Source organism: Symsagittifera roscoffensis, chromosome 9 (genome assembly GCF_963678635.1).
Source record: "Symsagittifera roscoffensis chromosome 9, txSymRosc1.1, whole genome shotgun sequence".
Lineage (NCBI taxonomy): Eukaryota > Metazoa > Xenacoelomorpha > Acoela > Convolutidae > Symsagittifera > Symsagittifera roscoffensis.
This window is the reverse complement of record NC_087070.1, coordinates 9,558,307-9,702,485: the sequence shown is the minus strand read 5'-3', so window position 1 is coordinate 9,702,485 and position 144,179 is coordinate 9,558,307. Positions and strand designations below refer to the sequence as shown.

The 144,179-nt window shown below is 37.3% G+C and overlaps 5 protein-coding genes and 1 long non-coding RNA gene across 8 annotated transcripts; 4 read left to right on the top strand and 2 right to left on the bottom strand.

The window, feature by feature from the left end:
• The first annotated feature begins 15,596 nt into the window (after positions 1-15,596).
• Positions 15,597-16,814, top strand: LOC134854715 (52 kDa repressor of the inhibitor of the protein kinase-like). The gene has a single exon (XM_063871070.1). It carries the CDS (start codon positions 15,597-15,599, stop codon positions 16,812-16,814), a length of 1,218 nt encoding a protein of 405 aa, XP_063727140.1.
• Positions 16,815-21,855: 5,041 nt separating this feature from the next.
• On the top strand, positions 21,856-23,677 carry LOC134854481 (uncharacterized). Its single transcript, XR_010164407.1, has 3 exons — positions 21,856-22,461; positions 22,737-22,882; positions 23,622-23,677. It is a non-coding gene; the product is annotated as an uncharacterized LOC134854481 (long non-coding RNA).
• A 10-nt stretch (positions 23,678-23,687) lies between these two features.
• On the top strand, positions 23,688-33,663 carry LOC134854480 (uncharacterized). The gene is made up of 7 exons (XM_063870743.1): positions 23,688-23,797; positions 24,656-24,789; positions 25,404-25,650; positions 27,914-28,191; positions 28,809-29,193; positions 29,911-30,325; positions 33,267-33,663. The coding sequence occupies exons 1-7, from the start codon at positions 23,715-23,717 to the stop codon at positions 33,534-33,536; spliced, it is 1,812 nt and encodes a 603-aa protein (XP_063726813.1). The 5' UTR covers positions 23,688-23,714; the 3' UTR covers positions 33,537-33,663.
• Positions 33,664-39,463: 5,800 nt separating this feature from the next.
• Positions 39,464-58,244, top strand: LOC134854714 (sodium- and chloride-dependent glycine transporter 1-like). The gene is made up of 12 exons (XM_063871069.1): positions 39,464-39,702; positions 44,860-45,098; positions 48,612-48,851; positions 50,152-50,372; positions 50,866-51,091; positions 51,275-51,423; positions 51,774-51,905; positions 52,456-52,609; positions 54,924-55,121; positions 55,743-55,867; positions 57,510-57,684; positions 58,030-58,244. Exons 2-12 carry the CDS (start codon positions 44,897-44,899, stop codon positions 58,242-58,244), a joined length of 2,037 nt encoding a protein of 678 aa, XP_063727139.1. The 5' UTR covers positions 39,464-39,702; positions 44,860-44,896.
• A 6,743-nt stretch (positions 58,245-64,987) lies between these two features.
• Positions 64,988-138,288, bottom strand: LOC134854494 (torsin-like protein). Of its 3 annotated transcripts, none has more exons than XM_063870764.1 (5): positions 138,279-138,288; positions 75,120-75,173; positions 74,532-74,800; positions 66,326-66,693; positions 64,990-65,666 (listed from the first exon to the last, which is right to left on the bottom strand). In XM_063870764.1, exons 3-5 carry the CDS (start codon positions 74,785-74,787, stop codon positions 65,319-65,321), a joined length of 972 nt encoding a protein of 323 aa, XP_063726834.1. In that variant the 5' UTR covers positions 74,788-74,800; positions 75,120-75,173; positions 138,279-138,288; the 3' UTR covers positions 64,990-65,318. The 3 variants fall into 3 exon arrangements, with proteins under 3 accessions (XP_063726835.1, XP_063726834.1, XP_063726836.1); XM_063870766.1 differs by lacking the exons at positions 64,990-65,666; positions 66,326-66,693; positions 74,532-74,800; positions 75,120-75,173 and adding exons at positions 114,808-115,651; positions 119,499-119,573; positions 119,687-119,794; positions 119,882-120,002; XM_063870765.1 differs by lacking the exon at positions 138,279-138,288 and having other exon boundaries at positions 64,988-65,666; positions 74,532-74,803.
• Positions 95,104-111,853, bottom strand: LOC134854150 (uncharacterized). The gene is made up of 7 exons (XM_063870276.1): positions 111,770-111,853; positions 108,459-108,614; positions 108,050-108,154; positions 100,459-100,633; positions 99,928-100,041; positions 96,572-97,266; positions 95,104-96,339 (listed from the first exon to the last, which is right to left on the bottom strand). Exons 1-7 carry the CDS (start codon positions 111,827-111,829, stop codon positions 95,359-95,361), a joined length of 2,286 nt encoding a protein of 761 aa, XP_063726346.1. The 5' UTR covers positions 111,830-111,853; the 3' UTR covers positions 95,104-95,358.
• Positions 138,289-144,179: the final 5,891 nt, after the last annotated feature.

Sequence of the window (144,179 nt, the reverse complement as noted above, 5' to 3'; positions counted from 1 at the left end):
GATGGTATCAATGGGAAATTCTAACCTTTACCTTACCAAAATACAAATTGACTCAACCAGCCCGGTTTCATTTATTAAGGAAGACCTATTTTATGAAATGAAAAAAAGACAGTTTTCTAAGGATAGAAGCAGTCGACGAGTTTACGAAAAAAGCGTACCAAGACTTCGGGAATACCATGAAAATCATTGGAAAAATCATAGTGAGGATTCAATCAAAAGAATGGAACGCTAAAAATCAACAATTGTTTATTATTGAAGGGGCAGAAAGAAATTTCCTGGGAAAATATATTTTACCGAAATTAAATTACGAATTAAGTGCCTACAGAAGCAGGCCCCTCCAACAATCATGGACACACGGAAGACTCCGAGTAAAACATCCGTCGGCATGGAAGTCAACCAGATAAAATTTGAAACAGATAGCCAACTTTGCCAGCATCTCGACACACCACTTCAACGTGAGCTCAAATTTTTTATATCAAACCCATTTCGTGATCTCTTAAAAAGAACGGGATCTACATCCTGATGCAAACATTTCCCGAGCCAAAACTTTTATCGTGAACACTTACTCTAACCAACCAATAAAACCGAGACAGGTAAAAGGAAAGCGCATACCAATCCCTCTACTCGCTAAAGTGAAATTATGCATTGAACAGTTACTTAGTGATGAACACTTCGAAAAATTGTCCAGATTATCAGAAGACTGCTTTATTTCCCCTTTTGTCATTTTTAAACAGATTTTCCGTAACAGATACTAAATGCCGAACCTGTTGGAATTATTCGACACTGTCATTGTAACAAATAGTGGTCACGACGAAAACAAAATCTGGTTTTCATCTATCGACAAAAAACATGCATACCGCCACATACCATTATCTAACAGTGCAAGAAAACAATGCAATTTAACATCATGGGAGGAGACGTCACGGGTTCATACCGTTTTGAAACAGGACTTTACGGACTAAGCGATATGCCGAATGAATTGTAGCGTATATTGGACTGCCTGACGGAAAATTTACCCAAACACACTGTTAACTAGATTACATTTTAATCGCTACTGTAGGTAGCGCTAAAAGACCATTGTAAATTTATCAGTTGTGTTTTAAAAACCTTGAACGACGAAGGATTAGCCATAAAAAAGTAAAAACGTAAGCTTTTGACGCATAACACAGAGTTGCTGGGATTAAAAATCGACGCGAAGGGGACAGCTCCCTTAGTATATAAATCAGATGCAATTAGAAATTGGAAAGAACCACGATGTATCCAGGACATAAGATCGCTAGTGGGCTCAATAAACCAATTCAATAAAATCGATTACCGAAATTAGCCTCATTATCTGCACCGTTTAGGGAACTAATGCAAAAAATTTACAGTTTAATGGGTCCGAGGTACACGTTGAGGCGTACGAAAAATAACAAGAAGGAAAGTTGCAACACGGTAACAAATCATGATTTCGACGTTATGCTCAATAAAAGAATAAAATGTGACGCTTCATAATTAGGTTTGGGCATATCCCTCCAGCAAGACCATGGGGAACTTGGGGAGCGTTCGCGAGTAGGTACCTTAATATAGCTGAACTAAAATACAGCACGAACGAACTCGAACTGTTTGGCTTAGTTTGGGCGTTAGACTATTTTAAAGACTACTTGTTGGGTAAACAGTTTTCTATCCTCAACGATCATAAAGCCTTATTAGAGGCACTCAAAGATGACATATGTAAAAGACAGCTCAATCCCGCCTCACCCATATGATTTTATGGTTGAATATCTCCCGGATAAAAAAATGGGATTTGTGGACTACCTTTCTAGACACCCATGGGGCTGCCCCGTACCAGTGTCATACGATGACGAAAAATTTGTGCTTTGTAATTGTGATGCCTAGATATTCTCATTTGCAATTTAGGAGCAAATTTTCTCAACAAATCGCATCTCATGACTTCAAATAGTGCAACGTGATTGGCCAATCGGTTAAAAATATGACTAGTCAAGTAATAGAACGTGAAAAACGATATGAAAAGGATGCCGAAACTTTGCAAGCCCTATTTACACATTCCAAATTTTCAGTGTGTCATTGTTTACATTCGCGAACAAAAGAATCTATTCCATCTTGCAAAGCAATCGTTTTTTAAATCAATTACAAAAATCTATATGATATGTCCGATCAACTAGATTTAACTGAACAACCTTATAACTCAACTGTAAATAAATCCCCAACTTCAACGCCCCGTACTAGCTACCCGTCGGGTAAATCCTCAGATCAATTTCTAAAAAATGAAAAAAGTCCTAAATCGATAAAACATAAGCTACTTCCGTTCTCGTGGCCAAAAATCTTTGATTCCAAATTTATCGCATAACTTACAAAACAAGACCTTGGACTGAGGACATTTTTGAAAGCGATTGAAAAAGACAGGTAAAAAGATAAAGCCCATTTAGCAAACGATTATAAACCTTATATTAATAACTTACACGTGAACGAGGGATGTCTTCATTTCGATGAAAGACTTGTTATCCTGCGTGCTTAAGAACGGCAATGTTGCACAGACAACACGAAGCACATCCAGGCCAGTTTCCAATGAAAAATCTGGCAACTCTATACATATGATGATATAACTCTATACATTTTAGAGAAATTCCAATCCATGAAGAGAATTGTTTCGAGTGTGTGAAAGCAGGTAAAAAGTGAAATCACTGACAAAATACGGTAACTTCGGGAAACTCCCATCCGTCGCTGAACCAAACCAAGAAACGGAGTTAGACTTTGCCGGCCCATTCCCTTTAACTTGAGGAACAAAACAATTATACTCGTATAAGTGGACCAATTTTCAAAATTCTTTAAGACGCAAATAAACTCTAGCACATCCACCAAATCGGTTATAAACTTTCTTAGGAAATACTTAACCTTGCACGGAACACCTAGGACTATTAGAACGGATCAAGGGTCAGGATATATTTTTAGGGAAGTTCGAGAATTTTGTCAAGAACAAAACATTAACAGTATATTTAGTTCTGTCGGTGACCATAAAACTACGAGCCTGGTTAAGCGACTAATTAGAACAATTAAAGAACTACTCATGGTTATGGCACAAGAAAAGCCAAAACCTTCCTTAGAAATTGTATTACTAAGGATCATAAAACGCTTAAGGACTGTAACTAAACAATCAGTAAACTGCTCCCCTTTTGAAGCACACTTCGGTGGATCACCAAACGCTATTTGGCTCAATTTGGTAAAACTTCCATCTGCAAGAAACCTAGGTTGGAACAAATCACTGTTATGTATAGATAAAGGACAATAACTAATGTGCCAGGACAGACGACATGACTGGGATGCCTCAGATGACATTGAAGAATCTAGAATCCTCCTCATCAGATGACATATGAAACGCCACTAGATATGTAACTACAAGCTCAGGTTCTCCTGTGAAAGTCTTCTCGCGCAGAAAACAAAAAACCCTAAGTGTGGCCAATCCCGTCCTGAGTAACCCATCGGGTAAGAACTTTATCTATAGAAAAATGCAAGACAGAAAAAAGGACGAACCATACTATAAAGAACTTACAGAAGAAATAGTAACGGAATCGGTTCACACAATTACGCTTAAAAATGGGGAAAAAATTGTAAAAATGGTTTACCGTGAAAAGACCCACTGTACCGAAAAAAGTAAGCCCTCTAAAGAATAACCAACTAACCAAATTTCACGCCACAAAAAGACCCGGGAAAGTAACGAAACCGTCTAGAAATGTTGAATTCAAGAGCTCGAAGGAAACCCAAAAGAAAAAGAACCTCCAGGCTAAATTTGAAGAACTAGACATCGCTATGCGAAATGCGGCAAGGAATAGCTGGAATGGAACGTTGCTACGAGAAGAAGAAGAAGAAGAAGAAGAGAAAAAACGACTCAGATACCGTATTGGCTTAGAGAGCAGCCAGGAACCAATCCCGTCGGGCCAACCCATTCCACCATTATCAACTCACACACCAGACGTATCAAAGACAAATATGCCGATAGAAACGATATCTGACGACGATGCCAGCGATCTTATTCTACTTAAAGACCTGAAACCACTTGTTAGAAGCAACTTAGAAAACCGACAAGATCATGCAGTTCATGAGCCAACAAACATCAAACAAGAAGTTTTTCGAAAAGAAGAATTGAACATCGAAAAAGAGCAGGATTTAACTTAAGCCTTAATTGACCCTTAACTAAACGTTATGAACCCCGACCAGCACACGACTCCACCACCTATCCAGCTAGATAGCGATGGGAAATATGACAACAACTGGCCAGAGTCAGTGATTAAAGGTCAAAAGCCAGAGTCCGTAATTCCAACAACATCTCAGATCACAGATCCGAATATGATCCTAGCAGAGACGAACACGGAGATCCAGAACCAAAATCCTATCTCTACCCAGAGCTAATCCAAACCAAAATTAACGGGTATGACCAAACGGAGAGCCTCGTGATCCATGAAATCGCGGCCTCCAAGAAAAACGTCAGAATTTCACATTAGACACAATACCAGACCCATCCGTGCCAGACAACCGCCATCGTTACTAGGAGAGAGGGTATTTACGAGCCTCGTTGAAACCTCAGACGATAGACCAGGAGAACATACTTCAACCAACTTAACAACTCCGTTGTCCAATCCTGCTTTAGAAGCCATCAGTATCGAAACAGAAAGTCACCAAATAGACGTCGTTGATTTAACCTCTCCACTTACTTCCCCTCTACAACTTTCGTTTTTAGATAATTTTACAAGACGTGGACCCAGACTAGTGGGCAAAACGAAGTCCTCATTAACGATCTCACCTACCGTATCTCCTAATACCTACCCTATACCTACCCTAACCCTGATTAGCTCAACACATCTTCAATCATCGAAGCATTGGAGCTACTAGGTCGCCCGATGGCTCTTGAAGAACTCAGAAAATTTACTGAAACTAGAGCTTCGAATCCTGCCCCTCATAAACTTTGGATAGCATTGAACTTTTTTTGTTGGCAATATAAACTCATTTTTGTATCTTTACGTTCGTTTTTGGATTACTATCATAAGTACATTCCTAACACTAGTTCCTCTAGCAAAAATGCGGTGCTATGCTTGGATTATTCTATAACCCGGTACTTGCAAAAATTGTACTTCTTTAGTTATTGTTAAAGTCCTTTTTGGATTCCATTAACCGATCTATATTAACCTAAATTACTTACTCGTGCTCTGAGTTTTTCTCATCGGGCGTTATCTTCGGGAGTTGACTGTCTCGTTGTTCGCCACGCTGCTCTTACGTATTAATTGTGGGTGAAAAGTATATGCAAATTTCAATATATTTTTCGCTGGGAATGTCAAAAGGGATAATATCTGTTAGAAACCTTCCAACCTTTAGGTTGTCTATCGTTTAAGGTTAATTTAGTCTAATACCTGCCAAAAGCGCATCAGCTTTTGGCACAACTGAGTTTGAGTCATTGAACGTCTTTATTGCAGTTAATTCTGTTAACAACTAATCTTAATTCAACTTGTTAAACAATCTTACCCTTTACTTAGCATACTTATCTTAACTCTACGTCTTTTATTCTAGCTTTAGATAAAAGTCTACTAGCTAGGTTAGTAGAAATCCTTTAACATATCAGCCCGAGTCGAGATTTTTCACCTAATTTGAAGCAAGATTTGAGCGGTTTGAGCGGTTTTTTTATACAAGTACGCTCAACATCTTGCTTCAAAATGAGCGGTTTGAGGGGTTTTTGAACCGTTTATCTAAAAAAACCGCTCAAAAACCGCGCAAGATTTGAACGGTTTTGAGCGGTTTATCTAAAAAAACCGCTCAAAAACCGCGCAAGATTTAATAATAAAAAGTCGACCACAGAGGGATTCGAACCCCCAATATTCTGATTCGAAGTCAGACGCCTTATCCGTTAGGCCATGCTGTCCTGAAACTAGTGTAGACTAACATCTGAAATACCTTTGCGATATGTCGAGAGTTTCGATACCGAATGCGTGAACTCTGCGGGTAAGACTGGAGAAATAGCCAACCTCTACGAAGAAGTCTACTTCTGAAGCGCAAAACATTTGACGTCATTATTGGCATCTCTAAAAGACTTCGATGATGCTGGTATGGGGAGGGGGGCGTGGGAGGTAGAATTTGGTTTTTTGTCAACTCATTGATCCAAACATTAAAAGTTTGTTAAGTTTTGAACTAATTTTGGTCTGGAAAGTCTGGACATGCCAAAGTTTTGTCGCGAAAGTATGGACATGAGTCTGGGACATCGACCCGGGAAGACCGCTCAAAAGCCGCTCAAAAACCGCTCAAATCTTGCTTGAAAAACCTTTCAAAAATCACCGCAAGAAATGAGCGGTTTTTGAGCGGTTTTCTAAGCAAGATTTGAGCGGTTTGAGCGATTTTTCCAAAAAAAAACCGCCCAAACCGCCCAAACCGCTCAAACCGCTCAAATCTTGCTGGAAAACCGCTCAAACCGCTCAAATCTTGAGCGGTTTTTGAGCGGGATCTCGACCCAGGTCGCATACATATTGTCTCTTCGATCTAGAATTAAAAGTAATGATGGGTTCAATGAATAACTAAGGTAACATTTAGTGAATTTTGAAGTCTCTCTTTGAAGTTCCATTCCTTTTTTGCAATTTTGAATCAAACTGTCTGCTAGTGGACGGGCCATAGTCTTGTTTCTTAATGGTTGTTCTCTTTTTCATGTCTACTCATGTCACCCAACAATTTGTCCTAATCCCACGAACTAGTGTTTTTTCAATTTTTTACCAACCGCACAGGTGAAACTGTATTTTTTTCTGATGCCCAAATTGCACACAAAAGTATCATATTTTGTTTCGTCCAAACATTTCAAGGTTAACTGACTTTTTTTTTGATTTTTGATTGCATTCTACTGTTGTCCCGTGCATTACACGTTTCTTTCTCTAAATAAACATTGTCTTATTTATGCCGGTAGTTCTCCTCAAGTTCTTAAAATAACTGAACTGACCCACCGAGTTTTATGGCTGAAATTTTGTTGCCTTTTTTACAACGCTCTTTACCAAAACGAAAGGAAAAAAATACGCAAAACCAATCCCAGATTTTTAAATAGAAGGTAAACTGTTAGAATAATGATTGCAATTTCCCTAACTGGCCAACTCACAAAAGCGAAACACCTGTAACTTCATATTTGTAAGCCAAGGAAAACAATTGCAGCAGTATGGTGAAAGTTTCAGTTCAATATGATCTTATTGTTCATGAGAGGACTCCCCGTTTTGTCCCAGGAAGACGTCCGTTGCAGTTATTGTTTTCCTACTATAGTTCATAAGTAGTGACAATTGAATATCTCTACTTGTGTAACAGTGAAAAGACTTTCACCAGTAAAGTCAAAAGAGCTGAAATTTGCGTGTTGTCTTTCTCTGTTGTTCTAATTTTTTTAGGTATGAGGATCAAACTCAATTGGTTCGCAGATTATACCCAGGATCCACTACCTAAGTCAGAAGCTCTAGAATATACTTTTTTGCACACAGTGTGAGTATAGTTTTGATATACATTACTCTACTGATTTATGTGCATTTTTTGTTGATTTTTAAGACATCCACAGGTGCTTTGTCTGTGCAAAAGGGTATGATTGCAATTTTGATCTGCGTTTTGCCCATTGATTGATGTACATCAAGTCTCCGGCTTTTTTGCGATATCATCCCGAGGCAATTGTTTTTCAATTTTAATATTTCCGCCAACTTTGGTTCTTTTAGCTCAATGCCAAAAAAATCATCTATGTCACATTCGTTTTTCCAGATTATGTAGGTTGTTTTCCACTGCTATGTAAAAAACGTATAAGAGTTGTTTTGAATTTTATATTTAGCGGTTAATTTGTCAAAATTGGCTAAAAAAGTAAACGAACTTTCATAAGATGTGAAAATTTCAGAGCAATGATTCCTTTTCCTAAGATAAGACTTTTTTTTGAAGTGGTTCTTGTTCGCCAACCATCTTATCGCGCACCAGCTCTTGGCTTTATTGATGTTCCTTCTTAAGGTTCCTTAAAAAACGCCTGGCGTTGCGAAGACTTAGATTTATGATGTTTCATACATGCAAAAGTTTGCAAAACAGCAAAGACGAGCCAAAATCAAGTAATAAGGAGTGTATTGTGTCATTGCATGAATTGAAGATCTATGAGCATTCATAATTATTTGAAGATAATTGGCCCAGTTGGTTTGGTTTTCTTCCACATATTTAGACCAGGCTTCGATGATTGTTCTGTTGGTTTTTTCATTGCCTTCCCTGAAGATGATATGATGTTGTGCAAGTTTTAAGGATTTCAACTTCGGATCAAAAATTTTAGAAAATTTTAGTTTGATCATTTTTCGCTGTGCAGATTAGCTAGGCAGCCAAAATGGGATTCCCAGATATTCAACAGATTGGGTTACCCAGATACTGCTTTCGGGAAATGATCTGCAATAGAAAGATTATACTTGAATCCTCCTGATTCCGGTAACAATCCTATGATATCCAAAGCTACCAGCCAAAAAGAATGGCCGGGCTTCCAAGTCTGCAGTAAATGCACATATTATGGCTAGGGTTCTTTCCTGCTGTAATTGTTTTTTTTTACTTCTAATAACCCAATTTTAAAATCTCTGTTCATCCAAGTAGAATCGGAGTCAGCACAAATTAAACATTAAGCTACGAGGTATTTTTTTGTCACTTTAACTTTTGTTATAAATCGTTTTCGATTTCAAGCTTTCGAAATTGATCCGAAGTTCTTTAACATCTTTGAGGAGCCATTCAGTTGTTTTTTTTTCCGGCCTCCACTAATTTTGTACCCAACTCTTTACTTTTTAAATTTCTTTCGCTTTAATTTTTGTAAATCCAAATCAAAAGCTTTCATTGCTTGTTCCCATATTTTGTTCGAAATGTCTATGGCTTTTTCTAATTGATAAACCACCTCATCAGTGGTAGTTGGAACACTTGATAAGCACTCTGCATTGGGATTTTTTTCTGCCTCGTTCTTGATTTCGAATTGGAACTGTCCTAGCTTATCCAATATTCAAGCTAGGATATTATCCTCAGTCAACTGAGCCCACAGTTGTTTGATATTGTGATGATATTTCAATTGCCTAACTGCGTTTTTTCGGGTAATTCTCAAACTCGTTGTTCGACAAAATGCGTCCAAGAAACTGAATTTTGTTTTTTTTTCTGAAAATTTTTCATTTCGATTCTTATATTTTTAGTCTCGCTTCCTTCAGTTGACACAGAATAAATTCCAAACTCTCTGAAATGATTTACCAAAGATGATAATTTTGTCTAGGGACTACTTGAGAATCTAGCAGACGATAGTCCCGTTGTCCGGACCAAGGATAATGACGAACCAGAATTCTCAATACTGAGACGAGAGGAGGCAGCGTATGGCGAGGACTCGTTGGAAGAGAAGCAACTAGATGGCAAGAATATCGCGCAGTCACTAGTAGAGAAGATCCCGGAAGAGATACTGAGGCGGACCATAGTTCGAAAGAAGAAAGTGAAATTTAACGAAGAGGCCGAACACCTTGGATTTGGTCAAGAGTCCGGGGAGTGGGCCACATCATAAGAAGATGCTGAAGAAGAGAAATTGTCCGGGGAGTCCGATGAATGGGATGAAGACTCAGAGAAGAGCAGCAATGATCAGGATAGTCTATGCATGATATTGGACGAAGAGAAAATGAGGCACCGCGACAGGAAACTACAAACTGACCCTTCCTCAGGGACGTACAATTTGGGTCAGCAAGAGGTGTGCGGAGTTGAAGAACTTGAGAAAATTGCAGTATAAAGGAAACCGTTCAGGGAGCAATTCAAATGTCAGAACAAACCTGGTGCCTGATGATGACAGGAAGGTCTTGAGAAGGATAGTTTGCGTCAAACTGAAGGACGACATCTACAGTCCCGGAGAAATGAATGGTCAGATAATGGCATTGAAGAAACACGTCAAGGCGCGATATAAGCTGTCAGATCTGATACGAGCCCAGAAGAATGACAAGATGACGAGCAAACTCTCCAAATGGATTCAGACAGGAGTCAAAGAGAAAGGGGATCTGGAGGAAGACAGTTACAAGATCTTGAGCCAGTTCTTAAGTTTGTTAAGTTTTGAACTAATTTTGGTCTGGAAAGTCTGGACATGCCAAAGTTTTGTCGCGAAAGTATGGACATGAGTCTGGGACCTCGACCCGGGAAGACCGCTCAAAAGCCGCTCAAAAACCGCTCAAATCTTGCTTGAAAAACCGTTCAAAAATCACCGCAAGAAATGAGCGGTTTTTGAGCGGTTTTCTAAGCAAGATTTGAGCGGTTTGAGCGGTTTTTCCAAAAAAACCGCCCAAACCGCCCAAACCGCTCAAATCTTGCTGGAAAACCGCTCAAACCGCTCAAATCTTGAGCGGTTTTTGAGCGGGATCTCGACCCGGGAGGTCCTAAACTAGTCTTAGTTTAAGTAAACCGCGTCTTACTGGTATTCACACAGTTACCTATTTAATCTCAACGGCATCAGCCATGATAACCATATAGGCTATTGTTTTTTATGAATTAATGAGTTCTAGTCTTATTCGTTTAAAAATTGAACGATGTGTCATTAAAGTATAGTGGTATATATGTTATTTATCATAATAGATAATGGTACTGGTACTCATAATGGTGAATGAATAAACTTTCAAGCTGAATTTAGTGAGTCAAAAATTAACCAAAACGAGCAAGAACTGTAACAAAAAACTTATTAGTTGGTGTCTAAGTTAGATTTTAGTCGAAAAATTTGTGACATCATTGCAAAATCAAAACTCGTGAAACGATTGCCTTACGTAACCTACTAGTCAGTTTTCTTACAAAGTTTAGTTCAAGACCTCTAAAGTATGGATAGTACAACTCACGAACACCGCGAATTAAGAGTTTTATTTTTTCGATTCTATTTTATTGTTGCAACTATTAGCATAAAAAATTTGGCAAAAACGATGTCTGCATGATTGAAAACAAGAAAGAACTGCTAAAAAGACATTTGATAACACGACGTCTGAGCTTGCAAAATTTTTTAATAAGTACTGAAGTCAATTAAGAGTGCTTTCATTGATGAAAATTGATCATGCATGGAGGTAGTTGCAGTTTTATATACTTTCATTGTACATTTAGAAAACGTTTAGGTGATGTGGATACACAGTGATATGGATGATACATTGATGGGATCTACTCAACAATCTCTACCCCCCTTTCAAGAAAGGGGTGATTCTTTAATAGATACAATAGGGGGGGGGGACATTGTTATGTAGATCCCATTGATGAAACAGAGATTAAATATGGATGCTGTGATAAAACCTTAATACCTTTCCTCGTTTTGCAATAAAAAGCGGCAGTCAAATTTTAGTTTCTGTTTTTCACAAGACAAGCCGTGGTGATGCTTGACCAAAACATAACTATCAGATTAGCAGCCAGGTAATTTTCTTAAATTTTTTTGGGTTTTTGTGCGGAATTATTTTGAGGACGAAGATCCAAATTTATTAGTCTATGTGTAATAAAAATTTATGTTAAGTTCTCTCTATCACGCCATGGGACCCTTAGGTTTTAAAAACTTAAAGGTATCCCATTGATACTTGGTTTGCTGCAAACAATTATTTCGAAGTTTTTCTGGTACAATGCAACATTCTGACTGACAATTTTCTTGAATAAATTTTTTTGCTAAAGTCAAATCTGCACCAGAAATATACATTCTGTAGTTTTGAGACCATATACACAGGTTAAAGAGTTGTAGTAATGCCGGCTTCACTCGTGATTCATTAAAGAAATATCCTTTTGCATTCGCTTTTTCTGGGTGAATCGTTTTACTGACATCAAAACTTCAGGCATGATTCATCGATGAAACATCAATTAAATTTGAATCCATCATCTAAGAAGTAATATGAATGAAGATCAACAAAATGGCACTGCAATTTGAATGATTCATGAATGCCAAAGCTGAACAAGACTGCTCGTATCAGGGCGAAGCCCAGAATTTTCCGACTGCCTTTATGGGATTATGGAGCAGAAATAACATTACAAAATTAAATGTATTAAAATAAAATTTCACTAAAATTTTAAATTGTTCATGAAAATCGTCACCTCACACACCATATAACGTTCAAAAGGATAGATTTCGCTCCTTGTAACAAATAAAATATTGTAAAAAAGCTTCTTTCAACCAATTTTGAACGTTTTCTAAGACGGATTAATTCTCCGCTTACACGTTAATAGCGCAAAATATATCGCGCGTTAATTGTCCCAAATTGGCCAAAATGGCAGTCTTTAAACACCCGGTAACTTTACGAAAAAAGATCACAGGTAAAATATCTTTTCGAATTGAAGCTCAAGACAGCAATACCTTTCAAATGATATATAAAAAAGTCGAAACAATAATCTAATGCATTTCTGGGAATATATTGCAAAAATCAATGCGCGTTGTTCAAGTGGCTGAATCTACCAATTTTAAACTAAGCGAAATTAAAAGTTTGCTGTAATTTTGCATTTAGGAATTTGTCATAATTTGGTTGCTCTTGCTTTCCGCTTCTCCCACTGTCAGATATTCAGTTGATTTTTTTTTGGTAATTGAAGAAGTGTAAACGGTTTCAGTTTTTCAATAAGCAAAAAGGGTAATGACTCAAAATCGACAAATCATTATTGTGGACACCAAAACGGTTGTCATCTTCAGTTTAAACTTCATAGTTTGATTGGGGTGGGGGCAATCCAATTTGTCCGGCATACACCCAACCCCTTATTCTAAGTAGCTCTGAAGAAGATTCGCGGGACTTGCCTGAAGTTCCAGTTGTAACTTAAATAAAAGTCATTCTGAAATTAGGTTATTGGCTTGTGCAGCCTAGTAATCAAGTATCATCTATGCTTTCCAACTGGCTTTGATTTTTTTCCGGGACCAAGTAACCATTATTGACTCCCCCCTCACTCTAAGCTAATGCAGAGCAATTTATTAGCCCTAGACTACGTTTTATTTTGCTGAAATATGTTCAGAAACAATTCTGAAAAGCTGATATAAACGATTTCCCACCGACAAGGAATTTTTTTGGAAATAGAATGTATAATAAAATGGAATTGATTTTCAATTTGCCAAACTGTCAGTTGCGAAATACTCTCTTGGCAAAACACACGCTAACGACATGCCTTTGATTTTGAGTAGCCATCGGACTGTGGGGTCTAAGATAGGAACCGATAGTTTTTCTTGATAAATCCGACATCTTAAAATGGGAAGGATGTTTGTCTTCGGGTGTGCTATCGTTATTTTTTTGTGTAAAACAAATCGATTGTAATAGTTGTAAAGAATCTAGTGATATTTCAAAGTGAAGCCCTTTCTGTCCTGATATGAACGCAACTGAAAAATTGTTTAGTCCCAGTGTCGAGAAAACCGGCTGGAAATTTTTCAGTCCGAGTCTAATTTTGAGCAAGTTAAGCGATCAAAAAACGATCGTTATAAAAAAACTATCCTTCAGGTTACGAAAAATTGATCATCATTTTTTCTTAATCTGAAAGATCATTTTTGTAATGATGAACGGTTTTCGATCGCTTAACCCGCTCAAAATTAGACTTAGACTGAAAAATTTCCAGCTGATTTTCTCGACACTAGACTAAACAGGTTTTCATTTTTTTAAAGTCGCGTTCATATCACGACTGAAAGGGGGGGCTTTACCTTGATATATCACTAGCTTTTCTACAATTATTACTAGCTGGTTTTGATTGAAAAAAAAACTAAAGCACACCCGAATAATTGTTTTTGGGAGCGATGGTTAGCGCTTCCTGACAATTTTTTATTTTCGAATTTTTCTAATAATTTTTATTTCTCTTTTGTTGTCGATTGTTTTTGTCTAATTCACTAGCTTTCTACGCCGCGCTTATCTGGTTCTCTCGTTTTACCTCGCACGAAACACGACATTTTTTGTATGAGCATTCTTACCCAGCAGCCAAGCCATATTATGAACTTACTTCTGGAAAAAGTGGAATAGCGTTTTTGTCATTTAGTATTGAGCTGCCAAGAGTGTGGATGGACCCAACATAGTCTTTGTGGCTTATAAAAAGTTGTTTTTCATCAACCGCAATGTGGGATCTTTCATTGATCAATATGCAAGTTGGGATAGCTCTAACGAGGTTTTCGATTGTCAAAAATTGAACTGTGAGCTTGAAAGAGAAAGATGTCGGAGACTGAATCTTTTAACTTTCTTTTCGTGTCTCAGTTTCATTGCATCATTTAACCCGCAATTTTTGATAACCGCTATAGCTCGTTTTTGTCGTATTTGTTTGAGCGTAGTAACTGTCTTTATGGACAATAATGCGAAAAAAATATTCACTATTTTGTTATGTTTTATTCAGGAAATTTGGGTCAGAATCAGGAGCGGATCTAGGATTTTCTCGAGAGGTGGATTTTGAAAAAAATTTCAAAATTTTGTCGATTTTTCTTAGGTCGACCAAATTGATTTTCCGAGCTCTCCCACCAAAGCATTAAAAAACTCTGTTTTGCCAAACTTTCTGCACCGCAGGCAAAATTTCGAAAAAATAGGCCTAAAAGGGAATTTTTAGGCACTTTTTTGGAAAATGTTGACCAAAAAATCGCTTTTTTTCGGCGCTCGCTCCCCCCTCAAATTTAGTATATATTGGCGCCAAAGGCGCTTTTAGAAATTTCTTGGGGTCCATCACCAAATATGGATTTCTCCAAATAGTACAAGGGGGAACCCTTTGGGTCGGGAGGGGGTCGAATCCCTGAGGAGAGGGTGTCCGCCCCCCTAAATCCGCCCCTGGTCAGAATATAAACCGGTGACAGATTGACATCAATGAGCTCAATGAGTCATCTCTAATGCCTGATTTCATCCGAGAATTAAGAAGATTCGACAGAACAAAACAAACATTGCTCGCAGCGTCGCCCAATTACTATTCGCCAATCTCCTCACGCGAGAACGAGTCGCACGAGTCTAACTCAATAGTGTCGTCAAACCGAGGAGGAGAAGCTGTCGGATCCTATGCGAAGCAGAATTTCAGAGCATCACTTGAAGACCCATCGACTAACAGGGATTATAGTAGTGGCACAGATGATATGAAACGAATGATAATAACGAAACGACTTCGTAAAGCAATAGCGGCAATTGGCAAACAGCTTTGCTTAGAATGAGTGACAGTAGTGCAAGAACTAGTGAAGCTGATTTGGAGTGCACAAGTTAAAAGAAAATAAGTGGGCTCACTTCTTTAATGTGATAGGTATGACCAGGGGCGGATTTAGGGGGGGGGGGGGCGGGGGGGGGGGCGGAATCCCCCCCCCCCTCAGGAATTTGACCGTAACAATTACCAAAGGTTCCCCCCTTTGAAAAATTTACTTAATTTTTTTTCAAAGGGCGCCTTTGGTGCCGGTGTCTTTGGCCTTTATATCAAAGAAAATTTTGAGGTGTGAAAATTCAAGGTGTGAAAGTGCGTCTTTTTTGAGGCCTCAAATTAGACTCATTTTTTGACTCGAGGCAGGTACCTGCTAACAGGTACCTGTCAACCTGCCTCATTCGCAGTATATATACCCCGTTCAAAACTACCTAGCTCATTCTAAAATCTTCTTCGCTGGACTTCACACTGCACTCTGGATTGGACCCTGGACTTCAACTTCAACCTTCCAGATGTCAAAGCAGACTGCTCCCAAGGACTCCAAGGCTGGAGTTCAAGCCATCATCAAGGAGCATCACCCTGCTGCCGTGTATGTGCACTGTGCTGCGCATTGCCTTAACCTGACTCTGGTCAATTCATCGAAAATTCTTCCGATAGGCCCTGCTTTTACCCTAGTTTCTCGAATCATCACCTTACTTCGCGGTTCTGCAAAGCGTTCTGATGCTTTCTGTGAGAACATACGGAAGTTGCAGCCCGAAGCTAGCAAAACTGCAATCCCAAAGATGTCTGACACTCGATGGGTTGAACGACACGATGCTGTTCTGACTTTTATCCAGCTGAAGCCTTCCATTGAAGCTACACTAGAAGACATCAGCAATTGGCCTGGGGAAAGCTGTGCTTCTGACTGCTGTGCTTATCTGGCTAGCATGATGCGGTCAGAGTTCTTGATTGCCCTGATGTCTATGAAGCACCTGCTGGGGGCGACTAAAGCTACCAGCATTGCTCTTCAGGGACCTCCGCTAGAATTGCCTCAGTCAATGGATCACATCCGGAACTTGCGTCACCTCTTTCAACAATGGCGCGATGGTGAAGGCAATGGCCGCTACGAAAAAGTCCATTCTGACGCTGCAAAGCTGGGCGATATTCGAATAGAGGGTAGAAGAGGCAGACCTCCTGTAGCATCATCGGCTTATGATCACTTCAGACAGACCGTTTACTTGCCCTTTCTTGATTTTGTCCTGATGGATCTCAAGGAACGCTTCGTTGGAGCAGCTTCTTCTTGTGCCCAAGTGTGCAAGCTGCTACCCCGTTGGATAAGTGAGAAGGATGCACAGGAGGAAGATTTTGATGATCTGGTCCAGTTATACGAAGGAATACTTCCAGATGGTGACTTCCCCAGCGAGTTCGAAGTTTGGAAAAATATGTGGCGCTTCCCCCTGTACACCGATACCCCAGAAACCTTTACAGCTGCACTCAGAGTGTGTCACAAAGCCACAATGCCAGTAATTTTTACTTTGCTCCAGATTGGTGCTTCCCTCCCAGTGACGGTATGCACTGCTGAGCGCTCTTTTTCGAGCATGAAACTACTAAAAAGTTACCTCCGCTCCAACATGAAGGAGGACCGACTCTCAAATTTGGCGCTAATTTACATTCACAAAGATGTAGAAATCAATGTCGAAGAGGTCATCGACAGATTTGCCGCAAAAAATCGAAGACTCAATTTTGTTTAATTTTGTTCATTTTCTTATTGTAAATAAATCATTGTTTTCGTCAAAACTTTTCTCAATCCGCCCCCCCCCCCCTCAAGAAAATCCTAGATCCGCGCCAGGGTATGACATTATTTCGGCGTTGGTGCTGTATTGACAATCATGCTATACCCGTGCCGAATAATTTTATATGATATTTGCTTTTTTAAAAGTAGTTTTGTCCCATGCAATTGCGTCCTCGAAATAATTCAAAGAAAAACTTGAAAAAGCTTTCATATAGGCCACGTTTCTTAATCAATAAAAAAGTTAGATTCTATTTACAGTGAGTTATTATTTGCTAGACTCTAAAAAAATGAAACTAAAACGGAATGTCCAAAATCAAACGAGACAACCAAAAAACAAAAACAAAAAACAAATGTAACCAACGAATCAGTTATGTTTGAAAATGTTTATTTTTTATTGTTATTGTTTTTTGTCATTGTTATTCATTTTTTTTATTATCGATTAATTCTATCATTTTTGTTTACTTTGTAACAAAACATTGACTTTTGTCTAAACTTTTGAATAATTACCACTTCTAACTTTCAGTATTATTTTTACAGAATTTTAAAGTATTAAAATACAGATATATCGATTATACGTCTAATTAATTTTAGTCTAATTGAAAGTTTGTCAAGATTAAAAAAAAATTCTGACGTTTTGCGCCCAAAAACTTTTTAAAGTCAGTTGATTTAATTGATAACTAAATCAAAACCCGACGGTCTCATGACTTATATCAAATGAAAAATTTTACCTGATTTACCGCGATATTTAAGTCGATGCCTTAAAAGTGTCTTTTTTGCAGTAATATCATTTATCTTGATTTATCTTGTGTATTCGCTAAAATAAAGGTATCTTGATATATTCAAGTGTTTTATGTTGTGTTTGTAAACTTCAAGCCTAGAAGAAAAATTTTTTGCATGTCGGTCCAAAATTTTGGTTTGTTTTACGTTGCTCGTTGAAGTTAACTATTCGATTTTTTTTAATTTTCGCAAAAAAAATTGACATGACTCCACAAAAAACGTCAAAAAGCTTGAAAAAAAGATCTACAGTCTGCTTAAAAATTATAGAAGAAGTGCCAGTTTCGAAGAAACTATCAACAAAAAGTTCAAAATAAAAATTTTGGCCTACTTTTTTCCTGTTTATTTTATGTTTTATTTCAGGTTTTTGAAGAAAATTTGATTATAAAAAGGAGCAGAGCTAAAATTCAAAAACTAGCTGCTAGTAGATGTTATAAACTTTTGAAAATAGAAAACAGCAAAATTTTCATGAGCTTTCAACTTTGATTTCAAATTAGCAGGATAAAGAGAAATTTATCTCTTTTTCCTGCTAATTTCATTTACAGTCTTAAGATAGATCAAGAGAGATTTTTTTGCTCGATACTTAGAAAAGTTTTGAAACTGTTCATCGTTTGAAAAAAACAATGAGTCGGATGTTTATTCATGCAGCTTGAATTGCAGAAAAACTTTACTGGCTCTGGAGTTTTCCCGGAATTGGTTTCCCGCAAGAAAAGGTTCGTTAGTCAGTGACACGCTTCAATAGAAGGAATTTTATGGCGTTTTAATGGCTTCTTATTATCAAAACATGCATAACTGCCATAGTTAGAAAAGGCTGTTAATGGTAAATTGTTTTTGCAAGTGTCCGCTCAAAACATCAATACAATCAGATGGTATAAGTTTTCCTTTTAAAAGTGCAAGTAGGGTGAAATTCTTTGCCTCAATTCAAGAAAGTCAGGATTATTTTTATTTGGTAGTTTTTTTTAATTTACCAGTTTTCGACGGAAAATTTTTGTACCAACCTGAAATATTGTTGTCCGGAGATCAAATATGGGAAAAAACTTTTCTTGTACACATTTTTTATTATTTGCATGAGGTTCCAGAATTTATTCCAGATTAAGCAACTTTTGTTGCGGATTCTGCAAATTTCGATGCAGTTTTCTCAAATTTGCCAGTTTTTGGAGCAATTTTGAGCAATAAAGTGTGGAAGCTATTTGTTCGTAGAATCCGATACACCAAAGATGATCAAACAAAAATTTGAAGAATAGAGAATCCGTGACAATTAGGTTTTCAGCCTTTTGTGGTATTCGCTTCCATTTGACAACATACACAGTTGGGCCTCGTATTGAACTCGGAAATTGTGGACATTTACAACGATGTTTCGCTTCGAATTCGGGTGATACGTCACAACTGTATAAAAAAAGTCAGCAACTATATTTTCGATAACCAAATTTGATCTGAACAAAAAAAATTCCAACAAAAAAAAACCTAAAAAAAATAATTTCGTTGTTCTGAACAGATTTACCACAATATAAACAATCTACTGTTGACTCACAGCGACAAAAATTATTTTCGTTTGGTAGGTTTTTTTATTTTAACAGTTTTCGACGGAAATTTTTTTGACCAACTGGAAGCGCAGTTTTTTTTGAGACAAACAAAAAGTCGAAACTCATCTTTTCTTGGGTTTTTTAAGCATTCTGCTCACAAAAAATCGCCACAATTATTGCCTGATTAACAGTCAAACAAAAGATTCCAATTATTTTGTAATAACCTCAAAAAAGACGACAATATTTAAGACTCTTGGTTTTCGAATCCTTAATTGTCAATTTTTTTGTGGTTATAACTAATAAATCAAATGGTTGCCATGATAAATATTTAAGACTCTTGGTTCTCAAAGTCTTAAATATATACCATGACAATTCATTTGATTTCAATCAATCAGGTGCGAGAGAATTTTAGATCAATGATTTCATATTTCGAGAAAAACAAATAGGGGCCCAATAAGACCCCCTTTTTGCTAAAGTTACCTTGTTTTGTCATGAAAATCTTAGATCCCTCCATGCAATTACAAATGTGTAATTTGCTGCCAATAGTGCACAGAATTTCTTAGTAAGGAGAAAGAAAAGAAGAAAGATTTATGAGGAAAATTGGCGACGAGTTGTCAAAACAACGAAAGTAGGAACAGACTTTTGGTGCTCATTAAGCACAGAGACACACATACACCTGTGCAAAACCTATAAAATCTAGAAAATCTAAAACTCGGCCGATGAAATGCTCCGGTTAATTTTATGTCATGTTTTTGGTCCTTGTTTTTTTATTTCAAGTTGACGTTAAAGATCTGGGAAAATTAAACCAATTTTGCAAAAACTTCTGGTTATTTTCTTGAGCTAAAGCCAAGAATTTATTCGGAAATTTATTTTCGGTTTTGTTGGCTGAAAAGGAACATGTTATTCAATTAAACCCAGTTGAGCTACTGGAATGTGACTTCTGCCAGGGTCTGGAATATTTCACAAACAAAAATCGAGCCAGGTATTGGAAACAAAAACAAGAATTATCTTCTTCTGATTAAAGATTGGAACGGGCCAGAAGTTATTTCTGGGTAACTGGAAACAATTATGAGTCCCTACTGTTGTGCACGTTGATTTCTAAATGAGAACAGATATTGTTTTGCAAAGCTTATTGAACATAAAATAAAATCAGAAAATTTGGCGAGCAATCAGAAACTGCTTTGGTGTCCAGAAAATGTATGTTTAACAATCAGGATTATAACTACCTTGATTATTACTTTTCCTTGCTGTTTATTCTTTCTGAAACTTTGAAATTGGAACCTGGAAATCTTTCTTTTTTGGAAAAAAAGAAGCCCTTTATTGTAACATAATCACTTCACTTTATTTTTCAAATTTCTTTTGAAATTTGCGGGTCAACTGCTCTATTATCACGCTCAGGTTCAGAAGTATTTCTAATTTTGACATTTTGCAAAAACTGGAAAACAAAAATTTTTATAAGGAGCCACTGAACTTTTTCGGGAAAAAAGGATGTAACTGTAAAATTTAGGTTAAAACAGATTTTATATAGCCGCAGTTTCGACAAAACTTTAAATTCACATTCTTTTATATGCCTAAAATTGTCTGTTTAACTTTTTTGTTTCTTAATATTACCGATTTTTGTTTGCCTGTGTATTTTGGAGACTGAAAAATGAGCAGTCAATTACGGCCTCTGTCTGCAATTGAAGAGGACGACCCCCACTTGTTCGACAACTTCTTCAAAGTGGCACTACATGGAACCCCATCGCCAACAGAAGAAACAGGGATGTTGTTCACACTTGAATTAATCAAAAATCAGCGCTTTTTCAAGGAAACAAAAACAAGAAATATTTTTCTGTTAGAGGTCCCAAATTGACCAAATTTCCATAGGATCCTAACCTGACCAAAAAACGGTATCTTAGATTTGGAGACCAGTTGTCAAAACAACGAAAGTAGGAACAGACTTTTGGTGCTCATTAAGCACAGAGACACACATACACCTGTGCAAAACCAAGTTAATATCCCCCCCCCCCAAAAAAACGTTTAGATAGGATGTTAAATTGGTTCGAATTCGAGTTTTCAGCCAGGTCCCGTAGAATTTCGCTGCTCTGAAGCCAAAACTCAACTGCTTTAAAAAAAAATCTTCCGGTTTTTCTGTCACATGAACTATGATGCAAAATCGAAGAATTTTGGAAACTTTTTTCTTAAAAATTGAGCAATCTACGCGCAATTTTTTGAAGTTTTGCTTCTTTGTCGCAGTAAATCAACCAAATAGAATGAGTCAAAATCATTTACTCTACGGAAGTTTCCGAGATAAAAAATTGCTTTTTATCAAACAAATAACCTTTACAAAAAATCACTACACTATATGATATATCTTGCCTACAAGCCACATTCTGCTAATTTTAATTGATGTGGCTAATAGCAGAGTTCCATCCCGCACCGAGCGCCCATGGAATCTAATCGATTATAATGGATTCCCGAGACAAAAATAATTGATTATAATCCATTACGGATGTAAAATTCAGACCGCGAAATCGATTATATAGCCATTTTAACCGATTATATTTGAACAAATATAATCCATTATAATCGATTATAATCCATTATTTTTGTCACTGACTTCGATTTTTTTGCCAAGATAATCCATTATAATCGATTTTTTTGAAATGAAAATCCATTATAATCCATTATAATTGATTATAATCCATTTCAGTTTTAAAACTAAATTCGATTATTTTTGCAAAATTTTGCAAATTTTGCGAGAAGTTTGCAGAATTTATGCCCTGTCTTTTACTAAATGCCAAGTCTCAACTTCGTCCCCTCGGCCCCTCAAGCTTTTTACCCCCACCCAGCACATTTGTTGAATTTTTGTTTATACTTCCAAGTATTGTGTAAAAGTTCGTATCAGATTTTATTTTCAGTTTTGCATACCGAAATTGTCAAGTAAAAAGCTCGCTGCTTTTTCAATATTTTTACAGGATCATGTAATGATTCAATGGCTGTTTTGTAGTTCAGACGCATTCTAGTTGAAACCCATAGTAGGTTTTCTAATTTCAATTTCATCTTTCATTTTTTGCATTCTGTCATTTGATAAGTTACATATATTTTTTGGTGATGTCAAAAAATAAGTCTCCCTATTGTTACCAGAAGAAGACACTCTTGCAGAACACCCGTACTCTGTTCCGAACTCATCAGCTGCGAAACAAGAACGCCTGAAATTGGATACAAGCGGACTGGATGATCCGCTCTCGGCAAACAATAATGACTCAGTGGGATCCCAAGACAACAGTCACTTTTCACCTGTTGCCAACACTTTGCCCCACCACCAAGGCATGTCTTAAATTGTTAAACAATTTTAATATTATTTGATTTAAATATTTCTAGTGTTTATTGTATAATCACAACTTCTAGGGATATTATTTTTCTTTTTTTTCTATAAATCTGTAATTTTTTAAGATTTTTTGAAGGAAATAATAAATCTGAAAAATTTTTGATGTCCCTTTTTTGTAGAATCACAAATTGGTGTCAATAAAATTTTTCTTTCTTCCTTTCATATGTAAATTGTATTTTTTTATTGCGACGGTATGAATTTATGAAGATTTCAGGCGTTCTGGATTCCAATTGTGCCCACAGACCCAGATTCAACAGCGACCACAGTGACTTCAACAGTGACGTCATCCTCGCTCATCCAGAAGGGGTGGGGGAGGGAAACCAACGATATGCAAGCCCGTATGAGTCACGTGGATTTGTGGTATATCGATCATAACTTTTAACTTTGCATGCGCTCCAGTAACTACTGGAAAAGATACTTCGAGACCAAGTTAATATCCCCCCCAAAAAAAAACGTTTAAATAGGATGTTAAGTTGGTTCGAATTCGAGTTTTCAGCCAAGCAGAATAGAGCATTTCAAAAGTAGCGTTTAGCAAATTTAATGTATATTGAAAGTTGGGGTGCAGGATCTTATTTCAGTCTATTGCGACGAGAGGATTTAAGCTGATCTAAAGTTTTTAGCGCCAAAAGTAAACCAATTTTTGGTCAGCCGTTTTTTGCCTTTATAATTGCTGCAAATGTTCTGGGAATAGAAGATATTGTACAGATATACGATCGTTGGGTTGGGGGCAGATTTTTAAAAACATTTCAAAACTTTGGCGACCTTTTTTAGATTGACCAAACTGACTTTCCGAGCATTCCCATAACACTATAAAGACCCTATTTTGCAAAATTTTAAGCGCCGAAGGCACAATTTTGAAAAAACAGTCCAAAAATGCCGTTTTTGGGCACATTTTTGAAATTTTGACCAAAAAATTAAGTTTTTTTTTGGCGCGCGCTCCTCTTTACAGTTAGTATATAATGGCGCCCAAGGCGCCTTTAGAAAATTTTCACTATAAGTTGAAAATGGATGGAAAAAAAACAAAACCATAAATTGGAGATGTTTATGCGAGGTGTATGACCATCATTTTTTGTCAACTCGGGCAAATCTCATTTTTCAGGGAGGATCGCACTACGGGACTATGGTGTTGCACCCAACAGTTGGTGGGGGTGGGGGTGGGGGAGGGGGTGGGGGGCATTATGCTGAGATTGGCATGTATGAGTCACTGCCCAGGAGTACAAGAAGTAGGACTCACTACAGACGAGCAGACAGGTCATCACGTGTTCCCCTCACAAAGTTAGAAACACAATTCATTAGTTGTTTAATGTGGCTAAGAACAAATAAACATTTTCGGGTTTGGCACAGTACGCTCCCCTCTTTTAAATGATAGCGTATATTGATGGCAACGACGGCATCAGAAAACTAAAAATTTTTATCGTGGAAAAACTGGATGTGGTCAAGCAATACCAGAGGGAATCTTTTTGGAAGTGAATATATGCGGTTCATGACGGGAGATTTCTCTCAGCTCTAAGAAACCGTATCTTGGTTTTCATGCAAAACCTGTCTATCTTACAGATAGTAAAACTCAAAGTGTTTGAGAGCGTTGTAAAAACGTAAGCGCTTTTTTCGAAAAAAGCAGTGCCGATGATTAATTATTACAGACATTTGGGGCCCTTCAAACATGCGCTTGTTTTGATCATCGTGGTATCTTATAAACCACTTGACAAATTCACGTGTGCTATTTACTTCAATCAAAACGAAAAAAGCCTCTTGTAATAATGAACACATAACCGATCAAAATTAGCCAAAAAATGACACAGAAAACGCACCGTGAATGCTTATGAAAACCACGCAGTTGCCGAACCGACAACTTAGTTGATTGGTTCACCTACTTTGCTGTAAAAGTATTTAAAACCGGCTCAAATTGAGTCAAGCCGCGAAATTGCAATAACAGTGCGGCTTTATTAATCATTGGCGCAAATTAAATTTGGTGCTCTAAATCTCTGGACAGTTTCTTATCACGCTGTTGAAAAATTGAAAAGCTTGATTTATTATTTATTTTTATCTGAGTTTAATTAAGTAATTAGAATTTCTCATTTTGTTTCTATACACTTGGTGTGTTAGAAAAAAATTGGGCTAAATTTTGTGACGCAGATATAGACACAGATCCAGGGACCAATCCAGGGACAAGTCCAGGGATTCGTCGAGGGGGGATTATTCGCATTGTGGAACGGGGGAGGGGGATTATCTGAAGTACTCTCATCCTTACTCCGTCATAGAAACACCAGGTATGGACGCTGAACAGCAACTATCACTGGCAAGTATTTTAGAACCCAAAATTATACCCGGGTTGACAGCCATACACTTAAAATGCAAGTCATAGGGTTCCATACAATTTATCTATGAAAAAATTCTAGTCACACAATTCTCAAAATTATGGGAATGGTACGGCTAGCATTTTTATCAAACTAAAAAGTTTTCGCCATTGATAATAAAAGTCATTAGTTTAAAAACGGCCCTCATAAAAATAGTATATAGTTGAAAAAATTGGATTTTTTTTTAATTTTTATGCCGAAAAAAAGTATTGAAAAATTGCTAGTCATACAATTTTCATACCTATAGTCTTTTTACACTTTTTTAAATCTATGAACTGCATGGGAAACTGTATGAATTTTTCAACCCGGGTATGGGTATGGCTATTGCAATTTTTTGAAAAAACTATGGACTCCTAAAGGTTCTTATACATTTTAAGTTCATAATAATTGGAGGATTTAGAGAAAAAAGGAACAAGTTGAGTTCATAGTAAGTTTCTCTTTTTTCTTTATCATCAGTTTGGTCTTGTTTGCAAAGTTCATGAAAATCGAGTTCAATGTCAAAGTCATCGCTTGTCACGTGACTTTAGGAGCTCCAAGGAGGAACAACAACCGACGTTACCGTGGAAGTAAAGATAAAAACAAATCGAGTGGGAGAGGGAACAGTCGTAGTAGTCATCGGTGGGGGGATCAAAAAGGGGCAACATCAGTTGGGACGCTGAGGAGCAGCAGTAGGCGAGTGGGGGACAGTCGTCCTCATAGTAACTATTACTCCATTGGGGGTGATAGGAGAGACGGTAGTAGAAGTAGGAAGACGTCAGAAGCGACCTATAGAAGGTGATTTTCCTCAATTTACAGAAACTAAGAGTAGTTTTTTGTTCGATTATTTGTTTGATAAAGCAGATTTTGCTTCATTAAACAGTTAGTGTTTGCCTATTTTTGGATTTCTGATTACGCCGCATAATAAATTATCATAACAATGCGATGAATAATTATCGGTAACTTTTCATTTCTTGCAAGAACTTACATTTCTTATTTTTTTGTAGTTTGTAGCCGCCATTGAGGTAATCGAAAAACAGAATTTTTCATTGAAAATAAAAATTCGACCTTTTTGGAGACCTTATGGGTTTTTCGATATTACAGCAGAGGCATGCAAGTGCATTTGAGAACAGTGGATATTCTTCAATTTGTTCAAATTTGCTTTACAGGATACAACAAAACGAGGCTGCTCGTTTTATGGCGTCGCCCCTTGTGTTCCGATTGTCTTTTTTTGTTCATTAAGTCGTGTTTGATGTCTATAAAAAAACTTTTAAAAAATGAGTTTTTAAACATTTCTCGAGTTATTTTAAAAGCTTATCCTAACAAAATTCCTCGCATATTAGAGCAAAGCCTTGAATGTTCGGACTACACTTTTACTGGTTCGAGTAATTTTTATTAATCAAACTAAGATAAATAAAAATTTTAACTGAACCAATGTTATCAAAAGTTCTAAACTTTAAGAAGAACTTATATGACTGATTATGAGTGCGGGATAAACCGCCACGCGTGATCAATTTACACTTTAAAACTATTGAGTAGTGTTCGTAGAAAGTTTGCCTCATGAAGGCTAGTAGTGTCTAGCAAACTCGCTTCGCAATTGACAATTCCCGGGTCAAACACCACAATCCCTAAAGTTGCTTTCTAAACTTGGCCTGATAAGAAAAAATTCTTCAAGCATAACTGCAAGCTCAGTTTTTTGAAACTATTATTTGAGATTAACGCCGACTCTATTCTTCGCTACAACTCCAATTGTTCCGACATTGAATATATAGCGGAATAATTATGCTTGGGGTGGTTTTTTATTCAGTCACCCTTCGAAAATAAGCTTTTTCGAGCAATTTTTTTTCAGCTTTTGAAAGACATTTTTGCCTGGAGTTTAAAAGAGAAAAATAAGTTAGGTCATTTTTTGTCAAGTTGTAAGGTTTCAAAACTGCTAGTTTTGCCAATTAGAGATAACCAATGCTAGATACATTGCGTTACTATAACACACGTAAGCGGCGGATTTGAATCGTTCCAAAATGAATAGAGACAAATCTTTTGGTCGAGTTATTGCAACACAAAATTTTTGTTCCGACTTTCGTAACGAAAGTAACGGAATATTTGTGCTCGGGGTGGGTTTCTTCAGAAAAACTTCAGCTTTTTAGTCAGCCATTTATGACGGTTTTTTCATATCATTCCAAAGCTATTGTTGTCCTGAGCTTAAAATTGAAAAAGTATTTCACCTGTGATCATTTTGGTCAATTTGGGACAATTAACGCGCGATATATTTTGCGCTATTAACGCGTAAGCGTAGATTTATTCCGTTATAGAAATTGTTCCAAATTGGTTGAATCAAGCTTATTTGCCATAATTGATTTGTTACTAGGAGCGAAATTTATCACTTTGTACTTTATATGGCGTGCAATGGAATGATTTTCTCATAAAATCTCATATTTTTTTTAATGTTATTACTGCACCATAGACCTTAAGAGACACTCATAACATTCAGGGCTTCGCCGTGATACGAGCAGTTTTGTTTATCCCTTTGTGTTTTCTATAGCATGTGGGGTATATAGCACCTATTTTTTCAATTTAGTTTACTGTCGAATCTTTTTTTCAACCAAAAAATTTTTACTTGGCCTTTAAGTGCAATCAAAACATTTAGGGCTTTGCCCTGATAAACGGGCAATCTTGTTTTGGAACTAAAATGCAATTTTGAGACCCAATGAAATAAATTACGCCTACAGCATGAGTCACTGCTTTGCAAATGAAAATGACAAAACAACGGCTATTATTGTTTTTCAGTTTTCAACTTTTTGCTCAAATTATAGTGGTTTTCCTTCTCATAAACTAACGTGGGGTTTTTTCGAAAATGGCAAAAGTGCAATCCAGATTTTTCTTGAGGGGGTGGAAGTTCAAAATATTTTGCCCCTCTCCCACTAAAAACTAGCATTTTTGTCTATACGTGGTCGGCTAGAAATAGATATCGTCAAATGGTACCAAAGGGGGATCCTTAGTCTGGTGAGCTTGTTCTCAAAATCACGTAGACATCTACCCTTAAACCGCTTGTTTTTTCTTTCAGTGTGAGTCACTACCGTGCAATTGGGGTTGACCGGAGTGCCGATTCCAGTCATAGTGGACACATCTTGGGGGGCAGAGAACACAGAGACAGAAGACACTCTAAGAGTAGGGGGGATCATTACGGGGTGGGGAGTAGAGAGAGGGAGATTGTGGTGTTGGAGGAGGACTACTCCCTGATGTTGTTGTGGGTGCGGCGGGTGATGGCAGGGGTCTCCTTCTGTCTCTACCTCCTCGTCATCCTTCTCTTCATTCTATTCGCAACTGCAACGCCCCAAATGGGTAAATTGTTATTTCCTCCCCCCCCACCCCCTAAATGGGTAAATCGTTATTGTAACGCCCCAAGTGGATGAATTTACTTTTGTAAAAACTGTTTTTGGTTTTCTTTGTCTATGCTCTCATGAACCCAAATGAATGAAATTTTCCTCTCACTTTTGTCTACTTGTTGTCAAATAGAGGGATTGATATGCTCAAATGTTTGAAAAGTGACTTTGAAGTCGTCTAATTTATTTTAACTTTAGTGAGGTTGAAAAATTGAATCCGAAACTCAACCGATCCGAGCCTTCTAGAATACAAAGGCCACCTTAGATAATTATTACTCTCTGTAAGATCGGTGCTTTAACAAGTTAAATTTATTTAAAAAAAAAAAACAATTTTTGTACTGCTGCGCAGCCGGATATTATTATAAATTAAAAAGGGGTTAGACCGCACGAAACGAACTAGGGTTTTGTATGTCGTATCATATGCCCCAGCTAAAAGCAGATTGCATCTTTTTTTCTTGATACAGAAATAATTATACAATACAGAGCTCTAATTTTCAAACTGAATAAAAAATTTGTTGTCCGGAATTTTAAAAAAACGCGGAATGATTTTAATTGACATTGTGGTATCTTTTCCAGGCATGTTCCACAGCTCGTTATCCGACGCACTGAGCAGCCAAGAAACCCCCCTCCAACCCCCATCTACATACTACCTCCTAATAGCACTTGTATACATCTGGAACCTAGTCTGGATTCTCTGGTCCCAAAGTGTGCTCTTTAGTCAATCTTCAGATGCTACTGAGGGGGCTGTAGATGGCGAAGATGGGGAGGGGGGATGTCTATTCCGACTGTCTCCCCCCGTTTTATCCCTTTCGTTTTACTCTCATTTAATTCTCCTGTTGTGTGGACTGTGTCTATGGCCATTTTTGGCGGACATTAACTACCCTTATGCCTGCCTGTGGCTTGTGATTCTTGTCTTGTTGTGCGCAGTATCTGCATCAGTGTCGCTTTGCTACAACTTCAGGTACAAATATTCCTTCTAATGTTGGAAAAAAAATTTGTCTGGGGAATAAAATGCAAATTTTTGTCAAAAACTGATCGTTGAAAATCTAATATTAAGATTATAATTAGAATAATTTATAAATTTCAGCAATTTGAAGGTTTCAGCTCTGTTTGTAGAAAAAATGTAATAAAGTGAAGTTGTTTGTTTCAACGCGCTATTTCGCCACATTTATATGATTAATTTAGCGCGTTTTAGATAAAAATTATAGTATTAAGTAGAATAAAAATGTAGACCCAGGGGCGGATTTAGGGAGGGGGGACGGGGGCGTACTCTTCCCTTTCCCTCCCCCTCCTCCCCCCCCCCTCAGGGATTCGGTAATTTTTATGAAATCCATTTGGTAATTTTTAAGAAATCCATTTTTGGTGACAGACCCTAAAGTTTTTCTAAAGGCGCCTTCGACGCGCCAATGTATACTAACTTTGATGGGGAGCGCGCGCCAAAAATAAACTCGATTTTTTTTGTTCAAATTTTCCAAAAATGGCCTTTTTAGTGCTTTAGGAGAGCTCCGAAAATCAATTTGGTCGGCCTAAAAATATATTTTTTTTGAAAATCCGGCCCCCCTCGAGAAAATCCTAGATCAGCCCCTGTGTAGACCCATAAAAAGGAAACTTTTGACGCTTCTAAACTTTGTTTCAAGAATCCAACTATCGCAGTTGAAGATTAAGTTTTTCATTTTAGTGGCAAAAGAGACCAATTGCTTTCCGATTTCACTCGGGAGTTCTGGATCCTCAAGATATTCGCCCAGAACGGAGTCCTATCTATTCCCTGTCTCTTACTCTTCGAACTGTGCAATGTCATCACCCATTTAGTCAACCTTGAGGGGGGATCGGAAAATACTGCAATTAACATATTAATGCCTCTAACGTGCGTGATCTTAATCGTCTATTCAGCTGCAGATTTTCTCATATTCGAACATGTTCTGCGTTTTGTGGTTTCGCCCTACTTGGTGTCAATTTGGTTCGCAATCAATCTTCTGGCCAAGAATATTGACAGTAGCAATAGCCAGGATAGTGAGGGGGAATCACAACAAGATGAAGATAGTGGTGGTGATAGTTCTTCGCAGTTATTTGTATTCTGTATTGCTCTATGCATGGTTAGTTTTCGCAACAACTTTGAAATCTAAACTTCGGAAATTTGATCTAATTTCTGTTCAACTTTCATAGATAATCGTCGATTTATCCTTAAAAACCCAGTTTTATTAATATTTACATCATTGATTTGGTGATGATTTTTTTTCAGCGATAAATTGGCAACGTCTCATTGATTAATCAGAACTGGGAAGTTGAATTTTTGTCAGGGATGATTCAGAAAAAAAATTAGCAATGAAACTTTTTTGTCAAACTTTATTTTGAAAAGAGAATATCACAACAAGCATATTGATTCTTTCATATGATGAGCGTTCAGTAATATCATCAACTATTTGAAATCAAATAAGCTACGGTGACAAAAAAAGATGCACAAGTGACTGAAAACCTATAGATTGTGAGGTCGATCCCCGTTAAGACTTGCTACTTTTGCGCTTTTTTGAAAAATCCAAAAGTCAAAGCTAAGTTATTGATAAATAAATGATGGCTAAATGGCCAATTTTCCTTTAACAAAATCATTGATGTACTTCGATGACATTGTGATTTATTGATGATTTTTTTCTACAACCTGACAAATTGTAAGAACGAATACTTGTTTTGATAAAAATCAATTTTCACGATAAGAGACTACGCTCAAAATTTAAAAAAGTTCTGGTTTGATTTCCATATTGAAATCAGCGCTGTAAATTCTTGAAAAGAGTGACCAACATTGATGAGTAAGCGATTTCTGTTAAAGCAATTTTTTAGCCCTAAATTAGCAATTATATAGAGCTAACTTAAAATAGGTTTTAAAGCGACGAACTGGACTAAATCATTGCAGGTTTTAAGTTTGTGGAAAATAACAATCACAAAAAAAAATCGTTCGTGTTTTTTTCCAGAAACCTATAGCAGACTAGGCACATATGTTAACTTTTCTTCACTACCCGTCAAAACTAATTATCTAACAACTTTCAGTTTAGCACTGATTTTCCTTTGAATAACCAATAAGGAAATGCTGAGATATTGCAGATCTAGCAATGCAGCTTTGGGCGAGATAACCTGAACAAGACTGCTCGTGTATCAAGTCAAAACCCTGAAAGTTTTCTTTCGAAAAATGTCGATAAACAATCATTTTTGTGCTGCCAATATCAATTGCAACCGCTAAAATTTGAGCGGCTTTAACTTGGCTTTTGTGAATGCGGATATTTTTTAGACATAAGAAAGTATTGAAACTATCCAAGTACTATTCGAGCAGCGATGCCATCCACATTTTAATCAACTGAAAGCATTTTCGCTTGGCATTTCAACGATATCCGGATTGAAACCCACCCATATTCTGTCAATTTTCTACAATCGTTCTGAAGTAATAAAAAACCTCCCCAGACATATATATTCCTCAATTACTTCGAAAGCCGAAAAAAAGCGTTGAACACTAATTTTCACATGGGTACAGCTGGCAATGATTTAGAGTGGGGCAACGACCCGTGTTGCGGAAACGGTAAAATAGCACTTTTAAAAATGGTGCTCTAATAGCCACAAAACAATCATTCTAGATCTTTATGATCTTGGAAAAACAATCAGAAACGAAAACGAAAAGCTGAGAAACCTGAATAAGTATTAGTCGAGATGTTTTTATTCAGACCAATTTTTCAAAAGTTGACAGCGTATGTTTATCGATCCAGAAAAAATTAGATTGCCAATCAAATATACTTGCAATAGACTAAAATTTGGATGGCCTTGCTGCAAAATTAATACTTAAAAATTTTTTTGCGTGGCAAATTATATGCACTCTTAATCATTACAAATTGAATTGAAGGCAACTATAATTGGCTATATTAATTCTACTCAAATATTAGCATTTGCAGTAGATATTGGAGGTACATAATTTTTTTTTCATCAAAAAAACTTTGAACAAAAACTATTCGAGAACAGTAAAGGGGCAGTCGGAATATTCAGCGCTTTGCCCTGATATAAGAGCAGTCTTGTTCATTTTCTCTTCAAATGACCATATGTATTTGACTTATCTCATAACTTTCAATATTTCTGGTTGTTTTTCATCATCTACTTGCAGACATATTTTGATTTTGATCAAACTAAATAGTCTACATAGTTAATCAAACCATGTACAGTGCTGATTTAAATTAACCGGACCAAAACGCGTTAAACTCGAAATTTAAAACGCGTTTTTCTCAAATTGGGTTGAGTTTAGGTAAAAACTTATTATGACAAAACTTGCTTAAAATTTTAGCAGAATTAATATGGTGTAATTTGTTTTGCAAAATTCGGGCCCAAATTTTTACCCCAAAAATGGGTCATTTTGGCTTTTCTTAGTTAATCAAAAATTACCCCAAAAATAACGAATCGATCACAGACATAATTATATCAAAGTGAGCCCCTTACGTAGCCCAACAAACTTTAAGAAGGGTATATTCTCCAAAACATTTTGTAAACTAATTTATTTTTGTTTGATAGACAAAAAAGGTCTTTTTCACTAAATAAAATAACCACTTTTGATTTAAAAACAATTTTTTTTGGAGAATATACCCTTCTTAAAGTTTGTTGGGCTACGTAAGGGGCTCACTTTGATATAATTATATCTGCGATCGACCTGTTTTTTTTTGGCGTAATTTTTGATTAACTAAGAAAAGCCAAAATGACCCATTTTTGGGGTAAAATTTTGGGCCCGAATTTTGCAAAACAATTTCCACCATATTAATTGTGCTAAAATTTTAAGCAAGTTTTGTCTTCATAAGTTTTCACCTAAACTCAACCCAATTTGAGAAAAACCCGTTTTAAATTTCAAGTTTAACGCGTTTTGTCCGGTTAATTTAAATCAGCACTGTAGTCTAGCTAAAAAAAACTACACATGATTTTGAATAAAATTGCGAACATTTCCTAGTTTTTGTCATGACATCGTTTCCAAGTCGAGCTTTGAAGACGCTTACTTTAGATGTTCTTTAATTCTAACAGATATCTCTGGTATTGGTGCTATTGCGTCTTTTCCACGCTTGCTACCAGTCACTGGCGTCTTCAGAACAGTTCTCAGACGCCAACCATCCCCACCCGGACGACATAGAAATGGCCCTGCAGGGAATAGAAAGGGGGGACCTTAGTCCCCGGAGTCCCCCCAGAATGGAACCCCCCTCGGACGAACATCAAATCACTCCTAGAGATACTCGATACGTGAACGATAGTGTTGACGATGAAAAAGACGACGATGGAAGCAAAGACATAGATTGAAAGTGAAAACCAAGTCGATTATGAGAGCAGAGCTCAGAAAATTAATTATTGAAACAACCACTTTGTAATTTTTGATATGATAATACTCATTAAATTAATTTTAGTTGTAGTTCAATAATCAATCAAATTAGTTTGCTTTTTTGTATGTCACTGTTTTGGAAGAATTTTGGGTTCTCAGTTTTTTCCCCACAAAAAAGTGTCCCCTCGCAAAAAACATTAGGTATTATATTATATTTACACTGACTTGAGAAATCAAAACAAATGTTCCCACAGCAAAGCGAGGAGAAATTTGGCAACCATTTGTTTCTTTTTTTTCAATTTTTTTAGCCAAATCAGTTACTTAAGATATACTTCAGATGAGGTTGAGAGCTATTCAATTTCGAAACCCTTACTTTTTTATTTGATTGATATTTCCAAAATTTCTGAAATTTTTTTAAAGGAAAACAATTGAAAATCTGCTTTTTAGTCAACGTATGAGTGAGAAAAGCCAGCGATTAGGAGGAAAAGCTGTCAATTCAGATTACTAAAACTAAAAATATAGATCTGAAACGCTAAATTTTGAATTTTGTTTTGCTCTTCCCGGGAAAAAAAATTCGTTGCCTACAGGTTTTTTTTGTCAAGGGTGGGAGTAAAGTGATAGGCATGTGTGCCTATTGCGTGCGATAGTTATTTATTCATTTAAGTGTCTAATCAGTAGCGGATTTAAGAGGGTGGCGGACGCAACTCCCCCCCCCCCCCCCCCCCCCGCAGAGATTTGACCCCCTGCCGACCCAAAGGGTCCCCTCTATGTACTGTTTTGAGATATCCATTTTTCGCTGACTGACCCTAAAATTTTTCTAAGGGCGCCTGCGTCTTTATAGTGATTTGGGAGAGCTCAGAAAATTAAATTGGTCGATCTAAAAAAAATCTGCCCCCCATCGAAAAATTCTTAGATCCGCGCCTGTGTCTAATCAAACAAAACTACATAGACTAAAGTTTTTCAAGCATGAAACATTCATTTTCGTATTTCTGCAGTCAATTCAAATTTGCAAATCTAGATGTTCAAAACCTGAAATTGGCAGCCAAGTAATATTTTTGACCACATGGTTACACAACGTAAGCAGACAGGCCAATATGCAGACTAAAACAGTATCAGCCAATCAGAATCGAAGAAAGCAGGGATTAGTGTGATTAGCTACCACGCAAAATTACGTACCGCATCAGATAGTTTGAAAAAACTAGAGCCCGATCATTCTTTTTTCATCGAAATTTCCTTTTAAAACTATGCGGTTTTTTAAATCACTACACTGACAATAACAAGAAAAACAGCAGCAAAACAAGACAAAAATTGAAGCAAGAACCGAAAAACAAACTCAAGTTTTTTTTCGCGTTTGTTTTTGGAAAACTGTGGTTACAGAGTTTCGCAGCTTGCTCAGCAACCCACTATGTTTGGTGCTCTAGCAGGGGCGGATCTAGGATTTTCTCGAGGGGGGGGGGGGGGGGTGACTTTTTTTTGTCGACCATTCTTTTGCGGATTCCGCAACAGGCAAAAATCAGATTTGTCCCGGAATCCGCAAAATTGCTATTTTTTTTTATCTTCTCTGCTATTTTGGATTCCACGAACAAATAGTTAAAACGCCGTTTTGCTCAAAATTGCTCCAAACACAGACAATTTGCGGAATCCGCTACAAAATGTGAGGAATCCAGAACAAGTTTGTGGAATCCATTAACAACTAATACTATTTGTGTTTAGTAAAATTAAGATGTCGCGGAATCCGCAACTGCAAGTGAAATCCGCATATTGTAAGCGGAACCCGCATAAATTTTCGGAATCCTCTTAAATTTCTGGAATCCGCTTACATTTGCGGAATCCGGAACAGCTACCTATACCGGAATCTGCAGGAAAATCAATGTGCCGACAAAATTTACTTTACAGTTGTTTGTAAGCGGAATCCACTGAAATTTTGTAATTGGAACCCACTTACATTTTGGAATATGTTCTAAGACTTGTCTCTGGAATCCGAGAACATACAGGCATAAAATTGTGGAACCATCCAGTGCACAGTTTGGCCTCGTAAAGCCGAGCTCTCCCAGGGCACTACAAAGACCCTGTTTTGGCCAAATTTTCTGCGCCGCAGGCAAATTTTAAAAAAAGCAGGCCAAAAAAGTTGTTTTTAAGACATTTTTTGGAAAACGTTGACCAAAAAATTGCGTTTTTTTTGGCGAGCACTTCCCCCTTATAATTAATTAGTAGATATTGGCACCAAATGCGCCTTTAAAAAAACTTTAGGGTCCGTCACCGAAAAGATATCTCTAAATAGTACAAAATATATTTTGTAAGAAAAAAATGAAAATTTGATTAAAATACTCCATAATTATCTGTTATAACTGTATCAAAAAGCTGTTGTTTCAAATGCTCTATAATTAATAATAATTTGTTGATTCAAATGTTCAAATGTAACACTGATTCAAATGTTTTAAAATCGATTGCAAATATTTATAAAAACGAGAAAACAGTAAAATAATAAATGATCTTGGTGTATTCTTTTCTCAGTTTTAGAAGGAGTGATATCCACATGATAATATAATCGATTATAGTTCCGACCATTGAAAATCGGGAGGAAATTTGTATTCGGGTGTGTCTCAGATTATTTCTTTTTGTTTTCCAAGCAAAATTAGCTACCACGAATAATTATCGGACCGAATTGAATGATATATCATATTAAAGCCCTTTCAGTCGTGATTCGAAAGACATTTAAAGTTTCAAAAGAAAATTCACAATTTCGAGAAAAACTGGCTTGAAAATTTTGATTTTTGGTCTAATTTTGATAAGTAAGGAAGTTAGTATTTGCAATAGCCCCCTTAAGCTTTTTAGCGCAATTTTGGAAATCAAAATTTTTTTCAAATTTTTTTCCAAATGATCTATTTTTACTACGACTCTTGAATATGCCAAAGTTCTAATTATGCGTTCAGATTATTTTATCATGCAGAAAAAACGACATCAACTTTAGAAAACATTTTGTATTTTTTTAAGACTGTGGTCGGAACATTCTGTGCTGCTTGCACAGTAACCGGCTATCCTTGTTATTGTTTGAAGTTGAATGCAGGTGCCTTCGGTCCTTGTAGCCCTCGCAATATGTTCTATAAGTAAACTTATCTGGTCCAAGGCTCTTGATTTCTTTGAAGCGACTGCCTGCCCTTTTTTCGAAGCCGCGCATTTTTATGTCTTTTTTTTGGTGCCAGGAAAAATCCTGGTACCAAAAAAATTACATAAAACTGCGAGTCAGTAGGTTTTGTTTCCGTGATATTCGAAATACGTCAAGAATACCATGTTTTCGAGATACTACGTTTCGCTGTTGCTTTAATGATAATTTTGAAAATGTTGGGGATACACCGTTGATAATAGGGATTAAGCTACTGAGATAAACAAAATTTTCTCGAGGTTTTTGAAGGAGTTTAGTCCAATTGACACAAAAACTCCGGTGGCTGAGATTTTACTGTTCTTAGCACAGCAAAGCTAACTACACTTGCAAGTTTCAGCAAATTTTTTCCTCCGGCGTTTTGTCTGGATTAAGCAAACATAGATGTCAACAGCAAATCGAGGTCTACAATTATCTAAGCGCGCAAAAACAAACTCCATTTTTTTAAACTCAGTAAGTTATTAGTCAATCAATATAACGACATTTGAAAGACAACGATTGCAGACCAAAATCTACCCGAGCTATTACACTTTGGTTGAGCGTTGGGTTTAGATTTTAATCAGGTTTCTGTCGCAACTGTTAGGTTCAACTATAAGCCCCAATTTGAAATGGTAGATCAATTTAACTTTTGGATCGTAGTGTTGTGCTCAGCGGTGCAAAGAGAATTCGGCCAAAGACAATTCAGTCAATTTGAAATTCAGACAATTCAGCCAAAAGTATACAGACAATTCAGCCAGTTTTACAAAACGCTAGATTCGAAAGAAAAAACTCGGAGTTATTTCTCGGCTTAAGGTCGCGCTCGTCGCCGCTTCGCGGCGATAACCGGCTCTAAATTTCGTATAGAGTCCTACCCTCTGTTGGCAAGTTCGCAACACGTTGGCGCGACTGCGGCGGTCACTATTATTTGCTGAATTGTCTCTGGCTGAATTGTCTGCATATTCTTGGCTGTATTTTCTGAATTTCAAATCGGCTGAATTGTCTTTGTCCGAATTGTCTAGAAGCGCTGCTCAGCAGCTCTGAAGTGGAATCGAATTGTTTGGAGGACATAAATTTTTTCTGCTCTAAGATGGGTTCAAATTCTGAAAACTTTTTTTTATCAATATCCAAACAAAACTTAAAAACTACGATAAAGCAAATTAGTAGTAAGAGCAGACTTCGGATAGAACAATTTTCATACAAAACCATCAGTTTGGTCATAACCGCATATCAATCTTAATTTAGCATTTTTTTCGGAATTGAGACACTTAAAATTAAAGGGTGGAGTTTGTAAGCCGGGGTTTGAGGTGATCACGGCTTGTTTTGACAGTTTTTCAAAAATGTAGGATGTTTCGGCCATGCTCGAGGTATCTTTTGCTTTTTTTGCTCGACTGTTGCCTCGATTAAGGAGGATCATATTCGACTACTGAGATGAAATTGATTTTTAGAGTCAAAGTTTAAAACAAGTATCTCGACCCTAGTTGCTAAAATAATTTTTGATATCTAACTGAAATAATTTTTTGACATCTAACTGAAATTTTGTTCATTCATGCTCGCTTATCAGTTATCAGCGATAATTGCTTGATTTTAAAATCCTTTCTTGACTTTAGTTTTTTTGGTATTCCCCAAAAATAATCAGAACTCAAAATATGGTGGTAGGAAAAAACGAGAACATGATTGGCTGAAATTAAATAAAGTATGGTCTAAAACGCGATCAACTCGTAGATGAGGCAATCAATTGCTGTGCTTTGATTTTCTCATGTGTTGGGGTGGTTTTAAAAAATCAATATTTAGAATAGTTTTTTCCTTTGTTCTCCCGAAACTCTATAAAATAAATCTTGACTAACTTTTCTGTTCGGCCAGAGAATTTTGAAAAAAAACAGGCCAAAACTGAAGTTTTTGGGAGTTTTTCAAACAAAAAAGTCGTTATTCGGCGCGCTCACACCGCAAACTACAGCAAATCGTTCCCAAGAATGATACAGCTCGACTTTTATCTGCTCAATTCGTTAACACTTTGAAAAATCCCATCTTGGAGGAAAATAGGCCAGTTAGCTGCATATCGAGTGCTGCCTTCATAGGGTATATTTCGGGGTGTTTTGGCGCCAAAAGCACCTTTTGAAAAATTTATGGTTATATTGGCTAAAAATTGATGTAGTGAAATAGCACTAATCGTGAGACCCTTTGACCTTTGAGTGGTCAAGGGATCGAATCCCTGAGCGGGCATCCAATTCCGACCACCTAATTCCGCTAATGGAAGCAATGTTTCGTTACTTTGCTCGATGATTTTTGGTCAAAGGGTCGGCGCCGTGCAAAAAAAATAAAAACTTGAAGACTAGACTATAAAATTTTTGAATGAACTCATTTGCGTGGTATTAGCAAGGTATTTGATCGGGTAGCAATCGAAATAATGAATTTCAAATTCAATGCTTTCTTTTTGGATGCATATTGATTGATCAGCAATTTAAGGAAAACCTATAAAAAAACACGCAAATTGGAGCCAAAATGTGATCGAAATCACCAAAACGCAATATTGGATTCCCACAAAAAAACGTCGCTTCCAAGTGCTTGCTAAAATTTACCGTTACAGACCGTTTTTATACATCAGAATTTTTTTCGTCTTCAAAATGAGCATACACAAATTGCTTCAACGTTGGAAAAACGCGTTCAGAGTAAATGTATGCGTACGAAACGTTTCTTAAATTATTTGAACTTAATGTGACAAGCACTGGCTTGATTTTTATTTTTTTTTAAATTCCAGAGTGCGAAAATGGTACAAACGAGTGAATTATTAAAATAATTGTCTAATTTAATGCATTTTGTTTATATGTGAATCATGTCTTCGATCGTTGAAAACCATCAAAGTGATTTTGTCTGACAGAACTATATTCTTCAGAACTACACTCTTGACACGGTTGAGAGTACATTAAAACTTTATTGACAAGCTCAATTAGTCGGTTTATTTAATAATATTCTCGAAGCGAACAACTTTACTCGAAATTTTTTCAAAAAAGGTAAGAAACAAGCATTGACTTTTGTCCAGGAAAAATAATAATTTTGTTTTAATACTGTTTCTGAAAAAATTCAGACGCTTATTTATTTTAGGGATACAACTATCATACTTGTAAACTGTTTCTTCCCCTTTGCCTATTGAAATAAACAAGTTAGTGGGCTGAACGAAAAGTTTTTAAAGATTACAAAAGTTTGAATATAATTGAATAGTCAGACCACAAACTTTTGACAGCTTTTCTGGAAACTATAAAGATAAATAACAGTTTTCAAAACCCTCAGTTTTTTTGAATGCTAAAAATTTGTTTTTTTTTGTTGGGAATTTGTTTGCGTTTCGTTGCCTTTACAAGCTTTTTTGAGAAATGACATTAGCAGCCCAGGCTTTGTCTTTATTTTAATGCTCTTTCATTGAAAATTTAACTATTTTTCTAACAGTTATTAGTTTCTCCGCTTTGACTCAAACATATCGCAAGAATTTTCAGTACCACTATCAGGCATGAAGCCGACTGCTCGTGGCTGTTTGAGGTATGAGCTTTTTTTATATCTTTGTATATAATTTTTTATAGGAGAATAAGAGAAAACTCGTCAATTTCATTTTTTATCTCACAGTCGATAAGCCTTGTCTTCTTCGGGAGCTTGATGGTTTTTGAATAGAGCATGTCTCTTGATAGTTCGCAGGCCCCAAAAATTTCTGCTGTTGTATAGAGCAAATGCTGCAGCTTCAAAGAAAAAATTTTTTTTTCTGCTCGATGAAAAATCTCATTAATGATGTGTTTATTACAAAAACATTACCGTTTTCATTGCTTTTTGAAGAAAAAAATCAATTTGAAAACAATTAGAGGACTAAATAGAGCAATCTCAGAAGACAAAATAGTACGTCAGTACAGTCGCGGATAGGTGCTGTTTCTAATAGATTGCAGCTTTTGTTAGAAATTCAGTCGGGTAGAACATAGATGCGTAGTTTTTAATACCACGACTAGCGATACAAAACAAGAAAAATAATTTTAAAAAAATCGAAAATGTCAAAAAAACTAGATCTATCGAAAAAACTAAGGCTAGTTTTGAAGAAACAAACATACTAAGACATTAGAATGTTAAAAAAGCATCGTAAAACAATAAACCAGCGGTCACAAAGCCAAAAATATCTTGTCAGAACCTTTTAAGCCGAAAAAAAGTCAATAAAACTTCAGACTTCAGACTTCAGTCCCCTTCATCCTCAAAACACACAAAAAAATACTTCAAAAAAATTAGCTAAAAAAAGCTCGTCAAAGGAAACAACATGAGGCCATTAACCCGATATAAAGTAGGACGAAAACTAATGAACCCAAAAAAGAAAAAAATCTGAAAAAAATCACAAAAAATTAAAACTTATAAGAAATTATTAGGTCCCCTTTACCCTCAAAACACAGATACGCACACAAAAAAGCCGGAAAAAATAGGCCGAAATTGTTTGCACAGAAAAAGGTTTTAAACGAAAACAAAAACAAAAAAAAAGAAATTCGGCTCTAAAAAACATTTTGCTCTATAAGCCGAATTCCGCCAATTCCGCTAGTCTCTGCCGTTAGCAGAATCCTTTGTGGCTTGGATAGTTCGCTTTTTCTTTGTAGTTCCTTATTCGGTCAAGGAGTTTCGTGCAAGATCTCTAAAGAGATGGATTTTCTTTTATAGAATCATGCAAGACTCTTGTAAAATCTTGCGAGATAAACCTCCTTGAACGACTAAGGATTCGTTGGAGAAAGTAATTTGAACACAATCAGGCCAAAATGCTTTGTGTCAAAAAATTTCAAGTGCACTCCGACCATTTTCCTCCAATTTTGGTGGCCCTCAAAAAAACTCAAACAACGAAAGGGGATTTGCATTGTTTTTGCAGGGATAGTTAAAGGTGTCTTTTGTGTTTTGCACGCATCATTTGTTAACTTCATTACCTTGTCTTTTTGCCTTGTCAAAAAAGATGAAGGTTTTTTGGCGTTGAAACTCAGTAAGTTTGGTATAAAATACATTTAAAATGAAAATTTCAAAATGGCGTTCAAAATCTGTTAATTTGAAATATAAAACTAAAAGGCATCTTTTTTTCCGACGTGCATACTATTAACAAAAACTTTCACGCACCGTTTTGAAATGAAGCATTTCAGGTGAAGGAACTGTCACAGAAGTTTTTTTCTAAAGTACGACAACTTTTTTAAAAATGGTATTGCGAAGCTTCTTTTTTATACCACATAGCTAGCAGCATTGAAATTGGAGCAGAAAGTTCAGAGCACTAGCAAGCAATAAGCTCGTTCAAATCCGATAAAAATTAATCAAACGAAAGGAATCATTTACTTCTAGTTTGAAAAGTATTGATTTAAAAGCGAGCTTCAGTCTCAAAACACACTTATTATTATAAAGTATTGTAGCCATGCAATAGAAGACAATTAGGCACAAAGAACTCTTTAAAAAAATAGATTCTGATCCTCACACAAATCATATTCAAAACTAGCAAACAAAGAAACAGAGAAAGACCGGCTCCCTTTTTATGTATCGAACCTAGGAAAGCTTTTTACTGCTAACTTAAAGGGGCAGTAAAACATTCTTCGTCGCTTCAAAAATTTGCCGACTTTTTTTGGGTCAAACAAAATGATGAACGAGAAATCTCCAAACACCATAAGACCTCCAGCATAGATGTACATATAGATATAAAGACATTTAAGACATCCATTTTCGACTGAAAAAACTCTAGTTTTTTAATGACGACTTTGTCGCCTATATATACTAATTTTGAGGGGAGCCGTCAACATTTTTCAAAATGAGCCGAAAACGCATTTTTGGCCTGTTTTTTTTCGAAAATTTTCTTGCGGCGCAAACTTTCTCTTCAAAATAGGGTGTTTATAGTCTTCTGAGTGGTCAGAAAATCAATTGGTCGATCTACAAAAAGCAACATTCTCAAAAAAAATTTGAAAATCCGTGTCCCCCCGGCTCAAAAAATCCTAGATCCGCCCCTGATTAAGACCATATTGACCCGTACACGGTCCGCGGGCAATTTTGTGAAGAATTAGAGCAAAAGAACCCATGGACATTTCTGGAAGATTTTGATATTCCCTCAAAGTAGTATAAATAAGCGACAAAAACGCCCTTGAACTCTGCCAGCAAGTTTTAGTGTTATAAGATCTACGAACTTTTTCAACGCATATTGCATCCAATTTTGAGCATCGCTCAGGTTAGCGCTCAGTGATAAGCATGTGTGTCTAATAGCATAGAATAATTGTTCTAAGCAGATGTTTCCGCTGAAATGGTCACTCTTGTACTCACTGAAGACGTTGACCAACCATAAAGTTTTTCTATGCTATTAGACACACATGCTTATCACTGAGCGCCAACCTGAGCGATGCTCAAAAATGGATGCAATTTGCGTTGAAAAATTTCGTAGATCTTATGACACTAAAACTTGCTGGTTGTGTTCATTAGCAGTAGTAGTATGAAACCAGGGGCGGATCTAGAGTTTTTTCGAGAGGAAGGGGGCGGATTTTCAAAACAAAATTGAAGTTTTTCTCGACCTTTTTTAGGTTGACCAAATTGATTTATCGAGCTCTCCCAAAGCCAAAACAAAAACAGGCCAAAAAAGGCGTTTTTAGGCACTTTTCGGGAAAACATGACCAAAAATCTGCGTTTTTTAGCGCGCGCTTCCCCCTCAAATTTAGTATATCTTGGCGCCTAAGGCGCTTTTACAAAATTTTTAGGGTCCGTCACCAAATTTAGATATTTCAAAATAGAACAAAGGGGGACCTTTCGGTCGGCAGGGGCTCGAATCCCTGAAAGGAGGGGCGTCCGACCCCCCTCCTCCTCCTAAATCCGCCCCTGTATGAAACCCTATGTTGATTCAACTTTCCATGCAAGTTAAAAATTAAAGCAAAAATGAACTACAAATTTCGTCTGGAAAAAAATTTCTGTACTTTTTTGCTAAGGCACTTTTTCTAACTACCACTTAATATTTCTCCAACAGTGAGTTGCAAAAAGCTTGGAGGCACACTTAACAAAAAATATATCACTTATTCTACAGATTTTTTTTCTATTGTATAAGTTCACGTCGTCTTTCAAATTTGCGTGCTACATTTCTTCAGCTTCAGATTAACAGCTCTTCTTAATCAGCTGTTCAGCTTTTTTCAATCAATTCAGTCTGTCCAATTTGTTTCTAATTATGAAATTATACGTGAAAAATTAGAAAAGAAAATTATTAGTAGTTAAAGTTTAATTGTTGGCAATACCTTTTCGGTCAACGAATCTAAACAAAGATTATTAACCAATAGCTCCTCAATATAACCTCAGATTTTTGTTTTTCACTAATTTCTACTCGTAAAAATTGCGTCCAAAAAAAACAACCTACTTTAAAATGCTATAGTTTTTGACCGATTAAGTTGCTGAAGGTCACCGATATTGCCAAAAATTGACATTAACTATAAATCTGACTTTCAAACTAGAACTAAAAGCTCTTTGAAATTTTGGGTTTGCCTTGATGCCGGCATTTTATGTTTGTTTTTGTTCAGGAAAAATGCATAGCAGATCATTGTTAAATGAAAAAAAAAACAATTGTTGCATTGATCTTTTGGCAATTCAATGAGGTTTTGAAAATTCGATGGCTATTTCAACGCCTGTTCACTGTTTCATGGTCAAATTTTTTCCAGAAATTTGACGCGCTGTCCAATAGATTTGCTAAAAGCTATAGTAAGATTGCTTTTTATAGTTAATGCCAAACTTTTAGCAATAACGGTGACCTTGAGCAGTTAAATCGATCAAAAACGATAGCATTTTAGGTTAATTAGTTTTTTGGAAACCGTTTTTAAGAGTGAATATCAGTAGTAAGATCAAATTGGACGTCAAAATGAGCAGCTTTAGGTGAATTGGCTTGGCTTAACTTCGTTGACCAAAAAAGATTTTGCCAACACTTTGGCATAAGCTATAAAATTAATTCATTCTGACCGAATGATTTGTAACTCCGTATTAGAAAAAAGCAATCCGATGAGTCAGAAAAAAAAGCTTGCAAAATTCAATTTTTGACGAACATTCTACATGAATGCTGCATCTGAAAAACAAATTTTTGGTTATACAACTTTTCTGAAGGAGATTAAAAGGTCTAAAAATTTTTTTTTCGTCTGTCTCGAATTTCATGTAAAAACTTCTTTATTTTAAAGCATTCAAAATGACGTCACCAGCTGGACGCTCTGTCAAATGAGACACCTGGAGTTCGAACATCGAATTCACTTGTCATCAGTGGGCTTCTGCGTGGGCTATGGAAATGTATGGCGCTTCCCCTACAAACTGTTCTCAAATGGGGGAGGGGCATTCCTTATTCCCTACTCAATCATGTTGGTGTTTGTCGGGATTCCTTGTGTTTATATGGAGCAAGCTATGGGACAGTTCAGCAGTCTAGGTTGAAGAATTTTATTTTTTCTTACTTAAACTTGAAGGGGAATACAAATCAAATGCTGCAGCTTCATAGAAAAACTTCTCTTTTTTCTGCTCGATGAAAAATTTCATTAATGATGCGTTTATACAAAACATTGCCGTTTTCATTGCTTTTCGAAGAAAAAAAATCAAATTTAAACTAATTAGAGCAGTGAATAGAGCAATCTCAGAAAACAAAACCGTACGTTAGTACAGTCGCGGATAGGTGCTGTTTCTAATAGATTGCAGCTTTTATTAGAAATTCAGTCGGGTATAACATAGATGCGTATTTTTTAATACCACGACTAGCGATACAAAACAAGAAAAAAAAATTAAAAAAATCGAAAATGTCAAAAAAACTAGATCTATCCAAAAAAACTAAGGCTAATTTTGAGACAAAAACATACTAAGACTTTAGAATGCTGAAAAAGCATCGTAAAATAATCAACCAGTGGTCACAAAGCCAAAAATTTCTTTTCAGAAACTTTTTGAGCCGAAAAAATTCAATAAGGCTTCAGACTTCAGACGTCAGTCCACCTCACCCTCAAAACACACAAACACTTTTAAAAAATTAGCTAAAAAATCTCGTCAAAGGAAACAAGATGAGGCCATTAACCCGATATAAAGAAGGCAAAATCTAATGAACCCAAAAAAGGAAAATAAAAAATCTGAAAAAAAGTCACAAAAAATTAAGACTTATAAGAAACTATTAGGTCCCCCTCACCCTCAAAACACAGATACGCACACAAAAAACGTTTTTGTGCTCGTCGAAACACGCAAGATGAGACCAATAAGCCGATATAAAAAAGGCCGAAGACTCTTGAGTTGAATATAAAGGAAAGATATCAAAAAAGCCGGAAAAAATAGGCCGAAATCGTTTGCACAGAAAAAGGTTTTAAACAAAAACAAAAACAAAAAAAGAAATTCGGCTCTAAAAAACATTTTGCTCTATAAGCCGAATTCTGCCAATTCCGCTAACCTCTGCCGTTAGCAGAATCCTTTGTGGCTTGGATAGTTGGCTTTTTCTTTGTAGTTCACTATTCGGTCTAGGACTCTTGTAAAATCTTGCGAGATAAACCTCCTTGAACGACTAAGGATTCGTTGGAGAAAGTTATTTGAACACAATCACGCCCAAATGCTTTGTGTCAAAAAATTTCAAGTGCACTCCGACCATTTTCCTCCAATTTTGGTGGCCCTCAAAAAAACTCAAACAACGAAAAGGGCTTTGCATTGTTTTTGCAGGGATAGTTACAGGTGTCTTTTGTGTATTGTATGCATCATTTGTTAAATTCATTACCTTGTCATTTCTCCTTGTCAAAAAAGATGAAGGTTTTTTGGCGTTGAAATTCAGTAAATTTGCTTTGAAATTCAATTAAAAATGAAATTTTCTTCTGTTAAATTGAAGTATAAAACTAACAGGCATCTTTCTTGCCGACGTGCATACTATTAACAAAAACTTTCACGCACCGTTTTAATTGAAGGATTTCAGGTGAAAGAACTGGAACTGTCACAGAAGCTTTTTTTAAAGTGCAACTTTTTGAAAAAAGGTATTGCAAAGCTTCTTTTTTATACCACATAGCTAGCAGCATTGAAATTGGAGCAGAACGTTCAGAGCACTAGCAAGCAATAAGCTCGTTCAAATCCGAGAAAAAATAATCAAACGAAAGGAATCATTTACTTCTAGTTTGAAAAGTATTGATTTAAAAGCGAGCTTCAGTCTCAAAACACACTTATTATTATTAAGTATTGTAGCCGTGCAATAGAAGACATTTAAGCACAAAATCTCTTTGTCAAAACTCTATTCTTATCCTCACACAAATCATAATCAAAACTAGCAAATTGATTTATCGAGCTCACCCAAAGCCAAAATTTTGAAACAAAAACAGGCCAAAAAAGGCGTTTTTAGGCACTTTTCGGGAAAACTTGACCAAAAATCTGCGTTTTTTGGCGCGCGCTTCCCCCTCAAATTTAGTATATCTTGGCGCCTAAGGCGCTTTTACAAAATTTTTAGGGTCCGTCACCAAATTTAGATTTTTTAAAATAGAACAAAGGGGGACCCTTTCGGTCGGCAGGGGCTCGAATCTCTGAAAGGAGGGGCGTCCGGACCCCTCCCCCTCCTAAATCCGCCCCTGTATGAAATCCTATGTTGATTCAACTTTCCATGCAAGTTAAAATTTAAAGCAAAATGAACTACAAAATTCGTCTGGAAAAAAATTTCTGTACTTTTTTGTTAAGGCAGTTTTTCTAACTACCACTTAATATTTCTCCAACAGTGAGTTGCAAAAAGCTTGGAGGCACACTTAACAAAAAATATATCACTTGTTCTACAGATTTTTTTTATTGTTTAAGTTCACGTCGTCTTTCAAATTTGCGTGCTACATTTCTTCAGCTTCAGATTAACAGCTCTTCTTAATCAGCTGTTCAGCTTTTTTCAATCAATTCAGTCTGTCCAATTTGTTTCTAATTATGAAATTATACGTGAAAAATTAGGAAAGAAAATTATTAGTAGTTAAAGCTTAAATGTTGGCAATACCTTTTCGGTCAACGAATCTAAACAAAGATTATTCACCAATAGCTCCTCAATATAATCTCAAATTTTTGTTTTTCACTAATTTCTACTCGTAAAAACTGCGTCCAAAAAACAATCTACTTTAAAATACTTTAGTTTTTGACCGATTAAGTTGCTGAAGGTCACCGATATTGCCAAAAATTTGACATTAACTATAAATCTGACTTTCAAACTAGAACTAAAAGCTCTTTGAAATTTGGGGTTGCCTTGATGCCGGCGTTTTATGTTTGTTTTTGTTCTGGAAAAATGCATAGCAGATCATTGTTAAATGCAAAAAAAACAATTGTTGAACTTAGGCAAAATGGACCTGTTCGATAAAGCAGAATGCTGCTGCATTGATCTTTTGGCAATTCAATGAGGTTTTGAAAATTCGATGGCTATTTCAACGCCTATTCACTGTTTCATGGTCAAATTTTTTTCCGGAAATTTGACGCGCTGTCCAATAGATTTGCTAAAAGCTATAGTAAGATTGCTTTTTATAGTTAATGTCAAACTTTTTGCAATAACGGTGACCTTGAGCAGTTAAATCGATCAAAAACAATAGCATTTTAGGTTAATTAGTTTTTTGGAAACCGTTTTTAAGAGTGAATATCAGTAGTAAGATCAAATTGGACGTCAAAATGAGCAGTTTTAGGTGAATTGGCTTGGCTTGACTTCGTTGACCAAAAAAGATATTGCCAACAATTTGGCATAAGCTATAAAATTAATTCATTCTGACCGAATGATTTGTAACTCCGTATTAGAAAAAAGCAATCCGATGAGTCAGAAAAAAAAATTTGCAAAATTCATTTTTTGACGAACATGCTGCATGAATGCTGCATCTGAAAAACAAACTTTTGGGTGTACAACTTTTCTGAAGGAGATTAAAAGGTCTAAATTGTTTTTTTTCGTCTGTCTCCAATTTCATGTAAAAACTTCTTCATTTTAAAGCATTCAAAATGACGTCACCAGCTGGACGCTCTGTCAAACGAGACACGTGGAGTTCGAACATCGAGTTCATCCTGTCAGCAGTAGGCTTCTGCGTGGGCTATGGAAATGTATGGCGCTTCCCCTACAAACTTTTCTCAAATGGGGGCGGGGCTTTTCTTATTCCCTACTCAATCATGTTGGTGTTTGTCGGGATTCCTTGTGTTTATATGGAGCAAGCTATGGGACAGTTCAGCAGTCTAGGTTGGAGAACTTTTATTTTTTCTTACTTTAACTTGAAACTTGAGCACAATTCAACTATGTAATTTTCAAGCTTTTCGAGCATATATTAAAGCTTTTTTAAAATACAAAATTTGAAATTTCGTTTAATAACGATGAGACCCAGAACTTTCTAAAAGGTAGAAATTCTAGGACTAAGTTAACACTATCTCCCTTATTTAATTGGGGGGATCTTAACGGGTATTTAAAATTGGAATTTTCAACCGAACAGAATTGATTATTTTGTATTCAGCGCGAAACAATTTTAACCCGAAGCAAATAGATAGTGGAGGATCTGGTAGAAGTATGATAGTTGGGTCTTGTGTAAATGTAAATATGAAAGGTGGTGGGGGGGGGGGGGGGGTCTCATCATTTTCATAAAAATCTCAAAACCGCAAAAAAAAATAAATAACTGCAGAAATTGTTCCCAAAATTTAAGGCGCTAATGAGAATTCAAGACAAGGGTAAATCTAGAATTTTCCGAAGTAAAAGCGGTTTTTCAAAACTGTTCGAAATTTTATATTTTTTCTTAGGTCGACCAAATAGATATACTTTTCACTTCAATGTTAGTGTATATTGGCACTTTCAGCAAAAAGTTTGAATGTCGGTCAGCCAAAAATGGAGGCTTAAAATAAAACCAAAGGGGAACCAAAGGTCAGTGGTCGAAATCATGAGGGGGGTCCTCACGTGTTGGCCTATCCACAGTGGATACATGGTCTCGTTACGTTGCAAAAAGTAGACACGGCGTAAACCAATCAGAAGCGAGAAAAGAAAATAAATCGTATTTTGTTTTCTTATCTAGATTTTGATTGGCTTACTATGGCTTTCTTGCTATCCTTTCATGGGATTATTTAAAAGTTTGACCAGGGGCGGATCTCGGATTTTCTCGACTTTTTTCTGACTTTCTGAGCTCTCTCAAACCACTACAAAGGCTACAAAGGCTATATTTTAATACAAATAGTCAAACTTTTGAGAAAAACAGGCCAAAAAAGCGTTTATAGGCATTTTTTTTAAAAAACTTTGACCAAAAAGTCGCGTTGTTTCCCCCCTCAAAATCAGTATACATTAGCGCCAAAGGCGCCTTTAGAAAAAATTTAAACCAGTCAGCCAAAAATGGATGTCTCAAAACACTACAAAGGGGGACTATTCTTCGAGAGAGAAGAAAAGCATCCGCCCACCCCTAAATCCGCCCCTGAATTCGACTAACGTTTTTTGATTATTTGATGTACTCAGGATAAATGAATAAACAAATAAATAAATGAACAAATTACATAAATAATTTCAGGTTGTCTCTCCCTGTGGAAGCTGTGTCCCCTTTTTAAGGGAGTCGGCTACTCGGCCTTCGTGGTCAACATCTTCGGCTACATCTACTACAACATCATACTCGGGTGGGTTGTCTACTTTCTACTCGTATCAGTCACAACTGCATCGCTGCCGTGGACTACCTGTGACAATCCTTGGAACTCTCAGTTCTGCAGTGAGCCGGTTAATGAGTGCAGATTGCGGGTTCGTGAGCAGTTTTTTTTATACCTTTCATAATTAATGCTAAATTAATGACAAATATCTTTTTCGGTTAACAAGACTGAACAAAATAAATTAACCTCAAGTTTTTCATTTTGACATTGGGAAATAACTGCTCACTCATTTCAGCATTTAAAACTGTGTTAAAGTTTGAATTAATCTAAAATTTTGACGCTGAATGGTTTTTTTGTAATTTTAGCAGTAGCTGTTTGAAGGTTAAAACAGTAGCGCCAATGCTGTTTTAGTTGCCTATTTTTAAAGTCATGTTTAACCTGTTAGCCGCTCCCTTCTAGAACCAATCCCCTCGCTTCAATACTCACCTCAAATTAATTAGTTTTAAGATTATCTTACATATGATACTGGAGCTAAATGCGTGATTTTACGTTGAAAAGGATAGATAAAAATCAAACTGTTATTTTGTTGTCACAATGTGGAAAAGAGCTTCTTTTTGTATTTTTTGTTTTTTGTCTTTCCTTAGAACGGACAAATGCACGGATTTGTATGCTTGACCGGCAACGACACCTATTCACACCAGAACAAAATTCAGTCGCCAGATGAAGTGTGGAACTCGCCGGCCGAGGAGTTCTGGAACAACCAAGTCCTCCAGAAGAGTGAGAGCATCGAAGACCAAGGGGGTGTGATGATTCCCCAGTTTGCGGCATTTGTGCTCTCTCAAGCTATAGTTTACCTTATGGTCATGAAAGGTAAAAAACGCAAAAAAAAACAGAAAATGCAAATTTATGGCCATTTTTTGCTGTTTTTGGGCGCAAAATTGAATATTCAGGCGCTTGAAAGGAAAGATATTTGTAGGATATTTTACCGACAAATATACCAAAAAAACTTTACGCCTTTATCAGAAATTATAGCCAGAAATCTTCTCCGTTTAGGAACGAAATCAATTGGCAAAGTGATTTACGTTACTGTACTAGCACCTTACATTATTCTGATGATTCTCTTGATCCGAGGACTCACATTACCCGGAATGAGTGACGGAATCGCTTTTTATCTTCGACCAGACTTCAAGAAACTCAAAGAGGTTAAGTCAAATTCTGTTTGGCAATATCATAAAATGATATCTTATATTTTCACTCCACTCAAAATTAACTCAAAGGTCATTTTCAAAGAAAGCAAACACAAAACCGCGTGTTTTTATATCCAAAAAAATGGTTTCATAATAACAATAATAGTAGTTTCGTGCTTTTTATTGCACTGGACCCACTTAGGAGCCAATATTTTGTCAAATCATATTTGTTCCAAATTTTTGGTCAAGTTGTAGACAGCGCGATTTTCAATCGCAAGCTTGGCATTACCTTGAGTTTGAAAACCGAAGTATAACGAGGGCTTCAAATTCTAAGTTTATATCGGGGTCGTTTTTTAAAATTTCAGATCTCCGTTTGGACTGGAGCGGCAAATCAGGTGATCAGTTCTCTGGCACTGAGCAATGGTCTCAACCAGACACTGGCCAGTTTGAAGAAGTTTGGGGAGAACTGTGAAAAGGATTCTCTCATCGTAGCTCTTGTGAGTTTTTTTGTAAATTTACCACATATTTTCTTCAACATGCTTTTGGAAAGTTACTTTGATTCGGCTCCAATATTTGTGTAAACAACCATTAAATGACTCAATTCTGCTCAAGCATAGATGGATTTGATTTTCAGATTCCTACATGCGTGACTTTAGGTTGGGGAGGGTTGCTTAAAACTAGGATTGTGATAAACACTGAATCGTCTCTTAAGCCCGAAAAAATCGAAACAAGCCCATGTAGTTTATGAATTCTGCGTTTTCAAACTCTTAATTAACTTCGCGAGCAACTTTAATCTTTTTTAAAAGTTGTAAGCTTTTCCACATTTACAATGTGTCAATGTACCAGCTCCTCCCCCCCCCCCTTCATTTCTGTTTGCTGAAAATTTCCAGATTTTTCTACACATGGTCTTTCTGCCCACGCCGCTGTGAGGTATTCCAAATGCAGAAGTTAAAGGTCAAGGTCAAGGTCAGGGTCAAGGTCAAGATACAGTTCAAGTTCAAGGTAAATTTCACGGTGAGATTATTAAGTTCAAATTATGATTTGAAGGTGAACTCTTTGACGAGTGTGTTCGCTGGATTTGCAGTCTTCTCCATTCTGGGTTTCCTGGCGCACCAGATGGACACTACAGTCCCGAAAGCAGTGGAGAGTGGACTGGGACTGGCCTTCATCGCATACCCGAATGCAGTGGCTGAAATGCCAGGTTAGCACACACAACACACTGAAAACCTACTGCTAACTTAATAATAGCTTAGTCTGTTGTAATTATACATTAGCACTTACCCTGTTCGAATCATCATTGGAAAGACACGGTCGAAGGATGTCCGGTTTTCGTCACAAACAAAGACGACCGAACGAAGGCTATATTCGAACAAAGTCGAATCATGGGTCGAATCATGAATCGAAAATAGAAGCACTTAGCATAGTGGTAAGGCGTTGTATTCGAGATCGTCAGATCGCGTATTCGATCCCGTGCCATGACAATGATAGTGTGTGGCGACGAGCTCTCACTTGACTTGCAGCTTCAGATTTATCACATCCTGACCAATTTTGGCCTCATTAATGGTACCACGTGAAAGTTCTAAGCGAAAAAAAAACGAACGACCTTGAGTCGCCAATAAAGGTATTCCCTCAACAAAATAACTGTTTGGAATGTGGGGGAAAAAGAGAAACGGACTATATGCTTAGACAGGCTGCAAAACGTTTCCTAGATCTTCTACGAAACCCAGGAGCGACATTTACAATTCTTTAATTATTTCAAGTTACTGCTGCGATTTCAGTGTAAAATGTGTGTACAGTTTCTGCTCCGATTTCTGTGTATTAGTTTTCGAGACCAGTAATAAAAACTCTTTAAAAAAACGGTAAAAACTTCAAAAAATGGGGTTTTCCGATGTTCATATCGGCTTTTCTACAAAACAAATAAGGCGAAACAGATTACGCAGAAAAATCTAATCACGATGTTAAAGACAACAAAAAGCTAGTAATTTGAAAAACATTTTTTTCTCAATTAAGGGCAAGGCAAGTTAAACGCAATGAAGATTCAATTATACGAGTCAGATAAAAACAGTTGAATAAAATTCAATTCAGCAAAACCAAAACAGATTTAACAAGAGAACCCTTTTTCTAAAATAAGATAACATCGCTAAATAATTACAAGGGTTCAGCCGTAAAATTTACCTCAATGAGAAATGGAATGAAGATAGCATGTAAAACAAAAAATCGGTTATAGAAGGCGGAGCAAATAAAATCAAATAAAAAAATTATGAATAAATTATTTTAAAAGTTCAGTGAATACTTCAAATTTGAATGATTTTGTCGTAAGAAAAAGTATAAGCTTGAATGATTTTATTGTAAAAAAGGGTATAAATTTGAATGATTTTGCAAAAAAGGTCCGCGGGTTGGGTTCACATTGCAAATAAGCGATAAAAAAGTGAACAAACAGCGATCTTCATCGACGAGTTAGTGATATTTCATTGCCAAAAGCAATTTTTATTCATGGATTATCGTTGATTTTCCTAATTCGACCCTTGTTAAGCCAAAATCACAACTAGACTTCATTAAAACATTATAGCTATATAAATTCTAACTGAAAGTTGCTCTGTAGTTTATAAACTTACCAACTGATTTTTAATAATTTTATAATTCTTTTGACCTTTTTCGCTTAAACGGGTCCTGTATATGTTTTATCGGCTTTGTCAAATTAATTGCTCGATTTCAAGGGCGAATTGTTTTAAATGCTTTCATGAGGGATGGGTTGTAAAAATTTAACTTAAATTTATGAAATAGCTTTTTTAGCAACCCAAGGTCATTTTTTGCCTCTAGAACTTTAACTTGCCCCACTTTTCAGCCAAAACTGGTCAGGCCGTGGTAAATTTGAAGCTAGAGGTGAATTGAAAGCTCGTTCTTGCACACTATCATTGCTATAGCAGGGGATCGAAAACTAAATCGGACGCTTCTAAAGTGAAGTTGAGACGAATCGCTTCTCGGATAATGACCGATGCTTATCTTACTGTAACACCTGGTATCTCTTACACAAAGTCCCTAAATAAATTTTGGGTTAAATATTACAGGGACGAAAATTTTTTGATTGAGTTTTAAACCAGCTTAAGATAATTTTCGGAAAAAAACTTAAGAAAAAAAACTTAATATTCGGAAAAAAAACTTTCGGAAAAAAACTTTCTCCATATGTGAAATTGTATAATAAGCATTTTTGTTGGATGGACGACAACCCGGGTTATTTCAGGAAAAAAAAATATGTACTATCTGATTGGGCTCTTTTCCAGTCCCCCCTCTTTCAAAATACCGAGTTTTATGTTGGTTTTACGTGTTATTATGGCTAAATGCGTGATGTTACGCTGTAAAGTATGACGAACAAATCTGTTCACAGTTGTCGATTTGTTCACCACGCCAAATTTCAATGCATTACGACAACGTTAAATAAGCTTTTCAAAATTGAATTTGAAAGAGGGGGGAACTGGAAAAGAGCCTCTAATTGGTTATCTTAATGTATCTTTCAGCCTCTCCTGTTTGGGCGGTGTTGTTTTTCCTGATGATGGCCAATGTGGGAGTGGACAGTGTCTTTTCTGGGGTGGAAGTGAAGAGTGTCAACATCATAGACGAGTTCGGAGTCTCTCTCGCTCCCTACAAGAAGTTCATCTCATTTGCAATTGTAGTCGCATCCTGTTTGATATCAATGCCACTTGTCACACCTCAAGGTTAGACAAAGACAGATGGCCAAGTTGGTAAGGCGAACGGCTCGCAGAGGGAGGATCGTGGGTTCTAATCTCACTGCCGCGCCGAAACCATTATGAAGAATAAAGAATGAAACGTAACTCATTCTATATCCGAGTTTGGGTAAATCCGCCAATTACAGCACGAATATCAATTATACTGAACGGATGTTTTAAGAAGCAGAAAGTTTCATGCTTTGGAAATTAAGCCGACAAAATTGATTGCCCGACAAATAAACTATAAGCATAATAGACCGACAATTCATGCTTCATGCTTTGAAAATTAAGCCGACAAAATCAATTGTCCGACAAATATGGCATAAGCATAATAGAACGTCAATTCAAAGTTTCCCAGCGTTTTTGTTCAATTTCATGCATATTGAAAACATTCAGAATTCAAACTCTAGGCCCAAGAAACCAAGAGCACTGAATAGCTAATGTGCCTGAAAATTGTTAAGATTCCACAAAAAAGCATGTTCAATGTTTTAAAAATTTGTGAGAAAAGTATCTTACGGGAAAAGTTCTTGTTCCCAATTAAAACACATGCCATTCTCTCGCAAGTGAAATCAAATTCGGGCATTTTTAAGTATTCTTGTTGCTCCATAGGCACCTACTGGTTCTTCCTGCTGGACTGGTACGTCACTCTCTACCCATTCTTCCTCATCCAGGCACTGCAGATGATAGTAGTCGTCTATGTCTACGGACTCAGACGGTTCTCCATTGACATCGAGGTTTAACTTACACATTTTTGTTTCAATTTGAGCGATACCAAAATTGGGGAGAGGTGGTGAACTGGTTACGTCTTCATAGCCTCTAAATCGAAAGGTCAGAGGTTCGAGGCCCACCATGATCCGTGTTCGTTGCTTGAAAGTGAGGCAACATTACCCAGCCCAGAAACATAACTAGAAGGCATCTAATTTTTAAACCAAGGGCACCAGATGTACTCCGTAGTCAGTTGAGCAGCTCCAACTTTTTTAAATCCTTCGTGGGAAAAGTGTCTGGAATGTTCAAACTATCGTAAGCAGACGTTTGGCTCTAGTTAACCGATTTTGAATTTTTAAGGTCATCCATTTCTCATTTTTAAACTAGTTAGTCTTGCTGAGTTGAAAATTTAACACAGAGGCGAAGCTGCGCTTCGCAAACACTTGCGAGAACACGACCAAAAATCAGCTCTATCAAGTGAAATAAGAAAAAGTAGAAATAGGCCTCGAACTAGTAAAACTCGGCTACGTGTCGGATTCCAATCTGCGACCTACTGCAATAAGAGATTTTGAGTCTCACGCATTGTTCACTCAGCCACGCAAGCTTAACAAAGACATCAATGGTCACGAATAAAGCAGCTACCTATGCTAATAAATAGCCAATGCAATTCAGCAAAAGTGGTACCAAATACAAAAAGACTCAATTTTGCAAATAAAATTTGTAATATAACAAACTGAAGGCATCCACACTACTTTTACAAGTAAAAAATTGCAAAGCATAAAGCCACATTATGTATAAACAATTGCGAGGTACATCGAATTGGAAAATTTCTGAAATCGAGTTTTCATTATTGTTATGTTGCTTGAAACAAATCACCTTTTCGGTTCAATTGATGAAATAAAAATATATCAACTGTGCCAACTTATTGCTATTCCAATGTCAAAGCATATGCTATGATAAAACTGTGAAGGTGCCCCAAAAGTGGCAGCAAAATTTTCAACTTAGATTTGGAAAAATAAAAGGTTCGTTCTAATACACTCGCTTCGCAAAAGTAAATAGTAATTGCTCTCAAAGATTAAATATGATCGTGAAAAAAATCACTTGGGGTGAGAAAAAACTCAGTTTGGCCTCTTAATGAATGATATTCTTTCAGTTCAATAAAATCTGGTTTATATTCTAAAAAATGATACTCAATTTTTTTATTTTCTTTGATCGCTTCGACAAAGTTTTAACACTTAGAGACTTGTCTCTGGAATCCAGAAACACACAGACACAAAATTGTGCGCCTATACAATGCACAGTTTGGCCTCGTAATGAATGATCTTTCAGTTCAAAAAAGTCTGGTTTACATTCTAAAAACTGATATTCAATTCAGAGAAAAAAACTGATTTATGTTCTAAAAATTATATTCTTTCAGTTCAGAAAAAAAGCAGATTTATGTTCCAAAACTGATATTCGTTCAGTTCAGAAAAACAGATATATGTTCCAAAAATGATAATCTTTCAGCTCAGAAAAAAAAACAGATTTGTTCCAAAAACTACATTCTTTCAATTCAGAAAAAAAAAAGCAGATTTATGTTCCAAAAATGATATTCTTTCAGATCAGAAAAAAACTGATTTGCTCTAAAAATATGATATTCTTTCACTTCAAAAAAAAACATTTATGTTGCAGACGATGACTGGTCGTGCAGTGAGTGTGTACTGGAAGTTCTGCTGGTGCTTCTCAGCCCCTCTCGTCCTCCTCACTCTCCTAGTCTCTGACGTCATCAACTACAGTGACGTCACTCTTGGGACATACAAGTTCCCCTCTTGGTGCAAAGTATTCGGGGCAGCTATCATGGCCACAGGTCAGTCATGCATTTATGATTAAACTTTTTTTAAAAGTGCATTTTCATGAAGTGAAAAATTTGTCTATCTAAGTTGCCCAATTAAAATTAGACGGGCTTAAAACAAAATTAATTCTAAAAGTCCTATCACCAGAAAAGTCAAAAAGATTACATTTGGCTTCTTCGTTGCAAAAAGTCAGAGCCTCTTTAACCCATTTCAATGAAAAATAATATCTAATGACAATAACTTCTGTTGAAAAAAAGTAAACTGAACTTGAGCAACCAAAAAAAAACAAGATGGCTGAAAGCAAAAAAAAGATATTTTGAATTCGTTAAACATTTTTACAGCCATAGATTTATTTTTAGAGCTATTGCCAATTCCACTCTATGCGGTGTTTAAAATCTGCGCCACGAAAGCGCCAACTTTGAAAGAGAGAATCACGCGGAACCTCAGACCAGCTGCCGACTGGGGTCCAGCTGATGACTCAGACAGGAGACGCAACAACGAGCTGATCAGAGAAAAACTAGGAGAACAATTCATTACAGACGGCCAAAAATCGAGTTTAAAACTGTCTTTGTAAAACATTTTAAAACGCAATATATGATTTTATTATGTTTGTTGTTCATATAAAGAAAAGCAATAAAATATCCCTATATTAAAAAATATTAAAATTTAAAGAATAGCCGGTTTTTAAGCAAGTAGCACAGAATGTTCATACATCCATAAAAAAAACTACAAAAATGTGTTCTGATTTTATTCAAATAAGTGTATATTTTGTGTGTGTAGCGATAATAGAATTATATGAAATCGTAAAAAATAAACAAAATAGGCAAAATCGACAAAAGTGGTCTTAATAATGAATGGCAACCAAAATTACAAAAAAAAATAATTTTTTGAAGTTAATGCGCAATAATTTTTAATTTTCTCTAGAAAACCTTTATTTCCAAGAAAGAGCTAAGTGAAACTTCAAAAACGACTTTTCTATTATTTAAAATCAAACTTTTAAGCCAAAAAAGCCGAAACTAAGGTTAACTTTTTATATAACAAACTTTACATGAACGCTTAGCTTAACTCGCTCAAAATTAAACTAAAACTTGAAAATTGTAAATAAGTTTTTCTCGACAACGGGACAAAATTATTTACTGCCGGTCAAATCACGACTGAAAGGGCTTTAAATTGAATTGATATATTCCATTCCGAAATCGATTCATTCTGTTAACTATTTGCGTTTAAAAAAAAGAACAAAAAAAATTGCAAGAAAAAAAAACAAAAAATCCGAATACCAAATTCGTCCTTATTTTCAATAGTCGGAAAAATAATGTGGTCAAATAACATATCACATTTTTGCTTTAAACTTTGTTTGAGCCGCAAAATTATCCTGAAAAAATCAACACAAAAACGCGATGAAAAGATTGGCCGTTGACTGACAAGTGCATTTCGATGAATGGTTTGCAGCAAAGAAACAAAAACATTATTATTTCAGGTAATAGATTGTGGCATTGTGGCACTCCGGTAGTGATGGTGCCCAACAATCAAATGGTTGTCGGTTCAAACTGCACGTGCTCCGCAGTTTGCAAGGTGATATCTTGTAAGCATATCATAGCTTACTATTGGCGCTGGTTATATTCGCTCTCTGTCAAACCAATTAATTACACCTTGAATTAGGCCTATCAAGCTGGTTGACAAAAAAAATACCATTCAAAAATGAAAATTCTTACTGAAAACCCTGAACTTGTTGTTTCAGCCGTCTGCAGAAATGATTGTGTTTTGTAGACCGAAAAGGATGTTAAGATTATACCATTCAGCTAGCTCAGGTCAAAGTTAAAACCATACAAAACGTCCACTTTATGGAAATATTTTTCTAAACTAGAAAACAATTATGAGAGTTCAGAACCCTGGTTTTTTCTATGAATCATCTACTGGCGAAATCAATTCTTACCAAACGCAGTTTTCAAAGGAATATGATATTTCTCAATAGTTTTCGAACCTATTCAAAAGTTATTAAAAAAATTGCAAATTGATTCAACGGGAGCATTACCAGCGTTCCAAAAATGCATTAGGGAGACTTGGTGTTCGTGTCTATAAAAGTGAAAACTAACAAATTATAATCAATTTAAAATTGATTATAATGCAAACTTTCAACACAGACACAAAGCGGAGCTTCGCTCTACTTGCGATAAAACAAAAAATGGCACGGCAGCTATCCCATAAAGGGACGCAATCTGAATCGAAAAAAAACATATATTTGAAAAAAAAGTTTGAAAAATTAATTTTTTAATGTTTGTCTGGAATGCGTGAAATTTGAAGGAAAAAAAAACAACTGCCGTGTTAGATAAGCATTAAGAACCAAATTCAATAAGCGGATACTGAGCAGACAAAACTTGGGTTGACGACTGTTGAGCCGAAACAAAATCAAAACAAATGAAATTAGGCGCTCCATGCAACAAATCAACAGGCAACTAAACAGATATGCATCAGCTGAAACTATTTAAGCCAAAAAAACTACTTAAAATTAAAACAAAAACCTAACACAAAAAGCAGAAAAGAGAACTAAAACCAAGAGTTGACTTGAAACCAAGAATAACGTTTTGAAGGGAACGGCCATTTAAAAGGTCGACATGCTCAGAAAAAATCTGTTGACAGGCAGGCTTTCTCGTTACTACTCAGCAACTTTTTGATGTGGTTGTGGCTAACAGACGAGCTAACATATTCAACTGATTTTGTTAAACTAGTTGTTAACTAGAAAAAACTCTATATTCCAGTTTTACAACGCTTGCAAATCGTAAGCGTAACAAAGCAATAATTTCTATTGCAAATCAATTATAATTGAATAATTTTCGCTTCGATTATAATTGACTTGCAGTAGATATTGTACGAAGATTTTTTCGATCTAAAGTTGCATAACTGCTGTTCAATTAGGGGTTCAAAACTGGAGGTCCTTAACATCTGTATGTATGTTATACATGTATGTCTGTATGAATGTATGTATATATGTACATATATATGTATGTATGTATTTATGTATGTTTGTATGTATGTATGTATGTGCATACTACTTTGAGAGGAAGCTCAAAAATGTTACTTTTTAAATGATTTTGACAAAAAAAAATGCAAATTTTAGGCACTTATTGAATGATTTTGACAACAAAAAACATTTTTTGGCTCTTCTCCAGTTTCCCCTACCCTTTGTAAAATTCAGTACATGAACGGCTTCTTAAAACGGTTTTTCATGTTATAAACTGCAAAAAACTGTGTCAGCGCGAACCAATTTTTAAGTTTCTTTCATGCAAACTGCCGTAAGAACATTTTATGAACAGTTTTTTTTTATTTTAAGAGGGGTGTGGGAAACTAGAATAGAGCCCAAATTTTCATTGCGAGCGCGTCAAGATCAGTATATACTTAGATAAACAAAAACAAAAATGAAACAACTCCAAACTTCAGATCCCTCTAGAAGTTTCGAACGCAAAAGCGAAGCTGCGCTTCACAAACACTAGAAAAAAAACGACAAAAAAGTAACTCAATCAAGTGAAGTAATGAAAAGTAGAAAAAAAACCTCGACTAAGTAAAAATTTTGATTTGAGTCGGATTCCAACTTTCTACCTCGAGAATTAAGATCTCACATTCTTCTCTCTCAGTCACGGACGCTTAACAATCGACAAAAACTATTCGTAATTAAAGCAGCGAACAGATGCTAAGAATTTGTTATTACAGCACTTTTATTTGCGAGTTTGGTACAGATCGTGATTCTAACACTTTTAATTGCGAGTTTGGTTAGAAACAAAAGTAGAGACATCGGAAGACTCTATTTTTTTCAGTTTTTTACAATAGCGAGCGTAGAGTCATAATAAAACTATAAGCTCGGTATTGTAAGAAAAAGTAAGAAAAAAGTTAAAAGTAAAAGCTGATTAACAAAAAATGAGTAACAGAAATTAAATTTTTGCAGCAAAAAAATGAAATTGAACAGCGGGTGAACATCTTTAGCTTTGAACGTGCGAACGACTTTGTGTGCATTGAAAAATGCACGCTGACCCGCATCTCAACAAAAATTAAAGAACAATCGATTATAATGGAGGTAACGCGCGCTGAAGATATTAAACAATTAAAAACTTCCAAAAAGTATCTACTGATTACAATTTTCTAAAAAAAAGTACATAGGATGATTTTGACTTGAAAAAATTTTCCGCGCTTGCTCCGTTCATTATAACCGATCGGTCGACACATTTTCCTTTGTCAAGGGTGACGGTGAGTAACGGGCACAGAAGAAGCAAACGTTGAGTTGATTGTGCAATTTGTGTAAGTGTAGGTTTCGAGCAAGGGTTGACAAATTGAGTAGGCCGTACATTCAGATTGTTATGCAGAATCTCTGCATTACTCATTGCTGGAAAGTACGCAAAAATTTGTACGACAGGAAACAAAAATATAGTGAAAAAAATCATTGTATTGATTTTAAATGAGTTATAACTACTTCAAAATTTCACACAGAGGTGAAGCTGCGCTTCCCAAACACTAGCAAAAACACCTCTATAAAAGACAAAAATAATAATAAGCTTCAAAAAAATTTAAAAAATTCGGCTAGGTTTCGGAAACAAACTGCGACATAGAGATTTTGAGTCTCCATCACTAACCAATTAGCAACCGTCCCATAAAAATCACAGACCCTAGCCTCAATTAAAGCAGAGAACAGATGCTATGAAATTTCCAATGATACTGATCGTGATTATAGCAATAGTGCCACCAATTGATGAACACGTTGCCACTAAACAATGAACATTTTGCCACCAAATAATGAAATTATTTTGTGATTTAGGTCGGAAAAAGGAAGATTTGTACTAAAAAACTAACGCTCGCAAGCTCAAAAAATACGCAGCGGAAACAAAGCTCGATCATTTCCTTGAAAGACATTTTGGATGCTTCCGCGTGGGGTCTTTTCCAATGAAGTCTTTTGCGAAAACCTCTACTTTCCCTAAGTCCCTAGAGAAAGGAATAGTCTAGATACGAGCTTTTTTGCACTTCATTGCAACAAATATTGTGACCAACTCTCGGTTCTCATGTTCTTCTCTTTTTGTTCTCGAGTACCACTCTGTCCCGGCTTGTTTGTCCCTAAGATCTCTATCTGCTATTACAGTTGCTTCTTTACTATTCCTCGGGGTTTCAAGTCTAAGGAGCGGTTCTCCCAGTATGTCTTTTGGGTCTTCAAGCATAATCCATGGGTTATCATTTTCCTTGAAGGTGACCACCAGCCGGAATTGTTCCGACCAAATTTTAAATTACCATGGTGGGTCTAGGTTTACTGATGCCCAAAATACTGGGATTACCATATCAGTACCAATGTCCTGAGCTGAAAATCCTGCTAGCTGCGCCATTTGATATCCTTTAAGACTATCTGGAGAGAAAACTGAGTTAAAATTCCAAAGAATTAAATTGTTCTCTCTTAGAATATTTTTTCTATGTTGGAGTTGCTGAGATCCTCATGGCTTTCACTTAGTCTGTTTGATTGAGCGGTATAAGGTACTCAAAGTTACGTTACGTTACTGTTACTGCTAGTGCAGTAGCAGTACCACACCTAAAAGAAACTTCAAGTTTTAAGTCGCACCTTAAACTACAAAGAACAACACTTCCACTTTTATTTAAAAGGAAAGTTGCTTACAGTGAGCAGAGACCAGTCGAGCCGCAAAAATGGTTTTGATGAAAAAGACTTTCAAGTTCCACTGATACTAGAATGAACATCATTTACACTTGCAATGAAAGTTGCTTAGAGCGCAAGCCAAATCCGTGATGTGGCAACTTAGCCGACAAAAGTTGAACAGACAAACGAAAGTCCGACAATTCAATTTTAACCGAAAGTCTTTCAACTGCATACAAACTGAAAAACACAAGGTCCGGCCGAGACGCAAACCTCGCACCTTGGAATGCAAAGGCGACGGCCTTACTCCTGTGCCAATTGGGAAGAAACCTGAAAGAATAAAAGAATTTGAGCCGAAAAAAAATGTTGTCAAAAATTTTTTTGATCTAACAAGACTTAAAAATTTTACGAAATAATTTATAAACGCATCAAAAAATAATTCACCCTCAAAACTACGCACACAGTAGTTTGACTAAGCCAAAATAACATGAGCCGTAAACATTTCATCGGAAAAAACTAAAAAAAAACAACAAAAAACAAATTACAGAAATTTCAATTATAGTAACAACTGTTTAAATCAATTTAAAAACCAATGCTCAAAAACATAACAGATAATACAATCTTTTGTCAAGAAATCTATTTGAAAAAAGCTATTACCTAAAACTGAAACGACCTTCCCCTAAGTACCATCTACTTCTCACGAAAATGAGTATGTCAGCAGTATGCATGTCAGCAGTCGTGAAATTTACCATTCCTGCTAAAATTGACCATTCTGTGAACAAAGTAATTTATTAGAAAAAACTATACTACCCGATTGCAATACCCTTACTTTTCGCAAGAGTAAAGATACGTATGAATGAAAGATACATAGTATGAAACATAGTTATATAGTATGAAATTAATTTCTCTTCAAACTTATGAAAACAAACTATTTCTTCATTTCTTATATATTTGTGGACAGTAGATTAATTTCACTCATTAGATCGACAATTTTTTGCCTGGATTAGTTAAAGAAGTCGGACCAAATTTGTCACTGTGAAATATTTTCAACTAACCAATCATGATCTATTAATAATACTTGTAAAGCTTAATTTATCCTTTTTTTCAGCCAGAGAGAATATAGTACAGGTTAAAATCAGTTACATTCTTCTATTCTCTAACCTCACAAGAATACCAGTAAATTCAAGATCTATTGAGACTAGGAAATGTAAGAAAAAAGATTAGGATTGTTATTAACCTAAACGATATTACTCTATGAGAAGGCCAACACAGACCTAAAATCACGTTGATGTTTTAATGAACAAAAAATTGCCCAACCTCAAAGTTAACTATCGAAAAAAAATATGGTTTTATGTAAAATGTGAAATAATTCAGCACATTAGAAAGCATTATATTTCTTGGGAAAAAATGCCAGTTTTCCTGCTTTCTCGACGCTAGGTTGGGCTCTGAGATTCCCATACGTGAAAACATCACGTTGAAGAATTCCGAAAACAAACCAAAAATTGAGAACTGAAAAAATTCAGCATTAATAAAATTTCATATCAGCCCTCCCCCCCCCCCCCCCCAAAAAAGTTGTTCAATCTGAACAACATTTATATGCGGAGAGTTTTTTCCAAAAAATACCCACATTTCTAAAAAATAGCTAACATCACTGTAAGAAAACATAAATAACAATGTGAGCTAAATTGAATGTTAAGTAACAATGTTAAATAGTTTCCCAGCCTGCCCAAAATATGAAACTGAAACAATTGTATATCAAAATGAAACGAAAACCCAGATGCGTATGTAAAAAAAACTACGATTATCAGCCAATTGTTGCACACGCTTTCTTTGTTATAAATTAGCGTAACAACAACCGAAAACTATTCTTAAGATCAAGAATGGCCGTCGAAGTTTAAATATCGATATAATATCACGAATTTTGACAAAAAGTTGCATAAAAATAGAAATCGACGCCGAGCTAGTTTTGCTAAGGAAAAAGAAAAGCTTAGCACCTCGTTGACCTATTGATTGAAGTTAAAAGATCGCATTTCACAAGTCGTCGCTGTGCGAAAAGTACATTGCTATGGCTCTGTGAACACTTTTGCATCCTACATCTGCAAACTTTGGGTCGTAATCAGGAACGAACTTTATGGTGTCCAATATGCTTTCTACGATAGATGCCTTTAGGTAAAAACCAAATAGTCTTTTAACTTCATTCCGGATACAGCACTTCACGTGATTTTTGTCGAGCGGGAAGAAGGGCACGAAAAAGTCTATCAGGTGATGGGCAAAAATACGGCTCTTGTAAAATAAGCCCTGTTTGTCCGCGAATGCGATCGCCTTCAGAACCTCCATCTCAACTTCCAGAGTGGGTAGTATGTCATGGGCACTCAGACCCTGAAAAAAGGACGATGAACTTGTGAGCGAGTTTTAACAGAAGTAACTTCTAGTATAAGTTTTAGAAAAAATTTATACTTCCCGTACCTTACAAAAACTTGGAAACCAAAATACGCTCAAATGCCGAAAAAGGTGACATTTTCAAAAAGTCTGCTCCAATTCCCAACCCTGTTCGAATCAAGACTGAAAAAGCTTTTTTTTGGATTTATCACTCTTCATATTCCGATTATTATTTGTCGCATCTGATTTTGCGATAGAATGAAATTCAATACATCGATAGAATGACTATATAATTATTTTCAACGATAAAAACAAGACACGTGATAAAAGTTGAGAATTCATTCGAAAATTTCAAAAAAAAAATTTCAGATCTGATCATGTCTGATGCAATGCAGTTCAGGACAGATGTGCAATCTCACAAAAAATGGATTAACCCTGGGCATATCTGTATTTTTATTTTGTTTCTGTAAGGGTGATTTTTTGGTCCTTCTGGGTTTCAGATGAATTAAATTTTGTTTCTCAATGCTCGAATTTTTCGGGGCTACTTTGTTCGACAGTTAGCAGAAACTCAAAACGAGTTTGCAAATGTTATAATTTTGGTACACACGTAAAAACACTGGTGGTAAAAAACCTGCCGATGTTAATGTAATAAGTATTACCTTTTGGTCATATTGATAAGCCATATCAACCAGACCGTCGAATCCGGTGTTAGTAACAAGAATAAAAGTGGCCTTTCGACAATCAACTCCATATACTTGTTCGTTACTATCAAAAAACGGTCTCACACTTTCCAGGAGCTTCACGTTCATCAGGTGCGCCTGTTCCAAAATAATCAGCGCACGATCACATTTTTCCACAGCCCTCTTGATTCTGCCCAAAAGTTTTTCTCTATAATCCCGGAGGTCTTTCTCGTCATCCTGGTAAGGGAATTCATCAGGTACGTTTATGTAGTCAAAAAACCAAGTCTTCTCTCCTTCTTTGAACATTGTGTCTCTAATAATTTTCAGTGCGTGCGTCTTCCCAATACCTAAATTAGCACTAAACTATCAATTAATTAGCCTGTTCCGCTGCAAAATAAACGTGATCATTAATAAAATTTTGGCCGTCATTGAAAAATCTGCTAACTTGGACAACATTTAAATTTAATTATTAAATTTAAAACTCCAGCCGACATTATCAATGACATACGCATCAATTATTTGTACAATCGAAAACAAATTATCCGCCCAGGTTCAACGCTAGGCGCAATACCTTAAAGATGTTGGCTTAAAAGAAACAAGCAATTAATCGAGTTTTGACTTCGTAAAACTTTTTCTTCAAAAAACGTTTTTCAAATATTTTATCATTTAAGTGCTAACACTCTTAAACTATCACAGGATGTTCAAAGGATGGATTACAAAACAGTGCACAATAAACATCCATCTCTAATATTTCAAGTTTTTTTTTAATTTTCCACAAAATTTAAAGAATAAAATTGAGTTAAAAAACTCGGAAATTGATGCTGCCGATAATCTAAATGCAAAATCATTCCTTACATTTAGTCAACAGCTCCTTTAACACGTTATGCTTCTACTTACTGCAGTATACACCAAATAAGCTGCAAGGGTGCTTATATAGGGGCAGGGGCCAAACCGACAGAGACCGAAACTAATCGTCTCGCAGCATGAACGGAACTGAGACTAATTGTTTAGTTTATAAAAAAGTAGACTTTGGGAAATGATGCAAAAGGTTCAGGTCCACATCAACATAGAAATAAAATGAGCGGCTCAAAAAAGATATCAAGCATCTTTTGATTATCCAGTATTTAACTATAGAAAAATTTGTGAGCAAAAATGTTAAATTGGTACTTAATTGGATACCATCAACATTCTCAATAAAAGTCATCTTATTTTTATGCATTTTGTCAATCTGAATTGAAACTTTTAATTAATAGCTGCACGTCTAAAGTATTGAAGCTTAGCGTCTCCAAATGATGATCGAAGATTTACATGATTCTTTTTGACGTGGATAAATTTGAGTTTATTCACTCCAGTTAACGGTATAGTGATCTTTTCTAAGTGCTCCTATAAAAATTGCTCAATCACAATAGCAAACTGATTATCAAACATCAATTCATAAACGCGTTAACAGTGTAGCTCAATCACAATAGCAAACTGATTATCAAATATGAGTTCATAAACCCGTTAACAGCGACGTTTAAAGAAAACTACTCTAATAATTCTTTTTTGCATTTCGACATTTGAACTTTTTTTTCGTTATTACACACATAAATTGAAACCATAATGAATGACGGTATTACAAGGCTTATATTTATCTATGTCGATCACAGTAGCAAACTGACTACCAAACATCAGTTGATTAACTCTTTAAGAGTAACCTTTAAAAGATGACTAATTTACAATTTCTAATTCCAGATTATTCAGATAAACTTTCTATTCACTAAGCATGACACTTTGGAAGGGCTGGTCATTTTTCTATTTTCACTATTCAAAGTTCAATGACTGGAGGACATCCATTTTATTACGGCGAGAAAATTTTTAGGATTACACAATGCTCAATGTTTCTGATAGATAAGTTAACTTTTTCTAAGCTAGCATATTGCATTCGGTCACGTAAGTATTTTTTCCAAGAGCAAGAGGCAACACCCTTATCCTATATCGCTCAAGATTACAAAGCAAAAACTGATGATTTAAATCAAGCTTACAGAGCAAAAACTGGTGCAGAAATTCGCTTTCTTCAGATCAATAAAACACCGCTCAGCTTTTCTTTTTTCAGGAAACTTACTTGAATATCAATTAACACTTGAGCGATTGAATCAAAATATGACACTCCATTGCGGAAATCGAACTGTTCTCGACAAAACACTGAATTAGAGTTCCAAAAAATGCACTAATCTGTCGTAATGAATCAGTTCAAAAACTTTGCTCAAGGTTTCGAGCAGCGATTTTGTCCACACTTATTACTGCTAGCTAAGTTGCCATTTTTATAACGCACCACTACTGAAGCAACTTTTAAAAACATGAAGACAAATTCCTTTCTCAATGAAAAATTTTTCAAATTCGGGTAAGATAGGATGATAGAATGGGTGCAATTATTTTAACAGCATAGCAAGAGATACTATTTGGGTCACAAGAAGTCTTATTCTTTTTGTTAAGGAACAAAGTAGATATTTCTGATAAATTTGTTGACTCTTACCAGAACCAATGAACGTTAGCATTTTGTAAGGTTGGTTGAAATTTTTGATCAAACCAAACTACAAGCGAAGCACCTACCGTACAGAACAAAACCGTTGAATTCCAAAGCAAATTTCTCGCTTTTTTCTATCTTACTAAGATTATTCTGATTACCGTATAGAAACTGTTTAAAGATACAAAGAAGCTCTTAATTTTTATTTCCATCAAATTTTACTACTAATGACATTCTTATGAACACCTTATAGAGCCTGATTCAATTTCAAACTTCGCTTTCGAGACTTTTATAATCCAAGGGTGTTTTAATTTGTTTCCTGTTGCAAAGTCTTAGGAGCGCATCTTCTTTCTTGGACTATCTATTTTCTCAATATCTAACATCTCTTTGTTTTGATCACCTAAGATACTTGACCAGCTCAAATTAATGATTAGTTCTAACAGAAGGGCACATTGGTTTTCAGGAAGCAAGAGATGTGCAAATCATCTTTTCATTTGGACACAAGTTTTGTCAGCTACCAGACTTTTCATATCTACTCGATTGACATCTATGCTAGAATCTCCTACCAATATTGCTTATATAGATGGCGACTCCGCCTTCGCTGCTTTCTCCATTTTCACACCTGCAGGGTAGTACGTCTCAATATTATAAGAAATTACGTAATCAGTACCACAAAGCCAAGTCTCAGTTAAAAAAACAGAAGACAAATGAGTTTAATTATTTTCAACCTTTTTAGCAATTTTAAGGGTTGAATTGATTATCTATTTTTCTGTTCGTTGGAGGTATACTTAGCCAGATCAATTTCTAACATTCCCGATAGCTCTTGGCCACTTGCCTCTCGTAATCTTTTTAGGATCTACTTGTGTTTATCGTTTGCCACCGGCTTTGACTCATCCTTCAGTCTCTGAATTTAAACATTTGAAGTTCTTTTTATTGCACGGTCTTTCAGATTTTTTAAGGCTCTTTCAATGTTTACTGGGACTCAAATTGACTTTTTCATTTGGCAGTTGTTAATTGTAGTCATAAAAACCATATCGTTTGCTTTTCTCTGGATATCGATCGGCATCACGCTTTGGGAAGCGTTCACGGAAAAATATAGATTTTTTTGTTAGCCATCAGGTTTTTGGTATGTCCAAGAAGTTGACAGCGATGATATGTTGTGCTTTGTGTCAAAATAAACAAATTCAGCTATCACAGTGTGTGGATAGAACTTGTTGATTTCATTGATGTGTCGGCATGCCCTGATATCACAGGGTTTAACTTCGATTTGAAGACACTTGTCGCAGATGCTGGCGCAAAGAGTGTTCAAATCGAACGATTCATTCTCAAAAATAACTCAATCTTTCAAGTTAGACCAGACTGCTCTTGTTCTGATAACCTTTCCTCTTAGCTCGTAGTATCAATTTTCATGATCACAATTTCCTCAATTTGGTTTCTGATGATTTCTGTCTTTTGCTGCAAGTCTTCAATTATCAGTTTCAGGATCTAATTACATGAGACGTCCCAGACTGCAGAATCAACTTTAGTGATCATCTCTTGGATCCATATGAATTACTGCCATCTTAAACTATTCAATAAGTTTATCACAACCATTAGGCTAATTTAGAGATATAAAAGGAAAAAAGGCTATATTAAACTCGAGGCATCAAAAAAACTTTCGAGTAGCATAAAAACTATGTCACCGCGAAGTTTTCCTTAAATGAATATACTTTTCTAATCAATAATTTCAACACAAAAAACAAGTTTTTGAAAAAAAATTCAGATATAGATAATCTGCCGACTTCAGAGTTAATTATAATTAAATTTTTTTTCAAAAATAACTTAATTTCAATCATTTTGGCGTCCTGATTACATTCATGTTACTTTCCTGGAACTACATCCAACAATTTTGGTCAATTCAATTGAAAAGTTTTTTCAGACGTATCGTGACCTTTTTTGTATAAGCAAAAAGAATATAAAAACGTATAGTAACGGCGAATTGGTTCGTGTTTGAAACATACATTGTAACTGCTTGTTGTTTCGTTTTCAAAAAGACAATAAAAAAGTTATTTTGGAACCTCGAGTAGCAAAATCATTTTTTCACTGTGAGAGATGCTCTGTTATTCTCCATTGCGCTTTCTCAGTTTGTGCTGGCCGAGCGAAAAAAAAAGTGCTGATAAAGATTCCAAATGTGATTATGATTTTGGCATAAAATTCGAGATCAAAAGAGAAAACTTCATGTAGTACTTTCCCTTATTTTGTGATTCACAACAGAATCTTTTAAAATCTCATCCAGAGGTTTATCTGATTATCAAAAAGAAATTGAGAGTCAACAAGGACCAGTAAACCATATACTGATTTTTTATTGGTTGATCATAATTAAACATTTCAAATGGCTTACACTTTCCGAAAGACTCTTTCTCACATAATTTGATGAAACATTCAAGAGAAAAAAGGCCCCAGAAAACACTTTCTGATGAAAAATTCATTCTGTATGTATTGACAACAATTGCAAAGGCGGAGTATCATTATCTCAAAAATTGGATCCCTGCTGTAACCATAGAACTCCTTTTAAAAAGTTTCAAGAACAAGAAGATCGCTTAACATTTCCCTTGAGGTTTTGAAAAAAGCTGCTCCGAACAGTTTTCAGTGTATTCATTCCCTGTTTTATACAAGGTACGATCTTCTGCTTGATTCTGTGAAAAAAGCCGCATCTTACAAAGAAAAACTAATAACCATATAGGTTTAAGTTTTTAGTGTATTTATTCCCCACTTTATACAGAGCACGACCGTTTTGCAATTTTTACAGCAGCGAGAACACGACAAAAGCAGCTCTAGAAAGTGCAATAAAAAGTAGAAATAAGCCGAGAAATAGTATAAAGTTCGCATCGTCTGATATTCGAACCTGTGACGTACAGATAAAGAGTCTCACATACTAACCACTCCTCCACGCAAGACTAAAGGTACCACACACTAACCACAAATAAACCAGAGAACAGCTGCTATCCAATTTCCAATGCTACAGTGAAATTTCGAAATAACTAAAAACTTTAAATGAACACTTATATTTGCGTTACAAAAAAAGGAGGTTCCTAATGATACACTAAGCTGACGCTAGTGTAAACAATCAAGGAATGCACACTCAGTGATAGATTTACTGATGGCTATAATTTCGACAATGACTAATAACAACTGCTCTAGAAATTTATGACTCGAAGCACCATGACCACATTTAGTTATGACGTTCGCCACCTCATAAACATGGCTCTTTTCCAGTTTCCACCCCCTCGTAAAATTTCAAAAAGTTGTTCAAAACTTGTTCACACGGCATTTTGCATGCAAGAAATGTTGTGACAATTTTTTCACCTGTTCACGATGACACGTTTTAAGGCAGTTCATAACATGAAAAGTCATTTTAAATAAGTTTTCATTTATTAAATTTCCGAAAAAATCAAAGGGGGGAACTGGAAAAGAGCCATAAACATCAAAAAATGGCATACAAATTAAGTTAAGCGATTTAGTGGATTCAAAAACGTCCATGCTGTTTCTCCGCCAAGTGATAGCTAATTGTTAAAATACTTATTTTGAACAATCAGTAAAGGAGCTACATCAATATTTAAGTCATGTTTTTGCAAGTTTTTCAAGAATGATAAATTTTTCTCAAGATTATATTTTCGCTAGTAATATTGCAGTGTTTTCTTGTTAGCTCTGCAAAAATGTTTGGCCAGTTCGTTCCTTAATTTGGCGTCCAAGAACACGACTGTTTTTGCTGATAGTTGTTAACCATTTTCGTAAACATTTTCCCTTTTGAGCTATTTACGGGTCTTTTTACTTATTCCGCCCAAAAATCAGTATTTCAACATCTTCAACTGAAACTATTTTGCTTCAATTTGATTGGCTAGAAGTAGTCAAAAAAAATCCAGCACAATTTCAAATTGTTTTGTTTAGAGTTTTAATACCACATACAAATTAGCCAATTTATCTAAAAAGGTTAATTATTTTGAAGAGTTTTCAAATTGGAAAAAATAATCTGCCGGACCAAAAAAAAAACGAAAAATAACTAGATGAAAAAATGCCAAGCATCTTCTCAAACATCGGCCTTGTTAGAAATCGGCTAAAAATTAAAACAATAGCATTTGTTTTAACAAAACGATTCCGTGCGATCAGTGTTTTGCTCTTGGTATTTATACATTGAATACTACAAAATTGCAAAACTTGGAAACTTGGGCAGAAGAATTAAAAAGACCTTTTTTACTTCTGATGTATTCGGTCTTCGTAGTCATTTTATATTTCGATTGGTTTCTTTATTTGATGCAAACGGCTTTAAGCAGTTGTTTATTAGGGCGATTTTATACCCAAAATTATATTAACAAAATTTTTATTAAGCTGACATTTTTGGTCTCACAAAAACAAAACAAAACACAAATTTTTCTAACTTTGAGGGTCAAAATTTTATGAAAAATGGTGGTAATTTTAGAAATTTTAACTATATTATAATCAACACAATATGAAATAGTTTCCGCTCAGAGAAATTTTAATAGATACGTACTGAATTATATGATACGGCCCATACATGATTGGCAGTTACTTTTTCCAGATAACATTCAAAATTATAATACCGATGAAAAATGATATAATCTAAGCAAGCTCTGACATTCTTGACTTATGTAATCAATCATAAAAGCATAGCCAACAAATAGTGCAGAAAAAAAACTGATTTATTTTCGAAAAAACTTCAGTTTCGAATTTCAAAATAAAGGGTACATTGTCTTAAAGCTCTGATAAGTTCAAGGCAAGTTTAGGCCTGTTTTTTTAAAATATAAAATTGACCTAATTTAAGAAAACTCTGGATTCATGGGTAATGTTTTTTGCTGGGAAACCTGAAAATTAAATTCTACTTTCGAAACTAGAAATTGCGACCTAAAAAATCCTAAGTCAAAACGCGAAAAGTAAATTTGAACCTGATTAAATTTAAGATTATTCCTGCAAAAAAAATCACGACCTATACTAGAGCCTGAACTACGTTATAATCACCGAAAACCATCGTATTCATCTGATATTTCACACTAAAAAGAAGCATGTTTTCAAATTTATATCCAGAGGCGAGGCTGCGCATCGCTAACATTAGCAAGAAAACGACAACAAAGCAGCTCTATAAAAAGAAATAGGAAAAAGTAGAAATAAACCTTGAGGTTGTATAACTTTTGCTAGGTGTCGGATTCGAACCTGCGACCTCTCAGCCACGGACGCTTAACGATCGTTACACACTAGCCACAAATATAGTAGGGAACAGATGAGTTGAAATTTCTACAGAGCGATTATAGCAAACGTGTCACCGAATGAGCTCTTTTATTAGTACGGCACTTTTAAAAAAAGTAGTGTCATACTAATAAACTGCGCTCGCAAGTTTAAAAAATGACGATTTAATTATAGAAGGTGGTCGGTCGGTCTTACACAATAACCCATATCTATGTCAAATGCTCCTTTATCAACGTGATTGCATAGGACAATCGGATAAAAAATCACAGAACCCCAATTACAGGTAAGCTGCTGACCGGGTTAGTTAACATTAACTTTTATTGCCTTATCACTTTTGATATTGGAGAAAGTTTTTTCAGCTCATTAAAAAAAAGGAACAATGAAACAATGATCGTGTTTCAAATAGAAACCTCATAAAAACTGTACATATGTTACATATACCTGGCGATCCATGAAAAGACATGACAAGTGGTTTTTTCGGCTGGCTGTCCTGCCAGTGGTGCTTCAAAGCACTGATAATCATATTTTTTGCTGGCACTTGTCCACACAGATGTCGCTCTAAGTTCAAGCGCAGCTGAGTGCTATTTGAGGATACCCATGGATCTCTGCAGCACTCGTTTATGTAGCAGTAGGGCTTGTCTATCAGCATCGTTCCCAGGAAACCCACAACAGGAATGGCAGCGAGAGAAATCAGCATCTTTGGTTATCTACTGCTTATGATACGTAGGTTTAAACTTGAAGCAAAAAACTTGATATTCGGGTGTTTTTTCAGCAAAAAACAAAAAAATCGGATGGGATCTAGCGAAATATCATACTGAAACCCATTCACTCGCTATCCAGAGCTTAACTAAAAAAACCTCAAATGGTTTTGAAAAATGGCTTTTCGGAAAAATTAAAATACTTGTCTTGAATTGCCTGCCCACACTTCCACGTCACACGAATAAAAGTTCGAACTTTCAAGGTCGACGAATGCGCCCGCTAAATTTTAATCGTTGAAATTAAGCTTATTTGAAGTAAATTTAAACGTACGTCTACAGTAAGCTCATTTCAAATAAACTCAAACCGACCATCCAATAATCATCTCAAAACAATACTAAACAGAAACGTGTACAACGATTTGACATATTATTATTTGACAACTCAAGCTTACTCAGAGTTCAGAGTTCAGAAAAGCGTTATTATGTTGTAAACTAGGGGTAAAGAATGAAACAGCTGCTCAAATTTCAGGAAATTTTTTGCCGACTTCTGATAATTTTAAGCTCTAGGCTGTTTTTACTTAAGCCCACCAGCATCACTTCACTTTAAAAAGCCAGATAGTTATAACATTAGGCATGCAGACTAATTGGACTATTCCAAAAACATTGGTAGGCATTGGTCGGCATACAAATTGAGGATTTGAGCTGGAGGTGCGTATTCTAGTCTTTCAAGCTTCGCTGGTCAAATATCAAACATCAGAATGATAGACACACTAATTTTTTGAATAAGTCGAATTTCAAAGAAAAAAAAACAGATCCTCTGAAAGCTTCAAATTTCTGGAACAATTTACAATTACTATTTTTTTGATAAAATTAACCCAATGTGAGAAAACTGGATCATAAAATAAATTAAATAAATGTTCCGCAGTGAATCTGAAAAATAACTTGAAAATTATCGAACTTTTGCTGTTCGAAATTTGATATGCCTTCGTTTCAATAACGGATGGCTAGATGAACAGATAGATGGGCTAGATGAATGGCTTGTTAGACAGATGAATGAATGGTTAGATGGAAGGATGACAGGATAGATGGATGGCTAGATGGATGCACGACTGGCTAGTTTTCTGACTGGTTGGAACTCTGAGCGTGAAAAAATTTGAACACCACTTTTCTTTAAAACAAACAAAAACCATCAGAAACTATATGGGAGTCTTCCGAACGCTCAACGAACAAATCCAACAACTGTACCATATGTATACATTAAGAAGAGAGAATAAATACCTCTGGGATATGAACTATGGCATCGAATTTCAGAAACAAACACAAATTTCAACATACAAGTTTATCTAAGTACAGTCTATTCACAATTCGAAAATTTGTATCAAAGCAACAAACTATAGCGACCAGCTGACTTTCATCAAAAACCAATGACAAAGTCTAGTTACCTTAGGCTAAGTTGTATCCTTCATTTTGAACTTAAATACAACTAGCGCATCAATCGCACCTCCGGTGCTACAAAACCATTCTTCAGAAAACTGACAAACCATAATTCTGGAAAAATAAAAGGATTGAGCACTCATACTTGGACGCTACATTTGCAACCCCTGAATGTACCCTGACAGCACCTCACTATAGGGTTGAGAAAATCAAGCTCGGTAAATTTTTTGATATCTAATTTTTTTGGGAAAAAAAACGAAAAATCATAAAAAAGCCATATCTCGAAAACTAAACAGATTTGAGCAGTCATACTTGGACGCTAGATTTGTAGCCTTTGAGGGCACCCTGATAGTACCCCACTATAGGGTTGAGAAGTTCAAGTTTGGTTAGTTTTTTTTATATCCAAGCTTTTTGAGAAAAAAAATGAAAAAAAAATTTAAAAACGCCTTATCTCGAAAACTATAAGAATTTGAGCAGTCATACTTGAACACTAGATTTAGAGCCCTTGAGTGTACCCCGATAGCACCCCACTATGGTGTTGAGAAATTCAAGTTCGGTTAGTTTTTTTTATAAATAAGTTTTTTGAAAAAACTGAAAAAATCATTAAAAAAGCCATATCTCGAAAACCATAGGGATTTGAGCAGTCATACTTGGACGCTAGATTTGTAGCCCTCGAAATTACCCCGATAGCATCCCATTGTAGGGTTGAGAAATTTAAGTTCGATTAGTTTTTTATATCTAAGTTTTTTTTTAAAAAAAATCATAAGAAACGCCATACCTCGAAAACAAAAAAGAATTGAGCAGTCATACTTGGACGCTAGATTTGTAGCCCTCGAAAGTACCCCGATAGCATCCCACTGTAGGGTTGAGAAATTCAAGTTCGGTTAGTTTTTTATATCTAAGTTTTTGAAAAAAATATTAACAAATCAACAAAGTTTTTGAGCAGTTATACTTAGACACTAGATTTGCAGCCCTTCAGTGTACCCCGATAGCACCGAACTATAGGGTTGGAAAATTCAGGTTCGGTTAGTTTTTTTATATCCAAGTTTTTTGGAAAAAAACTGAAAAATCATAAAAAACGCCATATCTCGAAAACCATAAGGATTTGAGCAGTCATACTTGGACGCTAGATTTGCAGCTTTTGAGTGTAGCCCAATAGGTTCCTTTATAGGGTTGAAAAAATCAAGTTAGATAAGTTTTTTATATAACTAAGTTTTTCGAAAAAAAGGAAAATTTTTTTAAAAAACGTCATATCTCGAAAACCAAAAGAATTTGAGCAGTCAGACTTGAACGCTAGATTTAGAGCCCTTGAGTGTACCCCGATAGCACCCCACTATTGGGTTGAGAAATTCAAGTTTGGTTAGTTTTTTTAAAAAGTTTTTTGGAAAAAAAACTGAAAAAATCATAAAAAAACCATATCTCGAAAACCATAGGGATTTGAGCAGTCATACTTGGACGCTAGATTTGTAGCCCTCGAAATTACCCCGATAGCATCCCACTGTAGGGTTGAGAATTTTAAGTTCGATTAGTTTTTTATATCTAAGTTTTTTGAAAAAAAAAAATAAAAAATCATAAAAAACGCCATATCTCGAAAACCAAAAATATTTGAGCAGTCATATTTTGACGCTAGATTTGCAGCTCTTGAGCGTACCCTGATAGGGCCACAATATAGAGGGGTTGAGAAAATCGAAAATCAAGTTCGATTAATTTTTTTATATTTAAGTTTTTTGAGAAAAGAATGAAAAATCATAAAAAACGCCATATCTCGAAAACCATAATGATTTGAGCAGTCATACTTTGACTCTAGATTTGTAGCCTTCGAGTGTATCCCGATAGCACCGAACTATAGGGTTGGAAAACTCAGGTTCGGTTAGTTTTTTTATATCCAAGTTTTTTGGAAAAAATTGAAAAATCATAAAAAACGCCATATCTCGAAAACCATAAGGATTTGAGCAGTCATACTTGGACGCTAGATTTGCAGCTTTTGAGTGTAGCCCAATAGGTTCCTTTATAGGGTTGAAAAAATCAAGTTAGATAAGTTTTTTATTTAACTAAGTTTTTCGAAAAAAAGGAAAAATTTTTAAAAAACGTCATATCTCGAAAACCAAAAAGATTTGAGCAGTCAGACTTGAACGCTAGATTTAGAGCCCTTGAGTGTACCCCGATAGCACCCCACTATTGGGTTGAGAAATTCAAGTTTGGTTAGTTTTTTTTAAAAAAGTTTTTTGGAAAAAAAACTGAAAAAATCATAAAAAAAACCATATCTCGAAAACCATAGGGATTTGAGCGGTCATACTTGGACGCTAGATTTGTAGCCCTCGAAGCTACCCCGATAGCATCCCACTGTAGGGTTGAGAAATTTAAGTTCGATTAGTTTTTTATATCTAAGTTTTTTGAAAAAAAAAATAAAAAATCATAAAAAACGCCATATCTCGAAAACCAAAAATATTTGAGCAGTCATATTTTGACGCTAGATTTGCAGCTTTTGAGCGTACCCTGATAGGGCCACAATATAGAGGGGTTGAGAAAATCGAAAATCAAGTTCGATTAATTTTTTTATATTTAAGTTTTTTGAGAAAAGAAAGAAAAATCATAAAAAACGCCATATCTCGAAAACAATAAAGATTTGAGCAGTCATACTTGGACTCTAGATTTGTAGCCTTCGAGTGTATCCCGATAGCACCGAACTATAGGGTTGGAAAACTCAGGTTCGGTTAGTTTTTTTATATCCAAGTTTTTTGGAAAAAAACTGAAAAATCATAAAAAACGCCATATCTCGAAAACCATAAGGATTTGAGCAGTCATACTTGGACGCTAGATTTGCAGCTTTTGAGTGTAGCCCAATAGGTTCCTTTATAGGGTTGGAAAAATCAAGTTAGATAAGTTTTTTATTTAACTAAGTTTTTCGAAAAAAAGGAAAATTTTTTTAAAAAACGTCATATCTCGAAAACCAAAAGGATTTGAGCAGTCAGACTTGAACGCTAGATTTAGAGCCCTTGAGTGTACCCCGATAGCACCCCACTATTGAGTTGAGAAATTCAAGTTTGGTTAGTTTTTTTTTAAAAAGTTTTTTGGAAAAAAAACTGAAAAAATCATAAAAAAACCATATCTCGAAAACCATAGGGATTTGAGCGGTCATACTTGGACGCTAGATTTGTAGCCCTCGAAACTACCCCGATAGCATCCCACTGTAGGGTTGAGAAATTTAAGTTCGATTAGTTTTTTATATCTAAGTTTTTTGAAAAAAAAAATAAAAAATCATAAAAAACGCCATATCTCGAAAACCAAAAAGATTTGAGCAGTCATATTTTGACGCTAGATTTGCAGCTCTTGAGCGTACCCTGATAGGGCCACAATATAGAGGGGTTGAGAAAATCGAAAATCAAGTTCGATTAATTTTTTTATATTTAAGTTTTTTGAGAAAAGAATGAAAAATCAGAAAAAACGCCATATCTCGAAAACCATAAGGATTTGAGCAGTCATACTTGGACTCTAGATTTGTTGCCTTCGAGTGTATCCCGATAGCACCCCACTATAGGGTTGAAAAATTCAAGTTCGGTTAGTTTTTTCATATCTAATTTTTTTGAAAAAAACTGAAAAAATCATAAAAAAACCATATCTCGAAAACCATAGGGATTTGAGCGGTCATACTTGGACGCTAGATTTGTAGCCCTCGAAACTACCCCGATAGCATCCCACTGTAGGGTTGAGAAATTTAAGTTCGATTAGTTTTTTATATCTAAGTTTTTTGAAAAAAAAAAATAAAAAATCATAAAAAACGCCATATCTCGAAAACCAAAAATATTTGAGCAGTCATATTTTGACGCTAGATTTGCAGCTCTTGAGCGTACCCTGATAGGGCCACAATATAGAGGGGTTGAGAAAATCGAAAATCAAGTTCGATTAATTTTTTTATATTTAAGTTTTTTGAGAAAAGAAAGAAAAATCATAAAAAACGCCATATCTAGAAAACAATAAAGATTTGAGCAGTCATACTTGGACTCTAGATTTGTAGCCTTCGAGTGTATCCCGATAGCACCGAACTATAGGGTTGGAAAACTCAGGTTCGGTTAGTTTTTTTATATCCAAGTTTTTTGGAAAAAAACTGAAAAATCATAAAAAACGCCATATCTCGAAAACCATAAGGATTTGAGCAGTCATACTTGGACGCTAGATTTGCAGCTTTTGAGTGTAGCCCAATAGGTTCCTTTATAGGGTTGGAAAAATCAAGTTAGATAAGTTTTTTATTTAACTAAGTTTTTCGAAAAAAAGGAAAATTTTTTTAAAAAACGTCATATCTCGAAAACCAAAAGGATTTGAGCAGTCAGACTTGAACGCTAGATTTAGAGCCCTTGAGTGTACCCCGATAGCACCCCACTATTGAGTTGAGAAATTCAAGTTTGGTTAGTTTTTTTTAAAAAAGTTTTTTGGAAAAAAAAACTGAAAAAATCATAAAAAAAACTATATCTCGAAAACCATAGGGATTTGAGCGGTCATACTTGGACGCTAGATTTGTAGCCCTCGAAACTACCCCGATAGCATCCCACTGTAGGGTTGAGAAATTTAAGTTCGATTAGTTTTTTATATCTAAGTTTTTTGAAAAAAAAAATAAAAAATCATAAAAAACGCCATATCTCGAAAACCAAAAAGATTTGAGCAGTCATATTTTGACGCTAGATTTGCAGCTCTTGAGCGTACCCTGATAGGGCCACAATATAGAGGGGTTGAGAAAATCGAAAATCAAGTTCGATTAATTTTTTTATATTTAAGTTTTTTGAGAAAAGAATGAAAAATCAGAAAAAACGCCATATCTCGAAAACCATAAGGATTTGAGCAGTCATACTTGGACTCTAGATTTGTAGCCTTCGAGTGTATCCCGATAGCACCCCACTATAGGGTTGAAAAATTCAAGTTCGGTTAGTTTTTTCATATCTAATTTTTTTGAAAAAAAAAGAAAAAATTGTAAAAAAAACGCCATATCTCGAAAACTATAAGGATTTGAGCAGTCATACTTGAACGCTAGATTTAGAGCCCTTGATTGTACCCCGATAGCTAACTACTATAGGGTTGAAAAATCTAAGTTCGATTAGTTTTTTATATCTAATTTTTTTTTTTAAATAAAAAATCATAAAAAACGCCGTACCTCGAAAACCAAAAAGAATTGAGCAGTCATACTTGGACGCTAGATTTGTAGCCCTCGAAAGTACCCCGATAGCATCCCACTGTAGGGTTGAGAAATTCAAGTTCGGTTAGTTTTTTATATCTAAGTTTTTGAAAGAAAAATTAACAAATCAACAAAGTTTTTGAGCAGTTATACTTAGACACTAGATTTGCAGCCCTTCAGTGTACCCCGATAGCACCGAACTATAGGGTTGGAAAATTCAGGTTCGGTTAGTTTTTTTATATCCAAGTTTTTGGAAAAAACTGAAAAATCATAAAAAACGCCATATCTCGAAAACCATAAGGATTTGAGCAGTCATACTTGGACGCTAGATTTGCAGCTTTTGAGTGTAGCCCAATAGGTTCCATTATAGGGTTGAAAAAATCAAGTTAGATAAGTTTTTTATATATCTAAGTTTTACGAAAAAAGGAAAATTTTTTTAAAATACGTCATATCTCGAAAACCAAAAGGATTTGAGCAGTCAGACTCGAACGCTAGATTTAGAGCCCTTGAGTGTACCCCGATAGCACCCCACTATTGGGTTGAGAAATTCAAGTTTGGTTAGTTTTTTTCAAAAAAGTTTTTTGAATAAAAAACTGAAAAAATCATAAAAAAACCATATCTCGAAAACCATAGGGATTTGAGCAGTCATACTTGGACACTAGATTTGTAGCCTTCGATTGTATCCCGATAGCATCCCACTATAGGGTTGAGAAATTTAAGTTCGATTAGTTTTTTATATCTAAGTTTTTTGAAAAAAAAATAAAAAATCATAAAAAACGCCATATCTCGAAAACCAAAAAGATTTGAGCAGTCATATTTTGACGCTAGATTTGCAGCTCTTGAGCGTACCCTGATAGGGCCACAATATAGAGGGGTTGAGAAAATCGAAAATCAAGTTCGATTAATTTTTTTATATTTAAGTTTTTTGAGAGAAGAATGAAAAATCATTAAAAACGCCATATCTCGAAAACCATGAGGATTTGAGCAGTCATACTTGGACTCTAGATTTGTAGCCTTCGATTGTATCCCGATAGCACCCCACTATAGGGTTGAAAAATTCAAGTTCGGTTAGTTTTTTCATATCTAAGTTTTTTGAAAAAAAAAGAAAAAATTGTAAAAAAACGCCATATCTCGAAAACTATAAGGATTTGAGCAGTCATACTTGAACGCTAGATTTAGAGCCCTTGATTGTACCCCGATAGCACACTACTATAGGTTTCAAAAATTCAAGTTCGGTTAGTTTTTTTATATTTAAGTTTTTTGAGAAAAGAATGAAAATTCATAAAAAACGCCATATCTCGAAAACCATAGGGATTTGAGCAGTCATACTTGGACGCTAGATTTGTAGCCCTCGAAATTACCCCGATAGAATCCCACAATAGGGTTGAGAAATTTAAAATCGATTAGTTTTTTATATCTAAGTTTTTTTTAAAAAAATAAAAAATCATAAAAAACGCCATACCTCGAAAACCAAAAAGAATTGAGCAGTCATACTTTGACGCTAGATTCGCAGCTCTTGAGCGTACCCTGATAGGGCCCCAATATAGAGGGGTTGAGAAAATCGAAAATCAGGTTCGGTTAGTTTTTTATACCCAAGTTTTTTGGAAAAAAAACTGAAAAAATCATAAAAAACGCCATATCTTGAAAACCATAAGGATTTGAGCAGTCATACTTGGACGCTAGACTTGTAGCCTTTGAGTGTATCCCGATAACACCCCACTATAAGGCTGAAAAAATCAAGTTCGGTTAGTTTTTTTAGATCAAAGTTTTTTGAAAAAAAAAAGAAAAAATTTTAAAAAACGCCATATCTCGAAAACTATAAGGATTTGAGCAGTCATACTTTAACGCTAGATTTAGAGCCCTTGATTGTACCCCGATAGCACACCACTATAAGGTTGAAAAATTCAAGTTCGGTTAGTTTTTTTATATTTAGGTTTTTGAGAAAAGAATGAAAAATCATAAAAAACGCCATATCTCGAAAACCATAAGGATTTGAGCAGTCATACTTGGAAGCTAGACTTGTAGCCTTCGAGTGTATCCCGATAGCACCCCACTATAGGGTTGAAAAATTCAAGTTCGGTTAGTTTTTTTATATCTAATTTTTTGGAAAAAAAAAAAGAAAAAATTTTAAAAAACGCCATATCTCGAAAACCATAAGGATTTAAGCAGTCATACTTGAAGCTAGGTTTGCAGCGTTTGAGTGTAGCCCAAAAGGTTCCCATTCTAGGGTTGAAAAATTCAAGTTAGATTAGTTTTTTTATATATATATATCTAAGTTTTTTGAAAAAAAAGAAAAACTTTCTAAGCAACGTCATATCTCGAAAACCAAAAGGATTTGAGCAGTCATACTTGAACGCTAGATTTAGAGCCCTTGACTGTACCCCGATAGCACCACACTATGGGGTTGAGAAATTCAAGTTCGGTTAGTTTTTTTTATAAATAAGTTTTTTGAAAAAACTGAAAAAATCATTAAAAAAGCCATATCTCGAAAACCATAGGGATTTGAGCAGTCATACTTGGACGCTAGATTTGTAGCCCTCGAAATTACCCCGATAGCATCCCACTGTAGGGTTGAGAAATATAAGTTCGATTAGTTTTTTATATCTAATTTTTTTTAAAAAAAAATAAAAAATCATAAAAAGCGCCATACCTCGAAAACCAAAAAGAAATGAGCAGTCATACTTTGACGCTAGATTCGCAGCTCTTGAGCGTACCCTGATAGGGCCCCAATATAGAGGGGTTGAGAAAATCGAAAATCAGGTTCGGTTAGTTTTTTTTATATCCAAGTTTTTTGGAAAAAAAACTGAAAAAATCATAAAAAAGCCATATCTCGAAAACCATAGGGATTTGAGCAGTCATACTTGGACGCTAGATTTGTAGCCCTCGAAATTACCCCGATAGCATCCCACTGTAGGGTTGAGAAATTTAAGTTCGATTAGTTTTTTATATCTAAGTTTTTTGAAAAAAAAAATCAAAAATAAAAAAAAACGCCATATCTCGAAAACCGAAAAGATTTGAGCAGTCTTACTTTGACGCTAGATTTGCAGCTCTTGAGCGTACCCTGATAGGGCCCCAATATAGAGGCGATGAGAAAATCGAAAATCAAGCTCGGTTAATTTTTTATATCTAAGTTTTTTGAGAAAAGAATGAAAAGTCATAAAAACGCCAAATCTCGAAAACCATAAGGATTTGAGCAGTCATACTTGGAAGCTAGACTTGTAGCCTTTGAGTGTATCCCGATAGCACCCCACTATAGGGCTGAAAAATTCAAGTTCGGTTAGTTTTTTCATATCTAATTTTTTTGAAAAAAAAAGAAAAAATTGTAAAAAAACGCCATATCTCGAAAACTATAAGGATTTGAGCAGTCATACTTGAACGCTAGATTTAGAGCCCTTGATTGTACCCCGATAGCTAACTATTATAGGGTTGAAAAATCTAAGTTCGATTAGTTTTTTATATCTAATTTTTTTTTTAAAATAAAAAATCATAAAAAACGCCGTACCTCGAAAACCAAAAAGAATTGAGCAGTCATACTTGGACGCTAGATTTGTAGCCCTCGAAAGTACCCCGATAGCATCCCACTGTAGGGTTGAGAAATTCAAGTTCGGTTAGTTTTTTATATCTAAGTTTTTGAAAAAAAAAATCATAAGAAAACGCCATATCTCGATAACCAAAAAGATTCGAGCAGTCATACTTTGACGCTAGATTTGCACCTCTTGAGCGTACCCTGATAGGGCACCAATATAGAGGCGATGAGAAAATCGAAAATCAAGCTCGGTTAGTTTTTTACATCTAAGTTTTTTTTTGAAAAAAAGAAAAAAAAATTTTAAAAAACGTCATATCTCGAAAACCAAAAGGATTTGAGCAGTCATACTTGAACGCTAGATTTAGAGCCCTTGAGCTTACACCGATAGCACCCCATTATGGGGTTGCGAAAATCAAGTTCGGTTAGTTTTTTTATAAATAAGTTTTTTGGAAAAAACTGAAAAAATCATTAAAAAAGCCATATCTCGAAAAAAAAAGGGATTTGAGCAGTCATAATTGGACGCTAGATTTGTAGCCCTCAAAATTCTCCTGATAGCATCCCACTGTAGGGTTGAGAAATTTAAGTTCAATTAGTTTTTTATATCTAAGTTTTTTGAAAAAAAAAATCATAAGAAAACGCCATATCTCGATAACCAAAAAGATTCGAGCAGTCATACTTTGACGCTAGATTTGCACCTCTTGAGCGTACCCTGATAGGGCACCAATATAGAGGGGTTGAGAAAATCGAAAATCATGTTCGGTTAATTTTTTATATCTAAGTTCTGTGAAAAAAAATGAAAAATCATAAAAAACGCCATATCTCGAAAACCATAAGGATTTGAGCAGTCATACTTGGACGCTAGATTTGCAGACCTTGAGTGTACCCTGATAGTACCCAACTATGGGGTTGCAAAATTCCAAATTATTTAAGTAAACTGTGAAAGAAAAACTGTGATAATTATACGTTGCGAATAAAGGAAAAAATGTAAACAGTTTTGAAGCATTCGAGCTCCATCAGATTACAAGTAAACTTTTCAACTCTCGCATGTTTTGGCCTTTTAACAGACCAACATAAGGATTTCTCAAACCTGTGCTAAATGAAATTTCTTGAGCGTTTGAATATACGATATAGCTTAAATGGGCAAAAAAACACTTTCGTTAAACATGCAAAAAATAATACGTTGAAAAATTTAAACATGCTAAGATAGAGTTCTCTTAAATATGTCAACATAGGGACTTCTTAAACATGTGTCACATGAAACGACAATTAAATAATAGATAGATAGATAGATAGATAGATAGATAGATAGATAGATAGATAGATAGATAGATAGATAGATAGATAGATAGATAGATAGATAGATTAATGACCCGAATAGTCGCAAAATTTGTTAGCAACTATCACAGTTTGCAGTGATTTTTGTGAAGAAAGATCGAGCACATCAAAATTTTTTTGAATGAATCAAAACTTTGTCAGGTGGTAGAAAAACGTTTGCCGCTGAAATATTTGTGCCTGTTCTAGATATTCAACCGATATTGCATCAATTTCAAGTAGTTTACGAGTTTGAGACTCACGGTCAAAAAGTTTATCGTCGTGCAATAATCTGAAATTTTGCTTCAATTCTGTTTAGCAACTGCTATAATTTGCAATACAATTTGCAAAATTGAAGTCTGACGTATCGCACTATTTTGTAAAAGAGTTCGGAAACATTTCTATTAATTTTTATTGAATATCAATCGGTGTGTGTGTGTGTGTGTGTTTAGGAGCCCTCTTGATAATCGGGGGACTTGATATGTCCAGTGCTTGTTGCGAATAAGATGATGTTAATGGGGTTGGTCTGCAAAAGCGTCAAGGTACGGCTTCTTCCCAGGTGCTGTTCTCCCAATTTGTGCACTTCAGTAGGTAGTGTTCCGTTGTTTCTGGTTCTTCCTCATCGCAGTGCTCGCATATAGGATTCTGTGATAGCCGGAATCTGTACTTGGTGTCCTTGAGTGATGTTTCTCTGTTTACTCTCAGTCTGTACAGAAACGTCTCTTCTGTGCGTGTTCTGTTCACTCAACGTGGTAGATGTTCTCCGTTGCAAATATCAATCGGTCGATCGTTCTCTAAATCGTAAACAAGCTGTTCTATTTTTCCTATTTTACCAAGAGATTCTTCGCTGAATCTTCGCACCAACTGCAAAGCATCAAAAGTTTCATATTGGAATCGTTTCAAGTCACTGTAAACACTCAACAATCCTGCAATGTATTCGTATGCATTATCTTTTTTGCTGCAGTCTTCAAAAAATATCAATTCTGGGTGATTTTCAGCCTCTTTGAAGAAATTTTCGAGCAACTGAGAACTTGCTTCTATGTCAACATTCGAATCACTCAGATCTGTTTCAGAATTTAATTCCCAGAGTGATTTCACTTGTAAAGTTGAAGTAACAAACATGTTAATAACAACACCTTTAATAGCGTTCAGCCTAGTTGACCAAAATCGTTTTTCATTCGTTATGTTTCGATATTCGCCGGTAGTTTTGGAAACCGTACATTCCTTTCTATAAGGCATGTCTAAGCTTCGAACCAATTCTTCGTCGAATATTTCGTTTGCCAACAAAAATCTCGCTTTCTCAAATCGAATTTGCTCTGCGCATGGAATTCTGTATCCAAATTTGTCTTCTAAAAACTGGAACATTTTGAAAACGAATTCGCGATTGTTTCTCACTTTATAAATATGAGTCAAAATACAGGAAAACAATCTTTTGTGTTCTGTGATTCCCAAAGACTTCAGGTTTTCAGGTCTAAAAACGTGTGTTTTCTGACTGCCAGTTATAAAAATTGCCACTTGCAGAAACAATTCGGGATCTTCAGAATCGCATACGTGACTCCACAAGACTTCGCTGTCTTTTGAAAGGTTTTGGAGGAATCCGGAGCTTTCTTGGTCCACGGGAAAAGATCCAAGGAGTTCGTACTCTTCGCAAAAAGCGCGTAGAGGAGTCACTCGCTCGCAGTAGTGTCCGATCAAGTCAGCTTCCCCAGAGTAAAATTCCTCATCCTAAGAAGTAAACCAAAAAAAAACACATAAGTCAAAATAAGTAAACTTCAATACTTCAAATTTTGAAAGAAAAGCACTGTTTTAGAACACTGATTAATTCAAAAAAAATGAAAATGTTTAAAATTTACTTTCTAACTATGAAACACAATTGTAAGACTTCGATTCTGATAACACATACCACGACTAAAAAAACACCGCAGATTTGTACCACAGTTAGAGGGAAATAACTTACAGCTCCAGTTACGAGATCAATAAAGTCAATGACCTCGTCATCGTCACTTATGTTGTCATGAACTTGTGCCTCTGCAATTTTCCCTTCGGCTATTGACCCACTGAAACCCATTTTCTGGCTTTCCATCTGATTTTCCAAATTCTCAAAGCCCATAGGGTTGAAAAAATCAAGTTAGATAAGTTTTTTATTTAACTAAGTTTTTCGAAAAAAAGGAAAATTTTTTAAAAAACGTCATATCTCGAAAACCAAAAAGATTTGAGCAGTCAGACTTGAACGCTAGATTTAGAGCCCTTGAGTGTACCCCGATAGCACCCCACTATTGGGTTGAGAAATTCAAGTTTGGTTAGTTTTTTTTAAAAAAGTTTTTTGGAAAAAAAACTGAAAAAATCATAAAAAAACCATATCTCGAAAACCATAGGGATTTGAGCGGTCATACTTGGACGCTAGATTTGTAGCCCTCGAAACTACCCCGATAGCATCCCACTGTAGGGTTGAGAAATTTAAGTTCGATTAGTTTTTTATATCTAAGTTTTTTGAAAAAAAAAAAATAAAAAATCATAAAAAACGCCATATCTCGAAAACCAAAAAGATTTGAGCAGTCATATTTTGACGCTAGATTTGCAGCTCTTGAGCGTACCCTGATAGGGCCACAATATAGAGGGGTTGAGAAAATCGAAAATCAAGTTCGATTAATTTTTTTATATCTAAGTTTTTTGAGAAAAGAATGAAAAATCATAAAAAACGCCATATCTCGAAAACAATAAAGATTTGAGCAGTCACACTTGGACTCTAGATTTGTAGCCTTTGAGTGTATCCCGATAGCACCGAACTATAGGGTTGGAAAACTCAGGTTCGGTTAGTTTTTTTATATCCAAGTTTTTTGGAAAAAAACTGAAAAATCATAAAAAACGCCATATCTCGAAAACCATAAGGATTTGAGCAGTCATACTTGGACGCTAGATTTGCAGCTTTTGAGTGTAGCCCAATAGGTTCCTTTATAGGGTTGGAAAAATCAAGTTAGATAAGTTTTTTATTTAACTAAGTTTTTCGAAAAAAAGGAAAATTTTTTTAAAAAACGTCATATCTCGAAAACCAAAAGGATTTGAGCAGTCAGACTTGAACGCTAGATTTAGAGCCCTTGAGTGTACCCCGATAGCACCCCACTATTGAGTTGAGAAATTCAAGTTTGGTTAGTTTTTTTTAAAAAAGTTTTTTGGAAAAAAAACTGAAAAAATCATAAAAAAACCATATCTCGAAAACCATAGGGATTTGAGCGGTCATTTTTGGACGCTAGATTTGTAGCCCTCGAAACTACCCCGATAGCATCCCACTGTAGGGTTGAGAAATTTAAGTTCGATTAGTTTTTTATATCTAAGTTTTTTGAAAAAAAAAATAAAAAATCATAAAAAACGCCATATCTCGAAAACCAAAAAGATTTGAGCAGTCATATTTTGACGCTAGATTTGCAGCTCTTGAGCGTACCCTGATAGGGCCACAATATAGAGGGGTTGAGAAAATCGAAAATCAAGTTCGATTAATTTTTTTATATTTAAGTTTTTTGAGAAAAGAATGAAAAATCAGAAAAAACGCCATATCTCGAAAACCATAAGGATTTGAGCAGTCATACTTGGACTCTAGATTTGTAGCCTTCGAGTGTATCCCGATAGCACCCCACTATAGGGTTGAAAAATTCAAGTTCGGTTAGTTTTTTCATATCTAATTTTTTTGAAAAAAAAAGAAAAAATTGTAAAAAAACGCCATATCTCGAAAACTATAAGGATTTGAGCAGTCATACTTGAACGCTAGATTTAGAGCCCTTGATTGTACCCCGATAGCTAACTACTATAGGGTTGAAAAATCTAAGTTCGATTAGTTTTTTATATCTAATTTTTTTTTTTTAAATAAAAAATCATAAAAAACGCCGTACCTCGAAAACCAAAAAGAATTGAGCAGTCATACTTGGACGCTAGATTTGTAGCCCTCGAAAGTACCCCGATAGCATCCCACTGTAGGGTTGAGAAATTCAAGTTCGGTTAGTTTTTTATATCTAAGTTTTTGAAAGAAAAATTAACAAATCAACAAAGTTTTTGAGCAGTTATACTTAGACACTAGATTTGCAGCCCTTCAGTGTACCCCGATAGCACCGAACTATAGGGTTGGAAAATTCAGGTTCGGTTAGTTTTTTTATATCCAAGTTTTTGGAAAAAACTGAAAAATCATAAAAAACGCCATATCTCGAAAACCATAAGGATTTGAGCAGTCATACTTGGACGCTAGATTTGCAGCTTTTGAGTGTAGCCCAATAGGTTCCATTATAGGGTTGAAAAAATCAAGTTAGATAAGTTTTTTATATATCTAAGTTTTACGAAAAAAGGAAAATTTTTTTAAAATACGTCATATCTCGAAAACCAAAAGGATTTGAGCAGTCAGACTCGAACGCTAGATTTAGAGCCCTTGAGTGTACCCCGATAGCACCCCACTATTGGGTTGAGAAATTCAAGTTTGGTTAGTTTTTTTCAAAAAAGTTTTTTGAATAAAAAACTGAAAAAATCATAAAAAAACCATATCTCGAAAACCATAGGGATTTGAGCAGTCATACTTGGACACTAGATTTGTAGCCTTCGATTGTATCCCGATAGCATCCCACTATAGGGTTGAGAAATTTAAGTTCGATTAGTTTTTTATATCTAAGTTTTTTGAAAAAAAATAAAAAATCATAAAAAACGCCATATCTCGAAAACTAGAAGGATTTGAGCAGTCATACTTGAACGCTAGATTTAGAGCCCTTGATTGTACCCCGATAGCACACTACTATAGGTTTCAAAAATTCAAGTTCGGTTAGTTTTTTTATATTTAAGTTTTTTGAGAAAAGAATGAAAATTCATAAAAAACGCCATATCTCGAAAACCATAGGGATTTGAGCAGTCATACTTGGACGCTAGATTTGTAGCCCTCGAAATTACCCCGATAGAATCCCACAATAGGGTTGAGAAATTTAAGTTCGATTAGTTTTTTATATCTAAGTTTTTTTTTAAAAAATAAAAAATCATAAAAAACGCCATACCTCGAAAACCAAAAAGAATTGAGCAGTCATACTTTGACGCTAGATTCGCAGCTCTTGAGCGTACCCTGATAGGGCCCCAATATAGAGGAGTTGAGAAAATCGAAAATCAGGTTCGGTTAGTTTTTTATACCCAAGTTTTTTGGGAAAAAAACTGAAAAAATCATAAAAAACGCCATATCTTGAAAACCATAAGGATTTGAGCAGTCATACTTGGACGCTAGACTTGTAGCCTTTGAGTGTATCCCGATAACACCCCACTATAAGGCTGAAAAAATCAAGTTCGGTTAGTTTTTTTAGATCAAAAGTTTTTTGAAAAAAAAAGAAAAAATTTTAAAAAACGCCATATCTCGAAAACTATAAGGATTTGAGCAGTCATACTTTAACGCTAGATTTAGAGCCCTTGATTGTACCCCGATAGCACACCACTATAGGGTTGAAAAATTCAAGTTCGGTTAGTTTTTTTATATTTAGGTTTTTGAGAAAAGAATGAAAAATCATAAAAAACGCCATATCTCGAAAACCATAAGGATTTGAGCAGTCATACTTGGAAGCTAGACTTGTAGCCTTCGAGTGTATCCCGATAGCACCCCACTATAGGGTTGAAAAATTCAAGTTCGGTTAGTTTTTTTATATCTAATTTTTTGGAAAAAAAAAAGAAAAAATTTTAAAAAACGCCATATCTCGAAAACCATAAGGATTTAAGCAGTCATACTTGAAGCTAGGTTTGCAGCGTTTGAGTGTAGCCCAAAAGGTTCCCATTCTAGGGTTGAAAAATTCAAGTTAGATTAGTTTTTTTATATATATATATATCTAAGTTTTTTGAAAAAAGGAAAAACTTTCTAAGCAACGTCATATCTCGAAAACCAAAAGGATTTGAGCAGTCATACTTGAACGCTAGATTTAGAGCCCTTGACTGTACCCCGATAGCACCACACTATGGGGTTGAGAAATTCAAGTTCGGTTAGTTTTTTTTATAAATAAGTTTTTTGAAAAAACTGAAAAAATCATTAAAAAAGCCATATCTCGAAAACCATAGGGATTTGAGCAGTCATACTTGGACGCTAGATTTGTAGCCCTCGAAATTACCCCGATAGCATCCCACTGTAGGGTTGAGAAATTTAAGTTCGATTAGTTTTTTATATCTAATTTTTTTTTTAAAAAAATAAAAAATCATAAAAAGCGCCATACCTCGAAAACCAAAAAGAAATGAGCAGTCATACTTTGACGCTAGATTCGCAGCTCTTGAGCGTACCCTGATAGGGCCCCAATATAGAGGGGTTGAGAAAATCGAAAATCAGGTTCGGTTAGTTTTTTTTATATCCAAGTTTTTTGGAAAAAAAACTGAAAAAATCATAAAAAAGCCATATCTCGAAAACCATAGGGATTTGAGCAGTCATACTTGGACGCTAGATTTGTAGCCCTCGAAATTACCCCGATAGCATCCCACTGTAGGGTTGAGAAATTTAAGTTCGATTAGTTTTTTATATCTAAGTTTTTTGAAAAAAAAAATCAAAAATAAAAAAAAACGCCATATCTCGAAAACCGAAAAGATTTGAGCAGTCTTACTTTGACGCTAGATTTGCAGCTCTTGAGCCTACCCTGATAGGGCCCCAATATAGAGGCGATGACAAAATCGAAAATCAAGCTCGGTTAATTTTTTATATCTAAGTTTTTTGAGAAAAGAATGAAAAGTCATAAAAACGCCAAATCTCGAAAACCATAAGGATTTGAGCAGTCATACTTGGAAGCTAGACTTGTAGCCTTTGAGTGTATCCCGATAGCACCCCACTATAGGGCTGAAAAATTCAAGTTCGGTTAGTTTTTTCATATCTAATTTTTTTGAAAAAAAAAGAAAAAATTGTAAAAAAACGCCATATCTCGAAAACTATAAGGATTTGAGCAGTCATACTTGAACGCTAGATTTAGAGCCCTTGATTGTACCCCGATAGCTAACTATTATAGGGTTGAAAAATCTAAGTTCGATTAGTTTTTTATATCTAATTTTTTTTTTAAAATAAAAAATCATAAAAAACGCCGTACCTCGAAAACCAAAAAGAATTGAGCAGTCATACTTGGACGCTAGATTTGTAGCCCTCGAAACTACCCCGATAGCATCCCACTGTAGGGTTGAGAAATTCAAGTTCGGTTAGTTTTTTATATCTAAGTTTTTGAAAAAAAAAATCATAAGAAAACGCCATATCTCGATAACCAAAAAGATTCGAGCAGTCATACTTTGACGCTAGATTTGCACCTCTTGAGCGTACCCTGATAGGGCACCAATATAGAGGCGATGAGAAAATCGAAAATCAAGCTCGGTTAGTTTTTTACATCTAAGTTTTTTTTTGAAAAAAAGAAAAAAAATTTTTTAAAAACGTCATATCTCGAAAACCAAAAGGATTTGAGCAGTCATACTTGAACGCTAGATTTAGAGCCCTTGAGCTTACACCGATAGCACCCCATTATGGGGTTGCGAAAATCAAGTTCGGTTAGTTTTTTTATAAATAAGTTTTTTGGAAAAAACTGAAAAAATCATTAAAAAAGCCATATCTCGAAAAAAAAAGGGATTTGAGCAGTCATAATTGGACGCTAGATTTGTAGCCCTCAAAATTTTCCTGATAGCATCCCACTGTAGGGTTGAGAAATTTAAGTTCAATTAGTTTTTTATATCTAAGTTTTTTGAAAAAAAAAATCATAAGAAAACGCCATATCTCGATAACCAAAAAGATTCGAGCAGTCATACTTTGACGCTAGATTTGCACCTCTTGAGCGTACCCTGATAGGGCACCAATATAGAGGGGTTGAGAAAATCGAAAATCATGTTCGGTTAATTTTTTATATCTAAGTTCTGTGAAAAAAAATGAAAAATCATAAAAAACGCCATATCTCGAAAACCATAAGGATTTGAGCAGTCATACTTGGACGCTAGATTTGCAGACCTTGAGTGTACCCTGATAGTACCCAACTATGGGGTTGCAAAATTCCAAATTATTTAAGTAAACTGTGAAAGAAAAACTGTGATAATTATACGTTGCGAATAAAGGAAAAAATGTAAACAGTTTTGAAGCATTCGAGCTCCATCAGATTACAAGTAAACTTTTAAACTCTCGCATGTTTTGGCCTTTCAACAGACCAACATAAGGATTTCTCAAACCTGTGCTAAATGAAATTTCTTGAGCGTTTGAATATACGATATAGCTTAAATGGGCAAAAAACACTTTCGTTAAACATGCAAAAAATAATACGTTGAAAAATTTAAACATGCTAAGATAGAGTTCTCTTAAATATGTCAACATAGGGACTTCTTAAACATGTGTCACATGAAACGACAATTAAATAATAGATAGATAGATAGATAGATAGATAGATAGATAGATAGATAGATAGATAGATAGATAGATAGATAGATAGATAGATAGATTAATGACCCGAATAGTCGCAAAATTTGTTAGCAACTATCACAGTTTGCAGTGATTTTTGTGAAGAAAGATCGAGCACATCAAAATTTTTTTGAATGAATCAAAACTTTGTCAGGTGGTAGAAAAACGTTTGCCGCTGAAATATTTGTGCCTGTTCTAGATATTCAACCGATATTGCATCAATTTCAAGTAGTTTACGAGTTTGAGACTCACGGTCAAAAAGTTTATCGTCGTGCAATAATCTGAAATTTTGCTTCAATTCTGTTTAGCAACTGCTATAATTTGCAATACAATTTGCAAAATTGAAGTCTGACGTATCGCACTATTTTGTAAAAGAGTTCGGAAACATTTCTATTAATTTTTATTGAATATCAATCGGTGTGTGTGTGTGTGTGTGTGTGTTTAGGAGCCCTCTTGATAATCGGGGGACTTGATATGTCCAGTGATTGTTGCGAATAAGATGATGTTAATGGGGTTGGTCTGCAAAAGCGTCAAGGTACGGCTTCTTCCCAGGTGCTGTTCTCCCAATTTGTGCACTTCAGTAGGTAGTGTTCCGTTGTTTCTGGTTCTTCCTCATCGCAGTGCTCGCATATAGGATTCTGTGATAGCCGGAATCTGTACTTGGTGTCCTTGAGTGATGTTTCTCTGTTTACTCTCAGTCTGTACAGAAACGTCTCTTCTGTGCGTGTTCTGTTCACTCAACGTGGTAGATGTTCTCCGTTGCAAATATCAATCGGTCGATCGTTCTCTAAATCGTAAACAAGCTGTTCTATTTTTCCTATTTTACCAAGAGATTCTTCGCTGAATCTTCGCACCAACTGCAAAGCATCAAAAGTTTCATATTGGAATCGTTTCAAGTCACTGTAAACACTCAACAATCCTGCAATGTATTCGTATGCATTATCTTTTTTGCTGCAGTCTTCAAAAAATATCAATTCTGGGTGATTTTCAGCCTCTTTGAAGAAATTTTCGAGCAACTGAGAACTTGCTTCTATGTCAACATTCGAATCACTCAGATCTGTTTCAGAATTTAATTCCCAGAGTGATTTCACTTGTAAAGTTGAAGTAACAAACATGTAAATAACAACACCTTTAATAGCGTTCAGCCTAGTTGACCAAAATCGTTTTTCATTCGTTATGTTTCGATATTCGCCGGTAGTTTTGGAAACCGTACATTCCTTTCTATAAGGCATGTCTAAGCTTCGAACCAATTCTTCGTCGAATATTTCGTTTGCCAACAAAAATCTCGCTTTCTCAAATCGAATTTGCTCTGCGCATGGAATTCTGTATCCAAATTTGTCTTCTAAAAACTGGAACATTTTGAAAACGAATTCGCGATTGTTTCTCACTTTATAAATATGAGTCAAAATACAGGAAAACAATCTTTTGTGTTCTGTGATTCCCAAAGACTTCAGGTTTTCAGGTCTAAAAACGTGTGTTTTCTGACTGCCAGTTATAAAAATTGCCACTTGCAGAAACAATTCGGGATCTTCAGAATCGCATACGTGACTCCACAAGACTTCGCTGTCTTTTGAAAGGTTTTGGAGGAATCCGGAGCTTTCTTGGTCCACGGGAAAAGATCCAAGGAGTTCGTACTCTTCGCAAAAAGCGCGTAGAGGAGTCACTCGCTCGCAGTAGTGTCCGATCAAGTCAGCTTCCCCACAGTAAAATTCCTCATCCTAAGAAGTAAACCAAAAAAAACACATAAGTCAAAATAAGTAAACTTCAATACTTCAAATTTTGAAAGAAAAGCACTGTTTTAGAACACTGATTAATGCAAAAAAAAATGAAAATGTTTAAAATTTACTTTCTAACTATGAAACACAATTGTAAGACTTCGACTCTGATAACACATACCACGACTAAAAAAACACCGCAGATTTGTACCACAGTTAGAGGGAAATAACTTACAGCTCCAGTTACGAGATCAATAAAGTCAATGACCTCGTCATCGTCACTTATGTTGTCATGAACTTGTGCCTCTGCAATTTTCCCTTCGGCTATTGACCCACTGAAACCCATTTTCTGGCTTTCCATCTGATTTTCCAAATTCTCAAAGCCCATAGTTCCTTCTTGAATTCCCTGATGGTCATTGTCTGGATAGTTAGCCTGAAACCCATTGCCGTAAGCAGTTTCGGTTTCGAATCCATTGTTGCCATTAAAAAATCCATCAATCTGTTCGTCCACATCGTCAAAAAAATCATCTACGCTTCTGCCTTGAGAATTCTTATTTTCAATTTCGCTTCTCCTGTTTTCTTTAGGTACATTTTCATGGTACTGGTTTTCTTCAAGTAGATTTCTTTGGGAATTGATTTCATTTATCTTGCTTTTGGATTTGATTGAATCTTCGTTGCGGTTTTCTCGAATCTCAGACGATCTTAGCGCAATTTTCTTTTCCGGTGACAGCTGAGCATTTTTTGCTTCCAAGTAGGCTGCCTCATCAAAATACACAAGTGGACATTCGTTTGCTTTGTATTCTTTGCGAAATTTGGGATATGGGATTAAGTTGTAGTCTTTAGTCGAGTGGTTCTCGTTGTCGAAGTTTAGCGGAAAAACGCACCAGCTTGGCTTAAACATGGGAGTCGAGATGAATGGACAGCAGATTACTAAACAAAACAAAAGAAGCTGACTGCTATGCAAGTAGCTGAACTTTCTGAGCACAGACATTTTTTTGACAAATGTATTTAAAAAAGCTTTAGTTTCGTAGTAAATGTACCGCCGCTTTGTTAATTTTTTCAAGGGAGGTTGGTTTTGCATGCAATTCAGTTTTTCCCCCAACAAACTTTCACTCGTGATTTTAGCTGCAAAAAAATCTAACAATTCTTGTTCGAGAAAATCAGACCAATTTAGGGTGCAAGTCGCTTCATAATTAGTTTACCTGCAAATTTAGATTATTTAAGTTGTTTTAACGGGCTGGCGGAAAAAAAACTTCAGGCTTTAAAAAGTAGACGGAGGAGTATGCATACAATTAGGCCCGCTTAGTAATCAAAATAACTTGAATATATCAACATCATAAAATTTGCTCCAATTGATGATCATGAAAAAAAGACAGAAACATAATTCTCCGCATCAACATCTCTAAATATTATGACAGGTAAAAGGTTCAGAAAGCCTTAAATTGGTCGACTCAGCCACTTCAACGACAACGATCAGCTGTCTGCAAATGACACAACTTCAACCTCCCGACAACAGGGAGCGCCGACTGCGCGCAAATCCCGGGTTTTTCGGTTCGGAGCATCTGAAGACGGCCAAGCTGCTCCATCTACTAATTTTCATTGCCCTCCTCAGTTCTCGTATTAATCCTAACCCAGCTGTCTAAACTTATTCATCTTGTAACAATCAAATAACTTTTTGACTCCGATTGAAAAAAAACTAACACGTGTTGTAACACAAGCATTGCTTGTCAAAGCAAAATTTGTCACTGAATTCTAGCTTCTAAAACTGATAGCGCATGTAAAAGATGTGTTTGAGGAATACAAAAGCTACCGAGTACAATTCTGTTTTCTGTTATAAAAACCGAGTTTTGGGTCGTAATTAGTGTAATATATAAAAAATGACTACTAGTTGCTCTAAATTCTTCTGAAAGGACGAAATATTCAATGTTTTATTTTTCTGAAATGCGTAAAAACAAATTTACTAAAACAGTTCGAATCACTACTCAAAGGCTTTGAACGTCATATATAAATCACCACTAACAGACTATAATGCGTGTTGTCTGATTCTGTGAGCAAAACAAAACATATGAATCTAGTGATCGAAAAAACGTTAGGTTTATCCTATGCAACATTATAGAAAAACCTATTTGAAGTTGGGAAAGATCTTCGACTTTTTACATTTGCTTAAGGTTTGTTTTCAAAGACTATCGAAATTTTAAAATAGCAAAAAAAAAACTTTGCCAAACAATCTTTTATTTTTTTAGTTCATTACTTTAGCGATGAAAACCAAAATATTGTAATTTTTCATCACTTCATCTATTCCCAACAACATAAATTAATACCGGTGTTGAGCTTGATCTTGAACGGATTTAGGAGTCGGCTTAAGGCAACTTTATTCAGAGACGAAGTCATTTAAAAAGGATTGACTTTGATTAAAATCAACTAAGATGAAAAATTAAAACTGAAACAAAAATCTTCAAAACATCAACTTCACCAAAAAATTGTAAAAATTGATAAAAAGGACAAAATATCGCGAACGAAATTAATTGCACCAAAAAATTAGAGAAACGCTAGAAAAAGCGAAGCGGAGCTTCGCATCACTTGCGATGCAACACAAGTGTAAGCCAGGTCTGCAAAAATTTTCTGATGTCTCGATAAAAACTCATTCTAGGCAAACATGCCAAAAAAATCTTATGAATAATAACATAGACAACAGATCAAAATTTAGGAATCGGAAACAAAGCTGACAATAATTGAGAAGGCACTAGTTGAGCCGAAAAAAATTGATTTTGTAAAAAAATTCAAGTTCTCCTGAAAATACAATGAACAACGCTTGCACCTATGCTGAAAACTGCTTAAAGCCAGAAAAAATCCGTGATTGTGGTAACTAAGCCGACAAAACATAAGCAGACAAACGAAAATTCGACAATTGAACGGAAACCCCAGAACTTGGGCGCAAATGTGACCGCTTTACCTCGAGGCCAAATGGGAACGAACCTGGAAGTGGTTTAGGTTCAAGCATATAGCAAGTAAGACTTGAAAGATAAGTTGTTAACGGAAAAAGTCTAGTTCCCATTACAAGACACTTGCTCTCGCAAGTTTAAAGAGGCCGAACTTACAAAAAGTAGTCTTTTTTGCGGTAACTAAGCCGACAAATTAAGCAGACAGACAATATTCTAAAACAGCAGAAAATTTTCATTTTGAAAAAAAAAACAAGTCCCGACTGGAAACAAACTCCCGAACTTAGTCGTCTCAACCATGGGTGTTACAGCAACTTGGAAGAAAACTGAACCAAAAATTCGGGCCAAAAAGCCGACAAAATTGAACAGACGGACGATAGTCCGAAAAAGCACAAAAACTCCACAAGTGGAATTGAACAAAGTCTTTGCAGTCTCAAGCATGTGTGTTGCCGCCAGATGTGCCAGAGGGTTGAGTAAAAATAGATTTTCAGGTGCGAACTCTGTGAACAAATGTCTACTATCCGGTTGCAACACCCTTGCTATTCACAAGGGTAAACATAATACTTCAATGGCGATACACACCATCACAATTTATAGGAAAAAAAAACGTTCGTAAATTGCAGTAAGACGTGGTTACATCAAAATGACTAACGTGTTTGAGGAAATTTTCCAGATGGACGCTTTTTTCTTTTCGCTATTTTGCGATCTTTTCTCCCTTCAGATCCGAGCGAATTGTCCACTTTCTCCCTTTCTCTATCTGACGTTCCTTCAGTGAAATTTCCGGTTCGGCTCTTCTACTTTACCCGCCCACTTGCATTTTTTTTGTTTTTAGCTTTTGTTCACGTTGTCCACCGGGCATAAAATTGACATACGAGTTAAAAGTGAATCCAAACTTTCCAGAAATTTTTTTAAAATTGCAATATCTAATTCTAATTTCATCTCAGTAACATCTCAGTTTCCAAATAAAGATAGTTTCAAAGAATGAAAAAAAAGGAAACTGAAATGTTTCATACTAATTTGCGAGTATTTCTATACTCACACTTTAACTCATATGCTCACGATATCCAATTATGAACACTTTTGTCCTCTTATAAAACTTCCTACAAAGAATGGTTACATCATGAAAATGATGTTTATTTCTGATAAAGGGGGGAGGGGTAGAAGAGCCTCTTTATTTTTGCACCTGATGCATGTAGAACGTCCGATTTAGGCCTGATGACAAACCTGTCATCCTCATCCACAGATCCGATCGATGAATCATCACTATTAAACGGTTTGTATATTCTAGTACAAGAATCTGGAGCGAAATATTGCACTTGGGAAAGCCTCGGGTCTTCTGATGACATCGCAGTTTGAGACTAAGCACAACCAAATATCAAGAACAAAAAGGAAAACAAATTCTTAGTTCCCGATCTAAATTCAAAATTAAATTTAGTAATTTATACATATCTTGGTTTCTTATCAACGTTAAATTCAAAAATAAACTTTTGAACAAAAGGTGCTAATACAGATTCAGAATTTTAAAAACTATTTCAACAAATTAATGTCATTAAATTTTTTCTAAGTTTTCCCTCAAATCAAATCTATTTCAGAGAAAAAATATTTCGTGCGCTTGAAAAAAAATATTTACAATGGCGCAAAGCTTCTCACCACTTGTGTCACAGTTTTTTTTTCTTCAAGCGCATAATTGAAAGGTGATTGCATGCTCTGTTTTCATTCGAAATAAACAAAGTTAAAATTTCTGTATTGCACTGTTGTATGAAACAAATGCCTTTTTGCTTCAATTGATGAATTAAACACATAGGCGAAGCGGAGCTTCGCATTAATTGCGATACCACAAAAAAAAGCATTGCAAGCTAGCGTACAGGAAAGGAAAAAAGAGCCATTAAGTCCAAAGAAAAATTTCCGAAGAAACCACAACCAAATATGTTGTCTGGAATGATGTTATACTTGCAGAAAACACGTCCAGAAACACATTCGACGGCGTTTGATGAAAAATCAAAACAATTTTTGAGCAAGAATTGTTGACATGAAAAAATGTGAAGTACAAATCATTTGAAGTATTCCCTCGAACGACCCAAAATTAGTAAGCCGATAAAATTAAAGCCAAAATCATTTGGGCCGAAAAAATTTTTAAGCGAAAAAAAAATTAAAAGGAAAATATACGAAGTCAAAAAAATAAGAATTACAAATTGCAGGATTAAATTAAAACGTGAGAAGCTACTACAATGAAACTGCATGCTGCTAAAACACCTAAAGCAACTAAGAGAAAAATGTTTACAGCAAAAAAAACTATTCTTAGCCGACAAAACAAGCAGACAAATACTAAGCCGACAAATTTTTTTTGCAACAGGTTTGGGATTTCTTGTTTGAAAAAAAACAGGTCCTGTTAGATTCGAACCCAGGACCTTTGCTTTCCAGGCATATTCGTTGCCTGCAGACTAAATGTGCCGGAGACGCTTTAAAATTTGAATTCATTATGAACCAAGATACCAAGTGATTCTGTGAAACAAGTTGTTAACCCAAAAAAGTCTATTTTCCAATTTAATAATGCTTACTGATTGCAAGCGTAAAAAGATTATAGCGCCTCCTGTATCAATGCAACCTCCTGACTCAAAAGGTCCAACAAACATTGCATAAAAGTAGAATTTTCACAAGGAGGCGAAGCGGAGCTTAGCATCAACTGCAATTTAACGCATGCATAACATTGCAAGCTAGCGAATAGAAAAAAGGCTGAGATAACGAAATCGAAAGACATGTTATGGGAAATTTTTTTAAAAAATCAGAAAAATAGTCAAGAAACACAACAAACAGCATTAAACAAGACTTTTTTAAACCAACAACCACTAAGCCAAAAATGCGTTTATTGAGCGCCAAAAACAGCCGCTCATTTTGCCGAAAACAAAAAAAATCATCAGAAATTTTTATAAAAAAAATTGAGCAATTAATGTTTTAAACTTTGAATTTTTGAACGACAATGTCCTGATTTTTATCAATCATTTTTCATCCTTGAGGCGACAGAAATCAAGATGACTAAGCCGATAAAATAAGCCGAAAAAATTGGGCAAATGAAGTTTTTTAGAGAAACAAAATAAAAAAAGAAATATACCAAGTCAGGGCTACTGATTTTTGTTAATTACAAGAATTCATTAAAAACACGAGCATCTACGACAAAAATTATTGACCGCATAAGAAAATTCCACAATTTGTCATTTAAGCCCGCAAAACATAAGCTGAAAAACAGAGATCTGGTCGGTAATATAACCCAATATCGTAGGGTACAGAGACAACCGCATTACCTCAAGGCCAATACTGGGCCAAACCGCAATACCTGGCCGAAGTAACTTCAATTTCAAATTCAAATGGAAGAAAAATTATTAACGGGGAAAACTTGCATCATACTATCACACTACAATTCGCATGTGTAAAAAGGTTCGAAAAAAAGAATGTTTGAAACTTTCATATTTTTCATTCTTTTTTTCGAACCTTTTTACACATGCGAATTGTAGTGTGATAGTATGATGCAAGTTTTTTGGACACGAATTATTTGCACACAACGGGAATTCAATGACAAGATTTACTATTATAGTTGAAAAGAAACGATTAAACCCAACACAAAATCCATGCTGTGGCAACTAAGCCGTCGAAAGCTAAGCAGACAAAACGAATTCAAAACACGGAGCCCTGTCTTCGTAGGCATGTGCGAAAATACTGGGCCACATGAGCGGATTCACGCCTTGATTTAGAGTTTAAAAGGATAAAGGTATGAATGATTCAAATCACTGCTTGAAAACAAATTATTTTAAGACAAGTTGTTTTGATTTTAATCAATTTTGTTTCGAAAAGATATCAGTGGTCAAAACCTTTCGGAATAACTGCAGATTAACTAAAGGTCATTAGAAGAAATAGGTCTTCAATGCCTTCGAACTAGCGGTACACACAAGCAGCATAAAAGCTGTAGTTTGAGATTCCTCTGTCAAAACTAATTGATCTTAGGAAAAAAACTGTCTTCTCCTTGACCATTGATATCTGAACCAGAAAAAGTTGACCATTGATATGTGAACTTATTTAAAAAAAAACTGAAGCTCATTTAAATGAGACACGATAACGAAAACAGTAACCGGTTTTTGCAAACAGTTATCATAGCAAAAACTGAAAAAGTGTTCCACAAAACGATTTGACTTATTAACAACTGTTCACACAAAACGATTTGACTTATTAACAGAATGTTCCGACAATAGTCTGAAAAAAATACAAGAGAAAAAAATGTTCAATTTAGTGTCGTTTTTTTTCGGTGTGGTGTGATAAAAGAAATCTGAACGAAATCTGAGAGATTAGGCATATTCATTCGCCAGTCATAGTAAAATAATTAATTTGAAAAAATGAAAAAAAATAAATTAAAATAATTCTGTAGAAAAATTATTAGGAAAACGAAAAAAAAACATTCAAAAGCTGTTTCAAACTTTTTACAAAAAGGCGCTGAAATACTCGAAAAAACCTAACACTACTCGAGTAAAACTAAGTTTTTAAGTTTTAAATTAAGCTATTGTAAGCTTTTAAGCCATTAAGACAAGCTATTGTACGGTGCTCGTTCGCTTATTTCGCTCGAATTAAAACGAAAAACCAAAAATTTTAAACCGGTTTTTCTCTACAATGGGAAATTTTTTTTGGAAATATTTATGGTTGTTCGAATCACGACTGTAAGACCTTTAACATGATATATCACTCAAAACTCTCCGATGATTATTTGTGGCAGTTACTTTTGTGTGAAAAACAACAAAAATGGAACACCGATTTCTGTTTTTTTTTATGGAAGAAAGATGATCACAAATGTAGAGATTATGACATGCCTCTATAACATATCAACCGTTCTTGTGATCATGATAAACTGTTCATCGCTGATAAGAGTTTTCAATTAATCAAAAGCAACTGATACAATTTGTTGAGCAAACGAGTCTAATGTGGCTTAAGGCAATTATGTATGAACTGAAATGATCGTTGAGATTTCAAAAAAGTCAACTTATTCAACCAAAACTTAAAAACATTGTGGGTACGGCAGATGTCGTAATTGGGTCCTACTATACTCAGTAATTTTGCCCGAATTAGAATTCGTTGTGTTCCCATACGCTTGTAACGCACCTATCAAATCATAAATCTACCAATGTGCGTTACAATGAGGATAACGACAACGCAAAAATTTAGTTTCAAGGAAACAAAAACAGCAGCTATTTATTGAGCCAAGACATAAGAATATAAATCCATCAGGTGGTCAATGATCTTGTCAATGGTCCAGGTCAAAATAATTCGCGAACTTTACTGAAAATTTACCAACTCCCTAATCTTATACAACACACTTCGTAATAATCATTTTGCTTTGCTAGTTAGGTTGAAAAAAAGAAAGTTCGTACTAATACACTACACTCGCAAGTTTAATCCTTGTTTTATCAATTAGGAACTTATTTTAACAGTCAAATGCTGATGATTTATGAAAAAACTTGGCCCATGTGACCACTATCCCACTAATCAGGCCAAGTGAACAACCTCCCGCCTAAAAATTTAATGGCAAATTCAAGCTATACGGACTGTATGTACTATGCTCAAATCTGATTTACTGAAACATAATAATTTAACCGAGTGATTTATCTCCCCCCTAAATTAATTAAGAGTGAATTGTTCGCTTGGTCCAAAATTTTAGACCAATTTATCAAAAACAACGTTTCTCATGAAAAATCTAGCACAAAATTATTTTCCCTGAAAAATAGTAGGGTTCAATTTGGACGCAGATGCTATGCAGAGCTTCGCACCACTTGCGACACAAAACAAGACAGCCGCTAAATTGAAAAAAAATCAAAAATGTCGAAGAAACTAGATCTATCTAAATGAGTAAGGCTAGTTTTATAACAAAAACATGTTTTGGAACAAAAATATGGGAGGGTAATTTCGGTAAAATTCAAATATTTTAAGAAAACGCTCAAAAAATCAAACAGATTTTTCCGAGGACGATAACTTTTTGTGTGAAAAAAAATCAGAGTGGCCCTTAATGCAGGGGAGCTTCTCACTATACTTTATCTCCATGGAGCCCACAACATCAGCTTTGAAAAGTTAGTTTTTGTGAAAAGTCTAAAGATTCAAAAAACGGTTAAAAAATCAAGCATTTTAGATTCCGAGGGCCATTATTTTATGCAAAAAGTTTGGACGTAGCCGCTTCAGGAGTTGAGCTTTCCAAATCTGCTCTATTCATAGAACAGAGCATCTCAGATTTAGTAGGCTAGTTTTTGAGAAGACGAAAAAAATAAATATAAAATTATCGGTCAAATATTCCCCCACAGAATTTTCCGAAGGCTGTAGACAAAATAATAAAGCAAAAAAGACCAGGGGAGTATGAAGGCACAGGATGGTGTAGGCGGTCTTTCTATGCATACCACTTTTTTGAAAATCGGTATAAGGGTTTTCGAGAAAAAAAAACTAAATTTTTAGCAAATTGTCTCAAAAAAAAATTAAAAAACCCGATCCCAAAAAATTTCATACAACCTGTTTTATCGATCAAGAATTCTAGGCAAACATGCCAAGCAAGATATTTTGAATTCCAAATATCTTGCTTGGCATGTTTGCCTAGAATTCTTGTTCGATAAAACAGGTTGTATGAAAATTTTTGGGATCGGGTTTTTTATTTTTTTTTTGAGACGCTTTGCAAAAAATTAAGTTTTTTTTTCTCAAAAACCCTTATACCGATTTTCAAAAAAGTGGTATGCATAGAAAGACCGCCTACACCATCCTGTGCCTTCATACTCTCCTGGTCTTTTTTGCTTTACTATTTTGTCTACAGCCTTAGGAAAAGTCTGTGGGGGAATATTTGACCGATAATTTAAAATTTTTTTTCGTTTTCTCAAAAACTAGCCTACTAAATCTGAGATGCTCTGTTCTATGAATAGAACCGATTTGGAAAGCTCAACTCCTGAAGCGGCTACGCACAAACTTTTTGCATAAAATAATGGCCCTCGGAATCTAAAATGCTTGATTTTTTTAACCGTTTTTTGAATCTTTAGACTTTTCACAAAAACTAACTTCCCAAAGCTGATGTTGTGGGTTCCATGGAGATAAAGGATAGTGAGAAGCTCCCCTGCATTAAGAGCCACTCTGAATTTTTTTTACACAAAAATTTATCGTCCTCGGAAAAATCTGTTTGATTTTTTGAGCGTTTTCTTAAAATATTTGAATTTTACCGAAAATACCCTCCCATATTTTTGTTCCAAAACATGTTTTTGTTACAAAACTAGCCTTACTCATTTCGATAGATCTAGTTTTTTCAACATTTTTGAATTTTTTTTTTTCAATTTAGCGGCTCTCTTGTTTTGTGTCGCAAGTGGTGCGAAGCTCTGCATAGCATGTGTCCAAATTGAACCCTACTATTTTTCAGGGAAAATAATTTTGTGCTAGATTTTTCATGAGAAACGTTGTTTTTGAGAAATTGGTCTAAAAATTTGGACCAAGAGAACAATCCACGCTTAATTAATTTAGGGGGGAGGGAGATAAATCACTCGGTTAAATTATTATGTTTCAGTAAATCAGATTTGAGCATAGTACATACAGTCCGTATAGCTTGAATTTGCCATTAAATTTTTAGGCGGGAGGTTGTTCACTTGGCCTGATTAGTGGGATAGTGGTCACATGGGCCAAGTTTTTTCATAAATCGTCAGCATTTGACTGTTAAAATAAGTTCCTAATTGATAAAACAAGGATTAAACTTGCGAGTGTAGTGTATTAGTACGAACTTTCTTTTTTTCAACCTAACTAGCAAAGCAAAATGATTATTACGAAGTGTGTTGTATAAGATTAGGGAGTTGGTAAATTTTCAGTAAAGTTCACGAATTATTTTGACCTGGACCATTGACAAGATCGTTGACCACCTGATGGATTTATATTCTTATGTCTTGGATCAATAAACAGCTGCTGTTTTTGTTTCCTTGAAACTAAATTTTTGCGTTGTCGTTATCCTCTTTGTAACGCACATTGGTAGATTTATGATTTGATAGGTGCGTTACAAGCGTATGGGAACACAACGAATTCTAATTCGGGCAAAATTACTGAGTATAGTAGGACCCAATTACGACATCTGCCGTACCCAGAATGTTTTTAAGTTTTGGTTGAATAAGTTGACTTTTTTGAAATCTCAACGATCAATTCAGTTCATACATAATTGCCTTAAGCCACATTAGACTCGTTTGCTCAACAAATTGTATCAGTTGCTTTTGATTAATTGAAAACTCTTATCAGCGATGAACAGTTTATCATGATCACAAGAACGGTTGATATGTTATAGAGGCATGTCATAATCTCTACATTTGTGATCATCTTTCTTCCATAAAAAAAAACAGAAATCGGTGTTCCATTTTTGTTGTTTTTCACACAAAAGTAACTACCACAAATAATCATCGGAGAGTTTTGAGTGATATATCATGTTAAAGGCCTTACAGTCGTGATTCGAACAACCATAAATAATAATATATAGCCCCCACAACCACATATTGTGAATTTACTATTATGGAGGGGGCTATATTTTACTAGGGGTTCCAATAGAAGGAAAATTTACTATTATGGAGGGGGAATTTACTATTATGGAGGGGGCTATATTTTGCTGGGGGTTCCATAGAAGGAAAATTGCCTTTCTGAATTCTATCAAGTTGCAGGCAACTCACATCCTTATATAAAAAACTTTTCTTGTTTTTATTATGCCACTTCTTGGAAATTACCTCATATAATCATAAATAACTTACCGGTCCTGTTTTGCCACTTCTTTCGTTATTGGCATGTTCGAATTCCCTTTTCGCTTTCTTGAATTTCTTCTCGGAGGGAAATGCAGTCGAATCTTCCGAACTACCCTGTTCAAATGATTATGCAAGCTATAAATATTATTTGGTTTCATTTTGAAGCAACTTTACCGATTCTTTCCAAGCATTTTTAATTCAGAAGTAGTAGAAAAAACTCCTAACATTTGTTTGAAATAAGTAATGAACTCAAAAAAATGAACTAAATGAGCGAGTTTTCAAAAACTCGCTCTTTCGGTTTGCGAAGAGCGCTTTAGTGGACAATTCCTGGCGGAGTCAAAAACTTTCTCGAACAACTACTTAAGCACCTGTTTAAACTAGTAGTTATTTTTTCATTGCATAATAATTTGTAGCTCACAGCAGTGTCTGTGTCTGTTGATTGAGAGAACGAAGCTACAGACGACTTGGAAGACGTTGAAAATATTATCGGCGATTCTGATCTCGATCTGGACGTTTTAGAGACAGAAGGTGAAGCAGCGTGTTTTTTCTTTACTTTTTGCGACTTCTTGTGCAACTAGATGGATGTATGTTACAATAGACAACAAAAGCTACCGATAATTAATGATTCTGTTTTTTTTTTTTGAAAAATTTTAAATTACTTTTTTAATGGCATCTCTTCAATGGCTAATATAAAAGCTTACCAAGTTCAATGAAGACATTTGAATTTAAAAAATAACTTGCAAAGAATGCTGATACATATTTTTTGTTACGCTTCAATCAGGCGCAAAAATCCTCGATTAAAGGACCATCAAACGAGCTTATCAGCTCATTCCGGTAAACCGCTGTTGTTTCCCTTTAATTAAACAGTTATGATAACTTTTTCAGGTTACTTTTCTATGCTAGTAAATGTTTCCTAGGCTGCAAAAATTTGCTTGGCGAATGGATCAAGGTGGGTCTCGAACCAGCGACCTTTCGACAAAGAGGCTGAAATCTAAAATTGATAGCCGTTATATTTCTGAATTTGCCAAGAAAGGTTTCTGTGCTTCCATGCGGTGTCATCGCTTTGCCATGTTTTCGTGAAATAACACCCAAAAACTTGATAATTTAAACTTTGAATTTTGATCAAAAATTTTAACACAGGCGAAGCAAAGCTTCGCAGAACTTGCGATACAACAACTGCATAGCACTTCAAGCTAAACAATAAGAAACAAAAGGGAAAGCACTATATAGAAAACAAAAATTTGACGAAAATTTCATAATGTACAAAAGTTTGTCTCGACTTATGTTCAATTTCAGGCAAATTATCGAGAAACGCAATGGGTTGAATCATGCAAGGACCAGTTGTCAGGTAATACACGGATAGACGCCCGTTGAGCCGAAATGAAAACTGAACTAAAAAAAGCACGTTGTCATCGAAAAACTTCGAACTATAAGAAGCCACACTTGAATTAAACCCAACCCCTCCTGAAACGCATAAAAATCTTGCTTTTGAAATGAGCAAAAAATCAGATAACTAAACAATAAAACATACGCCGAAATCTCTGGAGCGAAAAAAACATCAAATCAAAATCAGAGTTATAAATGACAGAACGAATTTTAACATTCATTGTTTGCAATTTAGGACGACAAAAAATAAGGCGACGTAAATAAGCACAAAAAGTTCCGACTACGATAAAAAAAACGTTTTTTTTCTGGGCACCGTTTATTGTTCGTGGTGAGATGTAAGAATCTCAACCACAGCCTAGAACTTCGATTATAGCAACTTACGTTCATTTTTCCTCATCAAACAACCAGAAAAACAAAATATTACACAGAAGCGAAGCTGCGCTTCGCAAACACTAGCAAGAACACGACAAAAGCATCTCTATGAAGTTCACTAAGAGAAAATATTCTCATTCGATCTGCGACCTAGAGATTATAAGACCACGCAAAAACCACTCAACCACGGAAGCCTAACAAACCACAAAAACTAGCCACAAATAAAGCAAAGATACTAAAAATGTCCAATGCTACATGGCGTGATTATAGCACAAAAAATCACCAAACAAAAGAACATTTTAAATTGGGTATTAGGTTTAGAAAAAAAAGAAGGTTCCTAGTTAAACTCTCGCAAGTGTAAAAAAGACCAAGGTTAGAATAAAAAGAACGTTCCTACTTATACACTCGCAAGTCTAACCAAGAGCACGGTTAGAATAAAAAGGTTCTTACTTAACTTATACACATGCAAGTGTAATAAAGTGCAAAGTTAGATTAAGAGAAGGATCCTACTTATACACTCGCAAGTGTTATAAAGTGCAAGGTTAGAATAAAACGAAGGTTCCTACTTATAAACTCGCAAGTGTAAAAAAGTGCAAGGTTAGAATACAAAAAAGGTTCTTACTTATACACTTGCAAGTGTAATAAAGTGCAACGTTAGAATAAAAAGAAGGTTCCTACTTATACACTCGCAAGTGTAAAAAAGTGCAAGGTTAGAATACAAAAAAGGTTCTTACTTATACACTTGCAAGTGTAATAAAGTGCAACGTTAGAATAAAAAGAAGGTTCCGACTTATACACTTGCAAGTGTAATAAAGTGCAACGTTAGAATAAAAAGAAGGTTCTGACTTATACACTCGCAAGTGTAGAAAAAAAGTGCAAGGTTAGAATAAAAAGAAGGTTCTTACTTATACACTTGCAAGTGTAATAAAGTGCAAAGTTGGAATAAAAAATGTTCACACTTATACACTCGCAAGTGTAATAAAGTGCAAGGTTAGAATAAAAAGAAGGTTCCTATTTACAAACTCGCAAGTGTAATGAAGTGCAAGGTTAGCATAAAACGAAGGTTCCTACTTATACACTCGCAAGTGTAATAAAGTTCAAGGTTGGTAGAAAAAAAGTTCCTACTTATACACTCGCAAGTGTAATAAAGTGCACGGTTCAAATAAAAAGAAGGTTCTTACTTATGCACTTGCGAGTTTAATTAAGTGCCAGGTTAGAATAAAAAGAAGGTTCCTACTTATACACTCGGATGTGTAACAAAGTGCACGGCTAGAATGAAAAGAAAGTTCTTACTTATACACTTATAAGTGTAATAAAGTACAAGATTGAAATAAAAAAGTTTCCTACTTATACACTCGCAAGTGTAATAAAGTGCAAGGTTAGAACAAAAAGAAGGTCCCTACTTAAACACTCGCAAGTGTTAAAAAAATATTGGAGTAAACTAAGTTTTCACGATTGAATTTTATTTATCAGCGTTCTATTAGACGTCTTTGTGAACTTATTATAACCCTACTCGCTCGCTTTAATAGCTCGAAATTGAACTAAAACTCAAAAAACTATAAACCAGTTTTTTCCGATACTGAGGCAACTTTTGAAAACTTTTTAAAGTCGTTCGAAAAAGAACTGAAGAGGTTTTAATTTGATATATCACTTAACCATTCCGCACATATTACCCATTCCGATGATTAATTGTGGTGCCTGATTTTGCGTGGAAAAAAAACTAAAACACACCCGAGTACAAAGTTCCTCCGCATTTTCAGCGGTTGGAACAACGAGATCCGGTCAGGATTCCAACTCCACATCATATGATATCAAACCACGCTCTTTACCACTAGACTTAGTAAGAGTGGTTCTTAAAATTCCATAATACAGCAAGCACAACTTCTTACAGATTTTATCTTTTTTTTTGTATCACCTTTTCTTTTTTTAAATCTTTTTACAAAACTTGAAATGCTATCTATTGTAACATACTACTGCTTCAACAGGGGGTTCTACATTCGTCTCCATATCAGAAAGATCACTATTTTCCATTGTAGAAATTTAACAATGATATCTGAAAGCGTATCAGCACTAACTTTCATCACTATTGGAGAAGACATACCTGCATTCATTCATCTGATTACTTGTTTAGAACCTGATTTGTAGTTAATTATAATTGATGACAAAATTTAGCAAAATCCTTTTCGGTCACTGAATCCGACAAAGTTAATTAATCTAAGATTGATCACTTCGACGTCAGATTAAATTTTCCTTAGCCGTAGTAAGCGATACATAGCCTTGCTATATCAAAAAACCTTCTCATCTGATGATGACCAGTCAATAAGCAGAATGTTCTAAGAGCAGAATGGGTCCAAGAGCAGAAAAATATCAACTTTTATGAGCTAATAGGTAAATTAATTAACAGAAAGGTCAATAATACCAAAGCAACGAACATTTTATGCATAATTTGAGTGATTTCATCGAGAATTTAAAAAAAAATAGTCAAAAAACTTATTGAAACTAGTCAACGCATGCATAATTTATTCGTTTTCTTGATATCTTTTGACGATTCTAATAATTGCTTTATCAATTAGCCCGTATAAACCAATATAAATCAAAATTTTTCTGTTTCTGCTCTTGGACCATTCTGCTTTTTGCTCCACCTCTTAAATTTTAGGTTTGCAGACACTAAGTGGAAAAAATTGGCTCTATGAACGCTCCGAACATATTGAGGGGTCTGTTTACTTGTTTCTCGTAAACTTTCAAATTTTGCAATTTTTTAGTATTCATTTTATTAACACAGCAAAACACAGACCTCACTGATTCGTTTTGTTATTACAAATTCGATTGTTTTAATTTTAAGCCAATTTCCAACAAGGCTGAATTTTGAGATGTTTGGCATTTTTCTGCATCTATTTTTTTTCCTGGTCTGGGTTAAAATCTGCAGTTTATTTTATCAAATTTGAGTAGTTTTCAAATTAATTAATATTTTTGGCTAAGCAAATTGAAGCTTAATTGTTTCAGTTCAAGATTTGAACTATTAATTTAAGCGGAATTTAAAAAAACGCCCGCATTTAGAATTTTCAACTAAGTCAAAATTTTACCGCTTGCTCCACCCTCAAATTTCATTCTTTTGGATGAGCTCCTCCTCTTAACCCGCTTCCAAGAAGGCACTACATGTTTAAACTATTCGTGTTACGTCCATTCTTGCTATAAAGGGAACAGACCAGTAGTGGGTATTCAGGGGAAGAAGGGGCAATTTGACATCTCGCAACTTAAAAGGTCGCCCCTATGGTACTTATTCGTGACATCTATTACCCCAAAAATTAAGTCAAATTGCCCCTTCAGAGCCAATATATACTAATTTTGAGGGGGAGCGCGTGCCTATAAAACGCAATGTTTTGGTCAAAACATTCCGAAATGCATCTGAAAACGTCTTTTTCGCATATTTTTTGACAAATTTACTTAAATGTGATTCAATCTCGAAAAATAAATTTAGTCGATCTGAAAAAACCAAAGTCGACAAAATTTACAAGTATTATCTCAAGTATTAATTACCTTCACACTCTGATTTGAAAATTCGCTGATTTTTTGTTTCGAACACGAACAGCAGTCTCTTTTTTTTACTTCTATTTCTCCATGCAAAAAAGGTTTCACTAGTTACGTAATGAGAGGCAAATCGTACTTAAGTTTATTCGGTCGTGAATCAATCGAGGCTCAGAAAAACTCCAGTTCTTTAGTTTTTTCATAAATTGAGATTTTTTGTTGGTTGAAACTTTTTGCTTTCCCACGATTTAATAGAGAAGATTACTCTTCATAATGATTCAATGTGAGCTCATCGTTTTTTTATTCGTTGATAAATCCAATGGTAGTTTGGTTTAATTTGATTTAGTTTCTCCTCTCAAAAAAACGACAAAATTCCTACAAGCACAAAGTTTGAGAAAAAAACACTTGCGAGAACAGCACCAAAAAGCAGCTCTAGAAAGTGCAATAAAAAAAACATAAATTAACCTCGAATTATCAAATCTCGGCTAGGCCTACGATTGGATCTGCGAGCTACTGCAATCAAAAGATTTTGAGTCTCACGCACTAACCACTCAGCCACGCACGCTTAACCAACGACAAACACTAAGTCACGAATAAAGCAGCTACACATGCTAATAAATTGCCAATGCAATTCAGCAAAAGTGGCACCAAACACAAATAGACTCAATTTTGCAAGTAATAATTTGGATTACAACACACTGAGGGCATCCACACTAACTTTGCATGTAACAAATCGCAAAACATAAAACCACATTATGTATAAATTATGCATTTCAAAAAATTGTGAGATATATTGAGCTAGAAATTTTTGAAATCGAATTTTCATTATTGTTATGTTGTTTGAAACAAATCATTTCTTTTGGTTCATCTGATGAATTAAAAATGCATCAACTGTGTTAACTTATTACTACTCGAATGCCAAATCCCATGCTATGAAAATTCTGTAAAATTGCCTCAAAAGTGGCACCAATATTTCCAATGTAGGTTGAAAAAAAGGAGGTTCGTAATAATACACGCTCTTCGCAAGTGTAAATAACTGTGGTCGGAACATTCTGCGCTACATGTTTCGGTCTTTTCACGAAGTGGAAAGAAACTATGGTGAAGGGTGTTTTTTTCTCAGCCCGATTTAAGCACCTCAAGGAAAGCATGCATCGAGTTTTTAAAAGGTTTCATATTGGAGCCCTAGTGATATTGATTCGAACTCCCACGCCCAAAAAAAAACGAAAAAACGGTCGAGAAAAGGGGTATGAAATTTTCAGTTTTTCAGACCAACTTACATGAAGCAAGAATGGACGATAGGTTTGAAAGTTCAACTCCTTTAGTAAATCTCCTCCAATTTCGAAGTTATTTAAGCTTAAATTTTTTAACAATTACTTTTCTTGGATTAGTGTGGTCGGAACATTCTGTGCTACCTGCACATCATTCGACTATCACTTTGCCAGTTAGGTGAAAGAAGAGAAAAAAAATACTATGAAAGACTGAATTTACAGAAAATCGTATAAAAAGATATACTATACAGTATTTACAGAAATGATGATATGACTCATAGCAATCCTCAAGTGTAAATACAACATACTGATATGCAATTTGATAAGCATCAAACAGTTATATCAAAATAAGGTAATAGAAAAGGGCCAATAATAGTTTCATTTGACTATTATGTTAAAAAACTATTGACCGAATGATTGGTCATTTATTTTAAAATAAGATCAAATGAAATCGAAAGTTGCTGGAGGCAATAATGCTAGATATTCGTCAGCTATTTCAAAGCGATCAAAAACTTTTTATCCAGTCACAATACTAAAAAATTGCGCATAAAATGTGTTAGTTTCATTTAATATCAAACTTCGAAAAATCATGAAAAGATAGAAAGCGCGCGCGATAGATATTCATTACGACAAAAGCATTGACTATGTTCTATTTGATGAACAATCGGCACACAGTCGCCAACAGCAGAACCACCAAAGTTGGTTTCAACTTATTATCAACGTCAGGTACATCTGCGAAATAGTAGTATCTCATATATCCGAGTTGCCTGTTCACAGAAATACGATATTCCGCATTCACCTTCTCCTCTCGCTGGCAATTGGCCACAGCGAAGAACACTTCGAACGGGTATGACACAGATATACGTTCATCAAGGTCCGGCAGCTGGATTGAAGCCAGGTTCGCCGGTGGATAGGAGAACTGGATTGGCAGGCTGAAGTCGCACACCACTCGCACTCGACCCGATCCTATTGACCTCTGGGTGCACTTTTCGTTAGAGGTATCATCTAGCAGCGGGATTTTCTCAGCATCTTCTAGAATCTGCATCCGGTCTTGACAATCCTAAAGATACTTCAGTGAAAGCATTGCAGAAAGGAATATAAAAAGTAACTTGTGATTTTTATAACTTGTATCGACAGAAAGTCCATTCAAAATACACCGAGATTATGGAAAACATAGTAAAAATTACACTACTTGAAAAAAAAAGAAACATTTACGAGAAAAAAAACTCAAGTCCGTTCAGACAGGTAATAGACTTCGTGCAAACCTGCGGGATATTTTGAACTTCTACAGAGTCGAAATAAAACGTACGAAAATCAGCGAACAAAAAAAACTAAAAACAGAACGTGTAGAAACTAAGCCGACAATGTTTCGACCGAAACAAAAAAGCAAAAATCCAAGCTCTCAAAAATAGCATTAGTTATAAACGTTCAAAAAGAAGATCTATGTCCAAGAATGAATTGGGAAGCTTTTCGCATAACTTGTACGCATCAAAAAAACCTAGCTTTAGCTATAAACCTAGACACAGAGGCGAATCCGAGCTTCGCAACACTTGCGATACAATACAAAACAGCCACTAAATCGAAAAAAAAATCAAAAAAACCGAAATTTATCAAATTAATTTAAGAAAAGTATCAAAAACTCGCACCAAGACAAAAGAAGGTAAAAAAAGAATCATAAACCTTACTTAGCTGTAGACAAGCGAAAAATACCTGAGAGAAACCCTTCAAGTCGAGAAAAACTCAAAAAAAAAATTAAAATAAGTCAAAATAAGTCAAAATCTCCCATTTCCCCTCAATACACAAGTGCACCGAAACTGGAAAAGAAAAAAATCACCAAAAAAGAAAAGGAAAAAAATTTAAAACAAAATGATGTTTAAAAAAAAGTTAGAACCAAACTAAAAGGCAAAATTAGACACAGAGGCGAAGCTACGCTTCGCAAACACTAGGGAAAACACGACAAAAAGCATCTCTAGAAAGTGCAATGAGAAAAAAACAGAAAAAAGCTTCGAATTAGCAAAAATTCGGCTAGGTTTAGGATTCGATCTGTGAGCTACTGCAATCAAAAGACTTCGAGCCTCACGCCTAACCACTCAGCCACGCACACTTAACCACCGACAAACACTAAGTCACGAATAAAGCAGCTACATATGCTAATAAATTGCCAATGCCATTCAGCAAAAGTGGCACCAAATACAAACAGACACAATTTTGCAAGTAATAATTAAGAATATAACAAACTGAAGTCATCCACACTAACTTTCATGAAAGAAATTGCAAAGCATGAAACCACAATATGTATAAATTATGTATTTGAAAAAATTGTGAGATATATTGAATTAGGAAATTTCTGAAATCGAGTGTTGATTATTTTTGCTTGCAACAAATAGCTTTTTTTGGTTCAATTGCTGAGCTAAAAATGCATCAACTGTGTTAACATAATACTGGTCTAATGTCAAGGATATGCTATCAAAAAGCTGTATATGTGCCCCAAAAGTGTCACCACTACTTGGGTCTAAGCTTAGAAAAAAAGAAGATTCTTAATAATACACTAAGCTGACGCTAGTGTAAATAGGGCATATATTCAAAAGGCTAATATGCTCAAAATATGTATGTTACAGTTTCCAACAGAGAGACGACTGCTGCAGTTTAGAGTGCAACGTGTTGAAAATGGAGATCTTGAATTCGTAGTTTATGCTAAAAACAAAGTTGTTTACGGGAAAAAAAGCCTAGCACCCGATTGCAATACCCTTACAACTGGGTAACATAAGTGACAACTGGCTTGAATTGGACCTTCGAAAAGCATCCAATAATGAAGTATGCGTTAACTTCTGCAAAACAGGGTGCCGAAAATTTGAACTCGGTCTATATACCTACATGAGGCATGTTTTAGGAAGGAAATAGTGTTTAAGTAGGTTTTGATCGATCATTCCAAGAGAAACGAAAACAAATATTTGCACCTCATTGCACCATCAACTCTTAAAGCTGTAGTTGAATTTCCTGTCAGTTGAAAATAGGCAAATTTGATCAGTAAGCACAAACAAAACAAACATTTTGCAAAAAAAAAATCGAAAACGAAATAAAGAAGCAAGCTCCGAAAACTTCTATCCAAAACTTTCTATGTTATATACAAAGCCAGGGCTAGTAAATTACAACCAGGGCTAATATACAAATAACCGGAGTTAATCAAAACCAATGTCAACTTCAATGAAATTGCATAGATCACAACAAAACTCCGCGGATATTACAACTAAGCCGACGAAACAGGACCAGACACACAATAGGCCGACAAGTTTTTTGATGCGGAAAACTTTCAGGTTAAAAAACTAGTCTTGCCCGTATTCGAACCTAGGACCTTTGCCGATCCATGCGTAGCAGCTACCTCTCGGCTACCTCTGAGAACCCATCAATTTTCATTTAATTATAAATTTAATCATGAAATGATTCAATTGACTTTGGTAAGACATAGCCAACAGACAGTCGGAGAAGAGTCATGAACGCAGGGAAACAGAAATCCTAACTAAACTGTTGAAAAAAAAAACATTAAATTTTTGAATTTTTTTTGAGTAACAAACATATAGGCTTACATTTCTTTGAATTTCTAGAACTGTTTATGATTCACACTCTTTCGATAAAATCAGCCCAATTTGAGAAAAATTGAATTATAGGTGATTTTTTTTATTTCGCCGGGAATTCTGAACATTAAATTCCACTTTCGAAAAAAGAAGTCGATCACGTTGTTGGTGACCTTTACACTTTTGCTGGTCCATAGTGAAGTTTGCATTCCTTTCAACACAGGAAATGAAGTGAACTTAAAGAGAAATCAAAAGTCAAACCGCGAAAAATCAAATTTTAGCGTGAATAAATTTTGAGACTTTTTCCGGAAAAAAAAAAATCACCAAGACCAATATAAGATTATTCACTGCGTTCATGGCTCCTGAAAAAAATCCGATTCGAAGTGAAGAAAACTTTGAGCTTGAAAACTGCCCAAAGATTCGCGCACTCCTAGCAAATATACGGTTAAAAAATTATTATCGCCCTTCAAACAATACAAGTTGGGGGCGACCTAAGTCGACATATCCTAAAGCCAAAAAAACAGCACAAGCAAAACATAAAATATGAAAATTTGCAAACACGGAAGTTCGTTGATACAAAATTTCAACACAACAAAAAGGAACATAAACATGCTCAAGTCACCTCTTATATGTTAAGTGTTTAATTCTGTTTCCTTTAGCGTTTCCTATAGATTAGTATCCTTGTTTCAAATTGACTTTTTTCGTTTCTCAGGCTTTCGCATACATTTTGTGCTAAAATAACTTGAAAAGTGGCCGAAAGAAAACTTATAAAGTATATTAGAATGCGGATGAAATTAAACAAAACCAGATTTTAGCATTTTAGTTCTGATTAAATACGATTTTTTTATCTTGAACATCTGTATACTTTTACACATCTTCATAACGAAACATATCATATCTTGTATAATATAACATCTGCATACTTTTATGGCGATTTTTTTTGCCAATTTTGAAGATTTACGTAAAAGTTTTTAACGCTCGTCAAGTTTTTAATGCTGCGGGTAATCATCACCACGAAAACTATTCGGAACGTTTTACTAGGAACGTTTTCAGCAATAGAATAAGTGATTTACCGCAATCATCATGGGATTGATGACCTAATCGTGCAAAACTCAATAACGACAGCAGCGCAGTGGAAAAGGCTCAAAGACTTTATACGCCAAGAATTGCTTCTGTTTGACAAACCCTTAGCAGAAAAAAGTATATTTAACCGTTTTGATAAAACTTCCTCATTCGCACTATTAAAAAACGGACCCAGATTTCAGGAGTTATCACAACCAATCTCTATAAACCGGAAAACCAAAATTAAATTGCACTCTGAGAAAAACTAAGTACCTGAATGTCGTTGTTAACTTCGAGCAACTTGTAGTAAGGAACGAGCCACAGATACTCACTCCTAGAATTCTCTTTCTATAACAATATTGAGATTTAAATAAATTAGTAAAATGACAAATTTAAAAAAAATCTTTTGAACTGTAGATATTCTGGCTTCAAAACATTTCGAATTAAGATCAACAACTCACTTGCTCAAAAGAAATGTGAATGTCGACGCTTGGATTGTTTACATCAGTGTGAAAATGCACAACGCCCAAGTAACGCGGATTTGTGATTAAGAATCCAATACGTTGACTCTAAAACAGATTGGAATGTGAATTAAAAGTATTTGAAAGCCCAACAGCATGATCAGTGAGTTTTCGTTAGAAACTGATAATAATTACTTGAACTTCAGGCACCAACTCAGTCAAACCGTACACAGTTTGTCGTTCAAATTTGTAGTCGCCTATAACTGCAACAGTGCAACACAACACAGCCGCTATCTTAATTAACTCCATTATTACTGAAACAAAAATGTTTTAAATAGGAACAAACTCTTTTAGAACAAGGAAACTAACATTTTTCAACTTTTGAATTTCGATCAAATTACACTCGTGCTATATAAAGTATATAGCGTTGGTACGGCCCTATCCAACCTGTGCACGTACCGTCGCATGACGGAAGGGCCCATTTTAATTGACCTATTTTTTAAAATAACATTTGTAAATTGATGTTTTATCATCATTTAGATTAGTTTATTCACTTTTAATCAAAAATCTCTTCCAAAAATGTTTTTATTTCAGAAGGCTGTGAAACAAAACGCTTTCAATCGAGTTTTAACTTTTAATAAAACCAGTACTTATCGAACTAGTCAGGCGAATATAACCAGCAGATAGAAGTTTAATATTGCAAGTTAGAACCAAACTAAAAGGCAAATTTAGACACAGAGGCGAAGCTTCGCAAACACTAGGGAAAACACGACAAAAAGCATCTCTAGAAAGTGCAAAAGAAAAACATAGAAAAAAGCTTCGAATTAGCAATAATTCGGCTAGGTTTAGGATTCGATCTGTGAGCTACTGCAATCAAAAGACTTCGAGTCTCATGCACTAGCCACTCACACTTAACCACCGACAAACACTAAGTCACGAATAAAGCAGCTACATATGCTAATAAATTGCCAATGCCATTCAGCAAAAGTGGCACCAAATACAAACAGACACAATTTTGCGAGTAATTATTAAGAATATAACAAACTGAAGTCATCCACACTAACTTTCATGTAAGAAATTGCAAAGCATGAAACCACAATATGTATAAATTATGTATTTGAAAAAATTGTGAGATATATTGAGCTGAGGCTGGTGTAAATAGAACGGATATTCAAAAGGCTAAGATGCTCAAAATATTTATGCTGCATTTTCCAACAGAGAGACGACTGCTGCAGTTTAGAGTTCAACGTGTTGAAAATGGAGATCTTGAATTTGGAATTTATGCTATGGACAAAGTTGTTTACGGGAAAAAATGTAACATTCGCCCGGACGATACATATCGACGGATAACAAAACTAAGTCTTAAGACGACTGGCTAGCGTCTAAACAGAGCTTTGCATGTTTTTCACCGTCTCTACCAAGCCAGTACTTTTCGGTGGTCTTTCTTACATCGGGTCGACAAAAACGTTACTGCTCTCCGGCTTCGACCAGAACGCTCAAATTAACTGAATTACATGCAAAAATAGTGAGCTCATGGCTGGGTCTCAGTATCCCCAGACCACGAGGTCACTCCTAAAAACAGGGCTACTACTTATTATATTACTATTGTTTTTGTTCAGTAGATAAAAATCATCATCTTCATCGAAGATGGATCAACCCTTTCCCCCAACTCCTAGCTTCTCATCCTTATCAAAACGAATCCAGTTGTTAATTAAATTCAATTCAGGACATGACAAGAAGCTAAAAGTTTATATAAAAGGCTAAAAGTTCCAGTCCCGAAACCCTTCCGGATTCTTGAATCCAGTGAATCAAGCTCCTTAAATTCAATTTCACGCCAATCCGGAAGGCTGGTTCTCACCCTTCACCGTTGTTGGCAACGGCCTTGCAACTATTGTAGCAGCACAATAGTTGCAACTTGGAACGTTCTCTGCTATTGTAGTTCGTTGTCGTTTTTCTTTAATCTCGATTTTCGTTCTGTTCGCAATCACAGATAAAGTTGTTCTCTTTTTTCACTCGTTTTTTGTTAAAATGGCCGTTTCAGCATTTCTCCGAAATGTGACGTCATCATTCGAAATTTTGAAAATTTAAAATACTAGAATATTCTAGCCCTCACCGTTTGGCTAAACGTTCCAATAACGTCGCTAATCCTTCGAAATCATCAACTCGGAAGGCTTACTGCTAAAAATTCGAAGCCCGCATAAATTGCATTTTGGCCATTCTGGTCGAATGTCACAAAAAGCCTTGCATAGTCACAACTGGCTGCAATTGGACCTTCGAAAAGCACCCAATAATGAAGTATGCGTTAACCTCCGCAAAACAGGTTGGCGAAAACTTGAAGTCGGTCTATATACTTACATGAGGCATGTTTTGGGAAGTAAATAGTGTTTAAATAGGTTTTGGTCGATCATCCCAAGAGAAACGAAAAAAATACATATTTGCACCTTCATTGCACCGTCAGCTTTTAAACCTGTAGTTCAACTGCTTTACAGTTGAAAATAGGCAAACTTGATCAGTTAGCACAAACAAAAACAAACATTTTGCAAAAAAAAATCGAAAACGAAATAAACAAGCAAGCAAGTGTGACATTCTACAAGAATTGACAAAAAAGGCCAGTTCAAGTTATTAGCCGCTGACCTTCAGAATTGGCAGTTTTAACAGACTAGCGACGTTATTGGAACGACTAGACAAACTGTGAAGATCAGAGTATTCTGGTATTTTAAATTTTTAAAATTTCGAATGATGACGTCAGATTTCCCCAGAAACGTCAAAAACGACCATTTCGAAGAAATCCAAAAAAAAAAACAGAACAACGATTGTAACATTCGTCTACTGCAGTCACACATGAGGCTTAAGAAAAATAGGCCCTATAACTATTGGCTCAAGAGTCAGGGACACTATCTCTTGTGTTTTTCTACCTCAAATCAGTCGGAGCCAATTCGGTTCGTTTGTGACATGAGACTACGACCCGTTACAGCTTAAAGGCTACTACTAAAATATCCCCCCACTCTAGAATTAAGAACGTCCTCATACTTAGGTCTCTAGATACCCAAAATACATGAACGCCGTTAAAAACCGGGTCGGAACAATCCGTTAAGTTACTTTTTATTAGACAGTGGAACTTTGATCCATTTCAGATGGATCAACCTAAAACTCGCCTTACCTCAACATAACAATTATAAAACACACTCTAGAAATTTAAATTAGTACTCACATTGTAGCACGCTCAAGAAAGGGAAGTACTTCAGTCGGTAATTAACTCGAGAATTAAATAATATAACTAAAATGAGTTTAATGTTTGTCAGTTTTAACAACAAGAACAAGTTTGTACTCTAGACTATAGTTTCTCGTGAACCATTGGGACACTCAAGCTGTCCACCTTTCCACCGAAGGTTCACTCTAGTCCAGTTTAGAATAATACTCCAGTCAAGTCACAATAATCCAGTTCTTGGGAATACGCTTCTTTCTGTTTCGAATGGGACAGCTCTACTCTAGATTATTACTGTGACGGAAATTGCGAATAGCAATTTCCTACTGATTTCTCTTGCAACTTTCCCGCGATTGTCACTCGATTGTTCTGACTTCTCTTTTTTGATTTTCAGTTATCGCGAGAAAATCGTGCGTGACAGGCTCCATTCGAATTTTTGAAAAATTAAATTTCACCCCAAAATTAAGTGTTTTTTGCTTCTCTCAAGGTCAAACTTCCAAATATGACCGACTGGCACATACTCCCCGGACTCGAGATCGATGTCCTCATCGCGTGCTGTCGCCTGCCAGTGAGTCCCAGAAAATCAAGTGTTGCTCAAGGTACAGTGCCAGTGGTCATTTACAGAAGTTCGCAGCAGACTTAAGTTTATCTACACCCCAAAATTCACGGCCATGTAAAATTTTCACACTATCGCTAAACAGCAATCAAAATTCGCACACACCTGCACCCTTGAATTCTTGCTTTTTAAGCCAATCATTGAAAATTTCTTTTGTCCCATTCAATCAGGAAATTGTCATGCAGCATTTTGATTTATATAGTAAATATAGTATATTAATAACAATATTTGATTCGTTAAAATTTCTTTTTCGTGAATCCAAGGTTCACCCGGATCCACACTCAAGCTCCCCTTCCCTCTCAAGACTCCAGATCCATTCGAACCATCCACTCATCTCGCACTCTTCGCCTTGGAGGTGCCACACCCTGAAGTACTAGATACGGCAAACTGTCTCAACAGTTCTTCTTCATCATCGGAGCTAATCACGATTTCCTCCCAAGCCTTCAGCTGTTCATAGGATCGCATCCATTCTCTTTGCTCCTGCAACCTCTTTGCCTGGTTGGGTAGTGCCTTCATCCTAGATTCCCGGTTCAAACAAAAGGAGTTGTGCAGGCTCAAGCTCACGTTCTTCGCCAGGTCCTCCTCTAGTATCGATTCCCTCGCTTTGGTATTGTCTCTAGACATCTTACCCACTCTCTTCCATCCTGTCGTGATCGCATTTTGGTGGGTCAACAGGGGTCTCTTGAAAGCTTCTGGCCCAATCTCGGCCTGGAACTGTCGATACTCCTTTTGATGCTTTCTCATGTGATCTTTCGTTGTCATGTACAACCAAGACGTCAGTGTCGCCCGAAACCATGGAAAGTACCTCAAACGGCTCCATACGTGTCTGACTTCCGTCGGTATGGCGAATACTTTCCACGCAGTCTCAAACAACTCGAGTCTCCTGCTGTAGTCTATCGCGTATATTGACTCAGCCGTTGGCGTCGTTGCTTCCCGATACTTCGTTATATTCTCTTCTATCCATCTCAGAGCCAACATCGTACTCACTACTAAGAGCGTCACCTTCTGCCGGTGATCCGGCAGTCCGATCGACCGAATTTCTTCCATATCCCACACCAGGCAAAGGTTCTTGTGATCTGGATACCACACCGTTTGTGCCAAACAGTGGCATGGGCATTCTCCATGGGTGATCTCAATGCTCCTGAGGTTAGGCTCCCCCGAGGCTTCCAAGAGAGGCTCAAGCTCTATCATTTTCTCATGCATCGTGTCGTTATCTTCCATGTTTGGAGCACCTCCCACAGGTTTTCCGATCACGTTTTGTCTCTCGTGATCGCTTGTGTTCTCTCTCTCCAACTTCAAAAATTCTTCTCCCCAGATTTCACTCAAGTCATCTCTCAATTCTTTTGGTACTGTCCCTCTGATTTTTCTCAACAATTTGTGCGAGTGATGCGATATCCGAGCCAACCTCACGCACTTGGGCACTGAGAAGGCCTTGTCCACCAGTATTCTCTGGCTGGTTGCTTCCACCATCGCTATGTGCAGTGGGTAGTGGCTTCCGCACAAGTTGGCCATCATTGACCCTATCAAGGATTTTGCGTTCAATGGCAGGCCATAAGCTTCGCTCGTGGGAAACCCCATTTCCGCCTCGAGACCAACCTTCCAGCTCCGGATGTGTTTTTGAGTTTCCTGCAACACCCCAGGCCATGATTCTACGCTCAACGCCGTCACTAAATGGTGTTCAGACTCTAGTCTTTCCAGTGACTGCAGACTACACATTCTCGAGAAGAATCCGAGAGTTGTTGCTATGTTCACCGTAGTTCTCGCGTAACACTCCGCTACTATTTGCACTTCACTTTTCTCCCTTTCCGTGATGTCTTCAAACCAAGTGACCAGGTCTTCTTTTTGAAAGGACAGTATTCTGACACATGACCGTCCATCGCAGGTGTGCTCTCCATTCCCACACGTCGAATCCAGACAGATACCCGGCTCCATCTTCTTTGCTGACCCGAGCTTGCTCGTCTTTTCGCCTGACTCCTGCGTCTTAGGTGAGATTAGCTTGTGCAACACACTCAACTTTGCCAGATCTTCATCTTCCGTTGGTGCTAACCTCACTCGCTCGGTGGTTTCCTCGATCAGACTCGCGTGGGGATGTGGACACCAGGAGGGTCTTAATAGCCTCCATACCACTCCCAAGTTCGTGATTAACAAGCCATTTCCATCGCCCATGTTCACTTCAACTCTCCTGTTCGAACGCGGTATGCTTACCACGTCTGGTGTTTTCTCAAGAATCAGGCCCAGGCTCGGCCCCTCTTTCTCTACCGTTTCTATTTCCATTATTCTTTCTGTCCAAAACTTCAGTAGCTCCGCCACCACGTGGTTCCTGTGAGCGCCTCCAGTTTCTGAGTCTAAGAAGGGATTGTAAGCTATTCCCATCAATCCCGACACGTATTGGTATTCCCCCTTCTCGCTGAGTCTCGAGTACTGCTCTGACGAGGCCAGGTTACGGTGAACATCATGCTCTTCTTCGAACTTCTTATTATAAAACCTCCGTACCTCGTCTAGCTTCCTGTGGTTCTCTAGGGATAGTCTGGAACCATCTTCCTTTTCTATTCCTGTACTCTGATACACGTTCAAGATGATCGTTGAGACTCTTTTTTCCATGGTTTTACCTCCGCTTGCTCTCTGGTGGCATGCCAAGATGGTACTATCAGACATCATTGACATTATCCATCTCAAGAAACATGTGGCATCCTTCCTCCTAGCCAGGCTCAAGCCTGAATTGTCCCTGGCCACGTGTTGCATCAATGCTTGATACACATCTAGCTTTTTGCTTCCCAACTTCAGCCTGTCATACGAGGTCAATGTCTCCAACTCTATTCCCACCAGACTCCAGGTGAACATTAATTGTCCTGCAGTTCTAACGAAGGGATTCGCCATTAATGGTGGTGCTGATGAGGATGTCCTCATTGCCTCTTCAAAATGATCCTTCAACAAGTTCTGCCAGGACCTCTTCAGCTGATTCGCCATTTCTATTTTATTAACCTCGGCCTTTTGCTGGGTGGCCCAATTGCGTCGCTTGCGAGCTACTCCACTGTCCAACTTCTTCAAGCAGTCCTCCATTTCCTTCAATGTCTCGAGGGCCACCCACCACGTCCGGGAGGTGTTCCTCGTCTTGTTCCTCTCCAATGGATCACTCGTCACTTGCTTGCCCTTGGCCTGGTGTGCCTTCGAGATCCATTCTTTGCCGACATCCACTTCCCATGTCTATCCGTTCGTTGAACCTCTCTTTACGTTTATCCTCTGAGGCGTGAAGTCTTCCTCCGATGTCGAACTGGTGGAAGCCTCTATTTCCCTCTCTACTTCAAGTGGTCTTCTGAGCTCCAAGCTGCTCTTGTATGCCGCCGTCTTGCATCGAGCCAAAACCATGGGCGCCGTCTCTCTCAAGTTTCCTTCCGAAACAGCATCTACTGAAGGACTACCCAATCCCTCCACTTCTCTCTTCCTCTTGCGAGTCTTCACATCTCTGCTTGAGGGTGTTGTGGCTATCATCACTGATTCGACCTCTCTGTCTACCCCCAATCCTTCCAACTCTTGCCTCCCCCCTGCTCGAGCCTTAAGGATATTAGTACTTTTAATCATATTACTAGTCCCAACCTTATCCCTTTTTATATCATCAACTATTTTATCTACAGTTTTTTGTTTCAGAGTAGAGCTGTCCTCACATTTTTCTTCTCTAGTCTTCGATCGTGAATTCCTCAGCTCTACCAGCTTGCTCAGCAGCTCTTTTCTCGCCTTCTCATCCAGGCCCGTTCCTATCAGAAGCGGTTCTCCAAATCTTACGACTGTGTCCCACAGTTCCTCCTTGAATTTGTCCAGCGTCGTCTCGATTGAATTCTTCCAAGAACTCCTGCCAAGCATCGTCCTTCAGGGACCCCAGGAACATGTCCCTGTTCCCTTCGAAAGTGTTCTTTTCCCTTTCCTCCGAGCTCAAGAGTATCATCCCATATTGAAGGTCTCATTTGCCAATGGCAATTCCAGATTCTTCCGGGGGGACGGATTCAGAGGTGGGGTGGCAGTATCTGCCCAATTCTCCTCGTTCAAGTCCTTCAACAGCTCTTGAGTGGTGAGCTCCTCCCCTGATGGCCCTGGTTCAGGCGTATTCCCCACTTCCATGTCTTCACCGGCTTCACTGAGAGTTTCATCCATACTCTCTTCTTCTGACTCATGTCTCCTTCTCTCGAGAATTCTTTTAAACCGGTCCTCAACGGGTCCACTCCTCTTGTCTCCAGGCGTGTCCACTGACAGTGTTGATGGTGTCGTAGGGTCCAATTTCTTGTATTCCGTCAGGGCTACGTGCAGTTGACCTGCTGCATCTAGTTCTTTTCCCTCCTGTCTCATCTCCACCTGTTCTAAGCCATAGGGTGCCCTGTACTTTCTCGTTGCAAATTTCATGTCGTCCACCAATGCGACGTGCCCCTCCATCATGATCATCCTGCCATCATCCCATATGGGTAGCATGTTCTCAAGTCCCTCCTGCTCAAGAGCTCTCAAGACCTTTCGCACCTCATATCCGGGGGGCTGCGAACCTCTCATCTTTTTCGCTTGCGTCGTCCACGAATTTACCTTCGCCTCGCTAGTATGGAAGTAGACCGCCGCCGTGTAGACGATGAACAGGGGGTCCCAGCCATCAGTGAAATACTTCTGCATTTCCTCCGTCGTCATCCTCGCCATTATGGAGGGAACTACCAAGGGGCTGTTCATTCCCAAGGTCATCCTCCTGACTATCGGGTACTCAGGCACGGTGGCTGGGAGGATCTCTTTCTCCATTATGGCCTCCAGCTCCCTCTTGACCAGCGCAAAGCATTCCTCCCAAGCAGGAATCCTCAAGATCTCTCGTCCGTCTGCCGTCAATGGGTTCAAGTTCCAGCTCTCTCGCTTGCCTCCCATTCTACATTGCATTTGCCCCCTGAAGTTGTACACTATCAGCTCGGCATCTTTCACTTTTCCAAAGAGTACCGTGTTGCTCATTCGCGCTCTGAGCACCTCCTGCTGACACCAATTGAGCGCCGTCCCATCCAGTATGCTGATAAGTTTCAAGTGCGTCACAGAGTGACGATACGTTGTCACCAGGGGATTCTGGGAATGCGTACGTCACTGCTGGACCATAAATGCAGGTCACCACCTCCTCTAGACCCCGGATTATCCCCATAGGGTCCGACCTCATTGCCAGGCATAGGTCCGTCAACAGAGGCATCCCCCTATTCATCTTCTTCCATTCTTCTTTCGAGGTCGGATTCTCATCTTCACCTGTCATGTGCCGATTCTGTATCATGAGGTATTGTACTAACAACGTCTTCAACCCTGCGGCACACTTGTAGGAGTAGGTTTCAATGCTCGAATGGACTCTCCCCATAGACAGAGGCTCTCCATATTCCATCAATCGATGAAACGACACCAATTCCCCGTCAAGATTAATAGTGCCAGATACCCATCAACTCGAAGTGTCTCTACTCCTCGACTAAACATGTATGCTGGGCCCATGTTGAACAAGTATCTGGGGTAGACCAGGTACAAAGCCATGAGCAGGCTGATGGGCATGCCCAGTATCTCCTGCACGAAGGCTCCAAAGATAGTCGCCGTGGTGCCGAACAATCCTGCCATGAATTCCTTTTCCCAGCAAGGACTCAAGAACTTGAGAATCTCATGATCCCTCCTAGTCCTCAGCTCACCCTTGGCGTGCTCTCTCCAGAACCCTCCAATCGTCACTTCATTGGCGGCCGAGACAAATCTAGCCACCGTCATGTCTCTTACTTCGGCCAGCTCCAGTTGTTTCTCCAGAAAACTCCAGACTTGTTTCACGAGGGGTGGTGCTTCTTCCCTCGTCTTATTCGTGGCGTTCTCCAGCCTTGGTGTCAAAAATGGCCACCAGCCATTCTCTTGCGTCAAGCGATATTTCATCGATTCTAATTGCTTTTCGGTCTCGGCCACATTTCTTCTCTCGTTACTAGGACCTCTAGACTTGCTGGTGGAATTTGTGATCTTCACATCCATGCTCCGAAACCACAAGCTGGCCGTCAATTGGCTTATCGCCGGGTGATCGTCCCCGATGACTGGGCTGAACTTAAGTTGCCTGGCAAAGTTCGATATCTCTAGCAAGAGCACCTCATCTAACACGATCAGGATGTCGGCTAGTCCATAAAAGCCCCTCAGTGCATGAGATATGTCCGCCCATGCCGCCGCCAATTCTGACATGCGAAGCCTCAGGTTCGATGGCTCCAACTCCCGATTGGGGGCTGCCATTAGAATCCGCCATTCATTCCCTTCTGCTATTAGGATCAAGACCGCGTACACGAATTGTAGGGCGGGTGGCTTATTCGCGTATCCAGGGGATGTGGTGAATACCACCTTCGTCTTAGATCCAAAACTCGAGATTACATTCTCTTGCACTTCATTCATCGCTGCAAACAACGCCTGAATGGCTTTCCATATCTTCCTCGATGTCGGAATTTCATTGCCCTTCAGCTGCTCAAGAAGTCCCATCGCGTGCAGGTGATCATTCATTCCTGCAAACAACAGCAGCTCAGGCTCACAGGGCATCTCCGACTTTATTGCCACCACCAGAGTTAACATCTGGTTTAATTCAGCTCCTGGCAAAGAGTATATCAGAGTCTCCGGCCAGAACAACTTGGGAGACGTTCCTTCGAAGTCCGATCCCGCCACAATGACTACTCTCGCAGCAGCTGGATCTGCTCTATCATAAACTGCCAGAATTTTGGCCAGCTGGGTGCTGCCACAGGGCTTCCCGTACCTGGGATCTTCCGCCAACTTCGAGCCTTCGTAAGCGGCATCTGGCAATTCCATTCCCCCCGGATTGAGTAGCTTGTCTACCACTTTCAACTGTGCCGGGGTCGCCAACCTGATCCTGGCGATGCTTGTTCGGTGTTTGGGGGGTTCTACTATGAGTCCAGGACTCCCCAACAGCTTGAGAGGTCTGTAGTTAATGGGTCCCATGATCGCTTTTGTGGGAATTTCGGTCAGATCTGCGGTCTTCATCAATTTCGTTCTCGAGAAGTGTGCCTCATGAGCTTTCAACCAGTCCACGCAATGATGTCTGTTTAAATCCTCGTGCGACACTCGTTCAATCCCCAGGGTCTCCGCCAATTCTCGCCTGCATTCCAAACCCTCTAGGTCCAGTTCTTTCACCTTCTCAGGATATCTCAAGCGAGCGGTCTCCATAGATCTCTTTTCCCGCTTGTTCTCTGCCACTACCACTGAGGATATCGCCGAGCCTGGAGGTGTTGATGACGTCACCTCCTCAGACTCCATTGGCGTGACACTCTGCAATCTGGTCTGGTTGCTCCTCGAACTGTCTCTAGTGTCAACTCTCGTTCCCAAGCGACCAGACAAGGCCCTTGAGGCAAGGAATGGTGGGTTCGGGGGTGGTCCTAATGTGAATTGGGCTGTCTCTAGCAGATCCGCCTCTAGCGTGTTTATGTGTTCTTGGAAGACGTCGTTCAGCCACTCCGCTCCCCTTGGCCTATCGAAGTGGATTCCATCATTGGAGGTGTCTTCAGGGAATCCCTTTTTCTCCATGCGCTCCGCCACGTCCAACAGTCTGACAGGGAGCCGCTCTTCTGGTGGATATCTCGGATCACCTTGTTTAGGTTCCGCACCTTCTCATTCATCTCCAAGGCGTGCTGATCAAACATCATATTGTAGGGGACAGTACATACCGTCAACAGGATGGGGTCCATCTGGATCCTCAGCTCCTCAAGAAGGCAGCTCATCTTGTCGTGCAGCCTCGTTATTTTCCTCGCTTCTCCCCTTGATACATCGTTAGTCCCGATCATCAGGGTCACCGTGTATACTTTAGTCATCCCTAGCATGTCGAGTGTTGCCAACATCTGTGGCGTGGCAGCTCCAGCGAAACTCAAGATTCCTGTCTGCCAATGCGATTGGATCCGGGTCAACACCCGCACCAGGCTGTCCCCTACGATTATGTGAACTGCACCTTCTGGCACACGGGGTGGCGCAAGATACTCCACCCAGGCTGCATCATGAAAGCAGTCCCTCCTGGCTTTCTGTTCCGCACTCCAATCCAGCCGATTGTGCCTGTGGTACCTCTTCTCTGTATTTTTCTTATAACTCGAGATCACGACGCTCCTGACCGGCTGTTCCCTCCAAGTTGGGGGAAGCTCCGGTCTTGCCGAACTTTCACGACTTTTCTGCCGTAATTTCTCGCCCAGCTCTTTCAGACGCGATGAGCCGCCGCTCACCTGACTGTCACTCGAGGTCGAGGTTGGGGTATATCCCGGCAGTACCACATCCATCAGTGGGCGTACGGGTTGCGTCTCTAGGCTACGCAAGGAAGGCGTTGCGTCATTCGGTATCCAGACTTCCAACCCTTCACTCATGTGTTCTCGGGCCTCGCGGTCAAGGTTGAACCGTCCTCTTGCCCTGGGGGCTTCATCCACCTCCATGCGTGACTCTGGCCTCGAGCTGGTAACCACTCGCTCCTTTGGTCTGGATCCCTTCTGTGCATCAAGCTCGCGTTGTCGTTGCTCTATTCTCTCCAACTCCGACTTCAGTTGATCACGATTCGCGGCGTTCTCCCGCACCCTTAGTTCTTGCTGATGTTCAGCTTTTAGCATCTCAAGCAACCTCAGAGTCTGATCGCGCTCGTTGACCGCCTGGTCTCTCTCCAGCTGAACCTTCTCCCGATCCAGCTTTGCCTGATCCCAATCGAGGTTCGCCTTGTTCCTTTCCTTCTGCGCCTTCTCGAGCTCTTTCTTTAGAACACCAAGATCCGGATATGCCTCGGTCGTCTGTTGCGCTCGCGTCATCGACGGCACCCTACTCGAGCCCTGGCCTGTAGGTCTTGCTGTTGGCCTAGCTGGTAGTGGGAATTCCCCTGCGCCATATTCAGTGTTGTTACTCAGGCCAGGATTCCTTGCCAAGTCAAAGCCCCTTACTCCTCCATCCACATTCCAAGACAACCATCTGGTCTGTTCTTGGTTTGATATACCCTCGGTGGTGTAGCCGATCATCAAGACAGCCTCCGTCGCAGACTCCCTGCATTCACCCTGGTCTTCCAACTGGAGGATGGCATTCAGCATTACCGCCATTCTCTCGTCTATCTGGGTATAGTCCAGGTCCCCCAGGCGTCTGTACAATTCATCAAGAGTAGGCTTCTTCAGGGCCGCGGGCATGGATTTCCAGAATCTGTCTGCCATTCTTTGTGACGTCGGGATGTATACAGGTATATGTTAACCAGCTCAAGAATTACCTTACCGACTCAAGTATTACCCAACTCAAGAAATCTCTAGAAATGTTCCCTTGCAAACACTTGCTGTAGGTGTCGATTATCGCGAGTTCAATCAAGATTTCTCTTTCTGTCTCTCGCTTGAGTGTAGTTGGATTTTCATCTTTGTTTTTCAAACTTGATCTGAAAACAGAAACCACATGAAGACCTAACATGTCATGCTCCTAACCTAGAAACCCCCTCTTTTACCAGTATGGTTAAAATCTTATCATTTTCATTCTACTTAGAACGATTCAATTGGAATTTCCTTAAAAGCATGCAGATTCATTTTATGTTTTAGCACCGTTAATTCTTTTTAAAATTTAATTGTCATGCCAATCACGTCTTAAGATCCCTTTACCTGTGCCGCACCCCAGTACCTAACTCAAGACTCCTCCCTCACACCCAACTCGAGACCCCCGTGTCCCCAACTCAGGCGATGCTCAAGTAGTATTTTTTGTGCAGATACACCATTATCTCAGTTTCCGCAAAGACTACATGTAGGATAGCGTACAATTCCCTCGAGCTCAGTCTGCCCCTGTTTGGGTCATACACCGGCATTGAGACCTCCGTTATTCCTCTTTCAATCATGAAGTCTCGTAGTCTTGTTAGTGCCAACATCACGTGTTCGGGATCAATTGTGTTCCTGTCATTGACCCTCGTCACTAGGAAGCACAGATATTTGCCCGGGACTTGTGCTACTGATGGTGGAAGCGCTGCCATCCCTCCTAGTCCTGGTCTCTGTCTGAACAGAAACTCCACGTTCTGGTACTCTCTTCTCAAGTCAGCTTCCAATCTTGATTTGAAACTCATGTTCGCCGTGATGCAGATCGCGCTAGTGCTGTTTGACAGGATGAAGTCACTATCCGTTATCATGATGTTCTACGAGTACTCATTGGGTATTTCAAATTTCGTTTTGAAATTCCGACCTATGGTAGGCTCCGGCTCTTCTTCTTCCAGTTCCAATTCGCTTGTTTCTCTCACTTCCTTGAGCTTCTTTATCATCAAATTTTCGGTGTGGGTAAGTCCTACCCCCACTCCCCGGACAACAATTTTTATCGACGTCCCCGTCGATGTTGTCGGGTCTGAATTGTCCTGAGGAATGTCCAGTGGCCTGTCTGTTGCCGTCCATCCGAAAAGAGGGTCCTCTGTCTTCATGTAATTTGCCGCTGATACATCGACTTGTTCAATGCTTTGTCCTTCGTGGCTCTCGTCTTTGACATCGCGCATCCACTCTAGTATCCTCAAGTTCGTGTTCTTCCTCCTCTCTATCTCACTCTGCTCGAGATCTGTCTCTAATTCCGGCGTCGAGTGGTCTTCCTGCGGATAGTGTCCACCATCGTCAATGACCTGCCATTCCTCTCCGGCTTCCAGTTCGCCTGCGCTCAGTAGTTCCTCGCCCAATTTGTCTGGCTGTATCTTATCGATCAAGAAGTCATCCCCGTACCTGTTGTACCTCATGCCGGTGCGTTTAAGATTGCCAGTCCTGGTTTTCGGTGGTGTCGGTCGATCCGGCTCCATCCACTTCGGCACCTCATCTTGCTCCGGGTCGTTCCAGTCTTCTTCTACAAATGATCCTGCATCAGACTCCCCTCCTATCTTTTCGTTGTCGTCCAAACTCAAGTTCTCATTACCATCATTTTTCTCTCTGGTGCCTTTTTCATTCACTTCACACGCTGGCTCTACCACCAGGTACTCAAGACCCTCCATGTCCTTCGGTATGCACCAATCCTCTGGGGACGGGACGTGAGGCTTCAGATTTTTATAATGTGCCGCTCGCCCAGTACTCAAGCGATAGAACCGTCCTTGTTGATGAACCTCCGTTATCATGAATGGTCCCCTCCACTTCTTGAGTAGTTTCTTTGTTCCCTTGGGCGGTATGACATTTTGGAAGACCCACACGTATTGGCCCACTTCATATGGCTTTGCTCGTAATATTTTTTCGTCATATTTCCTGCGTTGCCTCATTTGCGCTTGCGCCGTGTTCCTCCTGCATAGCTCGTTCAACTCCTGTTTTCTTTTGATCGCTTCTTTCACGTATGCCTGAGGCGACGTCCTTTTCCCTTCGTATTCCGGGTAAAAGAATGTCAGAGGCATTGCTCTCTCCCTGCCCGTCAACATCATGAAAGGACTGATGCCCGTCGTTGAGTGCTGTGTACTGTTGTAGGCTCCTACTACCTATGGCAGATATTTGTCCCAGTCCGTCATGTATCTTGAGCAGTACACCCTTAACATGTTGACCAGTGTCCTGTTCTGTCTCTCTACCAACCCATTGGTCTGTGGATGATAGGTCGTCGAGTGTGCTTGAGCAATGTGCGATCTCTTCATCAATTCTTTTGTCAAGTCCCCCACGAAAGCTTTGCCGTTGTCCGACTGGAAAGTCATTGGAAAACCATACCGCGATATCCAATGCGTTATCAGATGATCACATGTCTCTTCGGCCGAGGCTGTCTGGCACGGAACCGCTTCCGCCAACTTTGTGAAGTGATCTATTATAACCAGTATCTGGTTATATCCCGACTCTGTCATGCAGATTTTTTGATGGTCTATCTGCACCACTTCATTGAACTCTGAGCTCTCAACGGACTTGAGGGGAAACTTCATCTTCCTTGGGTCTTTTACCTGGAGACATGCCAGGCAGGCATTCACCCATCTCTCGCAAGCTTTTCTCATTCCTGGCCAATCAAACCTGTGAAGTATCCTTTGTTGTACTTTGTCTATCCCCTGGTGGCCCATCTGGTCGTGTGATCTGAAAAGCACCTCCGTCTGGTACAATTGTGGTAGTATGATGAGGTTGTGTTTGTGTAATATCTTTTCCTCATCTCTCCTCTTGCACGCTACCACCCCATCAGCTGTGTGATAAAGTAAGTCTTTCTTTTCTTTGTAGAACTGGCTCAAGATCTTGTAGCTGTCTTCCTCAAGTTCCCCCTTCTCCTTGACCCCCGACTGGATCCATTTGGAGAGGTTACTTGTCATTTTGTCATTCTTCTGGGCTCTCATTAGGTCTGACAGCCTATATCTCGCCTTGACATGCTCCTTTAGCGCCATGATCTGTCCATTCATCTCACCAGGGTTGTGGATGTCATCACTCAGTTTCACGCATATCATCTTTTTCACGATTTTCATATCATCTTCTGGCTCCAGATTCGTTCTGATGTTTGAGTTGCATGATAGTTCCCTGAATGGTTTCCTTGCAACCGCAATTTTCTCAAGTTCCTCACCACCTCGCATCTCCTGTATGTCCATGTTGTATGTTCCTGAAGATGGATCCGTCTGTAACTCCCTGTCGTGGTGCCTTGTCTTCTCTTCCGCCAATATCATGCACAGACTGTCTTGGTTTTCGCTGCTCTCATCCGAGTCTTCATCCCATCCTTCACGCTCCCCGGACAATTTTCCTTCTCCGGTTCCTTCTTCCGTGAACCTGGAACACTCCCCGGACTCTTGACCTAGTCCCAGGTGTTCAGTATCTTCTTTGAACGTCACTTTCTTTTTCCTAACCTTGGTCTGCTCCAGAATGTCTTCGGGGATTTTGTCAACTAGTGACCGCACGACATCCTTGCTGTCAGTGACGCTTCCTCTTGATGAGTTAGTATCGTTCACTGTCTCTTTTCTCCGAAGTATAGTGACTTCCGGTTCCTCTTTACCCTTCTCTTGGATCACGGGCTTATCATCTGATAGTTTCTCGAGCAACCTCATTAAGTCATCATCTATCTGTGCAGTTCCTGCTTCCACCTGGTTAAGATCATAGCCTTTTGCCTTGAGCGTCTCCTTCACGATCTTCGACTTGAGTATAATCTCAATCGGAATCCTCTTGCTCTTCTTCAAGATGGTCTTCTCTGGAGGCTCTTTAGGCAATTCAGGATGATCTTCTATCGGTTTGCCTGACTTGTCCAGCCATCTCGTGAGTGGAAGACTGTCGTACGTTTCCTTGTCCATGAATGAGAAGCCATCTTTGATTTCAGGTCTGTCTGCTTCTCTTTGCTCTTGTCTCTCATAGAACTCCGTCTTCTTACTCAAGCTGTCGGCATTCTGATGTTTTTCTCGCGTTCTATGCTCAATTATCATGTTGTATCCGTCCAGGCGAACTATCCACCTCCCAATGTAACTTTGGTACATTGAGTACGTTTTCAGCCAGCTCAGTGCTCTGTTGTCGACTCGCAACTTGAATGGCTCACTGCCCAGGTATGCCCTGTATTTCTCGACAAAGGTGACCACTGCAAACATCTCTGCTTTCGGTGCTCCGTACTTCATTTCTGTGTCACTTAGGACTTTGCTCCCGTACGCTATTGGTCTCAAGACTGTCTTCCCATTCCATTCTTGTTCTTGGTGGAGAATCCCAGAAATCGCGACTACCGACGCATCCGTGTCCAGCACGTACATCCCCTTCTCAGTCGGCATACCCAGTACTGGTGCCTCACATAGCTCTTTCTTTATTCTCTGGAATGACTCTTCTGCCGCGTTGTTCCACATGAACTTCTTGCCCTTGTGTCTCATTAATTGTTGCATCGGGTATACCTTGTCCGCATAGCCTTTGATGAATTCTCTATAATAGTTAGCGAAACCCAGGAAGCTCATCAACTGGTGCTCTGTCTTCGGTGACTTCCAGGTCAGGACTGCTTCCACGGCGTCCGCATCAGGTCTGATGCCGTGCTTGTCTACCATCCTGCCCAAGTATTTTATTGAGTCCTTAAGTATCTCGCACTTTGATGGTTTACACTTTAGCCCCGACCTCTTCATGCATGCAAACACTTCGTCAAGTCTCTCAATGTGGTCTTCCAGTGTTGGCGTCGCTATTACCACGTCATCCACGTAGCACATTACCAGGTTGCCATACTTCTTCGTTACGCCTATCAGCGCGTGTGCCATCAACCGCTGAAACGTGGCTGTGGCATTGCAGAGTCCAAACGGCATCCGTTTCCATTGAAACAGACCCAACTCGCAGGCAAACCCTGTCTTGTCCCTGTCCTGCTTCCTTAGTGGTACTTGCCAAAAGGCCGAGCCTAAATCAAGAGTCGTAAAAAATTTTGCATCACCTAACTTCGAGAGGCTCTCATCAATCCTAGGTATGGGATAGGCATCCTTCGCCGTGACGGAGTTCAGGTATCGAAAGTCACAACAAAACCTCAACTGGTCGCCTTTCTTTTTGGCCATCACTACTCCACACGCCCACGGTGACTTGGATGGTTTTATCATGTCATACTCTAGTAACGTTTCGATCTCTTTTCTACACGCCTCCGATTTGTGCGGGGTCATGCGCCTCGCCCCCTCCCTGTGCGGTACCGCGTTCTCCTCAAGTTCTATTTCATGCTCAACGAAATTACAACACCCGATATCCGCCTTATGCCTCGAAAAACTTCCTCGTTCCGCTCTAGTACGTCCTTGATGGCTTCGAGCTGTTCATCTTTCAGTTTGCCCCTCAAATGTTCAATCTCCGGCAGAACCGGTTTATCAGTTTGCATTTCATCTAGTGTGGGTCGCTCTGGAAAGTTCGAACAGCTCGACAGCCCATCGTCCGTTTCTGACTTAAGTGATTTAATAAGACCTGAAGAATCTTTTATTTTCTGCAATCGTCTCAAGATACAAATTTTGTCCCTGTGATTGGGACAATCAACAACTTCATTTTGTTTTGAGTTCTCAATTGTTTCATATCGAGTTTTAACCGGTAAAGCATATCCCAGTTTCCTCCCTCTCTGTATCGTGATCGGTATATCAAGGGTATTCAACTAGACACTGACGCAGAGGCCGCTCTTCGTTATCGAGAATGATCTTCCTAAAACAGCAGCAATTTGACTATTAGGATTCGGAACTATACACACTTGCTTGTTGTCACTTAGTTCATTGTAATTTTTCATCCTCAAGCTTACGATTGCCGCTTCATTAGCTTTTAGCCTCACCCTCCTACTCAAGAATACCGGTGCTTTGTTTTCATTTGCCATTATTAAATTTACCGGTTTGATTGCGTACCTCCTATCCGGGTTCCGTATGTTTGCAGCTGACAGCCGTATTCTCGAGTCTATCAAGTCACCTTTGTCAAAGCCCATCCTTTCCCAAGTTTCGATTGGTATGACGCTCAAGACTGCTCCCGTATCAAGTAACCCACGCAACTGAGTCTTTTTGCCACTTATATCTAGCACGTGCCCTGTCACATCTGCCTCCGTCCCGATGTGCATTGCATCTTCTTCAAGCATGGCGCAGTGTCCAATCGATCTCACTTTCAACTCTTCTTTCCCTACGTAGATTTGCCCAATTAGGTCTTCGTCACATGTTATCATTGTCTTGGTATATATGTTGATCCCATCTATATTTAGCATCACCTCGTGTGGACCATAAGCTTCAGTATATCTGTTATCAACACGTACCGACTTGCTGCCCCCTCTCATGAGTAGTGCTCTCAGCGCTCTAGAAGTCGTTTGTGGGCTTATACCACTCAAGTAATCTGCGTACACGTCAATGTGCATTATTGTCTGGTCGCTCGGTTCGCTCGGTTCGCTCAAGTTTCTGGTTACCTCGTGGCCGCCCACTGTGATTATCGACATTATTCTCGCCCAATTTTCGATATGCCGAATGGCTTTCCCGTCACCATTTTTACAGTGTTACAATTCCCGGTTTTTGTTGAGCCCGGTACAGCCTCTGGTGTTGGGTTCGATCCGGTTAATGCTTCGTTAAAATTCTGTCTTTCGATCTCCAGCTTTAATCGTTGCTCTTTTTCTTTCGCAGCCAGATCCTGTTTCACTTTGGCAATTGCCTCCGTCGCCGCTTTCTCATAATTTATCTCTAGAGAATTCCCGGCCGCGGATTCTATCGCACCATTAACATGTGTTACAGCTTTCACTGTCTTCGTTGGCAATTCCGTGCTTGGTGCTCCTAAGTTCCTCGATTCAAACTCGTTTTGCCTGTTCCGCTGATTCTGCACCGCCGCTAATGCCAACTTATGTTTGGGGTGACTCTGGTCCTTGACCGCTTCCCAGAACAAGGGACAATCCATTCTGAAGTGCCCCTCCTGGTTACAGAAGAAGCATCTAGCGCCTATCTTGATGATTAAGCCATTATAGTACTCGTGTTCCTCCATCTGGCTCATGTCCTCCTCATCCGGTGCGTATCCTAGGCTCTTCATGCCTTGTTTGTATGTTGTGCAGTCAGCCACGTGGTGGTCCGCTGACCCGCAGTTCGCGCATGATCTGCGCTTGTCCATATCATCTCTAGGTTTGTACCATGATGACCTCTGGGGTTGGCCTCCCCCCTGTGTGTTCCTGTTTTCTGAATATGAGTATTTCTTGGGCTTCATCAGCATGTATTCCCTTGATTTCTGTCTCATTTCTTCTGGGGTTGGTGCGCTGTCTTTCGACAATGTGTAGTATGTTGCTAACATTGTCCTTAAGTCGTCACTTTTTACCCCATCAATGAACTTCGAGGCAATGCTAAAGTTTCTTCTGTTTGTCGACTCCTCTGGGTCACTCCTTCTTCTCAAGCTCTCGAGATCATCTAGGAACCGATCTATTGACTCGTCGTCCCTCTGCCTTCTCTTTTCAAATCGCATCATCGCTTGGTGACCCTTCATGCCTGACCCGAATCGATTCAGCAATATCTCGAAGATTTTGTCCGCGGTGTCGCGTTCTTCTTCTTTCTTTGCGACCACGCATTTTAATGCCGTGCCTTCTAAGTTGCTGAGTATGGCTGTGCATGCTTGTCTTTCATCATTTAAGTTATCTTGCTCTAGGTGTAATCTCATCACTTCCACCCAAGTGTCGATGCATCCATCGGAGTCGTCTTTGAATTCCTTTGGCTTCTTGAAAGTTTTTCTTGATTTTCCGTCCCTCCTATCGCTCGAGTCAGTGTTCCTCGTGGCGAAGGCCTCTAGAGTCCTGTTCATCATCTCCCAAGTGCTTGCCCATGTCATAGCATCCGGACCTGCGTTGCTGTTAGCTGTTGAGTCCCCCGGGCCAGTCGTTGTACTTGACGTTCCATTCTTCATGATTGTTTTAGCAGCTGTTGGTGCTATGCTCACCGTATCCCGGGTTAAGGGCAACGGTGTCGATTGCCGTTTGCCAGTTTGTGGTTCCACAAAGTCAACTCTGGTGCCTTGCGTGCGATCCGCTGCCGGTCTCTCTTGTGAGGTAGAATTTCTCAAGATTGCATCCAATTTCGTCTGTATTGCACATGAACTTTCGGCCTGAATTTTGCTCATTGTGTCCATTCTCTTTTCCAGGCTACCTAATTGGCTGTTGACATCATCATATCGGTTTTTCAACTGTTGCATATCTTTTTTGATGTTCCTATCTCGTTCTTCATTGGTGGTTTCTACCTTATCTGTCATCTCCTTGAGTCTCTCGTCTGTTGCCTTAGCCAGGTTAAAATAACTATCCAGATACTCGTGTTTAATGTATCTTAATTCTTTTCTTATCACTTCTCTGTCCTCTTCGCTGTGCTTTAGTTTTTTGTCGATCTGATTCAGTTTTGCCATCAAGTCACCTAGCTCAAGAGTAGCCTCTTCATGGTCAGCCGTCGGTCTGTCTTTGGCCGTTGCTTCTGCTTTAGTTTGTTCCTCTCTTGGATTGGCTTCTGTCGTCTTCGTGCTCACTGTCCAAAATGTTCGTGCTCTTTCAGCTTTTGGTTCTTCAGTCATGTTTTCTTTCGTTTTTATTCCGACCATCATCGCCAACTTTTCTGTAAAAGATGTCTTTTTTACTTGAGAGTCTTCTTTCACCGTTTCTTCGGTGTTGCCTATTGCATCTTCCACATTGTCTATTGGTGAGAACTCTATGGGTTTCGGGTTTGGTTCTTCTGCATTGGGCATTGGAGTTGACTCCGTCGTCTTTTTCTCCAGTTCATCTACGCTCTGGTCTGGTGTCTCTAGTTCGATTTCGATTGTAGGCTCCACCTGTTTTTCCCTCGCATCTTCTCGCGTCTTGCTCTCGGTGCCACTCCTCGTGCTGACCATGCTAACTGAAAAGTTATTTTTTGTTTTGCCTGGGCCCCTTGATGTCGTTCCACGCAGCGACGAGTTATATTTCGTGTTTGATCCACTTGACCTTTTTTCGAGCACCGGTACCCTACTCCGTCTCATTATTTCTATTTACAATTGCTCTTATTTACAATATTATTATATACACAAGTCTATTCTAAGAATAAAAAATTTTGTGGAAACAAATTCTTAAAAGAAAATATACAACGTGATAAAAACCTTGTTCCAGTTCTCTTTCTAAAATCTTTGAGTAACTTTCTTTATTTGTGGTCCCAACCGTACCGGGTTCCAATTAGTCTTGTTCTGTCTTAATTCTGTCTTAAAACAACTTGTTGTAATTTTACTTCAATTTTTATACTGTCCTAAGACTTCCAGTTACCGTCCCTACTCTTCTTTGTACCGTCCCAGGCTTCTTTCTACTGTCCCAAGACTGTTCGGTACTGTCCCAGTACTTCGTCAGTGTCCCAAGACCCTTGTCCTGAGAGTACTATCCCAAGGCTACTGTCCCAAGGCTAGTGTCCCAATACTAGTGTCCCAAGACTAGTGTCCCAAGACTACTGTCCCAAGGCTAGTGTCCCAAGACTACTGTCCCAAGGCCAGTGTCCCAAGACTACTGTCCCAAGGCTAGTGTCCCAAGACTACTGTCCCAAGGCTAGTGTCCCAAGGTTAGTGTCCCAAGACTACTGTCCCAAGGCTAGTGTCCCAAGACTACTGTCCCAAGACTACTATCCCAAGGCTAGTGTCCCAAGACTAATGTCCCAAGACCCTTGTCCCAAGACCCTTGTCCCAAGACCACTGTCCCAAGACCCTGTCCCAAGACCCTTGTCCCAAGACCACTGTCCCAAGACCCTGTCCCAAGACCCTTGTCCCAAGACCACTGTCCCAAGACCACTGTCCCAAGACCACTGTCCCAAGACCACTGTCCCAAGACCCTTGTCCCAAGACCCTGTCCCAAGACCCTTGTCCCAAGACCACTGTCCCAAGACTGCTGTCCCAAGACCCTTGTCCCAAGACCCTGTCCCAAGATCCTTGTCCCAAGACCACTGTCCCAAGACCACTGTCCCAAGACTGTATCAAGACTGTTCTGGTCCAACACTGTCCCAGGACTGCACTGTCCCAAGACTGTCCCCAGACTGCTCTGTCCCAAGACTTCTTTGGCACTGTCCCAAGACTGTTGACAAGTGTCTGAGCGGTGGGACCTCTTTCTTCTTCGTTATGGGGACTTCTTGATTCACTGTACCTCGTGCCACCACTCAAGCTCTAGTAAAATTTTCCCAAAAACCCTCTCTTAAAAGCCAAATGCTGACCCCCCTTTTTCTTATTTCTTTTTAATTACCTCTCTTTCAATGTTCCAGGCTACTTGAGACCAAAACCTGTGCGCAGGTATCTTGTGATCACCTGTTCGTATAAAAACTAAACACAAATCCTCACCAAAATGCAACAAAAATCCAAGCTAGAAAAAGTAATAAAAACGGAAAGATGAGCCCACCTAAAATTCAAAGGTGACCAATGTCTACCTTTTGTCGAAGAAAAAAAAATTTTTGTCTGGTACCTAATTGCCACGCGTTTTCCTCCCCCCAACTAATAATCTTATTGGGTATCACCAGAATTGTCTACGTCCGTTCCCCCCTACCAATCCGACCAGGGTACCTTCCTTAACTCGAGTTCAAATTTCGATATCCACCTATTATTACCAACGCGTGTTAATGTCTAATGTAACTAAGTCAACGATGTCGACTAATTAGTTACTCTAATTTTCCCCCTTTTTTACAATTTACAACCACCAACCTCTAACTTAACCAGCCCCCCTTCTAACCTCCCCCTTTCTAGCCCCCTTTCTTAAGCCTAAAAATTACCTTGAGCGCCGGGTGCTAAACCTCTCAAGAGAAAACCGTAGACCTGTTTCCAGGCCTGCTTAAGTAAAAACGTTCCTCAAAACCGGGGGATTTCGCTTATCCAATTTTACACTTATCTCCTATAATGTAATTTGGATTTTAACGATACCCGTTCTGCCCAACTTGCGAACTCGAGATCTGCCAAATCCTTCTTGGCTGCTTTCCCACTCGACTGGTCACCTGTTCCAGTCCAGTCTCCTATTGGTTCAGCTCAAGTGTTCCTGAACCACTTTCCAACTCGGCCGGTCACCTCTTCCAGTCGAGTCTCCTATTGGTTCAGCTCAAGTGCTCCTGAACCACTTTCCCACTCGGCTGGTCACCTCTTCCAGTCAAGTCTCCTTGTTGTCCAGCTAAGTTCCAAGCTATCTGAAAACCCTTGACAACGCCCCACACTCGGGCTCTTTATTAAGGTTACTGGGTTAAATTACTAGGTTGATCGAAACGATCGAACTTGTAAAACAGTATGGGTATACTATTTAATTAATATAAAGGTTTGATCCAACTAATTTGATGTCAAAGTCACTGTCTTTTTTCGTTTTATGGTTTTTGTTCCTTTTTCTATTCTTTTTTGGTT

What these genes read in the sequence shown, in the direction of transcription:
- LOC134854715 (XM_063871070.1), top strand. Translation starts at nt 15,597, where the DNA reads ATGTCAAAGCAGACTGCTCCCAAGGACTCCAAGGCTGGAGTTCAAGCC.
- LOC134854480 (XM_063870743.1), top strand. Translation starts at nt 23,715, where the DNA reads ATGTATGAGTCACTGCCCAGGAGTACAAGAAGTAGGACTCACTACAGA. An exon ending in TCAGAAGCGACCTATAGAAG is followed by an intron (nt 25,651 to 27,913) that starts GTGATTTTCCTC and finishes TTTTTCTTTCAG; the next exon opens with TGTGAGTCACTACCGTGCAA. An exon ending in AACTGCAACGCCCCAAATGG is followed by an intron (nt 28,192 to 28,808) that starts GTAAATTGTTAT and finishes TATCTTTTCCAG; the next exon opens with GCATGTTCCACAGCTCGTTA.
- LOC134854714 (XM_063871069.1), top strand. Translation starts at nt 44,897, where the DNA reads ATGAGACACCTGGAGTTCGAACATCGAATTCACTTGTCATCAGTGGGC. An exon ending in ACTTCAAGAAACTCAAAGAG is followed by an intron (nt 51,424 to 51,773) that starts GTTAAGTCAAAT and finishes TTAAAATTTCAG; the next exon opens with ATCTCCGTTTGGACTGGAGC. An exon ending in ATTCTCTCATCGTAGCTCTT is followed by an intron (nt 51,906 to 52,455) that starts GTGAGTTTTTTT and finishes TATGATTTGAAG; the next exon opens with GTGAACTCTTTGACGAGTGT.
- LOC134854494 (XM_063870764.1), bottom strand. Translation starts at nt 74,787, where the DNA reads ATGCTGATTTCTCTCGCTGCCATTCCTGTTGTGGGTTTCCTGGGAACG. An exon ending in GTCTTTTCATGGATCGCCAG is followed by an intron (nt 66,694 to 74,531) that starts GTATATGTAACA and finishes GTGCTAATTTAG; the next exon opens with GTATTGGGAAGACGCACGCA. An exon ending in CTTATCAATATGACCAAAAG is followed by an intron (nt 65,667 to 66,325) that starts GTAATACTTATT and finishes TCCTTTTTTCAG; the next exon opens with GGTCTGAGTGCCCATGACAT.
- LOC134854150 (XM_063870276.1), bottom strand. Translation starts at nt 111,829, where the DNA reads ATGGAAAATAGTGATCTTTCTGATATGGAGACGAATGTAGAACCCCCT. An exon ending in GAAGTGGCAAAACAGGACCG is followed by an intron (nt 100,634 to 108,049) that starts GTAAGTTATTTA and finishes GGTTGTGCTTAG; the next exon opens with TCTCAAACTGCGATGTCATC. An exon ending in GGACGTTCTACATGCATCAG is followed by an intron (nt 100,042 to 100,458) that starts GTGCAAAAATAA and finishes ATTTCACTGAAG; the next exon opens with GAACGTCAGATAGAGAAAGG.